Source organism: Oryx dammah, unplaced genomic scaffold (assembly GCF_014754425.2).
Source record: "Oryx dammah isolate SB20612 unplaced genomic scaffold, SCBI_Odam_1.1 HiC_scaffold_27, whole genome shotgun sequence".
NCBI classification, from domain to species: domain Eukaryota; kingdom Metazoa; phylum Chordata; class Mammalia; order Artiodactyla; family Bovidae; genus Oryx; species Oryx dammah.
Genome location: NW_024070211.1, coordinates 49,452,683 through 49,596,861, shown reverse-complemented (window position 1 = coordinate 49,596,861; position 144,179 = coordinate 49,452,683). Strand labels below are relative to the sequence as shown.

General features: G+C 38.6%; 3 protein-coding genes, 1 long non-coding RNA gene and 1 other non-coding gene across 7 annotated transcripts in view; 4 read left to right on the top strand and 1 right to left on the bottom strand.

Moving 5' to 3' along the window:
• The first annotated feature begins 4,831 nt into the window (after positions 1-4,831).
• MARS2 (methionyl-tRNA synthetase 2, mitochondrial) lies at positions 4,832-7,511 on the top strand. The gene has a single exon (XM_040228865.1). It carries the CDS (start codon positions 4,916-4,918, stop codon positions 6,755-6,757), a length of 1,842 nt encoding a protein of 613 aa, XP_040084799.1. The 5' UTR covers positions 4,832-4,915; the 3' UTR covers positions 6,758-7,511.
• Positions 7,512-9,128: 1,617 nt separating this feature from the next.
• On the top strand, positions 9,129-17,851 carry LOC120854657. Its single transcript, XR_005719036.1, has 2 exons — positions 9,129-9,350; positions 11,331-17,851. It is a non-coding gene; the product is annotated as an uncharacterized LOC120854657 (long non-coding RNA).
• A 24,083-nt stretch (positions 17,852-41,934) lies between these two features.
• On the bottom strand, positions 41,935-108,243 carry BOLL (boule homolog, RNA binding protein). 3 transcript variants are annotated; one of them, XM_040228862.1, is made up of 11 exons: positions 108,099-108,243; positions 103,714-103,857; positions 100,733-100,824; positions 97,956-98,010; positions 96,476-96,551; positions 91,686-91,813; positions 80,544-80,615; positions 70,668-70,715; positions 66,654-66,782; positions 59,368-59,466; positions 41,935-43,557 (listed from the first exon to the last, which is right to left on the bottom strand). In XM_040228862.1, the coding sequence occupies exons 1-11, from the start codon at positions 108,117-108,119 to the stop codon at positions 43,534-43,536; spliced, it is 888 nt and encodes a 295-aa protein (XP_040084796.1). In that variant the 5' UTR covers positions 108,120-108,243; the 3' UTR covers positions 41,935-43,533. The 3 variants fall into 3 exon arrangements, with proteins under 3 accessions (XP_040084796.1, XP_040084797.1, XP_040084798.1); XM_040228863.1 differs by lacking the exon at positions 80,544-80,615; XM_040228864.1 differs by lacking the exons at positions 70,668-70,715; positions 80,544-80,615.
• Positions 44,501-44,607, top strand: LOC120855248. The gene has a single exon (XR_005719212.1). It is a non-coding gene; the product is annotated as a U6 spliceosomal RNA (small nuclear RNA).
• Positions 108,244-131,055: 22,812 nt separating the features above from the next.
• PLCL1 (phospholipase C like 1 (inactive)) overlaps positions 131,056-144,179 on the top strand; it is a 370,926-nt gene continuing 357,802 nt past the window's right edge. The window contains exon 1 of the mRNA XM_040228861.1: positions 131,056-131,371. Within this exon, the coding sequence (XP_040084795.1) occupies positions 131,129-131,371 (243 nt within the window). The 5' untranslated portion in view covers positions 131,056-131,128. The remainder of the gene's footprint in view (positions 131,372-144,179) is intronic.

The window sequence follows — 144,179 nt, the reverse complement described above, 5'->3', positions numbered from 1 at the left end:
CCATACTGTTCTCCATAGTGGCTATATTAATTTACATTCCCACCAACAGTGTAAGAGGGTTCTCTTTTCTCCACATCCTCTCTAGCATTTATTCTTTGTAGATTTTTCAATGATGGCCATTCTGACTGGTGTGAGGTGATACCTCATTGTAGTTTTAATTTGCATTTCTCCAATAATGAGCAATGCTAAGCATATTTTCATGTGTTTATTGGCCACTTGTATGTCTTCTTTGGAGAAATGTCTGTTTTATTCTGCCTATTTTTTGATTGGGCTATTTGTTTTTCTGATATTCAGCTATATGAGCTGTTTATATATTTTGGAGATTAATCTTTTGTCAGCTGTTTTATTGGCAATTATTTTCTCCCATTCTCAGGGTTGTCTTTTAATCTTGTTTATTGTTTCCTTTGCTGTACAAAAGATTTTAAGTTTCATTAGGTCCCATTTATTTATTTTTGTTTTTATATGCATTACTCTAGGTGGGGGTCAAAGAGGATCTTGCTGTGATTTATGTCAAAGAGTGTACTGCCTACATTTTCCACTAAAGCTTTATAGTTTCTCGCCTTACATTTACATCTTTAATCCATTTTTGACTTTATTTTTGTGTATGGTGTTAGGTGTTCTAGTTTCATTCTTTTATATATAGCTGTACAGTTTTTCCAGCACAACTTTTTGAAAAGGCTGTCTTTTATTTACTGAATACTCTTGCATTCTTTGTCAAAGATAAGATGCCCATAGGCGTGTGGGTTTATCTCTGGGTTTTCCATCTTGTTCCATTTGACTATATTTCTGTTTTTATGCCTGTACCTTACTGTCTTGATGACTATAGCTTTGTAGTATAGTTTGAGGTCAGGAAGGTTGATTCCTCCAGCTCCATTTTTCTTTCTCAAGATTGCTTTGAGAGGGCTTTCCAGGTGTTGCTAGTGGTAGAGAACCCACTTGCCAATGCAGGAGACATAAGAGACATGAGTTTGGGAGGAAGGCATGGCTTGAGAAAAAAAAGCTTTGGCTATTTGGGGTCTTGTGTTTCTATACAAATTGTGAAAAATTTTGTTCTAGTTCTGTGAAAAATACCCTTGGTAATTTGATAGGGATTGCACTGAATTGGTAGATTGCTTTGGATGTGCAGACTCAGTTGTGTCTGACTCCTTGTGACCCCATGGACTGTAGTCTGCCAGGCTCCTCCATCCATGTAATTTTCCAGGCAAGAATACTGGAGTGAGTTGCCATATCTTATAATCAATTTCATAGTATTGATTATTCCAATCCAAGAATATGGTATATCTATTTGTTTGTGTCGTCTTTGATTTCATCAGTGTCTTATGGTTTTCTGTATACAGTCTTTTGTCTCTTTAGGTAGGTTTATTCTTAAGTATTTTATTCTTTTTGTTGCAATGGTGAAGGGATTGTTTCCTTAATTTCTCTTTCTGATTTTTCATTGATAGTGTATAGGAAGAATGCAAGACATTTCTGTGTATTAATTTTATATCCTGTGGCTTTACTGTATTAATTGATTACCTCTAGTAATTTTCTGGTGGCTTCTTTAGGGTTTCATTTTAACTATTTTAAAGTGTACAATTCAGTGGCATTAAGGACAGTTGATCATTGAACAACATGGGGGTTAAGAGCACAAACCTCCATATAGTGGAAAATTTGAGTGTAACTTTACAGTAAGCCCTTCTGCATCAGTGGATTCAACCAACAGTGAATTGTGTAGTGTGTATTTAAAAATCTGCATATAAGTGGATAAATCCATGTTGTTCAAGGGTCAGCTGTACATTCACAGTGCTGTACAATGATCATTATCTAGCTCTAGAATTTTTTATTACCCCCCACAAAGTAAACTCTATCCTTTAAGCATTCACTTTCCTTCCATTCCAACCTTCCTTTACCCCGAGGCAACCACTAGTATGTATTTTTGTGCGTTTGTCTATTCTATTTCATATAAATGGAATATAAAACATGTGGTCATTTCTGTCTGGTTACTTTTAAAGATTTATCTATGTGGTGGTATTTATCGGTACTTTATGTGGCTGTATAATATTCCACTGCCTGGATATCTGATTATCTAGTCATCAGAACATAGATATTTGGGTTGTTTCTACCTTTTGGTTATTGAGACTAGTGTTTCTATGAATATTAGTGAGATAACTCATTTTATACTTATTTGACTGTCAAAAATGAAGAAGTGGATGATATCAAGAATTAGGGAGAATTCTTTAAGGGTAAGTCACGACTGAGCGACTTCACTTTCACTTTTCACTTTCATGCATTGGAGAAAGAAATGGCACTCCATTTGTTCTCCACTGAAGTGTTCTTGCCTGGAGAATCCCAGAGACGGGGGAGCCTGGTGGGCTGCCGTCTATGGGGTCGCACAGAGTCGGACACGACTGAAGCGACTTAGCAGCAGCAGCAGCAGCACTGATGGGAATATAAATTTGTTTAATCATGCTAGAAAATAGCATTATCTTGTGAAATTGAACTTTTACATCCTATATGATTGAGCAATAGCACTCTTAGATATACACCCATGAGAAACTTTAGCATTGAAGAACCAGGAGATATATATAGATGAGAAGGTTAATAGCAGTACTGTTTCTAAGAGTAAAAAACTTGAACCACTTAAATGTGTATTACCAGCCATTTATTTTAAGGAGTTCTGCTATAAAGGGAAGGAAAAAAACGGAGCAGTAGTGGAGATTGAGAATTTTTTTCTAAGATGAGGGGAAAATAGCATATTTTTATGTTTAAGAATTGATTACATGGACAAGGTGAAAGAAAGAATTATGGAGAAAAAAATTTCTGGAGAATCTGATTTCTCAGATACTGGATTTTTCTTCTAGTTTTGGAGGGTGCTGTACATACCCTCCAGTTTTATCTATCCTTCTCTTGCCCTTTCTTAAACTACTTGACCAAACAGCATATCAACTAAGTACCCAAAGGCTATTTGTATATCTATTGTAACTCCTATAGAGCATCTACTTTCTCTATCACCACAGAAATCAGATCCAACTTACTGTACACCTCAACTGATAAATTACTGTGCAGCAGTCAAAATGAATTATAGAGTTACAGGCAAAAAGGATCAATCTACTACAGGTAGTATGATATCTTTTTTTTTCTTTTGGCTGCGCCAGCATGGCTTCTGCAATCTTAGTTCCCAGACTAGAGCTTGAACCTGGGCCCTGCAGTGAAAAGGCCAAGTCCTAACCACTGGACCACCAGGGAATTCCTGTGATATCATTTTTTAGAATGTTTAATACATGCAAAATTAAACAATATGTTGCTTTGTTGTTGTGCACTTTCTAAATCCTATCCAACTCTTTGTGACCCCATGAACTGCAGCACACCAGTCTCCCTTGTCCTTCACTATTTCCAAGTTTGCTCAAATTCATGTCTATTGAGTCAGTGATGCCATCCAACCAGCTCATCCTCTGTTGCCCACCTCTTCTCCTGCCCTCAATCTTTGCCAGCATCAGGGTCTTTTCCAATGTGTCCACTCTTGGCATCAGGTGGCCAAAATACTGGAGCTTCAGCATCAGTCCTTCCAATGAATATTCAGGGTTGATTTCCTTTAGGACTGATTGGTTTGATCTCCTTGCAGTGCAAGGGACTCTCAAGGCTTGTGTATCTATAGACTTAGACATACTATATGTGTAGTAACATATATGCAAGATTCAGGACAATGATTACGTCTGGGAAGAAGACAGGAATACAAGGAGAAAAAGAGTACATAGATCTAAATCGCCAGTGATCTCCTAGTTCAGTGGGTCTCAAATTTTAGTGTGCATCAGAATTCCTAGAAAGCTCATTAAAACCTAGATGGCTGGGAGCCCCCAGTTTTTGATTCAGGAGGTGAGTGTGGGGCCTAAGAATATGCATTTCTAACAAGGTTCCAGGTGCTGTTTTAATGCAGCTCTGCTGGGATCACATACAGAAAACCACTTCCAGTTTATAAATTGGATTGTAGGTTCACAAGCATTACATTTGCTTTATTAAAATAATATAATAAAGTTATGTTATTATTAAATCATTAAGTTAAATGGGAGAGAAAAAAGATGGCCAGTCATAGACCAAAGATGAGAGTTTGTCAAGAAGCAAGGTTTAATATGAATCCAGTTCTGGGCTCTGGAGGCATCCTTTTTGAAAAATGCTAGGATTCCCTTACTAAAAGCAAACAGGAAAAACACTTCTCTAGGAGAACCTCAGGATCATTTTAGAAAAATACTACTGGCAACTACACTGAGAAATAAATCTGAAGATTGTTTTTCTCCTTAGGTGCACAGGGAAACCATTCCAGCTTTCTGAATCTCAATAATCTCTGCAAAGACTGGACACATCACAGGCTAACCTCTTTCATGGATTCAACAAAAAATGCATTTGAAGAAAATATTTCTGTTACTTTTTCAGATCTTACCCTTTCCTCAAGTGCTTTATTTAGGTCATTATTTTTCTTCCTTCCCTTCTCCCTCCTCTCTTCTGGATTTATTGTATCCACTAGGTTCTGAGAGGAAAATGTATATGATATTTTAGATTCCTACGTTGACCAGGTCTATGTAGAGGGTATACTCCTTCAACTGGTCACTGACAGGAGTTTGAGGAATGCCTGAATATAAAATTCTTGCCCACAAGCAACTCAGCCTGGAGAAAAAAAAAAAAAAACAAAAAACAGATCCATAAATATAAAATTATATCCCAGAGCAGGACACGCAGCATATTATAGATACAGACTTAATCTGCTTTCACAACCTCTCCTACACTCAGCTCCTCTAAGCTATGCTCGCTCGCTCCCACAATTCACAACATCTGCTCAGAGGTCCGTGGAGGGAGGAGCGCGGGAGGGGCGGCGGAGGGCCGGAGCTCGGGGCCGGACTTCATTGGCTTTCTGGCCGGAAGCGGCGGTGCGGCCCGGCTGCGCATGCGCCCCTCACACGTGCTTCCAGAACGCCCCCTCCGCCGCTTGAGATCCGCGGGCGTCATGCTGCGAGTTTCTGCCTTCCGGCTGCTAGTACGCAGGGGGCCGAGTAGGGTCTCGCTCTCGGAGGACTTTAGTTTACGCCACTACAGCTCGGGCCCTCTTGGTGTCCGCGACGATATCCGCGACTCGCGCGCCTACTTTACCACACCCATTTTCTACGTGAACGCCGCGCCGCACATCGGGCACCTGTACTCCGCGCTACTGGCGGACGCCCTGTGCCGACACCATCGCCTCCGAGTTCCCAGTGACGCCGCCACGGGATTCTCCACGGGTACCGATGAGCACGGTCTGAAGATTCAGCAGGCAGCCGCCGCCGCGGGCCTGGCTCCGTCCGAGCTGTGCGACAGAGTCTCTGCCCAGTTCCAGCAGCTTTTCCGGGAGGCTGACATCTCTTCCACCGACTTCATCCGCACCACCGAGGCCCGGCACCGGATAGCTGTGCAGCATTTCTGGGGGATGCTGAAGGCTCGGGGTCTTCTCTACAAGGGCCTCTATGAAGGTTGGTATTGCGCCTCCGACGAGTGCTTCCTGCCTGAAGCCAAGGTCACCAGGCAGCCAGGCCCGTCGGGGGATTTGTGTCCTGTATCTCTCGAGAGCGGACACCCGGTCTCCTGGACCAAGGAAGAAAACTACATTTTTAGGCTTTCCCAGTTCCGGGAGCCGCTCCAGCAGTGGCTGCGGGGCGACCCTGAGGCCATAACACCGGAGCCATTCCATCACACAGTCCTTCAGTGGTTGGAGGAGGAGCTGCCGGACCTATCGGTCTCTCGAAGGAGTAGCCACTTGCACTGGGGCATTCCGGTGCCCGGGGACGATTCACAGACCATCTACGTATGGTTGGATGCTTTGGTCAACTACCTTACTGTAATTGGCTACCCAAACGCAGAGTTCAAATCTTGGTGGCCGAACACCTCTCATATCATAGGCAAGGACATTCTCAAATTCCATGCTATCTATTGGCCTGCCCTCCTCTTAGGGGCCGGCATGAGCCCACCACACCGCATCTATGTCCACTCCCACTGGACAGTCTGTGGTCAGAAGATGTCTAAGAGCTTGGGTAACGTGGTGGATCCCAGGACTTGTCTTGACCGCTATACGGTGGATGGCTTCCGCTACTTTCTTCTTCGGCAGGGCGTCCCCAGCTGGGATTGTGATTACTATGATGAAAAGGTGGTTAAGTTGTTGGATTCCGAGCTGGCAGATGCTTTGGGAGGTCTCCTGAACCGATGTACTGCCAACAGGATCAATCCTTCTGGGATCTATCCGGCTTTCTGCACTACTTGCTTTCCCAGTGAGCCAGGCTTGGTGGGGCCGTCAGGTCGTGCTCAGGCAGAGGACTACGCTCTAGTGAGCGCAGTGGCCACTTTGCCCAAGCAGGTAGCAGACCACTACGATAACTTTCAGATCTATAAGGCTCTGGAGGCAGTGTCCAGCTGTGTCCGGCAGACTAACGGCTTTGTCCAAAGGCATGCGCCATGGAAGCTGAACTGGGAGAGCCCCGTGGATGCTCCCTGGCTGGGTACTGTGCTTCATGTGGCCTTGGAGTGTTTGCGAGTCTTTGGAACTCTGCTCCAGCCTGTCACCCCAAGCCTAGCTGACAGGCTGCTGTCTAGGTTGGGGGTTTCTTCCACAGAGAGGAGCCTTGGAGAGCTCCATTTCTTGTCTCGATTCTATGGACATCCATCACCTTTTGAAGGGAGGAGACTGGGACCTGAAACTGGGGTCTTGTTTCCAAGACTGGATCAGTCTAGGTCCTGGCTGGTAAAAGCCCACAAGACCTAGAAACTCAGTTCTTATTAGCTTGTTGTCAAAAAGTAAATTTGTTATTTTCTAATTTTTTGCATTTTCAGGGAAATTATATTAATGCTTTTTAAAGTGTTGCATCAAATGAGCACATAAGTAATGTCCCTGTGAAAAGAGGTTTGATAGCCTTTCAGGAGCCTACTCCCTACTCTTCAGTTCTGTGTCCATTAACCACTGTCCTTTGTACCCCAGTGTCTCTGAGATGTCTCCAGGGGTAAGAGACAGCTTTGCTGATACTATTTCTTCTTATTGTGTACCTCCGTCCAAACCACAGTTATTTGCCCAGACTACCTCTCATGGCTTGTTTTTCATTGGCCTGGCCTCTGCTGGGCAAATTAATGAGAGTGGGGGTTGGAGGCCCCCTACCTCAGCTTTTACTTTGTTATGTATGTTGAGTCTCCTGTTGAAAACATTGTTTCATTAAACCTTTAAAAATCTGTTGTCCTAGATTAGATGATTTTTGCCTATGTTTATTTTTAATTCTTAACAATTTTGACTCCCAGTTTTGCTAGTTAATTTTCCAGTAGTTGTGCTTTGTACCATTATACTTTAACCGGTAGATGGCTCTAGTCTCACATATTTAATTACCCAACGAGGTTTCAGAATATTTAAAATAAATTTTCTGCTTTGTAATTTTGTATAATTTAAAGAAAAAATTTTATTTTCTTAAAATAAGGATAACTGCAGTCACTGCTGTTTTACAGTAAGCAATAAAAAAGAATCAAAATCCTCATTTCAGACTACTGAAAAAGGACATTCACTGCATTAGATGTTTAGTCAGTAACTATCACATGTGTTTGGATCATGGTAAATTATAAAGCTCTCCTGATTTACTTGGTATGTTAAATTTTTTTTAAACTTTTAATAACATTAGGTTTACAGGTGTGATTTAAAAAATCTGTAGAAAGTTCAGAAAGGTAATCTTTGCTTTATATTTCTTGGTCTTAATTTTGTTATCCACATATATAATTTACCTTATATGATTTCTTTTGGTCAATCAGTATGTATAATACAGCATAGAAATTGTGGAATAGCTATTATAAATTTAATACATTTACTTTCAAGTAGTTTTTATTATTTCTTTTGCTCCTTTAACTTATTAAAGTTTAAAAGTTTTCTAAGTACCTTATTCAGATCAGTTCTGTTGCGTTTGTTGAAGGTGATGGTGAAGGGAGGAAATGAACTGTGCTCCAGGAATCTCAAACTGGACTTAGGGATCTCTCCGAGGCTCCATAAGAGAACATCATAGAGAAGATGTTAAGGTATCAATTTATACAGTGACTACAACATAGTAAGCCAGCATTATTTGCCCAGACTACCTCTCATGGCTAATCTCATAGGTGATTAGACAGCTAGGGCAAAGTTTAAAATGGGAACTTGCCTTGAGATATCCATTCTAAGCATGGTAGCAAGCAGAGAGAGCTCACTATGAAGTAAACTATTGTGCTAGTAGTTCTCCCAGGTTTATTCTGGGTGCTACTGTTCAGCTTCAGTTTCTATTTATTAATTAGGGTAGTGAGAGATTTCTGGTTGCTTGGAAACATTGCTTAGAAAAGAATGCTTGAAGGCATTCTAAGGGTGGAAGGACCATTTCTACCAGTGTTCCTTTAGATCCTCCTTATTCTTCATAATGGAATCTTGGGCTTTCCATAGGACATATTCCAATTATCTGCTGGGATTACTAGGGTAGATTACTGGGACCTAGGATGGCATATAACATCTCTTGGGGCTGGAGAGCAGAGCAGTGAAAGAGATGGGATGTTTACATGGATGAAGGAAAACAGACTTGGAAAGCAGTGTTACCTCTGCCTTTGTAGTGCCATTGTAAGTCTTACAGCCCCTATCATGAATGGGGGGACAGTGTCTTTCACTGGAATGGTCTTTGCTATGGCCTAATAAGCAGAGACATTACTTTGCCGACTAAGGTCCGTCTAGTCAAGGGTATGGTTTTCCCAGTGGTCATGTATGGATGTGAGAGTTGGACTATGAAGAAGGCTGAGCGCTGAAGAATTGATGCTTTTGAACTGTGGTGCTGGAGAAGACTGTTGAGAGTCCCTTGGACTGCAAGGAGATCCAACCAGTCCATTCTGAAGGAGATCAGCCCTGGGATTTCTTTGGAAGGAATGATGCTAAAGCTGAAACTCCAGTACTCTGGCCACTTCATGCAAAGACTTGACTCATTGGAAAAGACTCTGATGCTGGGAGGGATTGGGGGCAGGAGGAGAAGGGGATGACAGAGGATGAGATGGCTGGATGGCATCACTGACTCGATGGACATGAGTCTGAGTGAACTCTGGGAGTTGGTGATGGACAGGGAGGCCTGGCGTGCTGTGATTCATGGGGTCACAGAGTCGGACACGACTGACTGAACTGAACTGAATGCTAGTTAGTACACTGCATCTTAGCTTGCTGGGTGTTAATGGAGTTCCGTTTGTGCAGTCTTGTCATTTGTGTAGGCACTTAAGTTCTACCAGAGTGTTTGTGGTAGTAGAGGACACAGGAAAACAGGGGGAGCCAAGAGGAAAGGATATAATTATTACAGAAGACAGGATATTTTGAGTGAAGAAATGTGGTAAGTTGGATAGGACTTATTCTGCTGTGATATGGAAGATGAACCAGTTAGATTCTCTGCAGGAGGCAGAATAGGTAAAGCAGGGATTCTTTGAGTACTGAGTTGGTATGTTCAGTTTGATTCAGCAGTTTAAGAGTGGCAAGTAGAGGATAGGTGAAACTTAAAACTGGAAGGCATGCACTTCTAAGAGAGTACACCTTAACCACTTTGTGGGAAAAGATGATAAACTTGTATGTAGACTTCTAAGAATTTCCCTGTTCCAGAACTGCTAACACCTTATCTGGCATCTTGTGGATTCCTTGACGAGAAAGAAGTTTCTCCCAATATTACCCTAAGGCTCTCAAATATTGATATTCGGGTATTTTTGGAGGCAGTGTTGCAGGAGGTGGTAAGAGCACTGATCAGGTGTTCATGGAATGTCATGTTAAAGTATTAATAAGCTGTCAGCTCAGAAGACTACAGTCTACTATGAAGTCATGCAAGAAGTTGTGGGCAATGTATATATGGCACCATTGTGTATTAGAGGGCTATTCTACAAGTGAACTCACAGATAGGCACCTCAGAAGTCAGAAGACCTATGGCTATATGAGGATCAAGAATAGGCAGGAACAAGAAATAGTTACAGTCTCATTTCATTGAAATCTCACACTTATTCTGGAAGTAGGCCTTATTATTTTTCTTGAGCACCTATGTGACTCTATAGGGACTGAGAAGAGCCTGAGGAATTGAGTATTAAGTTGATCACTCAAGAAGGCTTAGGCTGCTACATGGGCTCTCAGGTATAGACCCTTACCCTTAGGTACAGACCCCCAACCCCCCATAGCTGTATCTATTATTGGCACATAACTCTTTGGATCTGGGAAGTTCTGAAACTGAAGTAAAGCCAATAGTTGGTCAGGTTTTGGGCCTCCAACTAGGATGACATAATCATGAACTTTTGAGTAGCAGGTGGCAGTACTGAGCAATCAACAGATTGCTTCTTGGGCATTATGGCAGGGATAGTTTACTGGCTGTTTCATCCCTGAGCGCGTGGGTAGTTGCAGTGTCAGCATGCATTAGTGTAACTTTGAGTTACAGTGGGGAAGCAGCCATGCCTCTTGATTAAGACTCGGTCCATAAAGTTACTGTGTAATATTGCCTCCTGGAGGCAGTCCCCACCCCATCCATAGTTCTACCAGATGCAAAACAACTGTTCTTGCTAATGAGGTCTCGGATGCTGTAAACATTCATAGGTCCTTGTCCTCATTTTTTGCCAGAATGAATATCAGTGGATCTGAAAAGATGTGGACCTACCGGCAGTGATGTGTCTGTTTTTGCTGCAAAAGTTAACTAGCTCAGAGAGATTGCAGGGAGCTTGGGCCCAGGTGGAGGTAACCAAGATTACAAATTAGGGGGACCAGTTCTAGAACAAAGCCTTGGAGCCCCTTGCAAAACTAAGACAGTATAAAATATGTCATTTCAGCATAACACAGTTGGCCCTGCCCCTTGTTCTTCTAGGAGCTTTAGATAGGGTTGGTTAACTTCTATCAATAGGAACACACTATATTTGGAGGTTAATATTGCTGGAAGGCCAGAACAGTAACAACCAAGTTAATTAAGGTCAATTAGTGAGGATTTTTACCTTTCAAGAAGAGGGTCTTTTTTTTGAGGCAGAGGATAAGAGAATCCCAGCCTAAGCTGCTTTCTTCTATCAAGAACTACTTTCCCTTGAGGGGAAGGAAGCAGACAGTTTAGAGGTGAAATTGACTTACTTGTTTTACCCTGTATAGATCCTGTGAATTAAGAGGAACCATCTAATGGAATAGTTGACCATATTTAAAATACTTTGCTTTAGATTACATTAATTATATAAATCAGTTTCTACTTAAATTTCCATGATGAGTAAAGGGGATTGGGAAGAGGTATACACCAAGAGGATCTTCCTGTGGTATAGACAACTACAAATAATATACTCTCTACTGTGCTTCTTCTCATGTATAGCTGTTGGGAGCTTCAGCCTTACTTGGATCTTCACCAAAGTAAGGTGAGACTAGAGAAGTTCCATCCTTGGCTATGAACTGTATTTCACTCCCGTTTGGTCATGACACAGTTTATTCACCATTAGTCCACAGCTCCTTACTTAAGAACATGATGGTATGAAATGTCAGGATGTTTCAGGAAACCAAATATATGATCTGTAAGAAGAAAATAACTAAGGAGAGATGAGATCTGCCTTCACGTCATTAAGGATTTTTGGATGAAACATTTGCAGAGGGCCTAGAAGACTCACTTAGGTAAGCTGAAGGGACAGCTCTAGGAATAACTGGAAATGGATGATGCCAGTTATCTTAGTGTATGGTATGGGTAAAATGGTACTAACCTCTATGCTACCACTCTCAAGGTACATATACCCCTTCATTGGTTGACAGTTACTGGTTTATGGGATTGAACAGGAGGTGAACCTTCGAGAACTAGTTTATGATTGATACAGATATGAATCATTGTTTTATTCTCTTAATACAGTCAATAAAAGTGTGACTAATTACACATTTTCCTAATTAAAATATTTTAAAAGGATAATAACCTTTACTTTGGAACACATTAAATATGATAGTGTCAGTAGTTTGACTTCCTTTGAACTAATCTAGAAATATCTACTGGTTAAAAGGCTATAAATACTAAAAATAAAAAGTTAACAAGCATGTTACACAGTTTGGTTAATCACTAAAATAACACAACTGGAATGTATTTCTTCTTAGCCAGATGAAATGTTAAAGAACTCAATTCAACAGAAGACAGGAAGGTGAAAAAAAGAGCAAAGAAAAATGAAAAATATGGTAAAAGAAAACCCATAATGGCATGGCAGAAATAAATACAAATATATTGGTAATTAAAATATCATAGGATGGACTTTCTGTCGAAAGGAAGCAATATTGAAGCTTAAATTTTATAAGTTAGCTATATGTAGTTAAAAGATATATACTTAAACATAACAGAAAATAAGACATGAATAAACATTAGGCATATATTAACCAAAAAGAAAGCTGGCATCATAATAGTAGACAATCTATTTTGAAGGGATAATCATTACTAAAGATGAAGTGAGACTGAATATAAAAATAAAAATATACCAGTAAGTTTTAACAATTAAACTTGTATAATCTAACAGCCTCAAAATATAAAAAGTTAAAATTGAAGATGACAAGAAATGTTCAAATTTGGAAATAAATTAAACTGCCATTTGTGAGTTCAGAGAAACTAGGCAATGAGAAAGTAAAATAACTTACACTATATGTTAGTATTTCAGTCTTTAATGCTCACCACTTAGTGTATCATCATTTCTAAGAGTAGAAAAAAAATGAAAAAGTTATAGCAGGTAAGGTTTTGTGACTCTTAAAACCTTGTCTTTTTCCATGCATGCTTCTGTGAAAATAATAACTTGCTTTTTCAGTAGAAATGCCAACAAATATACCTGTTCAGTGAGTCCTTTCTAGATTATTAGAATAATCCCATGGCCATAATTTTACCAATTTTTCTGTTAATTCAATAATAAGTGAAGGTGAAGGGAGAGGACCACCAGTTCTGTGTTCCTTATTTGTGTTCTCATTTACTCTTTCCATCAACCTTAGTAAGTATTCCTTTAACTCTGTTTAACTGATAAGAAATTGAGACACGAAAGAAGTTAAGTAACTTAGCTAAACTTATACAGTTTATAAAACAAGCCTAGACTCAAACTTGTTTTAGTGCCAGAGCCTCAGCACCATCCTTAACACCAACACCACAACAATCTCTGAGTGTATACTGAGTGTATATTGTGAGGAAGAGGAAATAGTAAAATCAGATCCAAAGATCTGAAAATGAAAAGTCTAAAAAAGAACACTTAATTGAAATACATTAATCAGTGTTTCAAGATGAGTTAGTTCTTGATAGCTAGATTATGAAACATACAAGTGCCCAAAAAGAAACCTAGGAAAAATACTTACCTTATAATGAAATATATTCCTTTTCTTGCTTTCAATACTTTCCTTTATATATGCTGCTTATGTGTATTGGTGTAAATGGTTAAAAATTTTAATAACTCTATAATCTCTTTTTTTCTTTTTCCTTAAGATTATTGTTTCTTATTTTCAGAAGAGTGTTCCAAATTTTTGAATCCAACAGTTCTCTAAGTGAAAGTATGTTGTCATAAATTCATGAATCCAAGTATTTAAAAATAACATTTTACTAATTAATACTTTATACATTTATCTCTAAACATGAAAACATGGCAATATTCAAGTTTTATTTGAATTAACTATTATAGTAATAAAGCCAGAGAATTTTATTAGAGGTCATACTGAAACTTTTTCATTTCATACATACAGTTTTAATACAAATGAACTTATTAAAAGACTCATCTACTTACTAACAATTTAAGTTGTATGACTTTACTGAATATTTATTACTATATTCTTATGACATCTTTCCTAACAAGCTTGCAGGAACCAGATTAAATGCCCTTGACTCCAGTTACTACCAAAGCAAATACCACCCTGTTAGCTAAAATGCCACATACTGGATAACTACTGGTAAATTATATCTGACGTATGTCACATATGCCAGTCAAGACGTGTTTTAACTTCTGCAAATTCTATATAGACTTTATTATGAATTTCATAAAGAACACTGTCATGTTTTACTTTTTTAATGAAATGTAGCTAAAGTTGGACATGGGCTACACCTTGAAGAAGTTTAGGATGAAACCTATGTGTATATAGGTCTCTTGGTTATCATCTAAATTGTATATTAAAGTCCTTGTTATCTTGGAAGCTAGGAACAGCTACATCTTTATGTTATGTTTTAAGTAATTTCTTCCAAATGCTTTAAATTCAGACTATCCAGTCCCATAGTTAGCAAGGCATGATGGGTACTTTTCCAGTATTTGCATGGTAGATTATGAATTGCTAATAGAATCAGAGTGAAATATTATAAAAAGTATCCTACATAGTCTACATAATCTACATTCTTAAGATTACCATTAAAATTCACTTACTAAAGGAATTTACAAAATCTTTCCTAATGCAAAGAATCTTCAGTCTTGGTAAATTCAAGTTATTGCATTAACTCTTTATATTTAAATTATTATAAAACTTATTCTATGGAAACTCCCTAAATTTTTAAAAACAGAAACTTTTTAGTCCTGAGTTCAGTTTCATTTTACAACTCATTACTGGAATGTGATTAAATAAATGTTACAGTGTCTAAGAAGCCCATTTTGGTATTATAGAAGAAAATTGTTAAGTACTAAGATAAAATGAATTGTTTGAAAATATGTATGGTTAATTGCATGAAAGTTGATGGTTGGACGTTCACACCATTTTAAGATTTGAAAGGAGTATTTTTTGCTGAATATAATAGAAATATTCTTAATGTTCATGATGACATTGACCCAGTTAAAAAAGTCTATTAGTTAATAATCCTCAAAGAATAAAGTTTTTTCTTATTAAAATGTCCACATAAAAATCAGCTTCTGGAAGGTAGTTAATTCATAACAAATTTTAAGTAAAACATTTTTAGATGTAACTAACGTCATAAAATCAGTTTTCTACCCTAAGAGTATATAGCGCATCTTCCTTTTTCCATAATGTATTAAGATCATCTAAAAATGAATCTGTTAGTTCTGGGACACAAAGGATGTCCCAATATAAATGTATAACAGTTTTTACACTGTAGCTAAGTGTGGAAACTAGGAAATCACCCTAATCTCAGACAGAAAAAAAAAAAAAAGGAAAAATAGTGAAAACTTACTGCTTAACTAGTGAAGTGTGAAAGAGACTAACCAAATTCAACCAAGTTATCAAAACCCATCATCGGTAAGTCTGTAGAGGTAGATGTTTTAAATATTCAGTATGTGAGGACAGGTAAGTCTGAGCCTGAGTTTTAAACAAGTCATTCTCTAAAGACAGACACATAGATCGGGCACAGGCATAAAAATGTATTTGTAAACATAGGATTGTTGCTGAGTTTATTTTCAGTTTTCTTTCCGCATAGACATTAGGATATTAAATGTGTTATTTTATTGAGAACTATTCTCATAAACAATTGGATATTGCCTGAATAAAATAATCCTAAGGTTGATTTTATAGGGTAGGAAAAATTTACATCTATTAGTATCTTTTAAAAAATAGTTTGCATAATAGGAATATTACTAAGGGTTTTAGGAAGTTTCTTTTATGTGTTGTTAAAAGTATGTTATAGAAGTGGATATTGTGTAGCTTTCTTTGCTTTGGTATCAAAGTTAAGACATTTTGAAAACTAAGATCTTAAATATGACTAGCAAGAAACACACTGAAAGTATTAAAAATAATCTCAAATTGTTACTGTATACTTTAAAATTGTTATACTTTAGATTTTTTTCTCCAAAACAAAAAAGATATGCTTTTTTAGGTAATACTTTTTATATTAATTAAACATTTCCTTTATGTACTGTCATTGGTTGTTTCAGAACTATGAGGCTAAGTTTTAGTCTTCTTAGTTCATTTTTATATCATGACTTATAATGAAAAGGACATGATAATTAAAAGCTAAAACACTGATCTCATAGTTATTAAAGCTGCTTTTGCTATCATGGATATGTTATATTAGCTATAAAATAAGAGGAAAACATCACAATTTAAATGGAACAGGTTTTTTGGGGGGATACATTAACACTACCTGCATTTTAAAAATATTTTATATCTGAAGAGAAAGATGAAGTAATGTAATCTTTACAGAATTTAGTGAATGCACTGTGGAAATACAGGAAAACATTTTGGCAAAGAGCACATTTGCCTACAATATATTACCTAAGAAAAATACCAATGTAAATCTGTTTTTGAAGCAAAATGCAATTATTCTTGGACTCTAGAAAGTTATTAAAGTTTTAGAAAAAAATGCTTTGGTGTATACTAAATAGCCTGAATTATAAATATGGTATTAAAATGTATACTGAAAATACAAGACAAGTGGAGTATTAGATTGTTTCATGATTTTTTTTTGATTAGGGCTCTAATTATAGAACACTGGACCATAACAGCATGCTTTCAAAATTAATGTAGGAAAATAAAATATTCTCAATAGATGGATTGGCCTTTGGATGTGTCAGAGTATCTTTGTATTATTTATTCTATAACTGTGCTATATTATATCTTATTCCTAAACATAAATATTTTAGCCCAGAAACATTTTGGTGAAATACTCCAAAAATATATACATCAATGGTGGTTCATTATTCTTTATGAGACAGGGTTAAAAAAAGTTAACTCGTTATAACTGGGTTTTCTTTCTAATATATAAGAAAGTTTTAATATATAATTAAAAAAATATGTAATTCTTACTCTTTCCTAATAGAGGTGCAAACCAACTCTAGTTATTTGAGTGGACATGAAATTAAAATAGTGAAAAAAAAAGACTCCTAGCATTGTGAAATCAAATGTAAATAAATGCTATAATAAATTTCCATGTAGTCAGTTTAAATATTGCTTATTTATGTAATAATTTCTATTTTTATTATTAAAAAGAATATAATGTTTTTGCAGAAGAAAATTGGGATATATATTAAACAGGCAGCACTTAGAGAAATTGCCATGGCCATTTTTTAATTTAAAAAGTTCTACTTAGTGTGGTGTTTTTTTAATAATAAATTTTTCTAATCTGTAAAAGCAGACAATCAAGCTTTGTATTTAAAAGGTGAAAAATAATGTTATGGTTAAGTTTTACTTAGTTCAAGTTAATGTTTTGAAAGTCCAGAAATCTCACAAACTAAGACCTAAATGAAAGATACAAAGGAATATTGACAGTGTCACTGTGTTAAAAGAAAAATGTATTGAATTGTACATGATATATGCAGTGAATGCTTATACTTGCTAAGATGCTATAAGAACCCTTATACTTCTCATATGAATAACAAAAGACGGCAAAAAGTAGATATGGAGATACCTTTAAGTATATTTAAGAATAGTGTCAACTTTAGCCATAGTAATTGATATAAAATACATGGTCATATGAAAGATTTCCAGATATTATATATACAAATTGTCTATATATTAATATCTGGCAAAATTTCTAATGTAAACCTAGAATTTGAAAAGTTTTATCAAAAATATTTAATGTAAGTAGAATATAAACAAACCTAAGTATAATGAAAACAAAGTAATGTGGAAGCTAGAATCTTCTATAGATATCTCCCTAATAAGATAGTTTTTTTGAATTTATCTTATTGCAACAAATGACTTGTTCCTATGTATATTCTATATATATGCCATGCTGTGTCTAAAAAATATAAAACATCTGGAGTAAAACTGTAAAATCCAAACACCAAAGATGTTTTTAAGTGGTTGTATATGACATCATGTGGATAAGAGCCAGATGATGACCAAACTTTTCAAACTTTATCAAGATACTTGTTCTATATATATAACTTTTGTTCTGTTTGTTACAGATTATAAATCTGTGTTATTTAAGTGTGTGTGAATTAATAAAGGAAACCATGATTTTATCCTGTACTTCCAGTGTTCTGGCTACTAAGATTTTTTACCTCCCTTAAAAAAGCAAAAACATTTAACCTTAGGCACATCAAAATCCTTCATATATGTTACCAGACCACACATGGCTCTAGTTGTTTTCTATTACTGGATAAAATAGTTATCCGAGACTCTACTTAACAGAATCAGTGGAAGAAGGTGGAGTAAGAATTGAATCCTCTGCTCTGATATCTTTTCTAGGATGAAAGTGTGGGCTTCGAGAATATCGATCGAGGTTTCAAACCTACAGATGAAGGTTGAGAAAGCTTCTTCTCACAGAATGTAACCTTGGTTCCTATTAAGAGATTTAAAGAAAATTAGGGTTTTATGCATAGTAAATGGCTCTTATTTTATTATTACCAAAGGGAAAGATTTTTAAAATAATATTAACGGGGCCTGGATTCTGAGGAGAGAAAGGTGTACTTTAGGAAATTCCCATGAGAGAGAGTAGGCTATTTTATAACCTGCTTAACTGGAAGGCATCCTAGGGCTATAAAAAACTGCAAAGGACCTGAGAATAGCCATATCTAGTGGCATTTCTAAATTATTATGTTATACTTCCTTCTTTGTGCCAGCCCTGAACTTTGGTAAAGATTCGTTTAAAAAAAAAAAAAGACACTGATATACACAATTAGAAGGCAGATCCTATGATTTAGAAAGTGACTATCTAGAGAAAACCAGATATTAGTAAACTTTTGTATTAATGGAGTAACATCCTACTGTTAAGTAAAATATTCATGAATAGACTGAGTTCCAACAAATGATTTTTATTTCATCCACTGCTGAACATAGGACTACTGGAGATACTGCTTTGCTCAATACACTTGAAAATATAAAAACTTTAGCTAAGGCATCTCTTAATGACTAAATGTCTACTTCAGAGCATTAGTGTTTAGCCCAATCCTTTTGTCTAAAAAGCTCTTCTTTGCTTTGCCTTTAGATATTGTTGTTCAGTTGCTAAGCCATGTCTGACTATTTGTGACCCAGTGAACTACAACACTCCAGGCTTCCCTGTCCTTCACTATCTCCTGGAGTTTCCTCAAACTCATGTCCACTGAGTCAGTGATGCCATCCAAACATCTCATCTTCTATCTTTCCCTTCTCCTGCCCTCAATCATCTTTCCCAGCATTAGGGTCTTTTCCAATGAGTCAGCTCTTTGCATCAGGTGGCCAAGGGACTGGAGCTTCAGCTTCAGCATCAGTCCTTCCAATGAATAGTCAGGGTTGATTTCCTTTAAGAATGACTGATTTGATCTTTTTGCTATCTAAGGGACTCAAGAGTCTTCTGCAGCACCACAATTTAAAAGTATCTATTCTTTGGTGCTCAGCCTTCATGGTCCAACTCTCACATCTGTACATGACTACTAGAAAAACCATAGCTTTGACTATACAGTCCTTTTCCTTTAGATGATTTGAATTTAAATGTGATTCAGAGCTTCCCAGGTGGCATTAGTGGTAAAGAACCCCTTGGCCAATGCAGGAGACACAAGACACTGTTCATCCTTGGGTCGGATCTCTTGGAGGAGGGCATGGCAATGTGCTCCAGTATTCCTGCTTGGAGAAATCCCATGAAAAGAGGAGCCTGATGGGTCGCAGAGTCAGACATGACTTGAAGAAACTTAGCAAGCATGCACATTGTGATTCAAGAAGAATGGAAGCATCAAGAGCCTAAGTTTATCTCATAAAACTGAATAAAACATTGGAAGTAGCATGTAGGCTAAATCAATTGTCTAGCTTGAATGTGACCATGGAAATCGTACAGGTGTTCTAGTAGCTCTTCTAAAAGCTAGCAATTTATCTATAGTTAAGGGAAATTAAAGTTTCTAAGATAAAAAACCTCATTTCTCTAAAGAGGCATGGTTGATTATTGTAATTTCCAGGATTTGGACATACATGCCATTCTATTGACTTAAGACTGAACACATCTACTGACAATGAAACAACCTGCCAATGCTAGAATAGTTAACCATCAGGAGTAAGTCATAAAAACAATGGGTATTCTATAGCGTATCAGATCTAGATGCTTCTAGGGTCAAAAAATGTTTTCAATTGTGCAGTTACATAGAGAATTTACTCATATCACTTAAGGATACTTTGTGAAGGTACGAAATAGTCTTCTAATCAGAAACGTATTTATAAAGAATTGTAAAATAAATGAAAAGATATTAGGTTGGTGCAAAAATAATTGCAGTTTTAGATTTAACTCTTGTCATTTGATATTGGAATATATACTTAAATAAATGTGATTATGTTATACATCATTTTAATGCACATTTCTCGCTTTAGTTTTTTTGCTAATGACTTATTACTTGCTGTTTGCTTTATATTTATTTCAGAGTATAGAAAGGATGTTATACAAAAAGCAAATTCGAGTGATTTTTCGCTCGAGTTCAAAATGGATGGAGACAACTCTCAACATCAACAACACATTTGTCCCTGGAATTGCTAACAAACGTACAGTGCAGTGGTGTTTCAAGAAGTTTTGCAAAGGAGATGAGAGTTTTGAAGATGAGGAGCATAGTGGCCCACCATCAGAATTTGGCAATGACCAACTGAGAGGATCATTCAAGCCAATCCTCTTAACAACTACACGAGAAGTTGCTGAAGAACTCACTGTTGATCATTCCACAGTCATTTGGCATTTGAAGCAAACTAGAAAGGTGAAAAACTCCTTAAGTAGGTGTCTCATGAGCTGACCAAAAATAAAAAAAATCATAATTTCAAAGTGTTGTCTTCTCTTATTCTACACGACCAACAAACAAACAGTTTCTTAATCAGATTGTAACGTGTGATAAAAAGTGGATTTTATATGGCAACCTGTGATGACCAGCTCAATGGTTGGACTGAGTAGAAGCTCTACATCACTTCCCAAAACAAAACTTGCACCAAAAAAAGGTCATGGTCACTGTTTGGTGCCAGTCTGATCCACTACAGCTTTTTTTTTTAGTTCTTAAATTTTTTAATTGGAGGATAATTACAATATTGCAGTATAGCTTTCTGAATCCCGGCAAAACCATTACATCTGAGATATATGCTCAACAAATTGATGAGATGCACTGAAAAGCCACAACTCCCACAGCTAGCATTGGTCAACAGAATGGGCAATTCTTCTCCATGACAATGCCTGAATACGTGTTGTACAACCAACGCTTAAAAAGTTGAACAAATTGGGCTATGAAGTTTTGCCTCATCCACTATATTCACCTGACCTCTCGCCACTATAGTCACCTGACTTCTTCAAGCATCTCGACAATTTTTTGGAGATATCAAAAGCACTTCTGATACCAGCTTCCAAACCAGCAGGAGTTTTGCTGCTTCCAAACCAGTTTTCAAAACCAGCAGGAGGCAGAAAATGCTTTCCAAGTTCATCAAATCCCGAAGCACAGATTTTTACACTACAGAAATAAGCAAACTTATTTCTTGTTGGCAAAAATGTGTTGATTCTAATGGTTCCTATTTTGATTAATAAAGATGTGTTTGAGTCTAGTTATAATGATTTAAAATTCATGGTCCAAAACTGCAATTATGTTTGTACTAACCTAATAGTTATCAAAATAAGTGTTGTGATTTCAGTGATATTAAGCTATATTTAACTGTGGGCACTGTTAGAATTTTTGAGCTAAGGAGACTTCAGTAGGCAATTATGATAGTGATCCATTTATCTTGGAATAACACATTCTATTAGTATAAAAATTGGGCTTCCCTGGTGGCTCAGTGGTAAAGGGTTTGCATGCTAATGCAGGAGCTGTGGGTTCAGCCTCTGGTCCAGGAGGAAGGAAGGAAAGTAGAGAAGGTCCCTGGAGAAGGAATTGGCAACTCACTCCAGCAGTCTTGCCTGGAGAATCCCATGGACAGAGCAGCCTAGTGGGCTAGAGTCCATGGAATCACAAAGAGTTGGACACGACTTAGCAACTGAAAAACAACATCAGTATCAACAGTAGCATGAGTTTGGTACTTGTCATTAGGATATAAAAAACGATAACTAGGAAACTAGAGCCTACTATACACAGCGAAGTAAGTCAGAAAGAAAAACACCAATACAGTATATTAACACATATATATGGCATTTAAAAAGATGGTAACGATGGCCCTATATGTGAGACAACAAAAGAGACACAGATGTAAAGAACACTGTTGGACTCTGTGGGAGAAGGCCAGGGTGGGATTATTTGAGAGAACAGCATTGAAACATGTATACTATCATATGTGAAACAGATCACCAGTCCAGGTTCGATGCATAAGGCAGGGTGCTCAGGGCTGGTGCACTGGGATGACCCTGAGGGATGGAATGGGGAGGGAGGGTCAGGATGAGAAACACATGTACACCCATGGCTGATTCATGTGAATGTATGGGAAAAACCACCACAATACTGAAAAGTAATTAGCCTCCAATTAAAAAAAAAAAAAGATAACTAGAATAGCTCTTATCCCCAACAGCAAACACTACATGGAGGGTCTATACAAAGACTAGCAATTGCCTTGTTCAGTTGCTAAGTTGTGACCAACTCTTTGTGACCCCATGAACTGCAGCACTCCATGGTTCCCTATCTCCTGGAGTTCACTCAAACTCATGTCCATCGAGTCAGTGATGCCATCCAGCCATCTCATCCTTGGTCATCCCCTTCTCCTCCTGCCCCCAATCCCTCCCAGCATCAGTCTTTTTCAATGAGTCAACTCTTCACATGAGGTGGCCAAAGTACTGGAGTTTCAGCTTTAGCATCAGTCCTTCCAATGAACACCCAGGACTGATCTCCTTTAGAATGGACTGGTTGGATCTCCTTGCAGTCCAAGGGACTCTCAAGAGTCTTTTCCAACACCACAGTTCAAAAGCATCAATTATTCGGCACTCAGCTTTCTTTATAGTCCAACTGTCACATCCATACATGACTACTGGAAACACCACAGCCTTGACGAGATGGACCTTTGTTGGTAAAGTAATGTCTCTGCTTTTTACTCTGTTGTCTAGGTTGGTCATAGTTTTTCTTCCAAGGAGTAAGCGTCTTTTAATTTCATGGTTGCAGTCACCATCTGCAGCTGATTTTGGAGCCGAAGAAAATAAAATCTGGCACTGTTTCCACTTTTCCCACATCTATTTGCCATGAAGTGATGGGATCAGATGCCATGATGTTAGTGTTTTGAATGTTGAGTTTAAGCCAGCTTTTTCTTTTTTTTAATTTTATTTTTCTTAATATATATATTTTATTGAAGTATAGTTGACACGCAATGTTTCAGATGCACAGCAAAGTGATTCAGTTATACATACATATTATTTTTGAAGTTATTTTTCATTATAGGTTATTACAAGATAGTGACTACAGTTCCTTGTGCTAGAGTAAACCTTTGTTGCTTGTTGCACATCTATTTTTTAAAATTAGGAATCTAACATTCTATTCATAGTAAGTCAAACAAGTGGAATCAAAATGTCATAAATTTCTTAGGCAAAAATATGTAAGTTTTCTTATATATTAACATTATATATATATATGTATACAAAAGCTTTTCTACTACGCTTGATAAAGGCTTGAGAAAGAACATTAAAAAAAACAGAGATGGAGAAATTGGAAAATATAAACTAAATGAAATGAGAGCACTGAATATGAAATAGAAAAAGTAAAACAAACTAGATAAAAGTAAAAGATCATCATATAATCTAGTTGTTTTTAAACATGGTTGCTCATTAGAAAGATATCTAGAGTCCTGGCAAAAGAAAGAGCAATACCAGGGCATTTGTATTTTCCAAAACTTTCCAGGATAATTCTGATATGCATCTGAATTTTAAAAAGTGATTACAGGTTTTATTATTACATGGTAATTTTGGTGATATAGAGTTCTATTACTTTTGTGTTGACCAATCGTGTTACAATGGTACTGAGTGAGTAATAGTTACATAATCACAATCGTAAAAGATATTTTATCAGTTTTCACAATCAATAGCCAGACAAAAAATTAGTTAATTAGCTAATCATGGGAACATGATTAACCTAACAATACAAAATAATTACATAAACAATTTGGGTGGGTCAAGTAGACTGATGTAAGTAGAAATGCATACATGCACATTTTCATCTGTCCAGCCTGTCTATATCTCTTGGTTAGTGCATTAAATCCATTTACATTTAAGGTAATTATCAATATATATGATCCTATTACTGTTTTCTTAATTGTTTTGGGTTTATTTTCTGTAGGTCTTTTCCTTCTCTTGTGTTTCCTGCCTAGAGAAGTTCCTTTAGCATTTGTTGTAAAGCTGACTTTGTGGTGCTGAATTCTTGCAACTTTTGCTTGCCTGGAAAGCTTTTGGTATCTCCATCAAATCTGAAAGAGAGTCTTGCTGGGTAGAGTATTCTTGGTTATAGGTTCTTCCCTTTCATCACTTTAAATATATAGATATGCCATTCCCTTCTGGCTTGTAGTTTCTGTTGAAAAGTCAGCTATAGCCTGATGGGAGTTCACTTGTGTGTTGTCATTTTTGCCTTGTTGCTTTTAATATTTTACCTTTAACTTCTGTCAGTTTGATTATTATGTATCTTGATGTGTTCCTCCTTGGGTTTACACTGACTGGGACTCTGTGCTTTCTGGACTTGGTTGACTATTCCCTTTCCCATGTTGGGGAAGTTTTCAGCTATTCTCTCTTCAAATATTTTCTCATTGTCCTTTCTCTCTCTCTTCTTCTGGGACCCCAATAATGCGAATGTTGGTGCATTTAATGCTGGCACAGAGGTCTCTTAGGCTGTCTTCCTTTCTTTTCATTCTTTTTTGGTATATTCTGTTCTGCAGCAGTGATTTCCACCATTCTGTTCTCCAGGTCATTTATCCATTCTTCTGCCTCAGTTATTCTGCTACTGACTCCTTCTATTCATCTCTGTTTGTTCTTTAGTTCTTGTAGGTCTTTGGTAAACATTTCTTCATCTTTTCCATTGTTTTCCTGAGATCCTAGATCAAGTTCCTTATCATTACTCTGAATTCTTTTTCTGGAAGGTTGCCTATCTCCACTTCTTAGTTGTTTTTCTAGGGTTTTTATCTTGTCTCTTCATCTGTGATATTCTGCTTTTTCATTGTGGGTAACTTCCTGTAAGGTGGTTTTCATTTTAGCCACTGTGGGACTATGTTTATTCGTGTTTCTTCTGTCTGCCCTCCGATGGAGGAGGCTAAGAGGTTGTGTAAGCTTTCTGATGGGGACTGGTGGTGGGAAAAACTGGGTCTTGCTCTAGTGGACAGGGCCTTGCTCAGAAAAGCTTTAATCTAATTATTTGCTGATAGCTGATTACCTACTATCTCTGGTACTTGATTATCTACTATATCTGAAATCAGATTGGTTATATTCTTTGCAGCCAAAGATGGAAAAGCTCTATACAGTCAGCAAAAACAAGACTGAGAGCTGACTGGCTCAGATCATGAACTCCTTATTGCCAAATTCAGACTCAAACTGAAGAAAGTAGGGAAAACCACTAGACCATTCACATATGACCTAAATCAAATCCCTTACAATTATATAGTGGACATGATAAATAGATTCAAGGGATTAGATCTGATAGAGTGCCTGAAAAACTATGGATGGGGGTTCATGACATTGTACAGGAGGCAGGGATCAAGACCATCCCCAAGAAAAAGAAATGCAAAAAAGGCAAAATGGTTGTCTGAGGAGGCCTTATAAAGAGCTATGAAAAAAAGAGAAGCGAAAGGCAAAGGAAAAAAGGAAAGCTATATCCACTTGAATCCAGAGTTCCAAAGACTATCAAGGAGAGACAAGAAAGCTTTCCTCAACAATCAATGCAAAGAAATAGAGGAAAACAATAGAATGGGAAAGATTAGAGATCTCTTCAAGGAAATTAGAGATACTAAGGGAACATTTCAAGCAAAGTTTGGCTCAATAAAGGACAGAAAAAGTATGGACCTAACAGAAGCAGAAGATATTAAGAAGAGTGGCAAGAATACACAGAACTGTACAAAAAAGATCTTCATGACCCAGATAATCATGATGGTGTGATCACTCATCTAGAGACAGACATCCTGGAATGTGAAGTCAAGTGGGCCTTACGAACAAAGCTAGTGGAGGTGATGGAATTCCAGTTGAGCTATTTCAAACCCTGGAAGATGATGCTGTGAAAGTGCTGCACTTAACATGCCAGCAAATTTGGAAAACTCAGCAGTGGCCACAGGACTGCAAAAGGTCAGTTTTCATTCCAATCCCAAAGAAAGGCAATGCCAAAGAATGCTCGAACTACTGCACAATTGCACTCATCTCACATGTTAGCAAAGAAATGCTCAAAATTCTCCAAGCTAGGCTTCAACAGTATGTGAACTGTGAACTTCCTGATGTTCAAGCTGGATTTAGAAAAGGCAGAGGAACTAGAAATCAAATTGCCAACATCTGTTGGATCATTGAAAAAGCAAGAGAGTTCCAGAAAAACATTTACTTCTGCTTCATTGACTATGCCAAAGCCTTTGACTGTGTGCATCACAACAAACTGTGGAAAATTCTTCAAGAGATGGGAATACCAGACCACCTGATGTGCCTCCTGAGAGATCTGTATGCAGGCCAGGAAGCAACAGTTAGAACTGGACATGGACAACAGACTGGTTCCAAATAGGAAAAGGAGTATGTCAAGGCTGTATATTGTCACTCTGCTTATTTAACTTAAATGCAAAATGCAAAATGAGAAATGCTGGGAGGGATAAAGCACAAGCCAGAATCAAGATTGCCGGGAGAAATATCGATAACTTCAGATATGCAGATGACACCACCCTTATGGCAGAAAGTGAAGAAGAACTAAGAAGCCTCTTGATGAAAATGAAAGAGAGTGAAAAAGTTGGCTTAAAGCTCAACATTCAGAAAACGAAGATCATGGTATCTGGTCCCAACACTTCATGGTAAACAGATGGGGAAACTGTGGAAACAGTGACAGACTTTACTTTTTTGGGCTCCAAAATCACTGCAGATGGTGACTGAAGCCATAAAAGTAAGATATTTGCTCCTTGAAAGAAAAATTATGACCAACCTAGACAGCATATTAAAAAGCGGAGACATTACTTTCTCAACAAAGTTCTGTCTAGTCAAAGCTATGGTTTTTCCAGTAGTCATGTATGGATGTGACAGTTGGACTATAAAGAAAGCTGAGTGCCAAAGAATTGATGCTTTTGAACTGTGGTGTTGGAGAAGACTCTTAAAGAGTCGCTTGGACTGAAAAGAGATCCAACCAGTCCATCCTAAAGGAAATCAGTCCTGAATATTCATTAGAAGGACTGATGCTGAAGCTGAAACTCTAATACTTTGGCCACCTGATACGAAGAGCTGACTCATTTGAAAAGACCCTGATGCTGGAAAAGATTGAAGTCGGGAGCAGACAGGGATGACAGATGATGAGATGGTTGGATGGCATCACCGACTCAATGGACCTGAGTTTGAGTAAACTACGGGAGTTGGTGATGGCATGCTGCAGTCCATAGGGTTGCAGAGTCAGACACTGCCAGGAGCCAGCGTGAGGAATTTTACCCGTGACAAGGTCATGCGGCAGAGCTCTGATGGCAAGGCTAATCAGACCTCAGGTTTTCCCCCTGGAATTTCCCGAGCATCCACCCCCCCAAAAATAAGAATCTGCCTACTTTTCCACTCTTCTAATATTCTCTGGAAAAAATCAAATCAGGGCTTTAGTCTTCTGCATTTGAAAGGGATGTTTCAGTTAAAACCCCTCTGATAGCTCTCTAGCTTGCCTAACAGGTTCCCCTGGACCTCTTACAGCTTGTGAATTGCTTACAGGCCCCCAACCACGAGAGGCACAGAGCTTAAAGCATCTTAAGATACAGAGCCTTTTCTAAAGAGCTAAAAATAATATTGGTGACAGGTTTTCACTGTTGATTCAATGATTGCCGCCAGACCTCCATATTCTTTATCTTTTAGGCACCTGGGAGGATGTTAATCAATGTAAATGGGATACAGAAAAAGATATATAGTAGTTTTGATGTTAGCAACACTAGACTTTTGAGTTAATTACTTTTCTCTTTGTTATATATCACTGCACTCCTCTTGTGTCCTTGCTATGTAAGAATGTAACTTTATTTAGTGCTTTCTGAGAGTGGAACCAGACTTTGGGAAGATCAACACAAATAAGTCTTCTGGTTGACAAACCCTTATCAGAAAAAAAAAGCTGTAAAATGTTAATTGGCCCTTTTGGCCGGAAGATGATGTAAATTACCTAAGACTTGTGTATACAACTAGGTATGCAGAGAGAAAAGCCTGGTTTTGATAAGAGTCTGGGCTGCTAACACTGCATAATTTTGTATTACCCATTGATCTCTATGTACAATCAAAAAGGTATAAAAGGCCTTTCTAGACAATAGAGGCCGGGGCCAGTCGCTGGACTGGTTTCCCCTGTGTCTCCTCTCTAATTTCTGGCTGAATTCCCATCTGGGGCGTGGAGGCCCACCATGTCTACTTACTTGTCCCGGCTTTTAAGATCCACACGAGGGGGAGCCCAAGGCGGGGCACCCCCCGATATTCAAGAGGACGCCGGTGGCCTAACATAGATGGTGCAAGCTCCTTGTCTGGAACTTTATTGGCTTCCCACGTAAACCAAGTTATTCAGCCTTCTTTCTCCACTTAATTTTTCTACTACACTATTTCTTCCTAATCTAATCTTATATTAATAAATAAATAAGTTTTCCTCACCAACGCCGTCCCCACTTCAAATTCCCTGGATCCACTGGGGCTGGACCCCGGCAAGACACGACTGAGCAACTGAACCAAACTGGTAGTTGTTTGGCTTGAGGCGACCCAGCACTCATATGTCATGTTAACAGCGACATAAAAGAGGGCTCCACATTCCAGGATGTCCGCCTCTAAGTGAGTGATCACATCATCATGATTATCTTGGTCGTGAAGATCTTTTTTGTACAGTTCTTCTGTGTATTCTTGCCACCTCTTCTTAATATCTTCTGCTTCTGTTAGGTCCATACCATTTCTGTCCTTTATTGAGCCCATCTTTGCATGAAATGTTCCCTTGGTATCTCTAATTTTCTTGAAGAGATCTCTAGTCTTTCCCATTCTGTTGTTTCCCTCTATTTCTTTGCATTGATTGCTGAGGATCACTGCAGATGGTGACTGCAGTCATGAAATTAAAAGACCCTTAGTCCTTGGAAGAAAAGTTATGACCAACCTAGACAGCATGTTGAAAAGCAGAGACATTACTTTGCCAACAAAGGTCTGTCTAGTCAAGGCTATGGTTTTTCCAGTGGTCATGTATGGATGTGAGTTGGACTGTGAAGAAAGCTGAGCACCGAAGAATTGATGGTTTTGAACTGTGGTGTTGGAGAAGACTCTTGAGAATCCCTTGGACTGCAAGGAGATCCAACCAGACCATTCTGAAGGAGATCAGCCCTGGGATTTCTTTGGAAGGAATGATGCTGAAGCTGAAACTCCAGTACTTTGGCCACCTCATGCGAAGAGTTGACTCATTGGAAAAGACTCTGATGCTGGGGGGGACTGGGGACAGGAGAAGGGGATGACAGAGGATGAGATGGCTGGATGGCATCGCTGACTCGATGGATGTAAGTCTGAGTGAACTCTGGGAGTTGGTGATGGACAGGGAGGCCTGGTGTGCTGCAATTCATGGGGTTGCAAAGAAGAGTCGGACACGACTGAGCGACTGAACCGAACTGAAAAGAGGGCTTATGACAAGGGAGCCCTTCCTTGACTGCTGCTGCCAGTGCCCCTATCGCTGAGGTGATCCCCTGCTGACCCATTTCTCCACAGGAGACTCTCCAACACTTGTAGGTAGTTTTGGTTCAGTCTCCTGTGGGGTCACTGCTCCTTTCCTTTGGGTCTTGGTTTATGCAAGATTTTGTTTGTGCACTCCAAGACTAGAGTTCTTGTTTTCCCCAGTCCTGTGGAAGTCCTATAATCAAATCCCATTGGCCTTCAAGGTCAGATTCCCTGGGGATTCGCAGTCCCTTTGTCAGATCTCCAGGTTGGGAAGCCTGCCCTGACAGAACCTTCAGAACCTTCACAACAGTGTGATAACTTCTTTGCCATTACTGTTCTCCAGTTTGTGGGTCACCCACCCAGCAGGTATGGGATTTGATTTTATTGTGATTGCATCCCTCCTACCTTCTTCTTGTGGCTTGTCTTTGGACTGGGGTATCTTTTTTTGGTGGGTTCCAGCATCCTCCTGTTGAACCAGCTGTTCAACAGCTAGTTGCGATTTTGGTGCTCTTACAGAAAGTGAGCGCACATCCTTCTACTCTACCATCTTGAACCAGAAGCCTCTAAGCAAGCTTTTTCACTTTCTCCTTTCAGCCGCATCAAGAGGCTCTTTAGCTCCTCTTCAATTTCTGCCATCAGAGTGGTATCATCTGCATGTCTGAAGTTGTTGATATTTCTCTCAGTGATCTTGATTCCAGCTTGTGATTCACTCAGCCTGGCATTTCACATGTACTCTGCATATAAGTTAAATAAGCAAAGTAACAATCTGTACAGCTTTAATGCACTCCCTTCCCAAGTTTGAACCTGGCCGATTCTAACTGTTCCATGTTTGATTCTAACTGTTGATTGTTGACCCGCATACATGTTTCTCAGGGGAGGTAAGGTGGTTTGGTATTCCCATCTTTTTAAGAATTTTCCAGTTTGTTGCAATCCACACAAAGGCTTTAGCATAATCAGTGAGGCAGAAGTAGATGTTTCCCTGAAACTCCTTTGCATTCTCCATGATCCAACAAATGTTAGCAATTTGGCCTTTTCTAAACACAGCTTGTACACCTGGGAGCTCTTAGTTCACATACTGCTGCTGAAGCCTAGCTTGAAAGATTCTGAGCCTTACCAGCATGCAAAATGAGCACAATCGTATGGCAGTTTGAACATTCTTTGGCATTGCTCTTCTTTGGGACTGGAATGAAAACTGACCTTTTCCAGTACTGTGGTCACTGCTGAGTTTTTCGAATTTGTTGGCATATTGAGTGCAGTACTTCAACAGCATCATCCTTTAGGATTTGAAGTGCCTCAGCTAGAATTTCAACACTAACTTTGTTTGTAGTGATGCTTCCTATGACCCACTTGACTTCAGACTCCAAGATGTCTGGCTCTAGGTGAGTAACAACACCTTTATGGTCATCCAGGTCATGAAGACCTTTTTTGAAGTTCTTCTGTGTCGTCTTCTTGCCACCTCTTAATATCTTATGCTTCTGTTAGGTCCTTAACATTTCAGTCCTTTATTTTGCCCATTCTTGTATGAAACATTTCCCTGGTATCTCTAATTTTCTTGAAGAACTCTCTAGTCTTTCCCATTCTATTGTTTCCCCCTGTTTCTTTGCTGCTGCTCCTAAGTTGCTTCAGTCATGTCCGACTCTTCGCAAACCCATGGACTGCCGCCTACCAGGCTCCTCCGTCCATGCGGTTTTCCAGGCAAGAGTGCTATTTCTTTGCAGTGTTCACTTAATAAGGCTTTCTCATCTCTCCTTGCTTTTTTTTGGAACTCTGCATTTAGATTGGTATATCTTTCCTTTTCTCCTTGGCTTCTCTTCTCAGCTATTTGTAAGCCCTCCTTAGACAACGATTTTGCCTTGTTGCATTTCTTTCCCCTTGGTTTGGTTTTGGTCACCATCTCCTGTACAATGTTAGGAACCTGTATCTATAGTTCTTCAGGCACTTTGTGAGATCTAATCCCTTGAATCTATTTGTCACTCCCACTTAAGAGTCATAAGGGATTTGATTTAGATCATACCTGATGGCCTAATAGTTTTCCCTACGTTCTTCAATTTAAGCCTGAATTTTGCAATAAGGAGCTGATGATTTGAGCCACAGTCAGCTCCAGGTCTTTTCTTTGCTGACTGTACAGAACTTCTCCATCTTCAGCTGCAAAGAATATAATCAATCTGATTTCAGTATTGATTATTTGATGATATCCATCCCTTGTGTTGTTGGAAAAGGGTGTTTGCTATGACCTGTGCATTCTCGTCAAAACTCTGTTAGCCTTTGCCCTGCTTCATTTTGTACTCCAAGGCCAAACTTGCCTGTTACGTTACGTATCTCTTGACTCCTTAGTTTGCATTCCAAGCCCCTGTGATGAAAAGGCCATCTCTCTCTCTCTCTCTTTTTTTTTTGCTGTTAATTCTAGGTCTTGGAGGTCTTCATATATGAACTGTTTCAACTTCTTTGCTGTTAGTGGTTGGGGCATAGACTTGGATTACTGTGTTGAATGGTTTGCCTTGGAAATGAACCGAGATCATTTTGTCATTTTTGAGATTGCATCACAGTACTGCATTTCATACTCTTTTGTTCACTATGAGGGCTACTCCATTTAAGGGATTCTTGCCCACAGCAGTAATCTAATGGTCATCTGAATTAATTTGGCTATTCCCATCCATTTTAGTTCAGTGATTACTAAAATGTCGATGTTCACTTTTACCATCTCTGGCTTGACTATATCCAACTCACCTTGATTCATGCACCTAACATTCCAGGTTCCTATGCAATATTGTTCTATACAGCATTGAACTTTACTTTCACCAACAGACACATCTACAGCTGGGCGTCATTTTCCACTTTGGTCCAGCCTCTTCACTTTCTGGAGCTCTCTCTCCATTCTTCCCCAGTAGCATCTTGGACACTTACTGACCTGGGGGCTCATTTTCCAGTGTCATATATTTTTGTCTTTTCATACTGTTCAGGGGGTTCTCAAAGCAAGAATCCTGAAATGGTTTGCCATTCACTACTCCAGTGGACCATGTTTTGTCAGAACTCTCCACCATGACCCGTTCACCTTGGATGGCTGTGCACTGCAGTTATTACCAAGAATGGAAAGGAAGAGGAAAAGGAACCGAACATTTGTTTTGTTGGTAGCCTTTGTGTTTTCAAAAACATGTGGAAATGTATCGTGTTCCCAAAATATAAAGTAGATGGCACTGCCTATAAGTATCTTTTGCTACCCCAGGGATTAAAGTTTTTCTGGGATAATTTAAAAGGCCCTTCTCTCACCTTGAGTTCTTTATATTTCCCAGAGTGCTGAATTGCAGTTTTTAAAAAATTAATTTTAATTGGAGGATAATTACAAATTGTGATGGTTTTTGCCATACATTGACATGAATCAGCCATGGGTGCACACGTGTTGCCCACCATCCTGAACCCCCCTCCCACCTTCCTCCCCATCTCATCCCTCAGTGTTGTCCCAGAGCACTGGCTTTGAGTGCCCAGCTTCATGCATCGAACTTCCACTGCTCATCTACTTTGCATATGGTAATATACATGTTTCAACATTATTCTCTCAAATCACCTCACCCTCACTTGCTCCCAGAGCCAAAAGTCTGTTCTTTATATCTTTGTCTCTTCTGGTGCCTTGCATCTAAGATTGTTGTTATTGTCTTTCTAAATTTCATGTATATCATTAATACACAGTATTTCTCTAAGAATGTTTCTCTTTCTGACTTCATGCTGTATAATAGGCTCATTTCATCCACCTCATTAGAACTGACTCAAACATGTTCCTTTTTATAGCTAAGTACTCCATTGTGTATATGTACCATAACTCCCTTATCCATTCATCTGCCAATGGATATCTACGTTGTTTCCATGTCCTAGCTATTGTAAACAGTGCTGCAATGAACACTGGAGTACATGTGTCTCTTTCAATTCTGGTTTCTCCAGTGTGTATGCCCAGCAGTGGGATTGCTGGGTCATATGGCAGTTCTCTTCCCAGTTTTAAAAGGAATCTCCACAGTTCTTCATAATGGCTGTACCAGCTTGCATTTCCACCAAGTGTAAGAGGGTTCCCTTTTCTCCACAGCCTCTCCAGCATTTACTGTTTGTAGACTTTTTGATGGTGGCCATTCTGACTGGTGTGAGATGATACATCACTGTGGTTTTGATTCCCATTTTTCTAATAACGAGTGATTATTTTCTTTTCTTGTGTTTATTAGCTATCTGTATGTCTTCTTTGGAGAAATGTTTGTTTAGTTCTTTGGCCCATTTTCTGATTGGGTTGTTTTTCTGTTATTGAGCTGCATGAGCTGCTTGTGTATTTTGAAGATTCTAAGTTTCATTTGCTTTTATTTTCTTGTATTCTGAAGGCTGCTTTTCACTTTGCTTATTGTTTCCTTCCTTGTGCAAAAGCTTTTAAGTTTAATCAGGTCAAATCTGTTTTTATTTCCATTACTCTGGGAGGTGGGTCATGGAGGATCCTTGCTGTGATTTCTATCAGAGAGTGTTCTGCCTAGGTTTTCCTCTAAGAGTTTTACAGTCTCTGGTCTTACATTTAGATCTTTAATCCATTTTGAGTTTATTTTTGCATATGGTGTTAGGACGTATTCTAGTTTCATTCTTTTACACGTGGTTGACAAGTTTCCCCAGCACCACTTGTTAAAGTGAAAGTGAAAGTCACTCAGTCATCTCTGACTCTTTGCAACCCCATGGACTATACAGTCCATGGAATTCTCCAGGCCAGAACACTGGAGTGGATAGCCTTTCCCTTCTCTGGGGGATCTTCCCAATCCAGGGATCAAACCCAGGTCTACTGCATTGCAGGCACATTGTTTACCAGCTGTGCCACCAGGGAAGCTCCTACTAGTTAAAAAGACTGTCTTTTCTCCATTGTATATTTTTGCTTCCTTTGTCAAAGATAAGGTGTTCATAGGTGCTTTATTTCTGGGCTATTTTGTTCCATTGATCTATATTTCTTTGTGCCACTACCAAAGTGTCTTGATGACTGCAGCTTTGGAGTATAGTCTGAAGTCAGGAAGGTTGATTCCTCTAGTTTCATTCTTCTTTCTCAAGATTGCTTTGGATATTGGAGGTTTTTTGGTGTTTCCATACAAATTGTGAAATTGTTCTAGTTCTGTGAAAAATACCATGCGTAGCTTGATAGGGATTGCATTGAATCTGTAGATTGCTTTGGGTAATATACTCATTTTCACTATATTGATTCTTCCAATCCACAAACATGGTATACTTCTCCATCTATTTGTGTCATCTTTGATTTCTTTCATCAATGTTTTAGAGTTTTCTATATATAGGTCTTTTGTTTCTGTGGGTAAATTTATTCCTAAGTATTTTATTCTTTTTGTTGCAATGGTGAATAGAATTGTTTCCTTGATTTTTTAATTGTTAGTGTATAGGAATACAAGGGATTTCTGCATATTAATTTTATATCTTGCAAATTTACTATATTCATTGATTAGCTCTAGTAATTTTCTGGTGGTATCTTTAGGATTTTCTATGTAGAGGATCATGTCATCTGCAGAGTTTTACTTCTTTTCCAATCTGGATTCCTTTTATTTCTTTTGTCTTCTCTGACTGCAGCAGCTAGGACTTCCAAAACTATGTTGATAGTAGTGGTAACAATGGGCACCCTTGACTTGTTCCTGATTTTAGAGGATTTTTTTTTTTTGCCATTGAGGATAATGTTTGCTGTAGGCTTGTCATATATGGCTTTTATTATGTTGAGGTATGTTCCTTCCATGCCTGCTTTCTGGAGTTTGTTTTTTTTTAATCATTAATGGGTTTTGAATTTTGTCAACAGCTTTCTCTGCATCTATTGAGATAATCATATTGTTTTTAATCTTTCAATTTGTTAATATGGTGTATCACATCGATTGATTTGTGAATACTGAAGAATCCTTGCATCCCTGGAATAAAGCCCACTTGGTCAGCACAACACTTCTTATGACAAATTTTGATTAACAATCTAAAAATTAAATTATAGGATGATTCTATTAGCCCTGTTTTGGTTGGGGAACTCTTCAGACTTAGGTTACTTGATAAAAGCATGATTAAACAGTTTCAAGTTTATCAGAGTTTATTTTTCATTTTTATTTCTGTTGTTTGCAACCTGGTGCTTGGTGCCAGAATCCAGAGCCCTTTGGAGCTTCCCCTCGTCTCTCCCCACCCCTCAGTCAGTGGGAAAAAACCCCGTCACAGTAGTAGTATTTTAGCAGAGGCCTCCCCATGGGGAGAAAGGAGGGTTAGGGGCCTCAGAGGGCCTCCCACTTATTCTACATGTCTCAGGTCTCTTCTCCATGCCAGACTAGAGTCAAGTTCAATAGGGTCTTCTTTCCCTGCTGATTCTGCCATACCTGTTCCCTTGGCTGTTGTTTTGCTAGATAGTAGGTAGGGACAATGGGAGTCTCCTTCATCCATCATGGATGTCACTAACTATACAATGAGGCATCTAGCTACCTTAAGAGATATCAGTTTACTTCAGTATTGAAATATTTTTTGATTCCAACTCCCAGGTGCTTAAGGGATTAAAATAGACATTTTATTTGTATCTAAGATCTAATTTTAGTGATTCGACAACTAATGTTCTATAAACTCTTGAATAAGAACCACTATTTCTGCAAAGTAATGTGTTCTCTAAGGATCTTGCCCTCTCATTTCCCCACACAACCACTTCCCACTTGCCTCTTTACAGGTGACTATTTATTAGTAATCAGAAGTTTGAGTTTCTATCACTTAATAGTAATGTCATGTTTGCCAACATTTTTTTTTACCTTTCTAAGCTTCACTTCTCTTAAAAAAAAAGTTGCCTACCTCACAAAAATATTGAGTGGATAAAATGAGTTAATGCATGTAAAGTGCTCATAAATTTTAAGGTGCTATATAAATAAGGTGTTATTTTGTCTTAGAAAAATATAGTAAGCAAAAACATGATATTTAAAGCATCATTTTATAGCAGATTATCATCCATCAACAAAGTTAATGCAGTTTTTATTTGCTCAGTTGTGTCTGACTCTTTGAGATCCCATGGACTGCAGTCCACCAGACTCCTCTGTCCATGGGATTCTTTAGGCAAGAATACTGGAGTGAATTGCCATTTCCTTCTGAAAGGGATTTTTCTGACCTAGGGCTCAAACCTGAGTCTCCTGCATTGCAGGCAGATTCTTTACCATCTGAGCCACAAAAGAAGTCCCAAGGAATGTTATCATAGACTTGAAACAATCTTCTATGACTAAACGAAAGCTCTTCTTTAGAACTACCTAGAAATTATATAGCAAAGTGAGTTACCTGGGTTAAGTTACTACATTTTAAGACAATTATCAAAAGACTATTCCACAGTTGTAGACCCTATAGTCCCTCAGTTATGAGATTCTACAATTTCATGTTTATAACACAGGGAACAGGCTTATTCTACCTGAACAAAATTCAGTTTACTTATACAGCTGTATCAATGACTAAGCCAGAAACCATAAAGCTTCAAGGGTTAAAGTAAAAGGAATTCACACCTATTTTTTATGGCTTAATGTCTTTCAGACTATACTTTTTGATCCTAATATTGCATTCATTTTTTTAATGTATTAATAGGATCACTTACATTTCGATTTCCGAGACAATCTAGGTTTATGCCTTTTGTAATATCAAAATTTTATTTCTGAAAAAGTCTTTGAATAATTTTAATAGGTTTATTAACAGGATAATCTACTTTGTTGGGCCACCTGATGCAAAGAGCTGACTCATTTGAAAAGACCCTGATGCTGGGAAAGATTGAGGGCAGGAGGAGAAGGCGATAACAGAGGATGAGATGGTTGGATGGTATCACCGACTCAATGGACATGGGTTTGGGTGGACTCCGGGAGTTGGGTGATGGACAGGGAGGCCTGATGTGCTGCTGTTCACGGGGTCACAAAGAGTCAGACATGACTGAGTGACTGAACTGAACTGAAGTACATATTTCAAAAATTATATAATAAATTACTTTTAGTGTCTACTTTCAAGTGTCCCGATTTGAATAATAAATATATAATTTCCACATTTAAGAACTAGGAGCAGAGGTCAGCAAAGTCAAGATCTTTTTGACTACTAGAAGGAGAGAAGTGAAAACAGAACTTAATATGATTGATAAAACATCAGAGGATCTCATCTATAGGTAAATAGCTTTGATTTCTATAAGATAATCAAATCATCTGTCTGCTGCTCATCAATGAAGGTGACGCTGAGATTCAAGAGGAAATAAGTACTAGAAAACAAGGACTCATAATACTGAACCCATACAATCATTTTGGAGAAGGTAAAGCTAATACTCATTTTGGAACTTGACAAGTCTCTGATGTAACTATCTCTGAGAAAAGATATAGTTACATTCTTTCACATGACCCTACTCAGACAGACCCTAATTAATGATAAGCTTGTCTTATTAGAACTATATTTATTATCAATAAAGATAAGAGTCTTTTGAAACTGTATGACCTGAGATTAAATACTATATGGTTGGCAACCTTTACCTAGGGCTTCCCTGGTGGCTCAGATGGTAAAGCATCCACCTCCAATATGGGAGACCCTGGTTCGCTCCCTGGGTTGGGAAGATCCCCTGGAGAAGGGAATGGCAACTCACTCCAGTATTCTTGCCTGGAGAACTCCACGGATAGAGGAGCCTGGCAGACTATGGTCCATGGGGTCACAAAGAGTCAGACACAGCTGAGAGACTAACACTTTCTACCTTTCTACCTAGAGTGTATCGAGATGTTTGGTTTGAAAGATGTTTAATAAATAAAGTAGACCAACAGGACGACTTACATGAAGAGATGATCTTTATAATTAATTTTGGATATTTTCCCTAACAGTCCATTTTTGAAGAAAGTCACAGAAGTTGAATTCTCTGTAATGGGAATACAAAATTTAAGCAAAGGTGATGATGATTTAGAAAGTAATTTGCAAGAAGCAGGTCAATGGATTAAAATGGTTTTAACTTCAAAGGTATAAATCTGTTAAAGTGTAAACCAAAATGTCTGTATTTCATTATCTAGAGTTATACTTATGAGATTCTTTGAGCAAACAGGATAACCCTTTTGAAATCTAGTAAGATACAGATTTACAATAAGATGACTATTAACTAACAACCTTTCTAATTTGATCTGATCTTTAAGAATTAGATTCAAAGATAACTGTGCCTGACAACCATCTTTTAAAGTTTCCTTTTATAATATTTATAATACATTAAACAAAAGAAAGAAAAGGATAAAACATTCCATGTTCAAGCAAAAGCTATCTGAGTTCTCTTTTTTCATACCTAGACAATGATCACTCTGTTATAATTAGGAACCACTGTGAAAAACATGAAGCTTCAAGAGTACTAATGGGTTCAGAGACAGAAGGAAAGCAGCTGTGAAAATGAAGAATGATATTCTCAAGTTTCAACTAGTTATGTGAGCTGGATTCCTTTAGCCAAAACATTGTTCCCCGTATTGCTTGAATTTTTTCAAGTTACATTATCCTGTTGGAAATCCTCCATTGGTTGAATTTGCAGGTAAGGAACCAGGGGAGAATCATGGATATAAAATGTTGCAGATGAAGGGCTGATTAATGCATTATACACAGGTAGGTGTGTGTGTGTGTTTGTGTGTGTAGATGGAGGGCTGATTAATGCATTATACGCAGGTAGGGTGTGTGTGTTAGTGTGTGTGTGTCAGTGCCCTTAATACCCAAGTTGTTTAAGGGTTAACTGTACTTTGAATTTTTCACTCGTAATTTTAGGGAAAATGAAAAAAGCACTGAAACATATTAAAGACAGAGATCTAGAAAGAATGTCATAAAACTTGATACTAAGTAATGGGAGGAAAATAAACGCTAAAAATTTTGAGACATTTACTTTGAAGCCTTTATCCTTGACTTTCCTTAAATTTAACAAAATAAAACAAAAAAACCCTATCATTTCCTGAAAAGTGTTAGTTTCCCTAGGAAAGAAAAACTCTCAGATATGTATTTCACCCTCTCTAGTCCACAGAGAAAGAAAAGAAGAAAAAAGTAAGTTCAGTTCAGTTCAGTTGCTCAGTCATGTTCGACTCTTTGCGACCCCATGAATCACAGCACGCCAGGCCTCCCTGTCCATCACCAACTCCCGGAGTTCACTCAGACTCACGTCCATCGAGTCAGTGATGCCATCCAGCCATCTCATCCTCGGTCGTCCCCTTCTTCTCCTGCCCCCAATCCCTCCCAGCATCAGTCTAATAAAAAAAAATCTTTTTGGAAATCCTCTCTTTAAGCCTAAGAGCATAGTGGAATGTTATAAGTACATACATCTCAGGAGTGTGAAGGTCCCCCCAGTTTTTTCTGCTGAGGAACAAAAACCAACAAGTAAAAGGGCTGAAGTGAGGAAAAGACTTAGCAGGGGAGGGAGGGAAGGACTTTAGTCCCTACATATAGAGAGGCAGCTTCTTATACTCCTTCTTTTCAAAGGGGGAAAGTGCACCAAGATATTTATGACCTAGATCACTTTTAGAGAAATACTGAATGACTATTACTCATGGGTACACACCTTGACAAGAATGCAAAACTAAGGTTACCATACTAGCTTCCTTCAGAAAATTATGCACTAAAATATTCCTAAATAATCAAGTATTAGCTTAACTAAAAAAATACATACCAAATGGGGAAAACTGACAAATCAGTAAATGGAAAATTTTTAAATTAAGCCAGAAGTCAGTATGGTTATCAGTCACCAGCCTAAGTAGAATGTCTTAATGACTTACTGTGTATCTTTATTTTGATAAATTCAGGCTTGTCATTATATTGATACTATTTTAAGCATTATGCCTAAAAAGAATGATAATATGGGAAATCCTCAATCTGTTATTTCACTAGTTTGAAATCTACACCTTCTATTTTATATTTGCTGATTCAGAAAGCAGGTAACATCAAGATAACCATGAAACTAGTATATATAATAGAGAAGTGAAGAAGTTATGTCACATGGAAAGGAGAAATAATGACAATAAAACAAGTGATCTTGAATGGTATTTGATTTCTGAGAGGAAGCAGGAGAATGCAGTAAGTAATTAGCAAATTTATGCAATACATAAAAGCAGAGACAGAAACACACACAGCAGGTCCAACGAAAGCAATAACTTTAGCTGTTAACCAGAGAGTAGTACTCAACTTGCAAGTACAGAAGCTGACAGCCAAGTATATTTTTAGGAGTTTATGTACAGGAATGAAAACACTGAATACAGTTGAAAGAAATAGTACCAATTATGAATATTACATCCATTCTTTGGGTATAATTTGGCCCCTTCCCCCTAAAGTCTACAGGGATTTCAGAGTACATTTTAGTCAAAGTATAGGTCCACAGTCGAGCAATTTACTACTTATGACAATAAGGCATGTTGAGGCATGATATCAAAGTTGAACTGGATGCTTTCTGAAGATTTTTTCTAGTCCTTTGATTCTATAGTTTAATATTATTGAAGTACTACTTCTGGAAAAAATACAAATAATTTTAGTGTGATCCAAATTCATTATTTTGTAGTTAAACAAACACTCCTAACATATGGGAGTTATCATCTATAAATGTGTTTGAAAATAATGTACTGCCATTATTGGCAAAAATTTATAAAACAATGTTATAAACTAAATCATATGTCTTTTTCTAAGCTGTCATGAAATCAGTTGATAGGAAGTTAAAAGTCTTAATTTTCCAAGATGCTTTATCTTTTGCCATGCTACCATCTTTCTATCTCTAATTGTATTAGAGATTTTGAGAAAACAGGTTGTAAAGTTATTACCTTGTGATTCTGGTACAGGGACTGATATACGTATTATCCATTTTAAAATAGAGTGAACTGCAGCTGTCTTAAGGCTGATCTTTCACAATGGGTACTAAGTAAGTAAAAACTTCAAATTTATCTATAGAAGATATACTATAGGCAATGCTGCCAAGGAATTAGGATTCGGTGCTTTCACTGTTCTGACATGGGTTTGACCTATGGTCGGGGAAATAAGATCCTGCAAGCTGCACAGCACGACAAAAAAAACCTACAGAAAGGGAAAAAATAAGATGAGCTTTACTTAGTATATGTAGGGAGAATTTTCATCCTTCCAATCTGTCTGTTTTTAGAAAAACACATTTGGGCTACCAATCTAGGCCATGAAGAAGGTTGATGATATCCTCCATATATTTAGGTTTCAGTAATTTCCATAGTTCTGATTAGCTTCTCAAAATGAAGCTAAATTCTAAGAAAATCTATATGTATGAATTATATGCATGTATATATATAGAAAATGTATGTGTATATGCTTATTACGTATATATGTGTGTACATACATATAACCTACATAGCTCTGAAAAAACACATCTGGGTATGCAGAATTATAAAAATTCCTTATCCAATAATGCATCATTAATTTTTATTAACAATCCAGGATTTGTTTAGCATCATGTTTAACATTTTGAAAGTCAAAACATTAACTTCTTTTGTTCTCAAAGACAGTACTATTAAAAAAAGACCTCTAACACCAGTAGTTAGTACTTTTTACATACAAAATGAAAAACTTTGAAATTTCATTGTGGGACTTAAGTCTTTTTACATTTGACAGAAATTAATGTACATGGAATTCTCATATGCTAGTATATATTTCATATGGTCACGCTGTCTTCATGAAACCATTTGACTGGCAAGCATATTAATTATGATTTGAAAAGAAACTCCCTATTTGACTCAACAGGAGAAACTTTAAGGTCCTTGTCTTATTATTTCTGCTGCTGAGGATGGAATATATTTGTAGATGGAATAAGAAAGGAAAAGAGATTTATTTGGGTAATGCCAATATTTATGGCTTTACCTTCTTGTCTAAAATTAGGAGGTCAGTGAAAGAATTACGAATGGATTGAAGGTGGTTTTTTCATACTAAAAATAAATTTTAGTGATAAAAGCACGATTTATTCTATAACTTTTGAATAACAGCTTTTTCTCCTCACCTATTTTCCAATTATATAATAAGAATTGGCTTTAAAATTATAATTTAATGTTTTTCTTTGGAGTAGGAAATAGATTTGCTTTTTATGGAAATAACTGTCTTTTTAAGAACACATATATAATTGAAAATATTGGTAAAATGTAAGAAAAAGTCAAAGGATTAAAGCATTAAAAGAGCACCAAAACAGAAGAATATCAATGTAATAAGATCATGTCAGAGGTAAGCCCTTCTTTTCATCAAAACAATTCTACTAAGTGATCCATATTATATAAAGTTTGGTACCAAATAGCTTATGTTATAGGGAGACTGGAGCATTATCTCAAATGTTAAGAGAAAAAATTTAATATAGTCAAATTAATCACATGAAAAGGCAAGACTACTGATCATGTTGATGGTATTTCTAATGTTTGGAAATGTTTTTAAAAATGCGTATAAATACTATTAAAATTCTGAAAACCATGGTAGAAGCAAAATTAAAGAGCAACGGTAACAAAAAATTAGACAAAAATGACAAAATTGCAAAGTAGTAGAACTGATTCATTAAGATTAAATATATGATAAAAGGCATTAGAATTAGAAATGACCCTTATCCTAAATATTAAAATAAATACTACAGAATATGAAACATAACTTCTAAAAGATTGAGAGGAAAAGAAATAACACAAAGCAGAGAAAATGAAAAACACCTCACTATTCCCAATGTGGTTATTATTTATGGAATGGATAAAACACGTTGTAGAAAATGTCACTACAGTTAGATAAAACACATTAAAAAATCAACATGCCACATTTACCTAAATAATTTTGTAGAACAGCTGAAAAAGCAAATTTCATCAAATTTAGACAGCTTATAGTGGAATAAATAAGTATGGTGAGGTATTAACTAACCCTAAGTTTCACAACGGGCAGCTTCTAGCCGGTTCATTGAAGCTGGATCTTGGCCACACAAGGATCACTGGATAAGAAATCAGTTGAGCTGGACTAGAGCTGCCCAATTGTCTTAATAATGAATGCTCCACACTGTCTGTTAAGTAAAGAGAAAGAGAATATAGATCAGAAACCCTGAATGAGGGGGGAAAAAAGATAAGTTAGAACAGATGCGTGTAGAACATCCATGAACATTTAATAAATACTCACAGAACATGTGGTACTAATTATACAATAGTGCTTAAGTAGAGATTAGGAGGGGTCCAGAACTCAGGAAAGGTCTGCTCCCTGCTCTCTGAGAGCTTACAATCTACTTCACACTATCTTTAGTCTATTTTTATATTAATAGTATAAATGTTTCATATATGAAATGAGGTCAACAGAGAGACAAATGAATTACAACATTCCTTCTATTTTGAAAATATTATTAGGTAAGTTTTAAAAACATATTTTTAAAAAAGGAAGTAGAGGTTGCCTGCCAGACGTCTATTTAGAAAGTTGTCTAAAACTTCCAAAGTACTGTTCAAGTTAGCACTGGTAGAACAGGCACTTAAGATACCTAAGTCATATAACAGAGAGTAATTCTGTGTATCTGTGTTATCCTGAGAATCTTTTTGTGTTAGTATCAATTTGGGCCAAAGAAACAACCTAGTTCCTACTACTTTTTTTTGGCACTTTGAGCAAAGGTCTTTTCTTAATTTAGGGAACCAAGCTGTCCTATGACATATTCCCACATTGTGGATAGGCTCCAGTTTCCATATTCCAATTTCTTTAGAGCAGTACTACCTGACTGAAATTTCTGTGTTGTTGGAAACATTCTGTATCTACACTGTCAAATATGGTAGTCACTAACCATGTGGGGCTATTTAGCACTTCAAATGTGGTTTTAGCAAGTGGTGCTTGGAAAACTGGACAGGCACATGTAAAACAGTGAGATTAGAATAGTACATCACATCACATACAAAAATAAACTCAAAATGGTTTAAAGATCTAAATGTAAAATATGAAACCCTAAAACTTCTGTTAAGAGAACACAGGTGGTGCTCGCTTCGGCAGCACATATACTAAAACTGGAACGATACAGAGAAGATTAGCATGGCCCCTGCCCAAGGATGACATGCAAATTAATGAAGTGTTCCATATTTTTTATAAGCAAGGTGAAAAGACAGCCTTCAGATTGGGAGAAAATAATAGCAAATGAAGCAACTGACAAACAACTAATCTCAAAAATATACAAGCAACTCCTGCAGCTCAATTCCAGAAAAATAAACGATCCAATCAAAAAATGAGCCAAAGAACTAAATAGACATTTCTCCAAAGAAGACATACAGATGGCTAACAAACACATGAAAAGATGCTCAACATCACTCATTATCAGAGAAATGCAAATTAAAACCACAATGAGGTACCATTTCACACCAGTCAGAATGGCTGCGATCCAAAAGTCTACAAGCAATAAATGCTGGAGAGGGTGTGGAGAAAAGGGAACCCTCTTAAATTGTTGGTGGGAATGCAAACCAGTACAGCCACTATGGAGAACAGTGTGGAGATTCCTTAAAAAACTGGAAATAGAACGGCCTTCAGTTCAGTTCAGTCGCTCAGTCGTGTCTGACTCTTTGCGACCCCATGAATCACAGCACGCCAGGCCTCCCTGTCCATCACCAACTCCCGGAGTTCACTCAGACTCACGTCCATCGAGTCCGTGATGCCATCCAGCCATCTCATCCTCTATCGTCCCCTTCTCCTCCTGCCAATCCCTCCCAGCATCAGAGTCTTTTCCAATGAGTCAACTCTTCACATGAGGTGGCCAAAGTACTGGAGTTTCAGCTTCAGCATCATTCCTTCCAAAGAAATCCCAGGGCTGATCTCCTTCAGAATGGACTGGTTGGATCTCCTTGCAGTCCAAGGGACTCTCAAGAGTCTTCTCCAACACCACACTTCAAAAGCATCAATTCTTCGGCGCCCAGCTTTCTTCACAGTCCAACTCTCACATCCATACATGATCACTGGAAAAACCATAGCCTTGACTAGATGGACCTTAGTCGGCAAAGTAATATCTCTGCTTTTGAATATACTATCTAGGTTGGTCGTAACTTTTCTTCCAAGGATTAAGTGTCTTTTAATTTCATGGCTGCAGGCACCATCTGCAGTGATTTTGGAGCCCAAAAAAATAAAGTCTGACACCATTTCCACTGTTTCCCCATCTATTTCCCATCAACTGATGGGACCAGATGCCATGATCTTCGTTTTCTGAATGTTGGGCTTTAAGCCAACTTTTTCATTCTCCACTTTCACTTTCATCAAGAGGCTTTTCAGTTTCTCTTCACTTTCTGCCATAAGGGTGGTGTCATCTGCATATCTGAGGTTACTGATATTTCTCCTGGCAATCTTGACTCCAGCTTGTGCTTCATCCAGCCCAGGATTTCTCATGATGTTCTCTGCATATAAGTTAAATAAGCAGGGTGACAATATACAGCCTTGACGTACTCCTTTTCCTATTTGGAACCAGTCTGTTGTTCCATGTCCAGTTTCTAACTGTTGCTTCCTGACCTGCATACAGGTTTCTCAAGAGGCAGGTCATGTGGTCTGGTATTCCCATCTCTTGAAGAATTTTCCACAGTTTATTGTGATCCACACAGGACCCAGAAATCCCACTGCTGGGCATACACACCAAGGAAACTAGAATTGAAAGAGACATGTGTACCCCAATGTTCATCGCAGCACTGTTTATAATAGCCAGGACATGGAAGCAACCTAGATGTCCATCAGCAGATGAATGGATAAGAAAGCTGTGGTACATATACACAATGGAGTATTATTCTGCCATTAAAAAGAATACATTTGGATCAGTTCTAATGAGGTGGATGAAACTGGAGCCGATTATACAGAGTGAAGTAAGCCAGAAAGAAAAACACTAATACAGTATACTAACGCATATATATGGAATTTAGAAAGATGGTAACAAGAACCCTGTCTGCAAGACAGCAAAAGAGACACAGATGTATCAATAGTGTTTCCGAGTCTGTGGGAGAGGGAGAGGGTGGGATGATTTGGGAGAATGGCATTGAAACATGTATAATATTATATAAGAAACTAACTGCCAGTCCTGGTTTGATGCAGGATGCAGGATGCAGGATGCTTGGGGCTGGTGCACTGGGATGACCCAGAGGGATGGTAGGAGGGGGGTTCAGGATTGTGAACACATGTGCACCCATGGTGGATTCATGTTGATATGTGGCAAAACTAATACAATATTGTAAAGTAATTAGCCTCCAATTAAAATAAATAAATTTAAAAAAAAAGAGAACACAAGTGAAACACTCTGACATAAATCACAGCAATATTTTCTTGGATCAGTCTTCTAAAGCAAATTAAAAGCAAAAATAAACAAGGTCTAATTAAAGACTTCTGGACAGCAAAGGAAACCATAAACAAAACGAAAAGACAACCTACAGGATGGGAAGAATATATGGGAAGAATATATTTGTAAACATGCAGCAGATAAGGGGTTAATATCCAAAATATACAAACAGCTCATATAACTCAATATCAAAAACAATCTAATAAAAAATGAGTAGAAGACTTGAACAGACATTTTTTACAAAGAAGTCATACAGATGGCTAATATGTACACGAAAAGATGCTCAGCATCACTAATTATTAGAGAAATGCAAATCAAAACCACAATGAGATATCAACTAACACTTGTCAGTGTATGGTCATTATCAACAAGTCTACAAATAAATGTTGGCAAGGGTGTGGAGAAAAGGGAACCTTCCTATACTGCTGCTGCTAAGTCGCTTCAGTCGTGTCCGACTCTGCGACCCCAGATGGCAGCCCATCAGGCTCCCCTGTCCCTGGGATTCTCCAGGCAAGAACACTGGAGCGTGTTGCCATTTCCTTCTGCTATGCATGAAAGTAAACAGTGAAAGTGAAGACACTCAGTCGTGTCTGACTCTTGGCGACCCCATGGACTGCACCCTACCAGGCTCCTCCATCCATGGGATTTTCCAGCCAAGAGTACTGGAGTAGGATGCCATTGCCTATACTGCTGGTGGGTTGTAAACTGGTGCAGCCACTATTGAAAACAGTATGGAAGTTCCTTAGTTAACTAAGAATAGAACTTCTACATGATCCAGCAATTCTACTCCTGGGTATATATGTGGAAAAAAAAAAGAAGACACTAATTTGAAAAGATAAATGCACCCCAATGGTCATAGCAGCACTATTTACAGCAGCTGAAAAACAATCCAAATGCCATTCAATAGAAAACCAGATTAATACACACAATGGAGTATTATTCACCCACAAAAGAAGAATGAAATATTGCCAGTTGCAGCAACACAGATTGACCTAGAGAATATTATTATGCTTAATGAGATGAGTCAAGACAGAAAAAAACAAACACAATATAATATCTCTTATATGTGGACTCTAAAAAAAAATACAAATGTATATACAAAACAGAAACAGACTCACAGACATAGAAAACAAACTTGTGGTTACCCAAGGGGTGAGGGAAGGAATGACAAATCAGGGGTATAGAATTAACAGATATGAACTACTATATATAAAATAGATATGCAACAAGGATTTATTGTATAGCACAGGGAATTATAGCTATTATCTTATAATAACCTATAATGGAAAATCTGCAAAAGTATTGAATCAGTATGCTGTATACCTGATACTAACACAATACTATAAATTAACTATACCTCAATTAAAAATAGAAATGTGGCTAGTTGCAACTGAGGAATTGAATTTTAAACATTTAATTTTAATTATTTAAGATTGAAATTAGAATCTTGTGGGTGACCAGGTTGGTAACAGCATGATTCTAGGGGTTCAAACCTGTCTGGTTTGCTAAACTATAGACAGGCCAGGTTTTCTTTGGCCTGTTCAATAGTGTCTAATACCACTTAATATCATTCACTGCTATATTATCATTGTCTAGAATACTGATTAGCACATGACAGATGCTCAACAAATATTTGGTAAATGAATGAAATATACTGTGGTAATATACAGCTATTCATACCTAAACTACTATTCATAGCTTACTGGTAATATGTCCTGGTTCTTTCATAAAAAATAGAGAAGTGAAGTTAAACTGTTCTCTGTATATGGAATTGCTTGATTGAAGGCTCAATATGCCTAGAGAGAACAAGAGTGGTGCTAATTCATTATGGCTCAAAGAAAAAAATATAAGTAGTTATATATGAATAACATGTTGATTATTATGGGAATATTGAAGGAAGACTATGCAAAGGCAGGAATTTGGTAAGGATACAGATAAGAGTTGATAAGAATAAAAACAGGGAAAAAACCCACCTCAAATTAAAAAAACTAAATTCAGATTTTATGCATGACTAAAGGATGGAAACTGAAGATAGAGAAGCCTTGAATAAATATACAGTAATCTGGTTAGGCAATAATAGAGCTTAGAAAAGGGATGTGGCAGTGGAAAGAGAAATGAGTATATCATTTTTAGCAAGTTAGTGAACTGAAAAAGGAATACGTAACAGTATAAATAGATCATGTGGCTTAAACAGGTCAGAAAAATAACAGGTATTGTTTTGATTTCAGGGGATAAGTAAGATGGGCAAACTAACATAAAAGAGGAGAGGATCCTGAAAATAAAATGTAAGAAATTATATATTCATGATTTTCAGTTTGAGGAGGTAGTGAACATTCATCCAGGTGGTGTTGATTTAGAGCTAAAATAGGAAGAGAATCAAAGGACTAGATCAGAGTCACTTAAAAACTACCAAAATGCAGAATAAAATTGAAAACTCCCTTAGAAGACAACTTAGAGGGCAAAGAGAATCATGCCATGATTAGTTGGTAAAAGAGGAATATATATATTTTTTTGAAAGAGACACTGAAATATCAAACACAGTGCAAAGAAAGAGAGCCACATATAAGAATGAGTAAAATCTGAGCACAGGCTAGTTGACAGTACTGAATTAAAGAGAATCTAAGAGGACAAGAACTATGACAAAATCCTTGAGGTTTGGTTGCTGCTGCTGCTAAGTCGCTTCAGTTGTGTCCCACTCTGTGCGACCCCAGAGAGGGTAGCCCACCAGGCTCCCCCATCCCTGGGATTCTTCAGGCAAGAACACTGGAGTGGGTTCAGCAAATCTTGACAGTATATCTTATATAAGTGCTTTGGCTAGATGTCAGTAATGAATGAACAGTAATCTATATGAGTTAAAAAGATACCCCTATACTCCTCCTTCATGCCTTTCCAAAACAGACAAATTTAAAATATTGTTAGTGAAGTGTGGAATACAAAATCTATTGCTTATTATCCTGTGTCCTCAAAGTGGGGAAAGATGTCATCAAAAAAAGCTCAGAAAACAATTCTGTAAGGTATATTTAGGTTTGATAAGCTGAATCTTATGTTATGAAAAGTAAGATGCCCATGTTCTGTGTTTTTGCTGCCATGTTTTACATCTTCATGTTTATCCTTTCACTGTTTAATGTAATTATTAGTTGATTTTTACAATTTTTTGTCTTTTACTCTTGGTACTAGCTTATTTAAGTGGTTGCTCCACAGTGTTTACTATATATTTGCCTTTACTGGTGGACTTTTTCTTTCCTATAGATTCTTACTTCTTGTGGCCCTTTCCACTTAAAAAAGACCCTTTAACATTCCTTCAAGGTTAGGTTTAGTATTGCTGAATTCTTTTAGTTTTAGGTTGTCTGGAAAATTACGTTATCTCTTAGCTCAGTTGGTAAAGACTCTGCCTGCAGTGCAGGAGACCTGGGTTTGATCCCTGGGTTGGCAAGATCCCCTGGAAAAGGACATGGCAACCCACTCCAGTATTCTTGCCTGGAGAATCCCATGGACAGAGGAGCCTGGCAGGCTACAGTCCATGGGGTCACAAGAGTGGACATGACTTAGCAACTAACCCCTCCCCCCATCCTGCTCCCCTTATATTCTAAATGATAATCTTGCTTGGTTGAGTGCCCTAGGTTGCAGGTTTTCCCCTTTCAGTACTTTGAATATATTATGCCACTCCCTTCTGGCCTGCAAAATTTCTGCAGAGAAATCAGTTGAGAGCCTTATGAGGGTTCCCTTGAACTGAATGTTTTCTTGTTGCCTTTGGAATCATCTCATTATCTTTGACCTTTGCCATTTTAATTATGATATATCTTGGTGTGGGTCTGTTTAGGTTCATTTTGTTTGGGATCCCCTGTGGTTCTCGTACCTGGACATCTGTTTCCTTCTTTAGATTTGGTTAAGTTTCCAGCCATAATTTCATGTAGTATGTTTTCAACTCCTCTCTCTCATCTCCTTATAATGTGAATGTTTTCATACTTGATGTTATCCTAGAGGTCCCTTAAACTGTTCTCATTTTTAAAATTTGTGTTTCTTTTTGCTGTTCAGATTGAAAGATTTCCATTATTCTACCTTCTAGATCTGCTGTTAATTCCCTCTAGTTGTTTTTCATTTGTCATATTCAGTTCTGATTCTTTTACATATTTTCTAGTTCTTTGTTAAAACTGGCACTGTGCTATTCAATTCTTTCCTCTAATTCAGTTAGCATTCTTAATACTAATGCTCAAACTCTAATTCTGAGTTTGTCTTCTTTGTGCCAGATCCCAGGGCTGCTGCTGCTACTGCTAAGTCACTTCAGTCGTGTCCGACTCTGTGCGACCCCATAGACGGCAGCCCACCAGGCTCCCCCGTATCTGGGATTCTCCAGGCAAGAACACTGGAGTGGGTTGCCATTTCCTTTTCCAACGCATGAAAGTGAAAAGTCAAAAGTGAAGTCGCTCAGTCATGTCCGACCCTCAGCGACCCCATGGACTACAGCCTACCAGGCTCCTCCGTCCATGGGATTTTCCAGGAAGGAGTACTGCAGTGGGGTGCCATTGCCTTCTCCTTCCCAGGGCTGGGGGAACCCAAAATGTGGACTGATCCTCACTCTCCAGGGAGTAAGTCTGTATAATTCCTCTGAGCCTGTGTAATCCCTCTCCTCTTCCATCTTCCCCTCCCAGGTGTGCAGGTCCTGACCTGATCATTTCTCTTCTTTTCCTACCTGATTACATCTGGACCTTGGATTTTTCTTACAACCTTAGTTGCATTAATATAGCTGTCTTTCCGCCAGATGACTTACAGTTTGTTTTCAGTGAGAACTGCTCCACATGTAGATGTATCTTTGAGGTGTTTGTGGCGGGAGGTGAGCTCCACATTTTCCTATTCCACCATTTTGATCTCTCTTTGGGCTCTTTTAATCCAGGAACTCCTGTCATTAACTCCCTATGGAATTTTCTTGTATTAATTTTTTTGCTAATTTTCTCCAAGCCATTTTCTCTTTTTCCATAATTAATATTTGACTTCTTGAATTATCTTCTGATTTTATTCTTTTCTCTATTGTTACTCACCTGTCTTTAGAAAAATTTATTTACAACTTTTCTATAAATCTGAAATTATCAGTATTTCAAAATAAAAATCTAAAAAATTAAGAAGACTAAGAGGTCTAGAAAAAACAAAAGTATTTTCTGGGATGACTACACATGGACCATGTCTCATAAATTTTTTCTTATCTCTGAGAGGATATTATAGCTTGATTTTTTTTTTTTGCCCCCTGAATTATATGTTTCTTCTGAATTCCTTTTTTTCCCATATCTGTTTTGTTCTCTCATTCTGAAGGCTTTCTTCTTCATTTATTTATTTTTGGCTGTGCTGGGTCTTTGTTGTTGTGTGTGGGCTTTCATAGTTGTGGCTCACCGGCTTAGGTTCTGCATGTGGAATCTTTCCTGACCAGGGACTGAACTGGTGTCCCCTGCATTAGCAGGCAGATTCTTATCCATTGTACTACCAGGGAAGTCCCTGAATGCTTCCTTCTAATGTGACTGAACATCCATATTTAATAAGGCAGACTAAAGTCCTAATGGGAAGTTCTTTGTGAATGATGGGTTTGTCATTGAGCTTCACAGTAGGTATCTCAGAGAGCCAGTCAACTTTTTCTCAGTGGTGTCAAGCATGCAGTAACAACAACTTTAATTCTTTCCATTGTATTAACAGCTTCATATAGTGTTTATTTTTACACTGGCTAGCAACTACTTCATTATTCCTCTTTTTTAGCTTGTAATTATTGGGAACATGGGATATATTTTTAAAAATTTAATTTCCTCTTATATAACATCCTTTATACATAATACATGTATATACTATTTATCCTTATCTTTGATGCAGTGTCATATTCAAATAGTTTTTCAGTGTGTACTTTACTGTTTCAGTTCAGTTCAGTCCCTCAATAGTGTCTGACTCTTTGTGACTCCATGAACCACAGCATGCCAGGCCTCCCTGTCCATCACCAACTGCCAGAGTCCACCCAAACCCATGTCCATTGAGTGGGTGATGCCATCCAACCATCTTATCCTCTGTCGTCCCCTTCTCTTCCTGCCCTCCATCATTCGCAGCATCAAGATCTTTTCAAATGAGTCAGCTCTTCGCATTGGGTGGCCAAAGGACTGGAGTCTCAGCTTCAACATCAGTCCTTCCAATGAACACCCAGGACTGATCTCCTTTAGAATGGACTGGCTGGATCTCCTTGCAGTCCAAGGGACTCTCAAGAGTCTTCTCCAACACCACACTTCAAAAGCATCAATTCTTCGGCACTCAGCTTTCTTCACAGTCCAACTCTCACATCCATACATGACCACTGGAAAAACCATAGCCTTGACTAGACGGACCTTTGTTGGCAAAGTAATGTCTCTGCTTTTGAATGTGCTGTCTAGGTTGGTCATAACTTTCCTTCCAAGGAGTAAGCGTCTTTTAATTTCATGACTGCAATCACCATCTGCAGTGATTTTGGAACCCCCCCAAAATTCAAGTCAGCCACTGTTTCCCCATCTATTTGCCATGAAGTGATGGGACCAGATGCCATGATCTTAGTTTTCTGAATGTTGAGTTTTAAGCCAACTTTTTCACTCTCTTCTTTCACTTTCATCAAGAGGCTCTTTAATTCTTCTTCACTTTCTGCCATAAGGGTGGTGTCATCTGTACATTTGAGGTTATTGATATTTCTCCTGGCAATCCTGATTCCAGCTTGTGCTTCCTCCAGCGCAGCGTTTCTCATGATGTACTCTGCACATAAGTTAAACAAGCAGGGTGACAATATACAGCCTTGACATACTCCTTTCCCTATTTGGAACCAGTCTGTTGTTCCATGTCCAGTTCTAACTGTTGCTTCCTGACCTGTGGTCTCTCCATGACAATCCTAAAAATTGGTTTCATGAGTCTTTCTCTTTATTGTTCTCTGTCTCCTTTGAGGCTATCTATAGTCAGACCTATGCACAGTAAATGAAAAATTTTCCCTTCCTGTATGTTTGGAGGTGCAAAGCACAGGTTTTTTAATGTTCCTGCCCTCAGAATGCAATACCCCTTTACAAGTGTCTTCTTCTACCCTTAGGACCAGCTGAACATGAGAGAATTTCAATCTCTAATTGCTTTATAAGAAGTGTTAATGATACTGACATGAGGAAATGGTTAGGAAAAAGACAGCAGTGGAATTTTTCTATAAAGTAGAGATAGTTGTTAATGTTTAGGTGAGTGCCCATTATGGGTCTCTGAGCTAGAAACAGGCAGTGCTAGTAGGTAAAATCTCTTTCCAATTTACTTTTGAATCACTTGGTCTTATCAATGGGTAAGGTGGAACAGGTGTTTTTCATTCAAGCCCAATCAGCGCTTTAATTAGAAGAACTTCCTCATAGCCTGGCAGTTGGTTAAATATCATTCTTAATAATAAATGTTTTCATGAATAGCTAGTATGCTGCTTTTGCTAATTCACTTTAGTCGTGTCTGACTCTGTGCGACCCCATAGACAGCAGCCCACCAGGCTCCCCCATCCCTGGGATTCTCCAGGCAAGAACACTGGAATGGGTTGCCATTTCCTTCTCCAATGCATGAAAGTGAAAAGTGAAGTCACTCAGTCGTGTACGACTCTTCACGACCCCATGGACTGTAGCCTACCAGACTCCTCCGCCCATGGGATTTTCCAGGCAAGAGTATTGGAGTGGGGTGCCATTGCCTTCTCCGGAATAGCTAGTATACTTCAGAGTTAAATAAAAAGAACATTTAAAGGTGAAGTTCTAATTATAATTAACTCACTTTCCAGTATCTCAATTAAGGCTCATAAAAATAAACTTATTAGACAGCTAAATTAATGCAAAAATGGAAAAACATCATAAGGAAATAGAGCTACATCATAATCCTCTACTTATACCTTTATTACCAAGGGATTTGATATTCATATTAAAAGTTTTGACTGCCCAAATAGACAAAGATTTTCTTTTTGTTCCTTTTAAATTTTATTTTTAATTGGAGGATAATTACTTCCCTCTTGAAACTTCCTCCCACCTCACTCCCCATCCCACCTCTTAAATTGTCAAAGAGCACTGGCTTTGGGTTCCCTGCTGCTGCTGCTGCTGCTAATTCGCTTCAGTCGTGTCCGACCTGCATCATATAGCAAATTCCCACTGGCTATCTATTTTACATATGGTAATGTTGTTTCAGGGCTACTCTCTCAAAACATCCCACCCCCTTCTTCCCCCACTGTGTGCACAGGTCTGTCGTTTTGTCTGTGTCTCCTTTGCTGCCCTGAAAATAGGTTCATCAGTACCATCTTTCTAAATTCCATATATATGCATTAATATATGATATCTGTCTTTCTCTTTTTGACTTACTTCACTCTGAATAATAGGCTTTAGGTTCATCCACCTCATTAGAACTGATTCAAATGTGTTTTTTATAGTTGACTAATATTCCATTGTGTATATATACCACAACTTTATCTATTCATCTGCTGATGGATATCTACATTGCTTCCATGTCCTAGCTATTGTAAACAGTGCTGCAATGAACATTGGGGTACACTGTCTTTTTTGATTATGATTTCCTCAGGGTATGTGCCCAGTAGCAGGACTGCAGGGTCATATGGTATAGTTTTATCCCTAGTTTTTAAAGGAATTTCCATACTGTTCTCCATAGTAGCTGTATCAATTTGCATTCCTGTCAACAGTGCAAGAGGGTTCCCTTTTCTCCACACCCTTTCTAGTATTTACTCTGAGTTTTTGATGATGGCCATTCTGCCTTTTTTTCTTTTATTCTTTTGGACATTCTGCCTTTTGTTCCTTACTATAGTCTAGTTCTGGTGGCTCAGAGGTTAAAGTGTCTGCCTGGAATGCAGGAGACCCGGGTTCGATCCCTGGGTCGTGAAGATCCCCTGGAGAAGGAAATGGCACCCCACTCCAGTACTCTTGCCTGGAGAATCCCATGGAGGGAGGAGCCTTGTAGGCTACAGTCCATGGGGTCGCAAAGAATCGGACACGACTGAGTGACTTCACTTTCACTTTCACAGTCTAGTTCAGTGGGATAATTCTGACATTATATGATTTTGTTTTACTGATTTTAAAAATTAATTCTGTATAAAAGATGTGACTCTGTTGAATCAGGGAATGATACCCTAATTAATGGGATTCCATGGTTGCTCAGACAGTAAAGAATCTGCCTGCAATGCAGGAGACCCAGGTTCAATCCCTAGGTCAGGAAGATTCCCTGGAGAAGGGAATGGCTACACATTCCAGTACTCTTGCCTGGAGAATTCCAAGGACAGAGGAGCCTGGTGGCTATAGTCCTTGGGGTTGCAAAAGAGGTGGACATGACTCGGTGACCAAATAACAACTCTAATTAATACCATATTAACCAACTAGTTTCTATATTGGTCTGCTTTAAAATCTTTTATTTAATTTGACAGAGTACAGTAACCTGTGGCTTAGTCAATGAGTAGTTTCTGACAGTCATTTATAATGGTTTGACTTGTGCTCTGAATAAGGTCTGTATTTTATTGATTAGATTTGTTGTTTAAAGACAGCTTTGACATATGAAATTCTACTTTTGTATGTATACAATTAACATCATTAAAATTATAATAATTAAGAGTTTTAAAAATGACTTACACTTTTAAAAACAATACATTTAAATTCTTTCAAGGAGTATTTCTGCTCTTCTATATTTTAAGTCAACAAGATTTTTGGTACACCAGGGAAAATTTGCTTAGGAAGAATAAAGGTTAATGTTGCAGATGTCACTATTTTAATATTAGTCTACTTTAATAAATTTTAGGATAAGATTGTCTCCCACTGATTTAATGTTTGTGGATTAATATTTCTATAATACAAGTGCATTATAAAAAAAGATAATTTTCCACACAGTAAAACTTGTACAGTGAAGTATTTCTACAAAGTTGTATAGTTTTAGAAAACTATAGAGTTGGACTTTCTGTTCCTGAACGGGGCACCATTTTCTATTGAGTGCCATCAAATCACCTAAAAAAGAATACTGAGTATGAGATACATAGAACATTCAACCATGAAAGATAAAACAGGATGTACAAAACTATACAAAACCCCTGTGTTTCAGTTTTGATTCTGCAGTTTAATTGAATTTTCTCTTTTCCCTTTATCTCTAACAAAAGAGAAATTGTTGAGTTTTTTTCTGCCCCTCAACTCAGGCTTCGTATGATCCTGCTGCTCTAAATTAAAAATAAAATTTGCCAGGGACCTTCCTGGTAGTCTAGTGGTTAAGATTCTGTGCTTCCAATACAGGGGTATGAGTTTGATCTCTGGTCAGGGAACTAAGATTGTATGTGTGGCACAGCGAAAGAATAAAAGTAAATAAGTAAATAAAAATAAAACATGCCAAACCTCATTGATTCTGAGATAAACATCTTTTCATATTTCAAAAACCCTGCATCAGGATACATGGCTTTCTTCTTTCATAGTGATATATAAAATGATAATCCATGATATCTCAGATTTGAGGACATCTAATTACAGTTGTGTGAGATGTGGGCTTTGGAGTAAGCTAGTTAACTACAACAGTTCATAACTCTTCAACTCTTACCAAGTCCTGAAACCTTAATTTTGCAGTAACAAAATCTTCCCTGGGCTGTATCCCACGTGATAACCAGAATTACTGTAAGCCTTAACAAGATGGATTAAGTAAAAATAGAAACAAGTAGGTGATTTTGTTCCCCTTTAGCCTGTGATATAGTAGAGCAAAGATCTATGTCAAAATAGAAAGGGTAAAGTTCCTCTTAGCAGCATTTCTCTAGTCATGTAACAGGCAGGTTTCTGACTCCAGTTTTATGCTTATGTGCACAAAGAAAGGTATTTATTTATACCTCTGTTTTGATTTATATTCAACATTTATATAATTTTATATAATAAAGAGTAAGATAACATTTTCTCTGCACAGTTTCTGCATTTCTTAGTCACACATATAAGAAAATATAGAAAAGGATACACTCTTAAACTAGAAGAATAAAACTTTAAATCAAGAATATTTAACATTTATATTCTTTAGAAATTTCTCCTTTCTGAATACCACTCTATCCTCTATTGGAATTATTCAACAAGTACAACTTCAATCATTTGTATGTGTATATATATACACATATATACACCCCCCCACACATATATATATATAATGTGTATGTATGTAATATATAATCTGCAACTGATTATCTAATATGGCATAGCTATTTTCAGAGAGGTATATCTGGAGAAAGTATCAACACTGTAAGTTTGTTTTAGATGATTTTGATCCTATGATGAACTTCCTATAAATAACATTTACTAACACTTTAGGCTTTGGCATTAGGTCAAAATTATGGTTTTAATTCATGTTCGCAGTGCAGTAGCAACAGCAATGAAGAAATGAAGGCGAGAGGGGATATGAAAGACACCTTAAAGTAGGCTGAGTTCCAACGTATGGGATGGGTCAGAAGCAAAAATATGAGTGTGAAATAGCTAACCTCCATCATTTCATTGTAAAGAATATACTGTAAGCAAGAGTCATACTTCCATCATAACAGTTTATCAGTTTGGGTTCTTTACTAGAGATATAGTCACATTTCCCAAAAGTGAAGAACCCAGGTCACATGGGAAGAAACAGGATAAGGCAGTTGAAATATACTAAATATATAAAGGGATCTAACTACATTACCACTCTTGGCGTGGATCTAATTTAAGATGCATGAGCACAATTCCCAAACTGGAAGAGTAAATCATTATAATAACTACTTTCATTTCCCCGTAATTGTTACATGTCACTAATGTAATAAAACTCTGAATATATGGAATATCTAGGCAAATTACAGACAGTAGATTAGAAGTTAACAGGGACTGGGGAGAGAGAAGAACAGAAAGTTACTGCTTAATGGGTACAGTTTCTATTTGGGGTGATGACAAAGTTTGGAACTAGATACTGGTGACTATGGTTGCATAGCAATGTGGATATAATTAATACCACTTAGTTGTATATTTAAAAATGGAATATCTTAAGCCATATATATTTTACTATACAGTAAATGAAAACTTTTGACCATGTGTGGTTTATAACTTCTTCAAAACTAACAGAAGTGAAGTGAAGTGAAAGTTGCTCAGTCATGTCCAACTCTTTGTGACCCCGTGGACTGCAGCCTGCCAAGGCTCTTTTGTTCATGGAATTCTCCTGGCAAGAATACTAGAGTGGGTAGCTATTTCCTTCTCTAGGGGATCTTCCCAACCCAGGGATTAAACTCAGACCTCCTGTATTGCAGGTGGATTCTTTATCATCTGAGCCATCAGGGAAGCCCTTTCTATCATCCTAAATAGAAACTCTATACCGATTAAGCATTAACTTTCTATTCTTCTCTCTCCCCAAAACTAACAAATTATAGCCAACTTAGAACTGTATTTCCTTCATATGAAAGAATTCATTAATTCTGTACTTCAGATCACAAATGAGATATAAATATCCAAAGCTGTTTCTTTTTAGAAGAGAATTTGGAAACTGTGAAATATGACTTAAGAACAACAACAAAAAAAATCAAAACAAGCTTCTTACTTTAATTGGTTCAGGTTGCATCACTGGTGCAGGCATAGCAATGGCACTTGAAGCATAAACCTGGTGATATGTTGCTTGAACTCCATGATCAGAATAAGGCTAAAATTAAAAAAAATTAAAAAATATTGCTTTTCATTAATTAAAAATATTTATTCAGTATTACAATTTTCTAGGCATTTTGCTACATAATGGAGAAAGACAGATGAGAAACACATTCTCTATCTTTAATTATAAACTGGTCTGGGACAGACTAGTCAAAATGTATGACATTTTGCATAGAGATGTATGGGGGAAAACAAAGTCCTATGACACATGAATAGGGATGCATGGGGAAAAGAAAACAATTAATGTAGCTTTAGAAAGCTGGGGAGGTGGTCAGGGAATGTTTTCTAGTGGAGTTTATGCTAGAATTTGAAAAATTAGGGAATGAGGTAGGAGTAGTATATGAAAAGGTAGAGGCAACTAAGAATACCTATCTGTGTATGTTGTTTGGTATGGTTGGAAGGAAGAATATAGCTGACTGACTGATAGCTGAAAGGTGAGGCAGTAGAGTAATAGACAGGAAAGAGATCATGTAAAAGCAGATTAATGGCTTGTCCAACAGATGGTGGCACCATTCACTGATATATGGAATAAAAGAAAAGCAAGTTTGATGTTGATGTAACTGTGTGGAGGTTAGAAAGAAGTTAACTTTGTAACACAGAAAATCTGAGGTATTTGTAGAACTTCTATTACAGGTATATAGTCACTCAAAAGCTGGATGGCTCTAAAGAAGCACTAACAAAAATGTGAACTAAATGTTAATTAAAATTGAGATAGTCAGAAGGTACAAACTTCCAGTTATAGCTAAGTAAGTACTAGGGCTGTAATGTACAATATGATAAACATAATTAACATTGCTGGATGTTATATAGGAAAGTTGTCAAGAGAATAAATCCTAAGACTTCTCATCACATACAATTTTTTCCTATTTCTTTAATTTTATATGTGATGATGGGTATTCACCAAGCTTGTTGTGATAATCATTTAATGATATGTATGAATCAAATCATTATGCTGTACATCTTAAGCTTACACACCACTGTATGTCAACTATATCTCAATAAAACTGAAAGAAAAATTTCCAGTAGCCATGTTAGAAAAGTAAAAAAAAAAAAAAGTAAAATTAATTTCCAGTAACAGATTTTATTTAAACATATGAAAATATATCAGTGTACTCAACATAAAGCCAGTGATAAATTTTACATTCATTTTTCACACTATGTCATTAAAACTTGGTGTGTATTTTGCACTTACAACACACCTCAGTTCTGACTAGCCACATTTCAATAGCTGCATGTGGTAATGGCTATTGTTGTACTGAACAGTGCAGGTCTAAAATTCAGAAGTGAGGCTGGGGCTAGAGACATGAGTATGGATGATAACATCAGAGTATGTAGGGTGAAAGAATGAATGAAGAATCAAAAAAGAAATCATGGGGAGAAAAAGATCAGCTTATGTAGGAAAGTAAGAGGAGGTAAAAGGATTGCCAGAAGAGAGCAGTATCATGGAAGACAAAGGTAGGAAGAATTTCAAGGAGTATATCCAATGTTGCTGAGAGGTCAAGTAAGACTGAAAAGAAAAGGAAAATATTTGGCAATTAGGGAGTCACTAAGGATCTTTATCCAAGGTAGCTTCAGCAGAAAGGTAATGAAGCAGACTTGAGCAGGTAAGGGGAGAACAGGTAGTGAGGCAGTGGAAATATTAAATGTAGACTACTTTTTTCAAGGGCTCCCCAGGTGGCTCTTCGCATCAGTGGTAAAGAGTCTGCCTGTCAATGCAGACAACACAGAAGACCTGGGTTCAATCCCTGGGTCAGGATGATCCCTTGGAGGAGGAAATGGCAACCCACTCCAGTATTCTTGCCTAGAAAATCCCATGGACAGAGGAGGTTGGCAGGCTATAGTCCACAGGGTTGCAAAGAGTTGGACACAACTGAGCACACATTTTTCAAGCTTGGCTTTGAAAGGTAGAAGAGCATAAGGGCATTGATGGGGGCGTGTCACAGTATAATTTTTAACTGTCTCCTACCAGGTGTTAGGCACTATAGCAGGAACCTTGTATACAAGGTTCTCATCTCATCATTGCATGAATCCTGCAAAATAGATTTTCCTAATGTCTTTATTGGCTCAGAGGTTAAAGCGTCTGCCTCCAATGAGGGAGACCCAGGTTCGATCCCTGGGTTGGGAAGATACCCTGGAGAAGGAAATGGTAACCCACTCCAGTATTCTTGCCTGGAGAATTCCATGGACGGAGAAGCCTGATAGGCTACAGTCCATGGGGTCGCAAAGAGTCAGAAACGACTGAGCGATAAGGTGAGGTGAGGTGAGATATTATGAAACCAACACTGTGAAGAGTTAAGTAATTACTCAAAGTAACATACTAGTAAATACTAGGTAAAGCTCTGAACCAATGGAGAGAAAATGTCTTAAAATACATGAGAAAAGAAGGAATGAGGTGGAATGAGGAATGAGGTCCCTGAAGAATAGGGAAGTTATAGTATCAAGAGTAAAGAGTAGAAATAACCTTTAACGACAAGTTACTAAACAAATGATAAGAAGCTAAGGATAAGTTACGAGTCAGGTAAGTTTGTATGTTGGGGACTGGAAGCTGAGCCGGTTTCCACAAAATGGTTTCTATTTATTCTGTTAAGAGAAGGCACTACATTCTAAGAGTAAAGGGGGAAATAGTCATTGAAATAAGTGAGAAATAATTTTAATTTATTTTTATATTTTAGAAGAGCTAACTATCAAACTCATAACAAGCCCTGTGTTTTCTAATTTTAGAGGAAAAAACACTTAAAATATAAACCAACCCATTCAATTAATTTATATATTAGACATGTATCTTTTGTCAGAAACAATATTAAAATAAAAATATGCTTAAAACATTCTGTATTGAAATATCATAAAAATTAATGCCACAAGTTGTAAGTTAACATGTAATATTTCCAGAAATATCTTATTTTATTCCACTAAACAGTGAAACATAACTTGGTAAGTTATCTGATGTCAACATTAAGACTATGGTTCAGTGTCAAAAATAGATAATGGCTAAAAGGTGAAGTCGCTCAGTCGTGTCTGACTCTTTGTGACCCCGTGGACTGTAGCCTACCAGGCTCCTCCGTCCATGGGATTCTCCAGGCAAGAATACTGGAGTGGGTTGCCATTTCCTTCTCCAGGGGATCTTCCTGACCCAGGGATCAAACCCAGGTCTCCCGCATTGGAGGCGGACACTTTAACCTCTAAAAACATAATGTAAAAGCATTCTTAACTCACTGCCACCCTCCTTGAAAATCAGAAAAAAAACAAAAAGAACAAAAGATAGATTTTTAAAATGTCATCATCAAGTAAACATGGATGTGCTCATGAATTCCAAATGACAAGGTAGTTCAGTTTAGTCGCTCAGTTGTGTCCGACTCTTTGCGACCCCATGAACTGCAGGACGCCAGGCCTCCCTATCTATCACCAACTGCTGGAGGCTACCCAAACCCATGTCCAAGGAGTTGGTGATGCCATCCAAACATCTCATCCTCTGTCATTCCCTTCTCCTGCCCTCAATCATTCCCAGCATTAGGGTCTTTTCAAACGAGTCAGCTCTTCGCATCAGGTGGCCAAAGGACTGAAGTTTCAGCTTCAACATCAGTCCTTCCAATGAACACCCAGGACTGATCTCCTTCAGGATGGACTGGTTGGATCTCCTTGCAGTCCAAGGGACTCTTAGCAGTCTTCTCCAACAGCACAGTTCAAAAGCATCAATTCTTCGGCACTCAGCTTTCTTTATAGTCCAACTCTCACATCCATACATGACTACTGGAAAAACCATAGGCTTGACTAGATGGGCTTTGCTGACTAAGTAATGTCTCTGCTTTTTAATACTCTGTCTAGGTTGGTCATAACTTTCCTTCCAAGGAGTAAGTGTCTTTTAATTTCATGGCTGCAGTCAGCATCTGCAGTGATTTTGGAGCCCCCCAAAATTAAGTCAGCCACTATTTCCCCATCTATTTCCCATGAAGTGATGGGACCAGATGCCATGATCTTAGAATGTTGAGTTTTAAGCCAACTTTCACTCTCCTCTTTCACTTTCATCAAGAGGCTTTTTAGTTCTTCACTTTCTGCCATAAGGGTGGTGTCATCTCCATATCTGAGGTTATTGATATTTCTCTTGGCAATCGTGATTCCAGCTTGTGCTTCCTCCAGTGCAGCGTTTCTCATGATGTACTCTGCATAGAAGTTAAATAAGCAGGGTGACAATAGACAGCCTTGACATTTCCTATTTGGAACCAGTCTGTTGTTTCATGTCTAGTTCTAACTTGCTTCCTGACCTGCATACAGATTTCTCAAGAGGCAGGTCAGGTGGTCTGGTATTCCCATTTCCTTCAGAACTTTCCAGTTTATTGTGATCCACACAGTCAAAGGCTTTGGCATAGTCAATAAAGCATAAACAGTTTTTTTGAAACTCTCTTGCTTTTTAGATGATCCAGAGGATGTTGGCAATTTGATCTCTGGTTCCTCTGCCTTTTCTAAAACCAGCTTGAACATCTGGAAGTTCACGGTTGATGTATTGCTGAAGCCTGGCTTGGAGAATCTTGAGCATTACTTTACTAGCGTGTGAGACGAGGACAACTGTGCAGTAATTTGAGCATTCTTTGGCATTGACTTTCTTTGGGACTGGAAAGAAAACTGACCTTTTCCAGTCTTGTGGCCACTGCTGAGTTTTCCAAATTTGCTGACATATTGAGTGCAACACTTTCACAGCATCATCTTTCAGGATTTGAAATAGCTCAACGGGAATTCCATCACCTCCACTAGCTTTGTTTATAGTGTAGAATGCCTGCCAAATGCTACTCAATTTGCACCAATATAAGGGAGGATTCTGAAGCCTGAGGAAGGTTATAGATTTCCCTGAAAGGCCTATTTCTCAAGTGTAGGGGTGTGTCAGACCAAGGCAGAAGCAGGACAGAGAAGGAGAAATCATGCTTTCACTATTTTGTGGTCTACTTTGAAGTATAGTTGAGGAACATTGCTGGAGATGAAGCAGGGTGAGAGTGGAAAGTGAAGTAACACTTACTACACCTTCATACAGAAAATCTCTGAAAAAAAAAGAGACTTTGCCAGGAGCCAAATGAACTCCAGAACGCTAAAAATTCAGGGAAGAACATTTCAAGCAGGCAACAAAACAGACTTGGTGGTAGGATGTTTGAGTCAACAGATTGCTTCTTCCACCTTGTATTTCTGCAAAAAGCTGGTCTCATTTAAAGATAAGATGGGAAGGAAAAGGAAGCAACCTTAGGACTCTTCTCATCCTCTCCAACTCTATCAAGGGAAAAGCAAAAAGGGGGGAAAAAGAAAAGATGAGAAATTATCCCAGAAAATAGTAGAAAAGTTCAGATAAATAAAATTCCTTTGATCTTAAAGAAGTTATAATAACATGATCACTAAAAAAGAGCTTCAAAAAGACATTTTAAGCCAAAAGACAACATTTACAGGCAATGATGTAAGCCAAGTGGCAGTTTGGGATAAAAAGAAGGTAAAAAAACAGCAATGAAAGCTTCATTATTCATAAGAAAAAGTAGACTAAAAACAATGAAAAATATTCATGATTGTCTCAAAAAAGCATATAAAACATTAACAATTACTATGATAAAAGAAATTATCTCAGAGATGGTGGATATGAAAGATAAACAGAGATCTCAACATATGCATAAATGGTATTCCTGAAGGAGAAGTAAAAGAACTGGAATACAAAAAATTTTTTTCAAAGTTCAAACAGGAAAAAAGAAGTCCTGAAATTAAAACTAGTCTGAGAATCAAAGGAGCAAACTGTATCCCAGGAAGAATATTTTAAAGACTGACAAATTTCAAGACATATCCTGGTAAAGTGAGTTCAAGTTAAGACAGATTTTTTAGACATGCAGGAAGAAAAAGCAAATTACGTATAAGAGAGAAAGTCAGGCTGGCTTCAAACTTTTTTATAACTATACTCAACACCAGAAAAGAGTAGATTAGAAGTTATAAGAGAAAAAAGCATTGTTATGGGCTGAATTGTGTTCTCTGAAGACTTATGTGTTGAAGTCCTAATCATTATGTCAGAGACTGACCTTATTTGGAGAGAGGGTCTTTACAGAGGTGAGCAAATTGAAGTATGGTCATTAGGGTGGAACCTAATCCAAAATGACTGGTATCTTTATAAAATTGGGAACCTTGGACAGAGAGACAGGAAAGACAATGGGAAGACACAAGAAAAGGATGGTCATCGATAAGCCAAGAAGAAAGGCCTGGACTAGAGCCTTCCTTCAAAGGCCTCAGATGAAACCAACTCTGCCAACACCTTGATTTTGGACTTCTAGACTCCAGAACTATGAGACAATAAATTTCTCTTTTAACGCCATCTAGTTCATTTTACTTTGTTCAGGCAGCCTTAGCAAAGTTATACAAGTATGATCCAGCTGTTTTATAGTTAGTCCTAATTTCTTCCAGATTTATAGACAACAAATACATTGAACACACAAGCATGTAAGAACTCAAGAGAGTACAGCACATGTAAGCCTTCTTTAACAGAGTGCTTGCAGATTCAGTCAACAAAGTGATAATTGGAGGATGAGATGAAGAATGGAGAAATCATAGTAAAAGTATTGATAATAAACATTTAAGATTCCAAATTGTGGAAGCCACTATTTCAGAAAAATTATGTTATAAACTTTAGTAATAATAATAATAAATACACTCAAATTGGGAGGTCGTTATTTATTTCCCAGTCTTTCACAACATATTTAAAATATACCATGTACAGTTCCTGGTACATAGATGATGAGATTATTAGTAATGGTTTGCAAATATAAACTTGGAAGATAATATTTACAGTTTTTAATTATAAATTTGACTTATATCTTTGAAGGAAGAATTTTAAAGATTTTTTTCTTTAGTTTTTATACGCTTTTAACTGACAGTGTTAGTAACAAGACAGGCAAACCAGAAGAAAGAGAAGCACTTATCTTACTCTTTCAAGGGGATTGAGTCAGGGATAGTCTAGTAAACAGCTGAGTTGAGCAATGATTCAGAAATAGTGAAGAAGTCTAAGATGACACATTCTTAGATTTAAAAAGGGGAAGAGATGTGAATAAATCAAAGAAAACATAAAATGTTCAACTTCAATGAGGGTCTTGAACAAATATTTTTAGAAAAGGAAAATAAATAAATGTTAAAATGAAGTGGTTATGGATATATTACTTTGAGACTAACACATACCTCTGGAACTGAAGCTTCCATCAGAGACATTGGAGGAGGAACACATCCACCATCTTGTGCAATTTCCACTGGTTGATAAATGACCTCAGAAGGTTGTAGGTACAAGAATGGAGCAGAAGAGGCAGGAGACTAAATTACAAAATCATGTTTCTAATTAAAATTGGATTAGTTATTTCAATTAAACCAAATGACTTAACCAATACATGAGAGAAATACTGGTTTCACTTTTTCCTAAAGTTGTTTCTAGGGACAACACAGAATTATCTTAACAACAAACTAGGAACTCTAGGTTGCTATAAACTCCAATTATGTAGATATTATTAAATCACTTATTTATCACTTATAAGTACTAAAAAGTTCTTAGCACTTTAGAAGCTCATAAAGACAATCATTAAGATAACTATTAAAGGTTGTAATAATATAATCTATGGTATTTAAATTGGCTTAATTTCACATGCTAGCAAAGTAATACTCAAAATTCTCCAACAGGCTCAATAGTACGTGAACCGAGAACTTCCAGATATTTAAGTTGGATTTAGAAAAGGCAGAGGAACCAGAGATCAATTGCTAACATCTGTTGGATCATCAAAAAAGCAAGAGAGTTCCAGAAAAAGTTTCTGCTTTATTGACTATGCCAAAGCCTTTGTCTGTATGGATCACAATAAACTGTGGAAAATTCTGAAAGAGATGTGAATACCAGACCACCTGACCTGCCTCTTGAGAAACCTGTATGCAGGTCAGGAAGCAACAGTTAGAACTGGACATGGAACAACAGACTGGTTCAAAATTGGGAAAAGAGTACACCAAGGCTGTATATTGTCACCCTGCTTATCTAACATATGCAGAGAAAATCATGCAAAATGCTGGGCTGGAAGAAGCACAAGCTGGAATCAAGATTGCCAATAACCTCAGATATACAGATGACACCCCCCTTATGGCAGAAAGCAAAGAGGAACGAAAGAACCTCTTGGTGAAGGTAAAAGAGGAGGGTGAAAAAGTTGGCTTAAAAGTCAACATTCAGAAAACAAAGATCATGGCATCTGATCTCATTCAGTTCAGTTCAGTTGCTCAGTCATGTCTGACTCTTTACAATGCCATGAACCGCAGCATGCCAGGCCTCCCTGTCATCACCAACTCCCGGAGTTTACTCAGACTCATGTCCATCGAGTCCGTGATGCCATCCAGCCATCTCATCCTCGGTCGTTTCCTTCTCCTCCTGCCCCCAATCCCTCCCAGCATCAGAATCTTCTCCAATGAGTCAACTCTTCGCATGAGGTGGCCAAAGTACTGGAGTTTCAGCTTTAGCATCTTTCCTTCCAAAGAAATCCCAGGGCTGATCTCCTTCAGAATGGACTGGTTGGATCTCCTTGCAGTCCAAGGGACTCTCAAGAGTCTTCTCCAACACCACAGTTCAAAACCATCAATTCTTCAGTGCTCAGCTTTCTTCACAGTCCAACTCTCACATCCATACATGACCACAGGAAAAACCATAGCCTTGACTAAACGGACCTTTGTTGGCAAAGTAATGTCTCTGCTTTTGAATATGCTATCTAGGTTGGTCGTAACTTTTCTTCCAAGGAGTAAGCGTCTTTTAATTTCATGGCTGCAGTCACCATCTGCAGTGATTTTGGAGCCCCAAAAAATAAAGTCTGACACTGGTCCCATTACTTCATGGCAAATAGATGGGGAAAACAATGGAAACAGTGTCAGACTGTATTTTCTTGGGCTACAAAATCACTGTGAATGGTGACTTCACAGCCATGAAATTAAGACACTTGCTCCTTGGAAGAAAAGCTATGATCAACCCAGACAGCATATTAAAAAGCAGAGACTTTACTTTGCCAACAGAGCTCCATCTAGTCAAAGCTATGGTTTTTCTAGTAGTCATGTATGGATGAGAGTTGGACCATAAAGGCTGAGCACTGAAGAATTGATGCTTTTGAACTATGATGCGTTTCTCATGATGTATTCTGCATTTAAGTTAAATAAGCAGGGTGACAATATATAGCCTTGATGTACTCCTTTTCCTATTTGGAACCAGTCTGTTGTTCTATGTCCAGTTCTAACTGTTGCTTCCTGACCTGCATATAGGTTTCTCAAGAGGCAGGTCAGGTGGTCTGGTATTCCCATCTCTTTCAGAATTTCCCAGTTTATCGTGATCCACAGAGTCAAAGGCTTTGGCACAGTTAGCAAAGCAGAAATAGATGTTTTTCTGGAACTCTCTTGCTTTTTCGATGATCCAGTGGATGTTAGCAATTTGCTCTTTGGCTCCTCTGCGTTTTCTAAAACCAGCTTGAACATCTGGAAGTTCATGGTTCACGTATTGCTGAAGCCTGGCTTGGAGAATTTTGAGCATTACTTTACTAGTGTGTGTAGAAGCACAAGCTGGAATCAAGATTGCCAGGAGAAATATCAATAACCTCAGATATGCAGATGACACCATCCTTATGGCAGAAAGTGAAGAGGAACTCAAAAGCCTCTTGATGAAAGTGAAAAAGTTGGCTTAAAGCTCAACATTCAGAAAACGAAGATCATGGCATCTGGTCCCATCACTTCATGGGAAATAGATGGGGAAACAGTGGAAACAGTGTTAGACTTTATTTTTTTGGGCTCCAAAATTACTGCAGATGGTGACTGCAGCCATGAAATTAAAAGACACTTACTCCTGGGAAGAAAAGTTATGACCAACCTAGATAGTATATTCAAAAGCAGAGACATTACTTTGCCAACAAAGGTCCGTCTAGTCAGGCTATGGTTTTTCCAGTAGTCATGTATAGATGTGAGAGTTGAAAAGAAGAGTGTGAAGAAGGCTGAGTGCTGAAGAATTGATGCTTTTGAACTGTGGTGTTGGAGAAGACTCTTGAGAGTCCCTTGGACTGCAAGGAGATCCAACCAGTCCATTCTGAAGGAGACCAGCCCTGGGATTTCTTTGGAAGGATGATGCTAAAGCTGAAACGCCAGTACTTTGGCCACCTCATGTGAAGAGTTGACTCATTGGAAAAGACTCTGATGCTGGGAGGGATTGGGGGCAGGAGGAGAAGGAAACGTCCAAGGATGAGATGGCTGGATGGCATCACAGACTCGATGGATGTGAGTCTGAGTAAACTCCGAGAGTTGGTGATGGACAGGGAGGCCTGGCGTGCTGCGATTCATGGGGTCGCCAAGAGTTGGACACGACTGAGCAACTGAACTGAACTGAACCGAACTGTGGTGTTGGAGAACTCTTGAAAGTCCCTTGGACTGCAAGGAGATCAAATCAGTCAATCATAAAGGAAGTCAATCCTGAATATTCACTGGAGGCACTGATGCTGAAGCTGAAGCTCTACTCCTCTGGCCATCTGATGGGAAGAGCTGATTCACTGGAAAAGATCTTGATGCCAGGAAAGATTGAAGGCAGGAGCAGAATGGAATGACAGAAGATGAGATGGTTGGATCGTATCACCGACTCAATGGGAATGAGTCTGAGAAAGCTCTGGGAAATGGTGAAGGACAGGGAATCCTGGTGTGCTGCAGTCCACAGAGTTTCAAAGACTAGGACATGACTGAGAGACTGAACAACAACAAATGTCTCTGTTCAGCTTTCTGACTTCCCATGAAGTGGGACTTGTCAAACCAACTTTCTGGTGGTATACCATTTGTTATCAAATGTGAGAGATGGAATATTCATTTAGAAACATAAATAAAACTGAAGCAAAATCTGAAGTGAAGCTAGAAAAATGCTGTTTTCTAATATTAATAACATAGCACTTATTTATAAAATACTTTTACTTACATGGTCTCATTTGATCTTTACAAAAGTCATGTGAGAAAACTTTCCAAGGTATGGTATCATTAGTTCCATTTGCAAATGAAAAAGCTGAGAAATATAGTGATTAAATGAATTGCCAAATCAGTTAATAAATCAGTATCACAGTTAATAAATACTAGAGGAAGGTCTCAAATCTAGTCTTCCTGACTTAAATATTCATGTAGTCTTCACAAAAACAGTGAAAAAAGTTAAAAGTTAGTATTTACCTGAGGAACATTCCATTGCCATTGACCTGGTAGACACTGTGCAGGGGCCTAAAACGAAAAGACAAAAAAAAGAAAAACAAAAAAAAAAAGCCCGCCAGATTGTAAACAAGGGTTAAAACTGAATATCTACCTGCAAAAGTATGAAGTTGAACCCCTATACTTCAAACCATATACAAAAATTAACCCAACATGGGTAGGAGATAGAAATGTAAGAGCTAAAACTATAAACTCTTAGAAGAAAACATAGATGTAAATCTTTGTGACTTTGAACCTGGCAATTAAAAAAAATATGACATCAAAAGCACAGGAAACAATAAGAGAAAAATAGATAAACTGGATTTCACTAACGTGAAAAACTTTTGTGGTACAAAAGACACCATCAAGGAGGTAAAAATAAACCACAAGACTGTAAGAAATATTTATAAATTATATAGCTGATAAGGAACTTGTATCTAAGCAAAGAACCCATACAGCTGAATAATAAAAGGCAAGTAACCCAATATAAGGGCATTCCTTGTGGCTCAGCTGGTAAGGAATCTGAGTGGAATGCATGGGACCTGGGTTCGATTCCTCGATTGGGAAGATCCCCTGGAGAAGGGAAAGGCTTCAGTATTCTGGCTCCAGTATTCTGGCCTGGAGAATTCCAAGGAGGTTGCAAAGAGTCCGATACAACTGAGTGACTTTCACTTAACAATCCCTTAACCCAATATAAAAATTGGTTAAGGATATGAACAGACATTATTGCAAAGAAAATACACAAAACCCATCAATAAGCATCTAAAAGATATTCAACATCATTTGCCTTGTAATCCTCTTCATAGATCAAAGCCTTGTTGTAGTGAAGGGGCTTGACTAACTCAATGAAACTATGAGCCATCCTGGGCAGGGCCACCCAAGACGGATGGGTCACAGCAAAGAGTTCTGACAAAACGGGATCCACTGGAGGAGGGAATGACAAACCACTCCAGTATTCTTGCTGTGAGAACCCCATGAGCAGTATGAAAAGGCAAAAAGATATGGGACTGGAAAATGAGTCCCCCATGTTTGTAGGTGTCCAATGTGCTACTAGGGAAGAGCAGAGAGAGAGCTCCAGAAGAAAGAAAAGGCTGGGCCAAAGCAGAAATGACGCCCAGTTGTGGATGTGTCTGGTGGTGAAAAGAGAGTCCGATGCTATTAAAACAATATCACATAGAAACTTCTGGAATGTTAGATCCATGAATCAAGGTAAACTAGACATGGTCAAGCAGGAGATGGCAAAAGTGAACATTGACATTTTAGGAATCAGTGAACTAAAATAGATGGGAATGGGTGAATTTGATTCAGATGACCACTCTAACTACTGTTGTGGGCAAGAATCCCTTAGAAGAAATGGAATAGCCCTCATAGCCAAAAAAAGAGTCTGAAATGCACTACTTGGGTACAATCTCAAAAATGACAGAATAATCTTAGTCTGTTTCCAAGGCAAACCGTTGAACCTCACAGTGCCTGAACCATTGATGCTGAGGAAGCTGAAGTTGACTGGTCTGATGAAGACCTCCAAGACCTTCTAGAATTAACAGCAAAAAAAAAAAAGATGTCTTTTCATCATAGGGGATTGGAATACAAAAGTAGGACGTCAAGAGATACCAGGAGTAAGTAATAGGCAAGTTAGGCCTTCGAGTACAAAATGAAGCAGGGCAAAGACTAACAGTTTTATCAAGAGAACACACTGGGCATAGCAAATACCCCTTTCTAACAACACAAGAGATAACTTTCCATATGGACATTGCCAGATGATCACTGAAATCAGACTGATTATACTCTTTGCAGCCAAAGATGGAGAAGCTCTATACAATCAGCAAAAAAACAAGACCAGCAACAGACTATGGCTTAGATTATCAGCTCCTTACTGCAAAATTCAGGCTTAAATTGAAAAAAATAGGGAAAACCACTAGGCCATTTAGGTATGACCTAAATCAAATGTTTTATGATTATATGGTGGAGGTGATGAATAGATGAAAGGGATCAGATATGGCACATAGAGTGCCTAAAGAACTATGGTCAAGGTTTCTAACACTGTATAGGAGGTGGTGACCAAAACCATCCCAAAGAAAAGAAATGCAAGAAAGCAAAGTGGTGGTCTGATGAGGCTTTTCAAATAGCTGAGGAAAGAAGAGAAGTGAAAAGCAAGCAAGGAAGAAAGGGAAAGATAAACCGAACCGAATGCAGAGTTCCAGAGACTAACAAGGAGAGATAGGACTTCTTCCATGAACAATGTGAAGAAATAGAGGGAAACAACAGAACAGGAAAGACTAGAGATTTCTTTAACAAAACCGGAGATATCTAGGGAACATTTCATGCAAATGTAGGGACAACAAAGGATAGAAACGTTAAGGACCTAACAGAAGCAGAAGAGATTAAGAGGTGGCAAGAATACACAGAACTATACAAAAAAAGGTCTTCATGACCAGGATAACCATGATAGTGTGGTCACTCACCTAGAGCCAGACATCCTAGAGTGTGAAGTCAAGTGGGCCTCATGAAGCATTACTACAAACAAAGCTAGCAGAGGTGATGGAATTCTAGCCGAGCTATTTAAAATCCTAAGATGATGCTGTTAAAAGTACTGTGCTCAATGTGTCAGCAAATCTGGAAAACTCAGCAGCAGTCACAGGGTTGGAAAATGTCAGTTTTTATTCCACCCCCAAAGCAGCACAATGCCAAAGAATGTTCAAACTACCATACAACTGCACTCATTTCACATGCTAGTGTGAAAAATCCTTCAAGCTAGGCTTCAGCACTATGTGAACTGAGAATTTCCAAATGTAGAAGCTGGGTTTAGAAATGGCAGAGGAACCAGAAATCAAATTGTCAACATTTGCTGGATCATGGAGAAAAGAAGTGAATTTCAGAAAAACATCTTCTTATGCTTCATTGACTATGCTAAAGCCTTTGACTGTGTGGAACACAACAAACTGTGGAAAATTCTTAAAGACACGGGAATACCAGACCACCTTACCTGTCTCCTGAGAAATCTGTATGTGGGTCAAGAAGCAACAGTTAGAACTGGACATGGAACAATGGACTGGTTCAAAATTGGGAAAGGAGTGCAATAAGGCTGTATATTGTCACAATGATCATTTAAACTCATATGCAAAGTACACCATGCGAAATGCCAGGGTGGATGAATTACAGGCTGAAATTAAGACTGCTGGGAGAAATATCAACAACCTCATATATACAGATGATACCACTCTAATGGCAGAAAGTGAAGAGGAACTAAAGAGCCTTGTAACAGAGGATGAGAGGAGAGAAAAAGAGCTGGCTTAAAATTCAACAATCAAAGAACTAAGATCATGGCATCTGGTTCTATTCAGTTCAGTTCAACTCAGTTCAGTCGCTCAGTCTTTGCAACCCTATGAATCACAGCACGCCAGGCCTCCCTGTCCATCACCAACTCCCAGAGTTTACTCAGACTCATGTCCATCAAGTTGGTGATGCCATCCAGCCATCTCATCCTCGGTCGTTCCCTTCTCCTCCTGCCCCCAATCCCTCCCAGCATCAGAATCTTTTCCAATGAGTCAACTCTTCACATGAGGTGGCCAAAGTATTGGAGTTTCAGCTTTAGCATCAGTCCTTCCAATGAACACCCAGGACTGATCTCCTTTAGAATGGACTGGTTGGATCTCCTTGCAGTCCAAGGGAATCTCAAGAGTCTTCTCCAACACCACAGTTCAAAAGCATCAATTCTTCGGCACTCAGCTTTCTTCACAGTCCATTTCTCACATCCATATATGACCACAGGAAAAACCATAGCCTTGACTAGACGGACCTTTGTTGGCAAAGTAATGTCTCTGCTTTTGAATGTGCTGTCTAGGTTGGTCATAACTTTCCTTCCAAGGAGTAAGCGTCTTTTAATTTCATGGCTGCAGTCACCATCTGCAGTGATTCTGGAGCCCCAAAATATAAAGTCTGACACTGTTTCCCCATCTGTTTCCCATGAAATGATGGGACCAGATGCCATGATCTTCGTTTTCTGAATGTTGAGCTTTAAGCCAACTTTTTCACTCTCTACTTTCACTTTCATCAAGAGGCTTTTTAGTTCTTCACTTTCTGCCATAAGGGTGGTGTCATCTGCATATCTGAGGTTATTGATATTTCTCCTGGCAATCTTGACTTCAGCTTGTGCTTCTTCCAGCCCAGCATTTCTCATGATGTACTCTGCATATAAGTTAAATAAGCAGGGTGACAATATACAGCCTTGACGTACTCCTTTTCCTATTTGGAACCAGCCTATTGTTCCATGTCCAGTTCTAACTGTTGCTTCCTGACCTGCATATAGATTTCTCAAGAGGCAGGTCAGGTGGTCTGGTATTCCCATCTCTTTTAGAATTTTCCACAGTTGATTGTGATCCACATAGTCAAATGCTGTGGCATAGTCAATTAAGCAGAAATATGTTTTTCTGAAATTCTCTTGCTTTTTCGATGATCCAGTGGATGTTGGCAATTTGATCTCTGGCTCCTCTGCCTTTTCTAAAACCAGCTTGAACATCTGGAAGTTCACGGTTCACGTATTGCTGAAGCTACTTCATGGCTAATAGAGGGAGGAAAAGTGGAAACACTAACAGATTTTACTTTCTTGGGCTTCAAAATCACTGTGAATGGTGACTGTAGCCATGAAATTAAGACGCTTGCCCCTTGGAAGAAAAGCTATGACAAACCTAGAGAGCATATGTAAAAGTAAAGACATCACTTTACCAATAAAGTTCTGTATAGTCAAAGCTATGGTTTGTCCAGTAGTTGTGTACGGATGTGAGAATTGGGATATAAAGAAGGCTGAGCACCAAAGAATTGATGCTTTCGGATTGTGGTGCTGGGCAAGATTCTTGAGAGTCGCTTGGACTGCGAGGAGATCAAACCAGCCAATCCTAAAGGAAATCAACCCTGAATATTTGTAGGAAGGACTGATGCTGAAGCTGAAGCTGCAATACTTTGATCACCTGATGCAAAGAGCTGACTCATTAGAAAAGACCCTGATGCTGGGAAAGATTGAAGGCAAAAGGAGAAGAGAGTGGCAGAGGATGAGATAGATAGCATCACTGACTCTATGGACACATGTTTTTGAGCAAACTCTGGGAGATGGTGAAGGACAGGGAAGCAGAGAGTTAGACATTCCTTAGTGACTGAACAGCAACAATGGAAATCAAAACTACACTGTGATATCACTTCACATACACTAGTATGGCTATAGTAAAAAATGTAGATAATAAGTGTGTGCAAAGATGTGGAGAAACCCTCATAAACTGCTGGTGGGACTGTAAAATGGTGCAGACTTTTGGAAAGCATGACACATCCTTAAAAGGTTAAATATAGAGATACCATTTGATTTAGCAATTCCACTCCTAGATACAAGAGCTAACAGAAACGAAAACATAAGTCCACAAAAAATCTGTACACAAATGTTCATAACAGCATTATCTGTAAGAGAGTAAAGGTGGAAACAACCCAAAAGTCCATCAACAAATGAAAAGATAAACAAAATGTGGTATTATAGGCATACAATGTCCAAAAATAGGCAAATCTATAAAGACAGAAAGTATTGATATATTACTGGTTGCCTAGGACAGGGAGGAGGGGGTAAGAGGAATGACTACTAACGGGTAAATCTCCCCGCCCCCACCCTGTGGTATGGTAGCAACTGTAAATTTAGTAAAATCTACTCTGTTGTAGAGGCTTCCCAGGTGGTGCCAGAGGTAAGCCTGCTGATCCAGGAGACACAGAGATGTGGGTTTGATCTCTGAGTCAGGAAGATCCCCTGGAGAAGGGCATGGCAACTCACTCATTCCAGTAGTCTTGCCTGGAGAATCCCATGGACAGAGGAACCTGGTGGGCTAGCTACAGTCCATAGGGTTGCAAAGAGTCAGATGTAAGAAGCAACTTAGCACACATTCTGTTGTAATCTTTGAAAAGGTGAATTGTATATGGTATATGAATATCTAAATAAAGCTTTATTTAAATAAAAAAGAGAGTCAAGTTATTTAAGGTACCTATTGTAAGATGACAACAGTAAACACAGTCTTTTTAACTCATTTGTAGTATTCTTTAAAATAAATGTTTTAGCTTATTTTCTACCTTTAATAAATTTTTTTAAATTATTAAAGTAAAAAAGACAGAAAATAAGATTCCATGAATCTACTATTGAAATGGTTAATTTTGGGTAGACGACATCAACTGCTAATGGATGACATCAATATGATAACCAAGTGAGCTCTGTGTTCTTTATAGCATGTTTAAAAAGGCAAGATCATCTCTTAAGAAAATATTTTAATAAAAATCTGAAATAACATGATTAATGTGCAGATTTGTTAGATAAATAAAATCACTATCTACTTCTGAAGTGAAATATACAAAAGAGATAAATACTGACTGAACCAGTCATTATCTGATTTGACTAACAAAAACTGATAAAGCTATCAATCTCAGAATTTGTAAAAAGAGCAAGGGAAGAGATTATCAAAGTGGCAGTTTTAAAGGGAGAATGATGATGAATAAATATATAACTGGAAAGAAATATGCAAAGTGAAATTATTGCTTACATTGCAAAAAATTATGTTACAAATTGGTACAAAAATCTTGCCCAAGTATATCTAGGTAATATACTTCCAGTTTTGTAATTTGTGTCAAGTGGAAAATCAGAGCCGAAGTATAAAACTAAACTGTGTTAGAAACTTTACAGAATACATCTATGTCATGCATGTACATATGTAATCAATTAATGGAGGAGGAGCTGGACTCCACAAAGTGCAAGCAGAAAGCAACTTCAATATTTCTCACCCCTGACACTTTAAAAAGCACTTTGTTAAAACTAGTGTTTACCAGTGGTGAGAGAGAAGGGGGAGGGAAAAAGAAGGCTGGGGTTAAAAGGTACAAGCTATTATGTATAAAATAAATAAACTGTAAGGATATAATGGCAACCCACTCCAGTATTCTTGCCTGGAAAATCCCATGGACAGAGGAGCCTGGAGGGCCGCAGTCTGTGGGGTCAGACATGACTGAGCGACTAACACAACACAAGGATATACAGGGTCTGCATGCAGGTTAAGTTGCTTTAGTTGTGTCCAACTCTATGACCCTATGGACTGTAGCCCGCCAAGCTCCTCTGTTCATGGGGTTCTCCAAGCAAGAATACTGGAGTGGGTTGCCATTTCCTCCTCTAAGGGATCTTCTCGACCCAAGGATCAAACCAACATCTCTTAGCTCTCTTGCACTGGCAGTCAGGTTCCTTACCACCAGTGCCACCTGAGAAGCCCACACAGGGAATACAGACACTTAAAAAATAATTTATTTTTGGTTGTGCTGGGTCTTTGTTGCTATGCTTGGGTTTTCTCTAGTTGAGGGAGTGGGAGGCTACTCTCTAGTTGGGGTGCGTGGGCTTCTCACTGAGGTGGCTCCTCTTGTTCCTGAGCAAAGGCTCTGAGTGTATGGGCTTCAGTGGCATGTGGGCTCAGCAGTTGCAGCTTCCCGGCTCTAGAGCACAGACTCAATAGTTGTAACGCATAGGCTTAGTTGCTCCATGGCATGTGAGAACTTCCTGCATGAGGGACTGAACCCGTGTCTCTTGCACTGGCAGGTGAACTCTTCACCACTGAGCCACAAGGGAAGTCCTGGCCAATATTTTATAATAACTATAAAGGGAGTAAAATCTATAAAAATTTTGAATCACTATGATGTACACCTGAAGCTAGTGTACATCAACTATACTTCAATAAAAAACAAAATTTTCAAAGGGTAAACAGACAAATAAAAAACATTGTGTTGAGCTGGTTTTGCTAGCCTCCAGATAAAAATCAGGAAAAATTATTTTTTGGCATGTTAACAGATTCCAAATGCTGACTCTCTTGTCAGGTACTTTTTTCTTTGGTGATGTCCTTGCTGAGAACTTCTGACTACAATTTTAGACCTAGATTCTAGGGGTCTACTTCACATAGATTTTTTCTCTCTTGGGGTCACTTTATACTTTTTTGGAAAGATTTTCTTCTGTGAGGTTCTTATCTTGCTCTTGGGAAACAAACTTTGCTTCCTATGAGACATTCAGCATGTTCCCCCATAGCCTTCTTTTCTGGCTCTGCTTCCATAGTCCACAACACCTAGAGGAAGGCATGGCAACCCATTCCAGTATTCTTGCCCAGAGAATCTCCATGGAAAGAGGAGCCTGGCGGGCTATAGTCCATAGCATCACAAAGAGTTGGACATGACTGAAGTGATTTAGCAAGCATGCATGCACAGGTCTAAAAGATTCTATCTCACGAATTTCAGGGGACAAATATTAAACTCTCTACTCATTTTCTAAAGTCCTCTTCACTTGGTTGAGAATGGGAAATGCCACAGCACTCTAAAACTCTCTTGTTAAAAAAGCCTCATTACCAGTCTTCTTTATTAACCTCATCCTCAAGATGCGGTTAATAATGAGCACATCCTCATGTGCTCAAAATGGGCATAAGCTAAGGGTCTTAAAACTGGTTTCATGACTTTTGGTTTGTCTTGTTAAATGGCCTATTATTTAATGTTGTCTTTGGGGCCTCTCAAAATTTTGAATTAGGAATAGTCACACTACATATGCACTTTAAATAAAAGCCATCAAGTTACTTTCATTTTTACTAAGTGAATAAAATACTTTAGATAATTTTATACTTAGCATAGTAACAGAATTTAAGAACAACTCCCCCAAACCTAGTCTAATACTAAAATAATTTCAGTAACCATAATATTTCATATGGGTCTAATAAAGTTCAAAAAGAAAAAAAACCCAGAAACAAAGTTTTCTACTATTTCTAAGGTATAAAAGAATGTGATTTTATTTGCGAATGCTATAGACCAGAAGTGAAAGTGAAGTTGCTCAGTCATGTATGACTCTTTGCAACCCCATGGACTGCAGTCTACCAGGTTCCTTAGTCCATGGAATTTTCCAGGCAAGAGTACTGGAGTGGGTTGCCATTTCCTTCTCCAGAAGTAGGCAACCATTTTCTGTAAAGGGTTAATGGGTAAATATTTTAAGCTTGCAGGCCATATATCTCTGTTGCAACCACTCAACTCTTCTACTGCAGCACAAAAGCAGCCACAAACAATTATGTAAACCAATATGGCTGTTTTCCAATTACATTTTATTTACAAAACACCAAAATGGTCTGGCATTAGAGTTTACTTACCCTCAACCTCCCATAAGAATTAATGAAAAGAAGAATGTTGATTAACTAAAAGAGGTTGCCATAAATCACAATATTTAATTATGATATGTTTATTAAATATAATAACTAGAAACTGACATAATAACAGTAACATTAAAAAAAAATCAGCCTGTGGTCCAGTAGTTTCATAATACCTTGGAAATTATTTCTATGTTAGCCAGGGGAGCAAAACCGACCCTATTACATTTGATAAAAATAAGTCCTTTATTGGAAGGACTGATGCTCAAGTTTCAATACTTTGGCCACCTGATGCAAAGAGCCAACTAACTGGAAAAGACTCTGATGCTAGGTAAGATTAAAGGCAAAAGAAGGAGAGGGCTGCAGAGGACAAGATGGTTAGATAGCATCACCAACTCAATGGACATGAATTTGAGGAAACTCCAGGAGACAGTGAAGGACAGGGAAGCCTGGCATGCTGCAGTCCATGGGGTGGCAAAGAGTCAGACATGACAACAGCATAAGTAAACGATCTATCTTCTTATAGGACATTTAGATCCCTCATTTAAAAAAAAGAAAATACCACTGCTATCAAGGCTTAATTAACTACCTCTTTTAAATTACGAGTATTTATTTGCATGAGAAAGACTAAAATGAAAGCTATTCTAAAAAGAACTGAAACTATCAAAGATTTGCATTGTAATTTAATGTTTACCTGGTAGTGATATGCAGGTTGTTGATAAACAGGCTGAGCTACCATCACAGGGGAACTAGATATAGAACGTGACTGTTAAGAGCAAAGAAAAGTAGCAAAAATTATTTTAGGCAAAATTATTTAAAATTGCTTATGACAAAGTTTATCTTACATTAAACCCAGTCAACTTACAGTTTATGCCTGGAAATATAATTTTCCCACCTTTTATTGATATTATTGCAACTCTACTTCAAGTTTATTAAAATTATCACAATATTTCTACTTCCATGTGGTTTTCATTTCCACAGTAATGTTAAAACCACCACCAGAAAAGTTGCTTTTATGAATAAATACAGTTTCTAAGAGAATATTTCCCTGATGCTGGGAAAGATTGAAGGCAGGAGGAGAAGGGGATGACAGAGAATGAGGCTGTTAGATGGCATCACCGACTTGATGGACATGAGTTTGAGCAAGCGCCAGGAGTTGGTGATAGAGAAGCCTGGCATGCTGCAGTCCATAGGGCTGCAAAGAGTCGGACACGACTGAGTGACTGAACTGAAGAGAATATTAGATGAAAACTAGCAGCTGGAGTTAAGGTGACATAGCCTATTTCCATTGCGGAGACAAGCAGTAGATGTTTACACAGCATTTAGAACAGAATGAATGATCATACCTGATTTGCCACTAGTTTCCCAATACTTACAAATAATCAACATCCTATTCCTTTGTTATGTATTTAATTGAAGCAAATGCATTATTTATTGAAGGATGTTAAACTCTATTTTAAATAAGTTAGTCATCTAATAAATTTACAAGTGATTTGTTTGATAAAAGTACATATAACACTTGATTATTCAAAGTAACAGAATAAACCTCAAAATAGATTATTTAAAGCCAGATCATTATATGACAGGAAAGTTGTATTACAAAATAGGTAAAATAGGCTTTAAAGACAGCAATTAAAATTCAATTTGTATCAATGTATGGCAAAACCAATACAATATTGTAAAGTAAAAAAAAAATAATCCAATTTGTAACGTGGGATCTAATTTGCACTGTTTTGTTTTACTGTTCACCCGTCCACCCAAACTGAAGAAAAGTATTATGGTTTTGCATAATTTTCAGCCAATTGTGTACTAATAAAATTGTACTACAGATTAACATTTGAAAATAATAATGTAACTTATTATATTAACACATTAAAGGAGAAAAAATTATATTCTCAGCAGATACAGAAACTACACTGTTAAAATTTAATACCCTTTCAGGATAAAAAGTTAGTAAACAGAGTGAAAAAATAACTTCCTTAATTGATTTAGGTCAGTAATTCTCAACCAGGTGGGACACTGCACCCTTAGGAAACATTTGGTAGTATTTTGGTTTTCATAAATGTAGGGAGGCTAGAAGAGAAGGCAATGGCACCCCACTCCAGTACTCTTGCTTGGAAAATCCCATGGACGGAGGAGCCTGGTGGGCTACAGTCTATGGGGTCGAGACTGAGCAACTTCACTTTCACTTTTTACTTTCCTGCATTGGAGAAGGAAATGGCAACCCACTCCAGTGTTCTTGCCTGGAGAATCCCAGGGACGGGGGAGCCTGGTGAGCAGCCGTCTATGGGGTCGCAGAGAGTCGGATACGACTGAAGCGACTTAGCAGCAGCAGCAGGGAGGCTAGGAATCCATTAAAAATCATGCAATGTACAGGACAGTTTCTGCGAAAAAGAAACAATCATCTGACCCCAAATGTCAACAGTGCTAAGATGGAGAAACCTTGGTTAAACTTTAGAGTATTTTAACATATCTATGTCTACGTAGGTTTTGGAAGATACTCATATAAACCTTAATGATTAATTACTGAACTCTCTTCCTTTTTTAAGAACAAGATTATGGTGTTAAAATATAAATAATGTAGAAGAGACATTGCCACTGCAATAACTTGATGAGGAAAAACGAGAAAGAAAGAATATTGAAGTATTGAAGAAGTATATTGAATTCTAAATGACTGCCTATATGACAGTTTGGCAAGGTTAATGATAAAATATCAACACTTAAAAATCCAAAGCATTATTACACACCAGTCACAATCTATTAGGCAGTGTGATTAAAAAAAATACACCATAATAAAAGCAACAAAAACTACAGAGTACATAAGAATAAATCAAGCAAAAGATACGCCAAACTTTTTTTTACAGAGAAAGAAAAATTTTATTGATGGATGGAAACCCTAAATACTGTTTATGAATGGGAAAATTCAGTATCATGCCTAAATGTCCCATGTAAATCTATATATTTAACACAATTCTAATAAAAATAAAGTCTCTTCACAGAGCTGAACAGGCTGAATTATGAAATGTATAAAAAGCAAAGACTTAAAGATAGATGAGGGACTCCTGAAGCAGAGAGTGAGATTACTGCCCCATCAGATTTTAAGACCGCTTATAAAGCAACAGGAATTGAAAAAAAAAATTGGGCAGGGCAAGCAAGTGTACCAAAAGAACATAATAGAGAGCACAGAAAGAGCCCCACACACAGAAACTTGGCATTTTACAGAGGATTCATTTCAAAAAAGTGGAAGAGGATGGATTAATCAATATATAAACTCTAAATTAAAGATCTAGATATAAAAAGCAGCAACACAGTATTAAAAACAGACACTAAAAGCCAAAACCATAAAACATTAATACATCTGTTAACACTAAAACAAAAAAACTATATATGACAAAAAACATCATAAAGTTAATGGACAAGGCACAAACTAAAAGATATTTACAACCCATAGAATTCATATGATGAACTCAAGGAGAAGACAATCCCAACAGAAAAAAATGGGTAAAAGACATAAAGAGGAATCCAACAGAAGAAACTGAAATGGCAAATAAATATACAAAAATATATTTAATATTACCACTAACTAGGCAAATGAAAAGTAAAACAAGATACCATTTCATAATAATACTGGCAAAAATTATTTTTGTCAGTAATATTGCAAGAATCTAGTAAATCAACAAACTGGCAGATTATGGAGAAATTGAAGCTCTCATAAACTGTTACATAACCTCTATACTGGTACATTTTAGAAAGATATTTGGGAACATTTAGTCATACATGTGAAGTCTATAAATGTAAAGTTCCACTTATATACATATGTCATGGCCTAGACCAAGGAAGAAAAAATCTTCCAGTCGTACATGAGCATGAATACGTTTAAGAGTATTAATTTTCAGATATTTCATATGTCCTTCTTCCTGATTTCATTTGTCTGCAAATATATCTGTGTACAATGAATTCTTTTCAAAATTCCCCTTTCACAATTACTTTTGCCCTGGACTATGAAAGGCACAGTCTCAACTCATTCTGGATCTTGCTATAATGCTCTGTTTTGGAATGTAAACGGTAACAGAGGATCGAACAAATAGATAATTTAAGAAAAACAATACTTTTGAGAAATAGAAAAGAGCAAAGCAAAAAGAGCTTGTATAAGAAATATTAAGGGGGAGATAATGGAGAAGGCAATGGCATCCCACTCCAGGACTCTTGCCTGGAAAATCCCATGGACGGAGGGGCCTGGTGGGCTGCAGTCCATGGGGTCGATAAGAGTCGGACACGACTGAGCGTCTTCACTTTCACTTTTCACTTTCATGCATTGGAGAAAGAAATGGCAACCCACTCCAGTGTTCTTGCCTAGAGAATCCCAAGGACGGGGGAGCCTCGTGGGCTGCCGTCTATGGGGTCACACAGAGTCGGACACGACTGAAGCGACTTAGTAGTAGTTGTAGTACCTTATTTCAAATACAGGGAACAAAATAAATTACATGATGGTCACAGAGATACATATTAATTCAGTCATTTGAACACTCATTTGAACTTAAAAATAAAGTCAGAATTTTCTAATAGAAATTAAAGTTTCATTTGATTGACTAATCTGGTTAATTAGATTTGCTGCTAATTACTGAATTACACAGTAGGCATTTTCCAATTTTTTCTAACTGCAAGATAATTTACATGACATTTCAAATGTATAACATAATGATTATACATATGTATAAAGAATAAAATGATAATCACAATGAGTCAAGTCAACATCCATCACTACACGTACGACATTTTCCAATCTTAAATGAAATCTATAGCTACAAAGTTTCATACAAATAATTTCTAAAGCAAATCTGTTGTACAATATATTAGGTTGGTAGAAAAGTAACTGTGGTTTCAGACTGTGAATTTTAAATCATTATAGCTAGGCTCAAAACAGCTTTATTAATCAAAAGAGGAACCACTACAATCAACACATTTTTGCTAACAAGAAATAAATTCGTTTATTCTTGTAGCATAAAAATCCGTGCTTCAGGAATTGACAAACTCCTGGAAAATATTTTCTGCCTCCTGCTGGTTGTGGAAGTGTTTTTTCTACAATAAATTGTTGACATGATTGAAGAAGTGGTAGTCCATTGGGGAGAGGTAAGGTGAATATGGTGGATGAGGCAAAACTTCGTGGCCCAATTCGATCAATTTTCGAAGCATTAGCTGTGCAACATGTGGTCAGGTGATGTCATGGAGAACTGGGTGCATTCTGTTGACTACAGGCATTGCAGTTTTTGGTGCATCTCATTGATTTATTGAGCATACTTGTCAGATGTAATGGTTTTACCAGGATTCAAAAGCTGTACTGGATCAGATGAACAGCAGACCACCAAACAGCAACCATGACCTTTTTTCATTAGATGTTTGGCTTTGGGAAGTGCTCTGGAGCTTCTTCTTAGTCCAGCCACTGAGCTGGTCATCACTGGTTGTCATATAAAATCCACTTTTCGTTGCAGGTCACAGTACAATAAAGAAATGGTTCACTGTTGTTGTGTAGAATAAGAGAGGACGACACTTAAAAACAATTTAAAAAATTTTTTTGGTCAGCTCATGAGGCACCCAATATTTTTCACCTTTCTAGTTTGCATCAAATGCCAAATGGCCATAGAATGGTCGACACTGAGTTCTTCGGCAACTTCTTGTGTAGTTTAAGATGATCAGCTTCGATTTTGGCTCTAAGTTGGTCACTGTCAACTTCCAATGGCCGGCCACTACACTCCTCATCTTCAAGGCTCTCATCTCCTCTGCAAACAGCACTGCACTGTATGTTCATTAGTAGTTCCTGGGACAAATGTGTTGTTGATGTTGCAAGTTGTTGCTACTGCTTTAAGACCTATTTTGAACTCAAATAAGAAAACTCCTCAAATTTGCTTGTTTTCTAACATCATTTCCCTAGTCTAAAATAAACAGCAAGTAGTTAAGTCATTAGCAAAAAAACACAAAGCAAGAAATGTGCATTAAAATGATGTATAACATAACCACATTTATTTAAAAATGTATTCCAATATCAAACAGCAAAGTTCAACAATGCAAGACCACAATTACTTTAGCACCAACCCAATATAGTATGTCTAAACTATTTAAAATTCGGTAAATTTCAGATTTCAGCTTAAATGAATGAGAATATTCCTAATTTTTCAAAAAACCTTTAGAGGATATATAAGCAAAAAACTTTGAAGACTACTGTCCTAAACAAACTCTCACACAATATATACAAAACCTAGATGGTTAATACAGTCCTTTAAAAAAAACTTTATACTCTATTATTTATTTACTATTACATAACTTTTCTAAATAGGGTAGTGCATTATAATAAATAATAATTGCATTTATTGTATGTTCAATGTATTACTGTTTGTGTGTGTATACACTCTCACTTTAACTCTTTGTGACTCAATGGACTGGAGCCCAGCAGGCTCCTAACTCCATGGAATTTTTCAGTCAAGAGTACTGGAGTCGGTTGACATTTACTACTCCATGGGATCTTCCCAACCTAGGGATCAAATTCACATCTTCTGCATTGGCAAGTGGATTCTTTACCACTGTGCCACCTGGGAAGCCCTCCATATATTATAATCATGAAGAATATATTCATTATATTTATAGAACTTTATTCATTTATGTATATGTCAATCTCAGATCTGTTAAATGTAGATTTCCAGGTACTATTTCTGTTCAGAAAAAAAAAAAAAACTCCACATGTGATTCTCTGAATTTGTGGAATATGAACACAAAGCATACTCCAAGAAAGCTCCAAATGGATTAAAGAGTTAAATATAAAGCAAAATAAAATCATGGAATAACTAGCAGAAAGTAAATTTGAGTAGTTTTCAGATCCCTAGCAGGACAACACTGTAAGTGATGAAGTAAAATTTAAAAATCAATTCATTAGTTATAAAACTTTTAAACTTACAAAGAGTGAAAAAGATGAAGATACCATGTAAAATTTATATATAAAATAATAAAGTTTTGATTCCATATTAAAGTCTTACAAATTGATTGGAATAAAAATAGGACCTTAAAGGCTAAATTTAAAAAATCACGAGCAGTTTATTAGTATATGCAATTTAAAAACTGCATTGAAAATATTTCGTTTTTTTCTTCTCTTTCACATTTAATGTTTTATTTTTTAATATCCATGGCTAATATTTCCTAGATAAGCCCATGTTTCTCCAAATATATATTTGGGGAAAAACAGAAAATATTTCATCTTATTAAATTTTTTGTTGTTGATGTATAGTTGACTTACAATGCTGTGTTAATTTCAGGTGCACAGCAAACTGATTCAGTTACACACACATGTGCATGCACACACACACACACACACTTTTTTCAGATTCATTTCCTTCACAGGTTAGTACAATATATTGAGTACAGTTCCCTCAGTGTAGTCTTGATTGTAGAAAAAACTTAAAATGTCCATCAATATAGAATATACACTCATACAATGGACTACTATAAAAAATTTAAGTAGATGAACTAGATGTACTAGGATCAACATGGTTTAATCTAAAAAACATAATACTGAATAGAAAAACCAGATTATTTATATAGCATTTAAAGGCTGCCTAAAGCAACATGATATATTTCTTAAGGATACCTACATGTGTAGTATAAACATATAAAATAGATAGGAAAGATACTCTGGTTAACCTTTGAGGAGGAAAAGAGGACAAGATAATCAAGGCAAGGAGACTTTATTTGAATTTGTCATATTTTATTTTCCCCACTACCTGTCTCCTGAGAATCCTGTATGCAGGTTAAGAAGCAACAGCTAGAATCAGATATGAACACCAGACTAGTTCAAAATTGGGAAAGGCCTACTTCAAGGCTCCATATTGTCACCCTGCTTATTTAACTTATATGCAGAGTACATCATGTGAAATGCTGGGCTAGATGAATCACAAGCTGGAATCAAGACTGCCAAGAGAGATACCAATAACCTCAGATATGCAGATAACCAGCTGCTAAAGCATCAGACTGCAATGCTGGAGACTCCGGTTTGATTCTCGGGTCAGGAATATCCCCTGGAGAAGTGACAAGCTGCCTACTCCAGTATTCATAGGCTTCACTGGTGGCTCAGTCAGTAAAGAATCCACCTGCAAATGTGGCAGACCTGGGTTCAATTCCTGGGTTGGGAAGATTCCCTGGAGGAGGGCTTGGCAAACCAATTCAGTATTCTTGCTTGGAGAATACCCATGGACAGAGGAGCTTGGCAGGCTACAGTCCATAGGGTCACAAAAAGTTGGACATGGCTGAGAGACTAAACACAGCACAGCACATGGAGATGACACCACCCTAATGAGCCCCAAGAAAAAGAAATACAAAAAGGCAAAATGGTTGTCCGAGGAGACCTTACAAATAGCTGAGAAAAAAGAAAAGTGAAGGAGAAAAGGAAAGATATATTCATCTTAATGGAGAGTTCCAAAGAACAGCAGGCAAAGATAAGAAAGCCTTCCTAAGTGAACAATGCAAAGAAATAGAAGAAAACAACAGAACAGGAAAGATTAGAGATTTCTTCAAGAAAATTAGAGACACCAAGGGAACATTTTATGCAAAAATAAAGGACAGAAATGGTATGGACCTAACAGAAGCAGAGGAGATTAAGAAAAGTTGGCAAGAAAACACAGAAGAACTATACAAAAAAGATCTTAATGACGCAGATAACCACGATGGTGTGATCACTCACCTCAAGCCGGAGATCCTGGAGTGTGAAATCAAGTGGGCCTTAGGAAGTATCACTACAAGCAAAGCTAGTGGAGGTTATCGAATTCCAGCTGAGGCACTTCAAATCCTAAAAGATGATGGTGTTAAAGTGTTGCACTGAATATGCCAGCAAATTTGGAAAACTCCGCAGTGGCCAAAGGACTGGAAAAGGTCAGTTCTCATTCCAATCCCAAAGAAGGGCAATGCCAAAGAATGTTAAACTACTGCATAACTGTACTCACTTCACAAGCTAGCAAGGTAATGGTCAAAATCCTTCAAGCTAGGCTTCAACAGGATGTGAACTGAGAACTTCCAGATGTACAAACTGGATTTAGAAAATGCAGAGGAATCAGACACCAAACTGCCAATATCCACTGAAACATAAAAAAAGCGAGAATTCCAGAAAAACATCTACTTCTGCTTCACTGACTACGCTAAAGCCTTTGACTGTGTGGATCGTAACTGTGGAAAATTCTTAAAGAGATGGGAATAGCAGACCACCTTACTTGCCTCCTGAGAAACCTATATGCAGGACAAGAAGCAATGGTTAGAACTGGACATGGGACAGACTGGTTCCAAATTGGGAAAGGAGTACATCAAGGCTGTATATTATCACCCTTCTTATCTAACATATGCAGTACAACATGCAAAATACTTGGCTGGATGATGCACAAACTGGAATCAAGATTGCTAGGGGAAATATCAATAACCTCAGATATGCAGATGACACCACTCTTATCGCAGAAAGCAAAGAGGAACTAAGTGGAAGAGGAGACTGAAATCCTGGCTTAAAACTCAACATTCAAAAAACTAAGATCATGGCATCTGGTCTCATTACTTCAAGGCAAATAGATGAGAAACAATGGAAACTGGGCCAGACTTGATTTTCTTGGGCTACAACATCACTGTGGATGATGACTTCGGCCATTAATTAAAAAAATGCCTGATCCTTGGAAGAAAAGCTATGACAAACCTAGAAAGCATATTTATCATCTGGTGACCAAAACCATCCCAAAGAAACAGAAATGCAAGAAGGCAAAACTGTTATCTGAAGAGGCCTTACAAATAGCTGAGAAAAGAAAAAAAGAGAAAGGCAAAGGAGAAAGTTAAAGATATACTCCAGTGAATGCAGATTTCCAGAGAATAATAAGGAGAGATAAAAAGGCCTTCTTCAATGAACAATGCAAAGAAGTAGAGAGAAACAATAGAATGGGAAAGACTAGCGATCTCTTCAAGAAATCTGGAGATATCAAAGGAACATTTCATGCAAGTATGGGTATGATAAAGGACAGAAATGATGAGGACCTAATACAAGCAGAAGAGATTAAGAAGAGATAGCAAGAATACACAGAAGAACTATATGAAAAAGGTCTTCATGACCAGGGTAACCATGATGCTGTGGTCACTCACCTAGAGCCAGATGTCCTGGAGTGTGAAATCAAGTGGGCCTTAGGAAGTATCATTGCAAACAAAGCTAGTGGAGGTGATGGAATTCCAGTTGAGCTATTTCAAATCCTAAAAGATGATGGTGTTAAAGTGCTGCACTGAATATGCCAGCAAATTTGGAAAACTCAGCAGTGGCCACAGGGTTGGAAAATATCTGTTTTCATTCCAATCCCAAAGAAGGGCAGTGCCAAAGAATGTTCAAACTACCATACAATTATATTCATTTCACATGCTAGTAAGGATATGTTCAAAATCCTTCAAGTTAGGCCTCAACACTATGAACCGAGAATTTCCAGATGTACAAGCTGGGTTTAGAAAAGGCAGGGGAAACAGAGGTGAAATTGCCAACATTTGTTGGATCATGGAGAAAGGAAGGGAATTTCAGAAAAACATGTACTTCTGTGGATGTTTGTTTGTTTCCACAATAAACTGTGGAAAATTCTTAAAGAGATGAGAATACCAGACCACCTTACCCATCTCCTAAGAAACCTGTATGGGGGTCAAGAAACAACAGTTAGAACCAGACATGGAAATACGGACTGGTTCAAAATTGGGAAAGGAGTACGTCAAGGCTGTATATTGTCACCCAGCTTATTTAACTTATATGCAGAGTATACCATGCTGGATGAATCACAAGTTGGAATCAGGACTGCTGAAAGAAATACCAACATCCTCATATATGCAGATGATACCACTCTAATGGCAGAAAGCAAAGAGGAACTAAAGAACCTCTTGATGAGGGTGAAATAAGAGAGTGAAAAAGCTGGTTTAAAACTCAACCTTCAAAAAACTAAGATCATGGCATCCAGTTCCATAACATCATGGCTAACAGAAGGGGGAAAAAGTGGAAGCACTGACACATTTTACTTTCTCGGGCTCCAAAATCACTGTGAATGGTGATTGCAGTCATGAAATTTAAAGGCACTTGCTCCTTGGAAGGAAGGCTATGACAAATCTAGACAGCAAGGCTATGACAAACTTAGACAGCATATTAAAACACAGAGACATCACTTTGCCAACTAAGGTCTGTTTGTCAAAGCTATGGTTTTTCCAGTAGTCGTGTAAGGATGTGCGAGCTGGAGTATAAAGAAGCCTGAGCACTGAAGAACTGATACTTTTGAATTGCAGTGCTGGAGAAGACTCTTCACAAGACCCTTGGACAAGAAGGACATCAAACCAGTCCATCCTAAAGGAAATCAACCTTGAATATTCACTGGAAGGACTAATGCTGAAACTCCAATCCTCTGACCACCAGATGGGAAGAGCCGACTTACTGGAAAAGACCCTGGTGCTGGGAAAAATTGAGGGCAGGAAGAGAATGAGGCAACAGAAAATGATATGGCTGAATGCCACTACAGATTCAATGGACATGAGTTTGAGCAAACTCTGGGAGACAGTGAAAGACGGACCTGCTGCAGTTCATGGGGTCGCAAAGAGTCAGACACAACTAAATGACTGAACAACAACAAAATCTTGCCAACTAAAGAACAGAGTACAGAAAAACATCCTTAAATAGAGACTGATGAAAAAAAAATGAGTGGTAGTTACATGCCTGTCACTTTATTATTTATATTTGTCTGTGCCTTAAATATTTCAGAAATAAAAATTTAATAGCAACAGATGGAAACCCTTTTAAAATGAAATTACTTACAGGCCAAGGTGGTGGGACAGAAGTTACCTCTGGAGTATGAAAATAAGCAACACCATTATGATAAGTGTAAGGATATCCAGTTGAAGTTGTTAGATACATTGTTCCAGCTGCTGGCATTATACTGGAACCTAAAACAAAAAGGAAATAGTAATAATTGAAACCTTCAGTTCAACATTTAAAAATGTAATTTTTGAACACTGAAAAATGTTTATCTTTACACTAATATAGCTATAGTAAAAACTGAGTATTAAAAATTCTTTAAACATCCCATATGTTAGAGTATCTTTGAAGCATTTATTTTCGAACTTACTACCCTTAGAGCTTTTGTAGCTTACGGTAAATAAAAAGAAACAAGTTTAATAAGGAATAATAAAAATTAATCAATTCTGGTTTTAAAGTAGTATAATGAAATAGAGAACTTCACAATTGAGATTATCAGCAAAGTACTTATTTTTACAAATATAAACTACATATAATTTAGAGTTACCTGAAGACTACTGACACTGTAGCAAAGTCCCTAAGATCTCAGTGAGACCATCTATTTGTAAAAGCCCAAAGAAGATGGAGGCAGTGAAACTGGACAAAATACTTGATCTACCTTAAAAATTCTTAGAATCTACTATCAGCAAGCACTCACTTATGCTATGACTGTGTTTTACTCTCTAGTCTCCCTTTGCTACAACTGCTGTTGTTGCAAACATGACCACAGACCTTCATGTTGCTAATTTTGGGTCCTCATTTCTTTTCCCAGGTCAAGTTATATATACTCCTCCCCACAAAATAAAAAAAGTCCTTTTTGTTAGAAGACTTTAAAAATTTCATATGGCAAGTCAGATTTAAGTCCTTGACTAATAGGTTACATAAATTACTGAGGTGGCAATCCTCCTTCCACTATACTAGTATGTCTCAAAATTTAAAATTCATTATAACAAGCTAGACAGCTTGTTAAAATACAAACTCCAGGTCCCCATTTCAAGAGATTTTTGATTCAAGAGACCTGGGATGGGGCCTGAGAAAGTGTATTTTTATAGAGCCCAAGTTAACTATTGGTGGCTGCAAACCACACTGACAGCAGCACTAGCCTTCTACTCTAAGTAGCACTACTACTCGGCTTTTATATTTTCACGACATTTCATCTAGTATTATTATAGCATATTTTAGTGGTTCTTATTCTTTTGAGAATCTGATGAAAGCCAAAGACCCTTTTCACAAAAATATATATATTCAAACAAAATTTTGCATGCAATTCGGAAGGTCCATGGAATTCCCTCCAAAGATCACCTTTAAGGTTTCATAGGTGTTAAATAAAGAAATTTTGAGTGATTATTATTACAACGCATTGGACCAGGCCTTAGTGATACAGCCAAAAAGAAACAAGAAAAAAATTGAGCACGCCATGGTCTCTATCTTCACAGAGGTTAGGGTCTGGCAAGGAAGACAGTCATTAGCTAATTACACAATTAATTATAATTTTGATAAACACAAAAGGCAGTATAAGTAATACAGGTTATTATATTGGGTAGTATAGGGTACCAGAGAAGGAAATGGCAACCCTCTCCAGTACTCTTGCCTGGAAAATCCCATGGACGGAGGCGCCTGGTAGGCTACAGTCCATGGGGTTGGTGAAGAGTCGGACATGACTGAACAACTTCACTTTCACTTTTCACTTTCATGCATTGGAAAAGGAAATGGCAACCCACTCCAGTGTTCTTGCCTGGAGAATCCCAGGGACGGAGGAGCCTAGCGGGCTCCCATCTATGGGGTCTCACAGAGTTGGACACGACTGAAGCGACTTAGCAGCAGCAGCAGCAGTACAGGGTACAATGCTGAACACTATATATTGTATATGTCTAGTATTTGTGAGGAAATTGATATTTGGGCTGAGTTTTAAAGAATGAATGGGATGGCAAAGATCACTGTAGGTGAAGAAAACAGTGCATCAGAAATATGGTTATGTTCTGGAATGAAGGATGGCTAAATGATTAAAGCATGGAAAAGATAAGAATAGCTCAAAATAAGCAGAGAATAACATGATAAGATGTGCATGTTTGAAAGATCACTCTGGCTGCCTTGTGTGTGATGGGTGGTAAAGTACTGATAGCAAAACTGGATTCAGAAAGATCAGTTAGGAGGCTTTCCAAGTAATTAAGGCAAGCAGAGTGGGTAGCTGGGACTAGAATGTTGGTAACGGAGATGGAAAATAGGTGACAGATTTGAAAAAAAAGGTAATAATCCCTTGTACATGCCTAGTTTCTAAAACAATGACTTTGCCTTTATAAGCTGTATTTTCTATTTACAAAATAGCACTAACAATACCTCACAGGTTGCTGTAAAGATTAAATGAAATAAATGAAAACCCGTAACGTTGACCTTTATGCTAAACAGTTCTTAAGTAACAATTTGTCTGTTTGAAAGCATTCAGGATAGTACTGATTTACGTTCTGTTTTTAGCAACCTGTGGGTTGTTAAAAACAACAGGCTTTTATGAACACTCCCAGTTGTTTTATCACACTGATGGTGATAATGGATTAAGAATTGTTATTACATGCTATAGCTTATAGCTTAACTCTTAACAACTAACAGCAGTAGTCTGAAAATATTCAGCATTCTGGCATACTTAGTGCATTTCATTTTGGAGTATCAACTTACAACTCAGCAGTGGCCACAGGAATGGAAAAGGTCAGTTTTCATTCCAATTCCAAAGAAAGGCAATGCCAAAGAATGCTCAAACTACCGCACAATTGCACTCATCTCACATGCTAGTAAAGTAATGCTCAAAATTCTCCAAGCCAGACTTCAGCAATACGTGAACCGTGAACTCCCTGATGTTCAAGCTGGTTTTAGAAAAGGCAGAGGAACCAGAGATCAAATTGCCAACATCCGCTGGATCACTGAAAAGCAAGAGAGTTCCAGAAAAACACCTATTTCTGCTTTATTGACTATGCCAAAGCCTTTGACTGTGGATCACAATCAACTGCGGAAAATTCTGAAAGAGATGGGAATACCAGACCACCTGACCTGCCTCTTGAGAAATCTGTATGCAGGTCAGGAAGCAACAGATAGAACTGGACATGGAACAACAGAATGGTTCCAAATAGGAAAAGAAGTACGTCAAGGCTGTATATTGTCACCCTGCTTATTTAACTTATATGCAGAGTACATCATGAGAAACGCTGGACTGGAAGAATCACAAGCTGGAATCAAGATTGCCAGGAGAAGTATCAATAACCTCAGATATGGAGATGACACCACCCTTATGGCAGAAAGTGAAGAGGAACTCAAAAGCCTCTTGATGAAAGTGAAAAAGTTGGCTTAAAGCTCAACATTCAGAAAACGAAGATCATGGCATCTGGTCCCATCACTTCATGGGAAATAGATGGGGAAACAGTAGAAACAGTGTCAGACTTTATTTTTTGGGGCTCCAAAATCACTGCAGATGGTGACTGCAGCCATGAAATTAAAAGACGCTTACTCCTTGGAAGGAAAGTTATGACCAACCTAGATAGTATATTCAAAAGCAGAGACATTACTTTGCCGACTAAGGTCCGTCTAGTCAAGGCTATGGTTTTTCCTGTGGTCATGTATGGATGTGAGAGTTGGACTGTGAAGAAGGCTGAGCGCCAAAGAATTGATGCGTTTGAACTGTGGTGTTGTTGGAGAAGACTCTTGAGAGTCCATTGGACTGCAAGGAGATCCAACCAGTCCATTCTGAAGGAGATCAACCCTGGGATTTCTTTGAAAGGAATGATGCTAAAGCTGAAGCTCCAGTACTTTGGCTACCTCATGCGAAGAGCTGACTCATTGGAAAAGACTCTGATGCTGGGAGGGATTGGGGGCAGGAGGAGAAAGGGACGACCGAGGATGAGATGGCTGGATGGCATCACGGACTCGATGGACCTGAGTCTGAGTAAACTCCGGGAGCTGGTGATGGACAGGGAGGCCTGGCGTGCTGCGATTCATGGGGTCGCGAAGAGTCGGACACGACTGAGCGACTGAACTGACCTGACCTGAACTGAGGTCAAAATTAAACTTGTTCTCTGTTAACTTCTAAGTCAAAAGCAGAACAGTCCAAATGAGTACAATCTATTAATTTGTTAACAGATGTATAGTAACTACATGTTTTGAACATCCAAGTAGACACGAGGACACTAGTTAAAAATTTTATGCAAAGTTTCTCCTTCTAGCCAAAGATTCTGTTAGAGATTTTAATACTACAGGTTAAAAGGTAACCATAAAGATGCCTAATTTAATAAACAGGAAGAGTGAGAAAAAAGAATAAGTGTTTAAAGTATTCTGGAAATTTGAGGAAGGCACTTAGCCAATTCCTAAAGCTTTAGGGGTTGTTTCTTCTGATAATTATGATACATGTGGTTGGGTTACAGTATATACCATACAACCAGAGTTTCTGATTTTACATTTTTACCTTCAGTAATTGTATTCTAATTTTAAATTACTCTATCAGAAAAACTTTAAAATAGTAATTAATTACTTCTAATTTCTTTCATAATTTTAAACTATATTTTAACCATACAATTTTTCCTTTAAAGATTTAACTATTTAGAATATAGTTAAACATTATTATTTATATACATTTTCCTTGGCCTCCTTCATCCTACAAGTTAATGTATTTAATTTGTGGTAAGAAATATTCATTTGACTACCAACTTCTCTAAAATAACTTTATTAAATCAAAGAAACCTGATACTTTAATGAAGTTCTATTAATAGTCTTGTATTTCAAAAAAGAACCATGCAAAAATATTGAAAAATATATTAGTTCTCAATACATACGAGGGATCCCTACTTGTTGCTTTCTTATTGCCGGGCCAATGTTCAGTTTCTTATCCTTGTAATTAAGTTTTTCAGCCTAAAATTAGAAAAAGTACATTACTTAATTATCACACCTTGAAAACAGCAAGGCATAGTGGAAAGCGCAAAGCCTTTGATTAAAATAGATTTGGGTGTGAATCCTGGTTCTAATGTTCTGACCTAGATTTGGGTGTGAATCCTGGTTCTAATGTTCTGACCGTAATTCCTCATTTGGCAATTTGAGTTGTGTTACACATGTGGTCCCAGCTGAGGTTAAACAGGGAAACATTTTGTTTTCTTTTTTCAGCTTTTATACTGTAAACAAATGTCCTTTTCATGTTCTATTTATTGTCGTGTTTTTCACATTTTTGTGCCTTATGTTAGTATTTTTGCTACTTAAGATGGCTCTGAAGTGTAGTGTTGAAGTGTTGGCTAGTGTTCCCAAGTGCAAAAAGACTGTCATGTGTTTTAGCAGAGAAAATATGTGTTAGCTGGGTTAATTCATGCATGGGTTATAGTGCTGTTGATCATGAGTTCAATGTTAATGAATCAAAAATGTTACATGTAATCTTTAAACAGAAGCATACATAAAACAAAGTTATATATTGATTGGTTGATGAAAATACTGTAAACAGAAGTTTGTGAGAAACTAACCCTGTATTTTCTAGGTGCAGCACACTTCAATATTTGCTAATTCAGTGTTTATGACGATTTTATAGAACACCATCACTACAAATAATGAGAACTGACTGCATATGACTTAATATAAAATTTTTCCCTAAAAAATTAAACACTACACGTGCCAAACTTAAGAGTTATTAATACTGAACTGCAGGCTTTAGGTATTTTTTCTATGAATGTTCTTAGCTTATAAGTTTTTCATAGGAGGGAAATAACCTCAGATAATCTCATTTTAGGAATCTACATTCATAGTGTTTTTTAGGAATTCAAAGTGCTATTAACACATCAGAAAAGACACATCCCTAAATTCTCAGTTTAAGAAAATAAAGTGAAAAATTATAATTTCACAGCCAAACATGGAATTATTTGGCATTTGTTTTTCTGTAGATAAATTTCTCTTTAATTTTTAATTATTATTTTTGAGACCAATGTTGATCTCAAGATACGAAGAAAATAAATTTTTTTTAGCAATCAGTTACTGTACTGGAACCCTACTATTAAATACCTTAAAGCAGGGGTCCCCAACTTCTGGGATCTAATGCCTGATGATCTGAGGTGGAGCTGATGTAATAATAAAGTGCACGATAAATGTAACATCCCAAAACCATACACCCCAAGTCTGTGGAACAACTGTTGCCACCAAACTAGTCTCTGGTGCCCAAAAGGTTGGGGACCACTGCATTAAAGGATTAGTTTCAAAGAAAGAAGTTCCAAAAATGAAGTTAAATACACCAAAGTAAAAAGTTCCAAAAATGAAGTTAAATACACCAAAATATCTTACCTCTTGTAAAATTTTTTGTGCATCTTCTTGTGTTTCAAAAGTGACGAAGCCATACCTAAATAAATCCATTAATTATTATATTAGAACATGACATTGATATTATACTAAGATTAAATATATATATTTTTAGAATGGGCCACAGTAGGAGTGAACATTTTTCTATGGTGTACCAGTATGCAAAACTTAAGAGGAGAATTGTTCACAGCTTAACAGTTATCCTCTTAGAGGAAGAGGCCTAAAAAAAAAAAATAACAACCCAGGGATCTTAAAAAAGTATCAAACCAGAGCCGTATGCAAGGCAGGAAAACATGAGAGATTTGTGTTCTGGTTTACAAATTAAGGTGCAATAAATTTCAGCCCAGAGCAGTAACTTTCTTTTAAAATGACATAAGTTTGCTTTAAATAGAAATCAAAGTAGAAAAAAAATCTTTAAAAAATTAAAAATTGAACATGATAAAATATTTTATCTTGGTAAATGAGTACACATATTATTTACTATTATTAGCATATATTAACTGAGAATGTAACTATTAGTATATTTCCCAAACAAAATAAATTAAAAATACAATACAACCCAGGTTTTATATCTGCTTTTCGTATATAATTGTTATCTTCAGAATATAAATCATATGATCAAGATACAAATACACAGTATAAGCGAAGTGAAAGTTGCTCAGCTGTGTCCGACTCTTTGCGACACCCACAGACTTTACAGTCCACGGAATTCTCTGGGCCAGAATATCAGAGTGGGTAGCCATTCCCTTCTCCAGGGGATCCTCCCAATCCAGGAATCGAACCCAGGTCTCCCATACTGCAGGTGTATTCTTTACCAGCTGAGCCACCAGGGAAGCCCAAGAATACTGAAGTGGGTATCTATCCCTTCTCCAGGATATCTTCCTCACCCAGAAACTGAACCAGGGTCTCTGGCATTGCACGTAGATTCTTTAACAGCTGAATTACACAATATATGCCTTGTCCAAAAAAGACAAAATAGGTAGATAAAAAGGGATGAAAGAAATAAAAAGTATATCCCCTCCCAAATTTAATCTCTATTTTGATAACGTTAGGAAACTCTCTTGAGTAATGCTCAACTTTATTTTCCTCAAATTGTGTATGTATGTTAAGTTCCTCAGTCGTGTCCGACTCTTTGCGACCCCGTGGACTGTAGCCTACCAGGCTCTTTTGTCCATGGAATTCTCCAGGCAAGATTACTGGAGTGTGTAGCTGTTCCCTTCTCCAGGGGATTGATTCAACCTAGGGATCAAACCCAGGTCTTCTGAATTGCAAGCAGATTCTTTACTGTCTAAACCACCAGGGAAGTGACGATTCATAATTACTAATAAGTAATTATGTATCATGTAATTAATAAACATTTACTATTTTCTTCAATCTATACTGTATTGTATATGAATTTCCTTTTTCAACAAAGGAATTTCTTTATTTGCTCATGTATTAAACAAGGGCTAAAGAAGTATTTTTACACTTTTTTTTAGTAGAACACATATACCACCCAGTGGAAAAGGCATAAAATACAGTCTACACTGCTATGTGTTTTTTTCAATGATTTAAAAATGGATATTACAAATTCCATTAAGCCAAATACAAGTGGTATAATTTCACTTCATTATATTATTTTTTGTCAGACTCAGAAGTCTCTTGTTTATATGCAGGATTTGTTTATATGTTTATATCTGTTAATCATCTGCAGAATCTCATCTCTTTTGAAGTGTCCACCTGTCATATTTACATGTAGTTTCCCACTAATATTTTATCCATTTTATTGGTCCCTTCTTTTATGCCTATGAATATGTATATATTGACTCTTTTTCAAGAAAATAATCATTCATCGATTTCTTTAACTTTGCAATCCAACTTCTCAAGTAAGTACACTATGTAAACTATCTTTTTCTTCTCTGATATTTGGCTTTTGTATATACCAATTCACTAAAACAGCTCTAATGTCACCAGACATTACTAGCCAAATCCTAGTGCTTTCTTCTTTAATTTTCATTCTCCTTGATTTGGCAATTAAAAATCATTCTCGCTAAGATTATATTTCTTAGATTAGTCCCCTGGTTAGGTCTCTGAGGCACAACCTACAGACATTCTTTTGTGTCAGCCTTTTCCAAATTAAGTTTTCGCTAGTCTAAAGCAGGTATACAATTCCAAAATTATCAGATTCCTTTAGCTTCTGGTTCCTTGGTTACTGGACATCAGCTACCCAACATTAAGTGCTTACAATGAATGGTCCCTCAGCCTTTGCAAGAATAACTTTACAACAAATTAAGGAATATTATAGCGTCCCCTTTCCTCTAAAATACCCATGCCCCACTCCCCCACACATGAAGATCAAAAGGTAGGAGACAGAAGCCATGAAACTCTCTTTTTAAAAATGGAATCAGGACTTCCCTGGTGGTCTGGTGGTAAAGAATACGCCTGCCAATTCAGGGGACATTGGTTCCATCCCTGGTCTGGGAAGATTCCACATGTGGTCAAGCAACTAAGCCCATGCACCACAACTACTGAAGCCTGTGCACCCTAGAGCCCCTGCTTGCTGCAACTAGAGAAAGCTCAGGCACAAAAATGAAGAACCAGTTGAAGCCAAAAAAATTCAAAACACAACCAATGGCCCCCCACCAAAAAAAACAACAAAACAGCCAAACCCACTACAACTTCTTAAAAAAAAAAAAAAAAGGAACCAAAGGTAGAATACAAAATGTAGCAATCCAATAAAAACACAATTGTTAATTCTGTGTACTACCTATAGTGATACTAACCCTTTGGAAACTCCAGCTCTGTCATTTACAATCTTCACTTCTTTTACAGACCCATACTGGGAAAAAAATTTTCTTAAATCATTTTCATTTGTCTAATGGTATAAAAAGAAAAAACACAAAAAACATTTTAATTGATAAAAGATGAAATAACTTCTGCTTGTTTTGGAGACAGAAAAGGCAACACAAATAACAATATGGATATAAGGATGCCTGTCATCATAAAAACAGTAAATGAAATCATTAGGTTTTTAAAATCAATATTAATACTTTGCTTTATGCAGAGTTGTTAATACTATGTTGTTAAATTATTACATAGCAATAAAATATTTTAAGCTGAGTTTTCTGAAACTACAAATAAAGTTGTTCTCTAGTTAGCTATTTTTTGATAAAATTGTACTAGACATGCCTATAACTACACTAAGGGCATATTATTATTGGTTCTTGTGATTCAGAGAGGCCTCCAGTCATGGCAGTGGAACTAGGTTATGCTGGCCTCCACCAGTCACTCTATTTTTATTTTAAAATTTATTTTTAATTGAAGGATAATTGCTTTACAGAATTTTGCTGTTTTCTGTCAAACAATTACTCTATTTTAATCAGCACAGTCATCAGGAAAGTTAAGGTCTTAGAAAGGAAATACATTTACAAAAGTACCTGAACTAAATTGGTGGTAACAACAGAGAGGCCACAAAACTTAAAGTTTTTAGACGTTTTATCTGTACTCAATATACATACAGACATTATGATGATACACAAAAAATATTGAGTCATAACTAGACTATCATGTATAAGATGTCTACAAAGATGGTTTGGCATATCTGGCAATTAAAATAATCTCATAATAGACCCACATCACCTTTCCCTAGAGCATTCACTCTAAATTCATTGCAATTTCATTTTCTGGTTCAACTGTGTTTGCCCACAAGAAAAACTTTAAATATTCATAGAAAAAATTTTTCTTTACGTATGTATCTAGGAAAAGACATGCCTAATGGTAGAGCAATACCTCTTGAGTTCCACAGGTACCTCACTGCTGCTTCTAAGTTGCTTCAGTCGTGTCCGACTCTGTGCTACCCTATAGATGGCAGTCCACCAGGCTCCCTGTCCCTGGGATTCTCCAGGCAAGAACAGTGGAGTGGGTTGCCATTTCCTTCTCCAATGAATGAAAGTGAAAGTGAAGTCGCTCAGTCACATCCAACTCTTAGCATTAGTTAAAAAAAAATAAATTTTTAGTTGGTAACCTAAAGCTTGCTAAATTGGATGATGGCAAATACTGAGTTAATCTAGGTATAACAGTCTCATTTCAATAAACACAAAATGGAATCAACATCAAAGATTTCTATTAGAGGCTTGCAAACAAATTAATTAAACCATTCATCACTAGCTCAATTTTGCATCTCCATCTCTGTTAAAAAGGAGACAGAAAATCAAGATAATCAAATATTAAAAGGGATGGATTCTAGGGGTCTAAAAAGAAGAATTTTATGAAGTTTGAGACTGCTTGCTACTGTGTTAAACTACTTCCTTGATGGAAATTATCTATGGTTTTGGGTAAGGTGTAACTATAATAGGGAGAACCTTACCAATTAATTTAAAGCTAAGACTGTATTGTAATGGCCCCCAAAGTTTATATTGTAGCTGACAGGCTTTGATAAAAACCGACACTAAACTAATGAGAACCCACCGTATAGCACAGGGAACTCTACTCAATGCTGTGGTGACCTAAATGGGAAAGAAATCTTAAAGAGGGGATATATGCATACCTATAGCTGGATCACTCTGCTGTAGAGTAGAAACTAAAACAACATTGTAAACCAACTATACGTCAAAAAAGAAAAAAACCCTACCCTACACTTAACCTAGCCATACAAACTGTTATATTTACTGATGATTTATTTAAAAATATGCTAAGTTAATATAATATAAATTCTGAATAAGAATATTTAACTTGAATATTTATGGTCAGTTATTAATATTTTCCATAGAAACAGGAAATCTTTTTAAAAGCAAGCATTTCATAAGAAATTATTTTCCTTAATTTATTATTAGTGAACCAATCACACACTTGCTTAAGACTCATAATTTTGATAAACACATTGTAACATTCATCTTGAGCAGGAAAGAAGCAATTCGATCCAAATTGTGAGACACTGATTGTTGGAAAACAGTGAGTGATAAATACTATACCCTAATTGCACAAGGATTTTTTTTTTAAGACAACTCTCCCTGAAATTTCCAATATGTAATATGGAAGCCTGGAAATCCTTCTATATATTCCCTTGGAAGAAAGAACGTTCCACTTAAATTATCAATGCCTGCCTTTCTCGTAGGTGTTTACAACTGCCTCCCACATGGGGGTGCTGCAAAACATCTCACAAAACTATGCCTCTCTGAAAGAGTGAAATGGCTGATTATTTAAACATATTACTGTTAAGATGCTTTATTCTGACTAGGACACAGGCCTTTTCTGGTAACCAAATTGTAAATTCGGTGACAGAAGCAATTTGCAAAATAAAAGTCTAAGAAGTTGCTTAGGAATTGAAAATAAAAGTTGCGATAAAGAAACAGGACTTCATAAAACTGTTGTTTTTTGTTTTCTTTTTCCTTGAGTCAATTTTTGAAAATTTTAATCACTCATTGTTTGGGCTATTGGATTACTATGTAAAAAAATTATAATTAGTGTGATATAGTAAAATAAAGAATGTGGAGCTATCAGTCAGAAAACTACGATTCTAGTTTTCACTTTGTCTTTAAGTAGTTAGGTGACTATAGATACATCAATGAGCCTCAATTGCCTCATATGTGAAATTAGACAATTATATGCACTCTACTATAAGACAATCTGAACCCTACTAATCATTATGAAAATATTAAATACATTATTATTTTTATAGTTGCACAAATAAACCATTTCTGAGAAATATAACAAAATACTTCTAATACAAAAAATAATTCACTATATTGCATACATTATTAGGTACCTTAAAGTCAATTCCTCCTACAAAGATGCGATTAGGGATCACTGTTCCATATCTTGGGGCACTCGTTGGGTTATTCAAAGGCACAGGTGACACAGGATTAGGAGATGGAGATAATGAATCTGTTTGTGTCTGATTTGATGTTTGCTGTAAAATAAAATTCTTTTAAACTCTTAGTATTGGGTATAAGTTTTAACGCAAGATAAAAGCATTTATCCTTCAAAAAGGTAAGTATACTGACAAAATGTAGTATTTTAGACTTTAATTTTATGCTATTATGAAGTTTATAGAGCTAATAACTTTTGAAGGCAAGAAAAATAAAAGAAATACAGAATCTACTCCTCTACAAAGATCTTAAATCTTAAATGTATCATTTAAACATACATATATTAATTACTATCACATGTACAATTTAAATATTTTAAGTATTAAGAAGGAATATTAAACTCAAAAAGAAGTTTAGGAAAGAGAAAAGTAGCCCTGGACAGTTAGGAGCTGGCCTGGTACAACAACTAGGCCCTGGTGTTGTAAGAGGTATCTGGGACCTCACAGGTAGGCTGTGATGTTCTCCTGTTAACACCAACAATGAGCAAGGCTACTGTTATTGTGATGAAATAAAGTGAAAGTCGCTCAGTTGTGTCTGACTCTCTGCCACCCCATGGACTATACAGTCCATGGAATTCTCCAGGCCAGAATACTGGAGTGAGTAGCCTTTCCCTTCTCCAGGGGATCTTTCCAATCCAGGGATCAAACCCAGGTCTCCCACATTGCAGGAGGATTCTTTACCAGCTGAGCCACAAGGGAAGGCCAAGAATACTGGAGTGAGTAGCCTATCCCTGCTCCAGGGGATCTTCCCAACCCAGGAATGGAACTGGGGTCTCCTGCACTGCAGGCAGATTCTTTACCAACTGAGCTATCAGGGTAGTGTTATTGTGATGGGTGAAGATAAAAACAAGACCACTCCATAATCATACCTGCAGGCTGACAGAAATAAAAGCACTGCCCAAACCACAAGAATGACCAAATATCTTTTTATCCTGCCTGAACAAGACTGACTGCTCCTTCTTTATCAATCACAAAACTTTAGCTTCAATCTCTTTCTTGTCTCCTAAATAAGAATTAACATAGCACTAGTGGTAAAGAACTTGCCTGCCAATGCAGGAGACTTAAGAGACGCCGGTTCGATCCCTGGGTGGGAAAGAACCCCTGGAAAAGGAAATGGCAACCCACTCCAGTATTCTTGCCAGGAGAAACCCATGGACAGAGAAGCCTGGCAGGCTACAGTCCATAGGGTTGCAAAGAGTCAGACATGACTGAAGCAACTTAGCACTCAGCACAATTATAGAACTACTCCCACTTTCTAACAACATGCATTTCAGAGTAAAATCTTCTTTAAACCCACTCTAAAAAGTGCTAATACAAGCCTAAATCCTATAATAAGTTCTAACATCCTCTAGTTGAGAGGCCCCATATTCTTCCTTGCTGTAATTCAGAAGAGCCAACTTAAACTATAGGTGTATCTGTGGTGGTCTTTGGCTAAAGGGCATTGACAAGTAAATACATTCTGACATTTAAGTTCACTGCTTTTCAACTCTAAAGTCAAATTTTTAAATGCACTTGGCAATTTGAAAAGTGATCTGATTTTGACTTTATACTAAAGTTTTTAATATTAATTTTTACTTTATGTTAAAGAACTGAGCTCATATTCATATATTCACAATTCTAAGTCAGTGGATCTAATTCAGATTTTAATAAATACATATTAACAAGTAATGGAGAAGAAAATGGCAACCCATGCCAGTATTCTTGCCTGAAAAATACCATGGACAGGAGAGCTTGGTGGTCCACAGTCCACAAGGTTGCAAACTGTTGGGACATGACTTAGCGACTATAAAAACAGTAACAACTAACATATATGCCTTCGCACAATAACAAGACAGTAGATAGACTCTTAAGGTACACTGGGAAAAAAACAAGACTTGGGAATAGAATTTTAAAGAGAAACAAATATAAGAACTTGCTATTTTCCTTGTAAGAACACTAAAGAGACTTCTGAGACACTAAAAGAGTGCTTCAAAAAGCTTGAAGTTCACGACTTAAATTCTCTGAAAAACAAACTCATGAAAATGAATTTCCCACTTAGATAATGGAGTTGTTCTTTTTCACACTGCTCTCCTTTCACTTTACTGGCCAATAAGCCATAATCCCTAAAAATTAATCTCTGCAAGATGTACAGAGAAATATCTAGGCCAGTGGTGACTAGCAGGCTATAGGCTTTTGGGGTCTATTGTCCATCTAGTCTCAAGAAGGAAAAACGCTCCCTAGTAAGGGAGTTCATAAAAATATCTCTTAAACCACAAAGTCATCATATTTAATAATTGCTCTGTTGTAGCTGCCAGTTAAAACTGGGAAACCAATCTTAATAGCATCTTCTCAGGGCATTTGAAAGTTAATTTATAACTTCAGTCACCTGTAAGACATAGTGCCAGACTGGATGATTCTGGGATGTTTTACTTTTCAACTGTGGATTTGTATTGCTAGAGATAACTGAACAGCTCTGGCAGATACAGTCTACTCTATCTGCCTATTTGTTTAGAGAATGCAGAAATTACTTATGTGCAAAATTTAAAAAAAATTCATAAAATTCTCTTCTTTAAAACAAAATAACTCAATGGGTGAACTCTTGCTTTCAAATTTATTTAAATAAAACTCCACTGGTTTTATTTTTATGAGAGAAAAATGACATGAATGGAAGAGAATAAAGTGCTTTATTTCCAATCTTAAGAAATCCTCAACACAGAGGAAGGAAAAAACACGAACTTTGTACATGCTATTCACATCATTCTTCAATTTTTAAGGTTCCTATTCTACTGTGGGTTCCAACTTTTTTCTCCTTACCACTAATCACTTTCCAACACACTATGTAATTTATATTACGTTTGTCATCTCTCTCCACTATATTGTAATGTTCAAAAAAAGGGCTTTGCTTGTTTTGTTCACCACAGTATCTAAGACCATATATAGCAGATGTTCAATAAACATTTGTTGAATAAAGAATAAATAATTTCTTCTTGCTCACGATTCACCAACCTTAGGTTGTGGGCTGAAGACTACAACATGAATAAAACCCTAGAAAATATTTTAATCTTGGCAGTAACAAAGCTCAGGTAGAGGCAATCTTTAAGTTCCTTAGAGAGAGTTAGCGATTTATTGAGTTAATTCAGAATGCCTCAAATTCCGCCAGCAAAATTTTGCAAATGTATGAAAAGCACCTAGCTAGGTGCTGTTTTGGGGCAAGCAGTAAGGGTCCTTAGCTTAGTAAAACTTCCAGTACTAAAAAGTTTATTTAAAATTTCCTCCAAAATAATGTGCCCCCACTGCCTCCTCCCCTGGAGAATTAACCTCGAAATTTATCATCTACTCTGCCAATGAAGAGAAGAGGAAAAAGACGGGCTAACCGTCGCAGTCAAGGACTCGGCGCTCCTTCCCCTCCGAGGCCAGCAAGCTGAGGTGCTGGAGGAAATGGCCGCAGCAACAACTTCCTCAGGTTCTCTCAAGTCATCGTGAACTGGACCACCGATTCGAGGATCCACCCCCTCCCCACCAAAGTGCGGGAGGGAAAAGAAGGCTAGCCAGCGAGAAATTTTGTCCCGCAAACCCGCCAGAAGCAGTGGCGGGAATCCTCAACGGCACAGACCCAGACGCCGGCCTCGTGCGTAGCAGGGCCCCGCGGGCATCGCGTGGCACTCGCTGATTGGCTGCCGGCGGGCACGGGGTGGGGCGCGACGGCACGTGGGGGTGGGGCGCGACGGCACGTTGCCGCAGCCCTTCGGGCCTACTCGGTCTCCCACCCCTCCCCCACCCGGCCCAGACTGGCTTGGGCGCGAGTGTCCAGGTCCAACCTGTGCCCAGGTGCCCCATATAACCCACACTCGCCCCCCCCCACCAGGTCTCTCAGGACTTCTGGTTTCCGCTGACCGGTCGGGAAGAGGAGGGGATGGCCACCTGGTCAACTCCTCATGAGGGTGGCTAGGCTGAGTCTGGCTGGAGTGAGCGTCAAAGACGCAGCCGAACCTACTGTCGGCGGGAAAGCTGGTTCTCTAGCCTGAACCCAGCCTGGTGCACAGGACCTGGTTACCCACGCTTCCCGCAACCTCCCAGCAGGTCTACACCAGTCCAGGCCCGGCATCGCACCTGCCTGACCCCACTACACAAGCTGACAGGGCCTGCAGGCAGGCCGCTCTTCATGGCGGTCGATGGGGCGCCCTGTCCACGGTTCTTGCTGACAAAATAGCGAGCTCTAGACTCGTCCTTCCAGCCCCTCACAGACCGAGTCCACGTTGCTCCTTCTCCCCGCTAGCCCTCTGGGCCCTGACCGCCGTACTCACCGCCCCGGACTCGGTCTCCATCTTCCTCTCTGCTCTTCAAAAGCCAGGGGGAAAGGCACAGAAACCTACAGTTCGAAAGCACCTTCACACCCAGGAAGCAACACCACGCTTCCCGACGGAGACTTTCTCCCCCTGGCGGCGACGGCGGCGGTGGCAGCTGCAAGGGCGCAGACTCGAACCCGGGGCCTGAACCTGCCACCCGCGGGGATAGGGAGGGGCAGACGACGTAGCCTCGGGCGGCGGGTGGCGGTGCGGGCGGGCGCCGCAGGCCCGGGAGGGACGCGGGCGGGCAGGTTTCGGCCGTGGCCCGTGGTCGCCGAGCTGGGCCGTCTCAGGGGCAGAGCGTGCAGCAGGTCGGGGCGGGCGTGAGGTGTGCGGATCGAGGGCTCTATTCTCAAGCCCCTCTCGTCTGCTTTCGGACGGCTGGGGAAGAGACAGCGAACGGCTATGCAGAGCTCCATGCACCACACGCCTTTTCCTCTCCTCCCCTTTGGAGAAAAGTTGGCTTCTAGGACTGGTGGGTTTTCGAGAGGTGGCGGTGCGGTTAGAGGCTGCTTTACTAAGGTGCAAGAAGCCGGTTGACGGGCGACTTCGTAAGGCTGGTGCGGGGAGAGGAGGCCAGTTTGCAGAGTTAAAGGCTGACCTCCGGGGCCTGACGCGCCAAACTCGGGGGCTCTGGAGAAGCCGCAGACGCCTCGGCGCACCTGTTGTCGCCGTCACTCATCCCAGCCGAGCGGGCGGGGCGGGGCGTGGGCCGCTTGGCCGGGAACCGCCGCGCCGCCCCGTCCGAGCTCCGGCGTCGGTCTTAGGCCCGCGCCCGCTGAGCACAGCCCGCCCGCTGAACACAGCCCGCCCGCTGAACACAGCCCGTCCGCCGCACAGCGGGTCAGCGATGGATCTACCTGCGCGCTTCCAGGGGTGAGGACTGTGCCACTTGGCTGGAGCGGCTCTATTTCCTTTGAAAGAAGTCTGCTTTGTAAAAAGTCCTTCTGAAAAGTAGCTGCCATTTATGCATCAATACATATGTCATCAACTTCACATACTTATGTATATAAATATATATAACCAATTTTAAACAATCACAACTCGGTAAACTTCTGTAATGATTATGGTGATTATGGCACTATGATTCAGTTCAGTTCAGTTCAGTCGCTCAGTCGTGCCTGACTGCGACCCCTTGAATCGCAGCGCGCCAGGCCTCCCTGTCCATCACCAACTCCTGGAGTTCACTCAGACTCAGGTCCATCGAGTCAGTGATGCCATCCAGCCATCTCATCCTCTGGCGTCCCCTTCTCCTCCTGCCCCCAATCCCTCCCAGCATCAGAGTCTTTTCCAATGAGTCAACTCTTCGCATGAGGTGGCCAAAGTACTGGAGTTTCAGCTTTAGCAACATTCCTTCCAAAGAAATCCCAGGGTTGATCTCTTCCAGAATGGACTGGTTGGATCTCCTTGCAGTCCAAGGGACTCTCAAGAGTCTTCTCCAACACCACAGTTCGCTCAGCCCTCTTCACAGTCCAACTCTCACATCCGTACATGACTACTGGAAAAACCATAGCCTTGACTAGACGGACCTTAGTCGGCAAAGTAATGTCTCTGCTTTTGAATATGCTATCTAGGTTGGTCATAACTTTTCTTCCAAGGAGTAAGCGTCTTTTAATTTCATGGCTGCACACACCATCTGCAGTGATTTTGGAGCCCCCCAAAATAAAGTCTGACACTGTTTCCACTGTTTCCCCATCTATTTCCCATGAAGTGATGGGACCAGATGCCATGATCTTCATTTTCTGAATGTTGAGCTCTAAGCCAAGTTTTTCACTCTCCTCTTTTACTTTCATCAAGAGGCTTTTGAGTTCCTCTTCACTTTCTGCCATAAGGGTGGTGTCATCTGCATATCTGAGGTTATTGATATTTCTCCCGGCAATCTTGATACCAGCTTGTGATTCTTCCAGCCCAGCGTTTCTCTGCACAGAAGTTAAATAAGCAAGGTGACAATATACAGCCTTGACGTACTCCTTTTCCTATTTGGAACCAGTCTGTTGTTTCATGTCCAGTTCTAACTGTTGCTTCCTGACCTATATATAGGTTTCTCAAGAGGCAGGTCAGGTGGTCTGGTATTCCCATCTCTTGAAGAATTTTCTACAGTTTATTGTGATCCACACAGTCACAGGCTTTGGCATAAGCAAATTGGAAGTGGTCAAACAGGAGCAGCGAACTAAAATGGACTGGAATGGGTGAGTTTAACTCAGATGACCATTATATCTACTACTGTAGGCAGGAATCCCTTAGAAGAAATGGAGTAGCCATCATGGTCAACAAGAGTCTGAAATGCAGTACTTGGATGCAATCTCAAAAATGACAGAATGATCTCTGTTCGTTTCCAAGGCAAACCATTCAATATCACGGCACTATGATTATGGTTAAGCAATTTGGTCAGGATCTAAAGCAATAGATTTCAGTCTCTGATCACAGGTCATGATTTAATCACATTACCATATTTTAAAGCATTAGCAAAAACTGTTAAACATCACATCAGTGATGACTTTTGAACTATCTTAAAAGTTTGACTTTAGTTTACTTTCAAGATAAAGTGTTAAAATTATTATGTATTTAAGTGTTAAAATTATTATGTATCTTAGTCTTTGGTGCAGAAGGAGAGCATGGCAACCCACTCCAATATTCTTGCCTGGAGGATCCTCATGGACAGAGGAGCCTGGTGGGCTCCATGGGGTCTCAAAGAGTGGAACACTACTGAAGCGACTTAGCACACACTTTGATGCCAGGCCCAGTGCTTTACAATCAGTATCAGTTAATCATTTCATTATCCAGCAGCCCTTCGGGTAGATACACCTCTTATTTTCGTGTGTGTGTGTGTGTGTGTGTGTGTGTGTGTGTGTGTAAGTCACTCAGTGCTGTCCAACTCTTTGTGACCCTATGGACTGTAGCTCGCTAGGGTCCTCAGTCCATGAGATTCTCCAGGCAAGAATACTGGAGTGGATTGCCATGCCCACCTCTCCAAATGGAGATTTGGAGGTTAAGCAATTTGGTCAAGATCTAAAGCGATGGATTTAACCAGGACTGTCTCTGATAGCAGGTCATGATTTAACCATATTGACATACTTTAAAGAATTAGCAAAAACTATTTAAAATTACATCAGTAATGGCTTTTGTATTGTATATATATATATGAAAGTTTGACTTTTATTTACTACAAGATAAAGTGTTAAATTATTATGTATTTAAGTTTTAACCCTTTCAGATGTTTAGCTTTTCATATTATTTACCACAAATAAAATGGGAAACAATTTTTTTTCATTGACTACAGTTCAGCTACAGCATCCTAAAGTCATTATATGTTTGTGCATACAATTTAAGCTCATTTTTGCAGGTTTTAGTTTCTGTAGAAACAGAGATTGTAAACCTATTAAAAAGTAAAGCTCATTCCAGAGGAGAATAATTTTGCTATTCAATACTATTAGAACTGATCTTTGGGCATTTTTTCCCCTGGTAGTAATGATGGGTTTAAGTAGATATTACTGCCATCTCTTTTGCCCAAGTCTCTTTTGACTAACAACACATTTTTGAAGACTGTATTCACCATAATAGGTGTTCAGTCTGTGACAACATTAGGGAACACTGTATTTCAATATCCATGTCAGGTTCTAGGAGAATATACTGAATTTGCAGTATATTAATTCTTTGTTCTGCTTCTAAGTCATTTAGTCCTTAGAGCAAAAAGAATATTTTAAAACTTGAATAAAACATACACACTCATACAGGTCAACTTCGTACATGTTTATAGAGTTCCTGTATGTTCAGGAACATAAATGACTTAGAAGCAGAACAAGATCAAACCTCTGTCCTTGATGTACTTTCGGTCTAGAAAGAGAGAAAAGACTAATTACTATAACTGCAAAAAATTATGTCTAAATACACTTATAATAAATAGGATACATACAGAATAGAATAAGTGGTATATGAATTATGATCCAAGGCCTGTGGAAACACAGAGCACAGTGTCCAGACCTGGGAAGGGGCACCAACAAAGCTGAAATGATGGTCTGAATGGGAAGGTGAAGAAAGCCCCTGTCACGTGTGCAGCACCAGGCAAGGCATGCTATTTTTAAATCTTCTCAGTTACCATTCTTTATCTGGCAGTCTGAGCCTTAGAGAGTTTATAAAAGTGACTCATTTAATTACATTGCTAGAAAGTGGTGGACGTGGTTTTCAATTTGACTCCATTCCCCATGTATAGTGCACTCTGTCATGTTATTTATATCATGGTATCAAGGACTTGGGCTTCCCAGGTAGCTCAGTGGTAAAGAATCTGCCTGCCAAGCAGGAGACTCGGGTTCAATCCCTGGGTCAGAAGATCCCCCAGAGCAGATAATGGCAACCTACTTTAGTGTTCATGCCTGGAAAATCCTGTGGACAAAGGAACCTAGTGGGCTATAGTCCATGGGTCACAGAAGAGTCAGATATGACTTAAGTGACTAAACAATAATATTGGAGGATAATTGCTTTATACCGTTGTGTTGGTTTCTGCCATACATCAACATGAATCAGCCATAGGTATACATGTGTCACTTCCTTCTTGAACCTCCCTCCCATCTCCACCCCATCCCACCCCTCTAGATTTTCACAGAGCACTCGGTTGAGCTCCCTGTGTCACATAGCAAATTCCCACTGGCTATCTGTTTAACACATGGTGATGTAAATGTTTCAATGCTACTTTCTTGGTTGGTCCCACCCTTTCCTTCTCCCACTGTGTCGGCAAGGCTGTTTTCTATGTCTGCGTCTCCACTGCTGCTCTGCAAATAGGTTAAGCAGTACCATCTTTCTAGATTCCATATATATGAGTTAATTACAATATTTATCTTTCTCTTTTGGACTTACTTCACTCTGTATAATAGGCTCTAGGGTCATCTACCTCATTAGAACTGAGTGAAATGTGTTCCTTTTTATGGCTGAGTAATATTCCTTTGTGTGTATATACCACTATTTCTTTATCCATTCATCTTTCTATGGACATCTAGATTGCTACCATGTGCTAGCTATTCTAAATAGTGCTGTGATGAACATTGGGATACATGTATCTTTTTCAATTATGATTTCCTCAGGGTATATGTCCAGTAGTGGGATTGTTGGTCATATGGTCATTTTAGTCCTAGTTTTTAAAGAAATCTCCGTACTATTCTCCATAGTGGGCTGTATCCAATTTACATTCCCACCAACAGTGCAAGAGGGTTCCTTTTTCTCCACACCCTCTCCAATATTTGTTGTTTTTGTTGTTTAGCCACTCAGTCATGTCTGACTCTGTAATCCCATGGACTACAGCACGCCAGGCTTCCTGTCCTTCACCATCCCCCAGAGCTTGCTGAAACTCATGTGCATTGAGTTGGTGATGCCATCCAACCATCTCGTCCTCTGTCCTCCCCTTCTCCTCCTGTCTTCAATCTTTCTCAGCATGAGGGTCTTTTCCAGTGAGTCGGTTCTTTGCATCAAGTGGCCAAAGTATTGGAGCTTCAGCTTCAGCACCAACCTTTCCAGTGAATATTCAGAGTTGATTTTCTTTAGGATTGACTGGTTTTGTCTCCTTTCAGTCCAAGGGACTCAAGAATCTTCTCAAATGCCACAGTCCTCCAATATTTAATTGGAAGATAATTGCTTTACAATATTGTCCCTTTATTTTATCCCTAACCTGCTCTCACTTCCTGACCAGTAACTTTGCTGGTTTTTATTATCTTTCCATTTTTATGTTATTCTTGGATTTGAACTCTAGGGGAAGAGAAAGTTTTCCTTGACCCTCTTTAGGGTCTTTGGCTGGGTCTGAAAATTAAACTGACAAAGACAGGTTAACAGAAGAAAAACATACACATTTTATTGAATTTTCACATGTACATAGGAACCTTCAGAAGAGAATGAAGACTCTAGGAAGTAATGAGAACAGGAAGCTTTCATGCTTTTTAGACAAACAATAAATTTGTGAGGAATTGACAGGACAAAAGGGTTTGGGCTAGGGAGAGTAAATGGTGAAGAAGTAACTAGGAAGATTAAGGTTAGTTTAACAAGATTTGTTTGCAGATTCTTCTGGGCTGATAGGGGATTTATTTTCTTTCTTTAGGCTTTTTCTACATTTACTGGTTCTAATTGCTTCCAAATAAAAATTGTAGGTCAAAGACACATTTTGGGGTGACATGTTCTGGTTTCCTTCAAATGCATGCAATATTTTCACCACTATAATAATGACACCTCTTAATGCATTTTTCTTACATCCCAAGCATCTTGGCAATATGTCATGTCATATCCCTAGTGTCCTTCTCTCCTTGACATTCAAACATCTCTGTATTATATTGTTGAATTGTCACTGTTCTACTCTCCTTCAGCAACTACATTGTGTTTGAGTAGCAGGCAGTTGTTGTTGCCTTGGTGCATACCTAAGGCAGACCACCACATACTGTTGTGTAGATTCTTCAGTGCATAAGAATTCTGGCCAGAAATGTGAAGAGGCTTGAAATACAGCCCTTGCTGCTCCTTTCACATCATCAGTTAGCCATAGTGCCCCATCCATTCAATGGGGGAGCTTTTTCCTAATTCATGAAAAGGTGCTGAGTGGGCCAGTTGCAGCCATGCCTAAACAGAGCTCCTGCATTATAAGATAGGATCAGGAAATGCTGGTTTATGTTCATCATGTTTGATTATCACGTTCTCAGACATAAGTAACTGCTTGACATTTGGTAAAATTTTCAGCTAGGTAAGTGATTCAAGTTGGGTTCCTCAGGAAACAGATTGTGATATTTGCATGCAGGAGATTTTTGGGACCTGTGCTTGGGAACAGCACCTGAGAAGAGTGAAGGAAACAGAACTGGACAAAGAAGTTGAATTGTGATGTTGAAACAGCATCCTCAGCAATCCTAGGATGACTTTCTAAGTTGTCCCCCGTGACCAGAATTCCCTCTCAACCCTGTACTCTACTGTCTATAGTCACTGGATGCAGGCTGCTCCCAGAGTGGACCTGACTGGACATGATGGTTCTCTTCAGCTGAGGGCAGTTTCTGGACAGGGGCACAGCTGAGAACAACCCACACTCACAACACCTGGTGGAACAAAGGACACAGTATTGAAGTGGATTTGGCACACCACAGCATATGTTAAAGTAGCTTCATAACCACTGAGTGACTTTTTCTCCACAATGGGATTAATCAGGTTACTACTGTTTGCTTTTGGTTGCAGGAACGCCTGATAGAAACAAAATGCTGCTGCTGCTGCTAAGTCGCTTCAGTCATGTCCAACTGTGCGACCCCATAGATAGCAGCCCACTAGGCTCCCCGTCCCTGGGATTCTCCAGGCAAGAATACTGGAGTGGGTTGCCATTTCCTTCTCCAGATAGAAACAGAATAATCCCAGGAAAAATTCAAGCTTTTTTCTTAGGGCACTTCAGAGATTGCAATGAATACCAGGAACATAGATCCAATGAACAAAAATTGTCTGAAAATACAGGTTGCAAGTTGTATTTAATGACTGTAGACTTGAAAATATCTTATAAGTTTGTCCTCTGTTGGTTCCATGTTCAAGAAAATATCTGTATTGGTTATGATGGGGCAACATAATTAAAAAGCAAAGCCTTCTTGCAACCCAGAAAACCTTTCCTCAAAGGTGAAATTTACTGAATAAGCATGAAACTTGTGGTACCACATTGGTATCAATGTGTACCAATGGACAGACAATCCACCCACGAGAGACTGCAAAGACAGAAAGGAGACTTACCCCCGTATATAGTCAAGCAGGTACAACCCATTACATCACACACAGTTCATCACAGCTTTACCCAATAATTGGAGTGACCATCTTATTGGCTTTATCCAGAAGAAAAACAAGCTGCTTATATCTTTGTAACAGGAGGTACTTTTGCAAACTACAGCAAAGCAACCATCAAACTTGGGCTCTTACCTTACTGAAACTGGGAGATAGTGAAGCTATAACCCTTGAGATTCGAATTTCCAATTCACAGCTCAGAAATGTACTTGAGGAAACATTTCTGAGTTGTGAGACTGGCAAGAGACTTATTTAGCTATGAAACAGATTTACATATGTTTGGAAAGCATGGAGAAAGAAATTCTGAAAGAAAAGAGGAAAAAGGGATTTTCGATAAGGAGAGTTAAGCCTCATTTTTATTTTGTATTTGCTATCTCACTATATATGTGAATGTGTTTAAGGCCGGGTCTCCTTAAAATGCTGAACATTTTTAGAGACAACAAGAATTCAAAGCCATCTGCATATCAAAATGTCAAAAAGTTTTTTGAGCTGACTTCTTGTCAGATATATGGTCATTGTTTTTAACCTCATGTTTTTAACAATGAGGTCCTCGTATTGAACAGGAGAAGGGTGTTCACCAGAATTATCTTTAAGATGCTTTCCAGGAATATTTTAAGCCACCCATCCGTTTTGGGTTAGTTGAACTTAAAACTAAACAATATTATTTTAAAATTTATTTAACTGGATTTATGTACCAGGCAATGAGTTGGCACTGTCAATGTCTCCAAGTTCTGGAACTCCCAGTCATTAGACGTCTTTCACCCACATAAGGATCAAATGATGGTGCCAGTGCAATCTGCATATTAATGTTGGCAAGGCTTGATTTACTTTGTATTTAATTTAGATACATATAAATATAAGTCCTAATATTTTCTTCCCTAAAACATCCTCAGAGGACCATTGCTCTAATTCAGTAGTTTAAGAAAAATGTATTGAATTCTTGTTTTGTATCATCATAGGGTTAAATTTGAAATGTACGAAAATGAATAAGATGAATTTTGCAATCTAAAGTAGAAGGCAGACACACTTAAAGACATGTATCAGTGCAGGATAGTATGTGCCAAACATATTAATGGAGGATAAAGTGTAAGTTGTAGATTTTGGAAAGGCTTCTTGGAAAGGATAAAGTCTGAACTGAATTTTTCAGAAAGAATAATGGTTTAGTGAAGAGAGACGGAAAAGACTTCATGCAACCAAAATGTGACAGTATGAAACACCATGTGGTATCTGGTGGATTTCAAGTAGTCTGATAGTCCTAGAGTATGAACAAAGAGAAGTGGAGTAGGCAGAAAGGAAGCCAGCGATATAGATAGTAGCCATGCATGGCCACATATGCCAAAGAGCCTGGACCCTATTCAGATGGCACTGGAAAGCCAATAAAGCTTCATAGTGGGTAGTCAAGTTTGTATTTAGGTAATTCCCTCTAGCTACAATATGGAGGGAGTATGGATATGAAAACATACCACAAAGTCATGACAATCAATTTAAACATAGTATTGGATGGCAATCAGAACAGACAACCCAGAAGTAGACTGAAGTACATGTAAGAATTTTATAAATGACAAGAAGGATAATTCAATTCAGTAAGAAAGGGGATAGTTAATGAAGAAAATAAAAAGTAGACCATGTTTTGTTTTTAAAACCTCATTTAGCTTTGTACACACTTATACACACATATAAACTAAATTTAAAAATATAAAAAGACTGAATACTTAAAGAAAAGCAATAAAAATCTTACCAAAAAAGTAGGAGATTACATGTACAATCTAGGTGTTGGAAAGGTCTTCCTAACCAATGCCGAGAAGACACACATTGGTTATATGAAAATAGCATAATGTATAAGCAAAATGACCATAAACAAAGTCAATAAACAGTAGAAAATCTAATAAGGGTAACATCTGTAATACACTGGTTGGGTTTTCTGAGAAGCATGATGAGTTTGAGATGCAAGAGGTTTATTGGAAAATAACACAATAGAAGAAAAAAGGAGGATCAGGAAGTAGGTCTACCTCCTATCTGGCGGGAGGAGGCCAAATATAGACCTAACAAAAATCTCAACCAGGCATGGGGCAGCTCTGTAGCAGTGACTGCCTGTTGGAAGAGTTCTGTCATGGTGAAAATGTTCAGGGCTTATTGGCTGGAGATTGCCCAAAGAAAAGAAGCACTTGTCCTCAGCTATCAATGCCTCACTCAATCATTGGCAAGGGGCTTCCTCAAGAACAAGACCATGGATCAGAAGTTGGTGGACCCTGAGTAACTGGACATCTGAAGGCTATCAGTGAACTACACATTTTGTAGCTGGAGAGTGAGTCCTTTATTGAAGCAGAATTTGAGTGTGGCATCTCTGTTTGATATCTAACTTACAAACTGAGAAGAAAAAGGCATTCAATTCAATGGAAAATTAGGCAAAGCACACGTATAGACAGTTCACTAAAGATTAAGTCCAAATGACCAAGAAACATTCGAAATGATGTTTAATAATATGAAAAGTACAAATTAACAATGGAATATAATTTTATACCATAAGAGGCAGAAATTAATGGGAGCTACAATACCCATCGAATGGAATATAAAGTGCTGTTATTCTCTGGAAAATCTATCCGGCATTATCTATTAAAATAATAAAATACATATACCCTTAGACCCAAAATTCTACTCCTGGGAATCTATCTGATGGAAATGAAATGATTAATTCATAAAGACATGGGTACAAAAATGATTGTTACAATTTTGTTTATAGTGATGAAGAATTAGAAACAAATACCCTCAATAGGGCAATGCCTGAATTAATTATGATATAAACATACCATGGACAATCTTGCATCAATTTAACAGAATAGATACTGCAGAAGCAATGGTAGGATCCTTATGAGATATTATTGAGTGAGAAAAGGAAATTTCAAATGAGTGTGTATAAAAATATCTCCCCTTGCTTTTTTGTAATTCAAAAAATGATAAAATTTATATGTGTATATCTACAAATATGAATGTAAATCCAAGCTGGAAAGATGCATACTAGGTTGCTAATTTATCTTGCAAGGAGTGGGAGGATTGGGTAGGTGGAGGAGAAGAGAAATGTACAAGACAGGTAAAAGAAGATTAAAAAATTATACCAAAACATTCATACGATCACATTTATGCTATTATTTCTAAATTTCTTAAGAAAGGCAAAATACAGCTTGCAGGAAAGAAAGAAGAATATGTCACATAAATGGAAATAACCATACAAATTTTATTGAAATATACAACATTTTTTAGTTTTGCAGATTTAATAGATGCCAAGAATATTTATTTATTACATAGATCAAACAGTATCGGCCATATGAGCCAATAGCATGAAAAGAATAGGGCTTTGGTAAACTTACGTATCTGTATCACTTAAGAGTTTAGATTCTACTGTAGTAACAAATGGCCTCCAAATCTGAGGGACTTATGACAAAGATTGCTTTCTTGCTCATGTTTCATGTTCATTGCAGATTGACTTCAGCTCCTGCTCCATGCCAGTTTTAAGATTGAGCCTTTTACTGCTGAGCCACTGGGGAACCTATGGTAAGTACATACTAGCTCTAAAACTTATACACACAGTGTTCTTCTACTCGTCTTTCACTGACCTAAGCAAGTCACATGGCTGAGCCTCCTGTGAATGGGATGAGGCTGTATTAACGCTCCCACAGGGAAGGATCAGTGACCATCTCTCGAAGTAGGATGATCTGCTCTATGCCAAAGAGTATTAATGAAGTATTTGTATGTGATCATACTAATGAATGTTATTAATGATTGGCGAGTTAAGGGAATTAATGATGAGAAAAAAGAGAAAATATCTTTTATAATTCAGTAGGTGCTTGTTTTGCATCCACAGGTAAGAAACATATCTTTTGATCTTCATTTAGTTTCAATCACAGATCACAGACTATTCTTTATATTTTCAAAACACAAACTAAAACTCTTTTAATTTGTATTTTACATATAGGAAGAATTAAGGTAGATGGAATGGTAAGATGCTATTGTATACACATACTTTATTTTTCTATGAAGTTTAGAATTCATAGCAGTATGTTTATCAAACGTTAGGAAAGTATTCCTTTCTTTAGAAACAAGAATCTGAAAGTAATAGTGTTTGGTACATTTTGTTCAGAGTTTAAGTATGTGCTCATACAGAATCTTCCAAATAAATTCTCTCTGCAGCTATGAGTTTAGTTATTGAAAAATCATTTCGGCTAGGAGAGACTTTAAAGAAAACTCTGTAACCTTTTATTACAGTAATTATAGTATTATACTATGTTTGTTGCTTGTTATCTCATTTTATAGTTTAAATTAAATTTTAGTCCTTTGCTATTGCTCAATATTTCAGGTGATTCTTTTAACATGTTTTCCCCTCTAATCTTTTGAGAACAGTTGTGATATTATCTGAACAGTTTCACCAGTACATTTTATATAGAACAGAGAATGGTAAAATTCCCAAGTGCAGTGCAACAGCTGTTGCTCCTCCACTGTGGGTTAAGGGTAGAGGCGTTGTATCCATGGTGACCTATGTAAGTCAATGAGGGTGGGAACTATGAGATTCTCACAGGGGTTAATGACAGAGCAAATGCTAGCAACTGAGCTTTCACTAGACATTTGGGTTCAAGCAAATTTTTTTCTTTATTTATTTTTAATTGAAGGTTAATTGCAATGTTGTGTTTGATTCTGGCATACATCAACATGGATCAGCCATAGGTGTACATATATTTTCTCTTTCTCAAGTGGATTTTTAAAAAGCAATGTATTCACATTCTAAGTTCCTCATTTTTATAAAGCAGATAAGCTTGTGCTAAACCAAAGAGCTATACACCTGAAAACTTAATTGAAATGAAAAAGTGTTTACAAAAGAGACCATACTTTTACTCTTGTCTTATATTTTAATTTAGAACATGCATTATAACTTTCTGCTTATTTATATATAGTACTCTGCTTCTTCCTCCCAAAAGATTTGAGGTAGAATATAACAAAGACATAATAAGATTAATAAAATAAGTAGAAGAGTAATATATCATCAATTCAGTTCAGTCACTCAGTGGTGTCCAACTCTTTTTGACACCATGGACTGCAGCACACCAGGCTTCCCCTGTCCATCACCAACTCTTGGAGTTTACTCAAATTCATGTCCATCGAGTCGGTGATGCTATCCAACCATCTCATCATCTGTTGTCCCCTTCTCTTCCTGCATTCAATATTTCCTAGCATCAGGGTCTTTTCAAATGAGTCAGTTCTTCGAATCAGGTGGCTCAAGTATTGAAGCTTCAGCTTCAGCATTAGTCCTTCCAATGGATATTCAGGATTGATTTCCTTTAGGACTGACTGGTTTGATTTCTTTGCAGTCCAAGGGACTGTCAAGAGTCTTCTCCAAAACCACAGTTCAAAAACATTAATTCTTTGTCCCTCAGCTTTCTTTATGGTCCAGCTGTCACATCCATACATGACTACTGGAAAAACCATAGCTTTAGCTAAATGGACCTTTGTCGGGAAACTAATGTCTCTGATTTTAATATGGTGTCTATGTTTGTTATAGCTTTTCTTCCAAGGAGCAAATACAGTCACCATTCACAGTGATTTTGGAGCCCAAGAAAATAAATTCTTTCACTGTTTCCATTGTTTCCCCATCTATTTGCCATGAAATGATGGGACCAGATGCCATGATCTTAGTTTTTTAAATGTTGAGTTTTAAGCCAACTTTTTCACTTTCCTCTTTCACTTTCATCAAGAGGCTCTTTAATTCCTCTTGCTCTCTGCCATAAGGGTGGTATCATCTGCATATCTGAGGTTATTGATATTTCTCCCTGCAATCTTGATTTCAGCTTGTGCTTCCTCCAGCCTGGCATTTCGCATGATCTATTCTGCATATAAGTTAAATAAGCAAGGTGACAATATACAGCCTTGATGTACTCCTTTCCCAATTTGGAACCAGTCCATTGTTCCATATCTGGTTCTAACTGTTGCTTCTTGACCTGCATGCGGATTTCTCAGGAGGCAGGTAAGGTGTTCTGGTATTCCCTTCTCTTTGAGAATTTTCCACCAGTTTGTTGTGATCCACACAGTCAAAGATTTTGGCATAGTCAATAAAACAGAAGCAGATGTTTTTCTGGAACATTCTTGCTTTTTCTGTGATCCAGTGGATGTTGGCAGTTTGATCTCTGCCTTTTCTAAATCCAGCTTGAACATCTGGAAATTCTCGGTTCACATACTATAGAAAACTAGCTTGGAGAATTTTGAGTGTTACTTTGCTAGGGTGTGTGAGATGAGTGCAGTTGTGTGGTAGTTTGAACATTCTTTGGCATTGCCTTTCTTTGGGATTGGAATGAAAACCGACTTTTTCCAGCCTGGTGGCCACTGCTGAGTTTTCCAAATTTGCTGGCATATTGAGTGCAGCACTTTCACAGCATCATCTTTAAGGATTTGAAATAGCTCAACTGGAATTCCATCACCTCCACTAGCTTTGTTCATAGTGATTTTTCCTAAGATCCACTTGACTTCACATTCCAGGATGTCTGGCTCTAGGTGAGTGATCACACCATCATGATTATCTGGGTCATGATGATCTTTTTTGTATCATTCTTCTGTGTACTCTTGCCACCTCTTCTTAATATCTTCTGCTTCTGTTAGGTCCATACCATTTCTGTCCTTTATTGTGTCCAAAGGAAAATAGTATAAAGAAATATGACTCTATATTTTCTCCCAGTGAGTCCTATGATACTAACAAGCATGAATAAACTTCACCTCTTGGTGAAATTGGAAGAAGAACCCCTACCACCTGCAAATAAATTAGATTTAGGTGGGAGAGAGGAGAAGAAGCCTACCCTTTATTCACTCCTACATGGCAAGTGTCAGATATCAGGAGTATGTTTGATTTGAAGAGGTTTATATTATAAAATCATACATAGAAAAGTCTCAAGTTGTTAAATAAAATAGATAAAAGAAGAGATACAAGTTTGTTTTCCCAGGGGCATCATTGGTGCCATTCTGGTGATAATTTCTGTAAATGCCTTTGTGACTTCTGTATCAGTAGGGAACATAAGCACGACCTGAGCTCCAACTCTAGGATCCATGTCAAAGTAAGTTAATACACAGGAAATAAATCAACACTGTCTATTTTTAAATGACCTCTGCCCTGATCATACAGGCTGTTCCCAGATGATTGGCTTGGGGCTCCTGATAGTATATTTTAGCCTCAGGATCTACATGGAGTGATTCCTGAGGGGGTGTGTTATTGGACAAACACCTGGGCATTCTGTTCTCCTGCAGGTAGAAAAGGTTTTCCAACACCTGGATGAAATAGCAGCCATCAGACCCTGAAGAATATTGGCTGTAATTAGTGATGTCTTAAATATTGATATTTATTGCTTTTCAGTACCTGGAAGAATTATTAAACTGGTGAATTTAGACCTATCATAAACAATTTGCAACTGTTTTTTTTTTCCCTGCTGTGAGGCTTGCAGAATCTCAGTTCTGCAACCAGGGATTGTACCAAGGACCAAGGCAGTGAAAATATAGAATATTAATCACTAGGCCACCAGGGAACTCTCATTTTTGTAGTACTGTTATTATGAAATGGAGTATTCTTGTACTTAGAAATAAAATTAGTTGATTTTTATGTTTTAATTACTAAAATATAAGGGATGAAGGAATGCCTGTCAAGAAAAGGAGAATCTTGAATTTTAAGAGGTTATATTAAGTTTTGGTTATCTTTTATTGACTTAGCATATGTTTTGCTGTTGTTTAGTTGCTCAGTCATGTCTGACTCTGTGATCCCATGGACTGTAGCTTACCAGGCTCCTCTGTTTATGTTTTCTTCAGGCAAGAATACTAGAGTGGGTTGTCATCTCTTTCTCCAGGGAATCTTCCCAAACCAGAGATCAAACTCATATCTCCTGTACTGGCAGGCAGATTCTTTATTACTGAGCCATCTGGAAAACCAGCATATATTTGCTCTACCATAATATTTTCCCTACAAATTACCCTACAAATCTCTTTTTTTCTCACAAATCTAAATGGTTAATGTGTATTGGGGAGTTCTGTGACTGAATATAAAGATATATGTGGCTCATTTGAAAATGTTGTACTTATATTTGAATGCATCTTTGTTGTTGTTCAGTTGCTAAGTTGTGCCCGACTCTTTGTGACCCCATGGACTGCAACATGCCAGGCTTCCCTGTCTTTCACTATCTCCTTGACTTCGCTAAAATTCATGTTCATTGAATCAGTGATGCCATCCGACCATCTCATCCTCTGTCGCCCCCTTCTCCTTTTGCCCTCAATCTTTCCTAGCATCAGGGTCTTTTCCAATGAGTGGACTCTGGAGAAAGGAAAAGATATACCCAACTGAGTGCGCTGTTCCAGAGAATAGCAAGGAGAGATAAGAAAGCTTCTTACGTGAACAGTGCAAAGAAATAGAGGAAAATAACAGAATGGGAAAGACTAGAGATCTTTCCAAGAAAATTGGAGATACCAAGGGAACATTTCATGCAAAGATGGGCACAATAAAGGACAGAAACAGTAAGGACCTAACAGAAGCAGAAGAGATTAAGAAGAGGTGACAAGAATACACAGGGGAACTGTACAAAAAAGGTCTTAATGACCTGGGTAAACATGATTCTGTTGTCACTCACCTAGAGCCAGACATCCTGGAGTGTGAAGTCAAGTGGATCTTAGGAAGCATTACTATGAACAAAGCTAGTGAAGGTGATGAAATTCTAGTTGAGCTATTTAAAATCCTAAAATGCTGATATCAAGAGAAGAGGTAGTGTGCCTAATGTGAGTGGTTCCAGATTTGGAGGAGTGGTTCTTCAGAATAGGTGAAGTCTCTAGGAGCATCATGATACTTGTATTCTATGAGAACCTTGTGTAGTAGGAAGAACCACAAGCTTTGAAGTCGTCTGAGACTCCTATCCTGGTTTCTGTCACTCTGAGCAAGTGAATTGACTCTTTTGACCCTTAGTTTCCTTATCTGTAAAGTGGAGATCAGATTTCTTCATTGAGGATTATCTGGTCCATATTAATGGAAAGAAATTATAAGTTCTCCTTCCAAATGTGATTTCTTGGTAATGTATGGAAAGTCTTACTATTCTCACTGGATTTTTCTTAGGCCCACAGTTCTGGAGTGACTAACCTGAACTGGAAGGACTACCTTGACATATCTGGTCTTTGATTCTGGGCTCTGTATTTTCAGGTTTGCTGGATCTGGCTAGGTTCCCATCAGTTGTTTTTTAGTCCAATTCTCGATTTCATGTTACTCCAGTTTATTCTAATTTTGCCACTGCTTGTTTTGGATCTGCTCTGATTTTTGCCCTAGAATGGAGTTCTAGGATCCTTAATGAAAAGAAGTTCTTAGTGACAGAGCCATTTTTCTTTATCAGAAGCAGTTGTTTTATTCAGTCAGAGGACTGCAAAGCTGAAGATTCTGTCCACAAGTATTTAGTAAGCACTTACTCCATACCAGGCATGGTTCTGGGAGCTAGAAATACAGTGATGAACAAAATAGGCTTTTATGCACATGGAGATTGTATTGTGGGGCAGAGACAAGAGGGCATCGTGACAGACTATATAGAGAAACAACTCCCTGGACAGGACTGTTTATTTACAGTGATAAAATCCTATGAGAAAACAAAACTGAGTAATATGCATAACATAGTATGTGTGTGAGATTGAAGGAGCAGCTTGAAATTTGTGGTTAGAGAAGGCTTCTCTGAGGTGCTGATGTTTGAATTGACAATTTATTATTCTTATTCACATCCCTTCTGCCATTCCCCCCACTCAGCTTCCAATTTGCCCATCAAGTGATGGTCACATTACTTGGTGAAAGATTGGATGCCAGGAGCTGTGAGTGATAGTAACTTGCAGAGTTTTTCTTTCTTTTTAATGAAGGTGTAGGGATGTGGCTATGGTTGCTGACCTAAACGAATCTGGTTAACCTTTCTCTCAGTCTTGCCACTGGGGCCACAGAGTAGAATCTGTGCCTGGAAAGGAGCAGGTTAAATGGAGAGTTCTTTTTAGTTGTTAACTGAAAATATGAATATCAGGAGAAGCCTTCTGAGCTTATGCTAGAGGACCACAGAGTGAAATCTGCTAGATCAAGGTCCATCTGTATTCTCACAGCATAACATATAGATAACAGTCTTTATGAACAGATGCTCAGAGCAAAGATTCAGAGGTGTGTGTATGTGCATGTTTGCCTTCACATGAGGCTGAGACAGAATGCTGTTAAGGGAGAAAAGAGATGAGAATAACTGGACATTATCTAGTTGAAACAAGAAAAATTTTGTATACTGCTTGCTATACTTTCTAGTTTATTTTTTTGGAGATCACTGACTATAAAAATTAGTAAGGTGACACTAATTTTGATATCAAAAATATTGTTAAGGTCATATACACAAATGATTTACATCAGAAATCCCTGGAAATATATTAATATTGTAGAACAAGACAGAGATAACCACAGTTTTACACAGAACAAGACAGAGATAACCACAGTTTTACATTTCTCAGGACAACCCTAAAATGGAATTTTTTTAGGGAAACAGAAAGATGAAGCTCTGAAAGCAACTGTAGAAGACTCAAATGAAACATAATAATACTTGAATATCAAAGAAAAACAGTGATAGCTTAAAATAGGGTATATTTGTGAGTATGTCAGTGAAGTTGCTCAGTCGTGTCTGACTCTTTGCAATCCCATAGACTGTAGCCTACCAGGCTCCTCCATCCATGGAATTTTCCAGGTAAGAATACTGGAGTGGGTTGCCATTTCCTTCTCCAATTTGTGAGTAGAGCAAGTAACCATATTTCTTATGAAGGCAAAGGACATGTATGGTCATTTTATGAGCTTTCCTGTTAGCTCAGTCGGTAAACAATACTGCCTGCAGTGCAGGAGACTCCGGTTCGATTTTTGGGTCAGGAAGATCCCCTGGAGAAGGAAATGGCAACTCTGGTGTTCTTGCCTGGAAAATCTTATGGATCGAGGAGCCTGGAGGGCTATAGTCCATGGGGTCACAAGAGTTGGACACAGCTTAGTGAGTAAACCACCACCACCATGATCGTTTTAAATGTGGGTGCCCTTTAACGTCCTTCCTTTAGTCTGTGGATTATAAGGGCAGTTCAGTTCAGTTGCTCCATCGTGTCTGACTCTTTGCGACCGCATGGACTGCAGGACACCAGCCTTCCCTGTCCATCACCAACTCCTGGAGCTTACTCAAACTCATGTCCATCGAGTGGGTGATGCCATCCAACCATCTCATCGTCTGTTGTCCCCTTCTCCTGCCCTCAATCTTTCCCAGCATCAGGGTCTTTTCAAATGAGTCAGTTCTTCGCATCAGGTGGCCAAAGGATTGGAGTTTCAGCTTCAGCATCAGTCCTTCCAATGAATATTCAGGACTGATCTTCTTTAGGATGGACTGATTTGATTTCCTTGTAGTCCAAGGGACTCTCAGGAGTCTTCTCCAACACCACAGTTCAAAAGCATCAATTCTTCGGTGCTCAGCTTTCTTTATAGTCCAACTCTCACATCCATACATGGGTTATAACATGGGTTATAACGGCAGATCGGTTGAAAGGAAACATTGAATTTTCTCTCTTGTATTTTTCATCTGAGAAAAAAAGAAAAAATCCATCGCTTTTATGATGCAGTTCTCAGAATCTCACTAGAGGGTGGTGTTGATCTATAACCAGAGGTTGCTAATCTGGTACATTCATTAGTAGGCTGCATTTATATTTAAAGAAAAGGTAAAATGAAGCCTTCTCAGTCTTCCCTAAAAGTTGGTAAATGTCAAGTCTGAAAACTCCCAAGGGCCTCTTCCAGTTCTGGCTTCTTGCAGCCCCAGAGGAGCCAGATAAAGTACTGAAGAGATTACTGGAGGAGTTAAGTGGCAGATTCTAATTTAAGCTCCTGCTAACTAGTAGACAAGAAATTAAACCTTTCTGGGCCTTCTTCTCATTTGGGGGGGAAAAAAAAGGCCTGTGCTAGATGATCTCTACATCTCCTTCTATCTCTGAAATTCTGATATTCTAACACATTCTGAGTCTAAAGGCTGCAGAATTTCTCCTGTTCTTGGTCAAAGGAACAAGTAACATTTGCAAATTATAAAATTATTAATAATTAGAAATAACAATGTTATAAATGAGATTCAACATAGATTCTAATATTCAGTTCAGTTGCTCAGTTGTGTCCGACTCTTTGTGACCCCATGAACTGCAGCATGCCAGGCCTCCCTGTCCAACACCAACTGCTGGAGTCCACCCAAACCCATGTCCATCGAGTCAGTGATGCCATCCAACCATCTCATCCTCTGTCGTCCCCTTCTCCTCCTGCCCTCAATCTTTCCCAGCATCAGGGTCTTTTCCAGTGAGTCAGCTCTTCGCATCAGGTGCCCAAAGGATTGGAGTTTCAGCTTCAACATCAGTCGTTCCAATGAACACCCAGGACTGATCTCCTTTAGGATGGACTGGTTGGATCTCCTTGCAGTCCAAGGGACTCTCAAGAGTCTTCTCCAACAGCACAGCTCAAAAGCATCAATTCTTCGGTGCTCAGCTTTCTTCACAGTCCAGCTCTCACATCCATACATGACCACTGGAAAAACCACAGCCTTGACTAGATGGACCTTTGTTGGCAAAGTAATGTCTCTGCTTTTGAATATGCTGTCTAGGTTGGTCATAACTTTCCTTCTAAGGAGTGAGCATCTTTTAATTTCATGGCTGCAATCACCATCTGCAGTGATTTTGGAACCCAGAAAAATAAAGTCAGCTACTGTTTCCACTGTTTCCCCATCTATTTCCCATGAAGTGATGGGACCAGATGCCATGATCTTCGTTTTCTGAGTGTTGAGTTTAAGCCAACTTTTTCACTCTCCTCTTTCACTTTCATCAAGAGGCTTTTTAGTTCCTCTTCACTTTCTGCCATAAGGATGGTGTCATCTGTATATCTGAGGTTATTGATATTTCTCCCGGCAATCTTGAGTCCAGCCTGTGTTTCTTCCAGCCCAGCGTTTCTCATGATGTACTCTGCATATAAGTTAAATAAGCAGGGTGACAATATACAGCCTTGACGTATTCCTTTTCGTATTTGGAACCAGTCTGTTGTTCCATGTCCAGTTCTAACTGTTGCTTCCTGACCTGCATACAGGTTTCTCAGGAGGGAGGTCAGGTGGTCTGGTATGCCCATCTGTTTCAGAATTTTCCACAGTTTATTGTGATCCACACAGTCAAAGGCTTTGGCATAGTCAATAAAGCAGAACTAGATGTTTTTCTGGAACTCTCTTGCTTTTTCGATGATCCAGAGGATGTTGGCAATTTGATCTCTGGTTCCTCTGCCTTTTCTAAAACCAGCTTGAACATCTGGAAGTTCACAGTTCACGTATTGCTGAAGCCTGGCTTGGAGAATTTTAAGCATCACTTTACACGCGAATGAGATGAGTGCAATTGTGTGGTAGTTAGAGCATTCTTTGGCGTTGCCTTTCTTTGGGATTGGAATGAAAACTGATCTTTTCCAGTCCTGTGGCCACTGCTGAGTTTTCCAAATTTGCTGGCATATTGAGTGCAGCACTTTCACAGCATCGTCTTTCAAGATTTGAAATAGCTCAACTGGAATTCCATCACCTCCACTAGCTTTGTTCATAGTGATGCAGAAAGTCTTTTAAATTAAAATACCAAATCTTACTAGGGAATCTCAGAGCCATCCTTTTTTCATCTATCCGAGAATTCTGTTGATAATTTCTGTGCCTTAATGAATCATTCAAGGATATCTCTTGCTTGCTAACTTGCTGGAAATGAGCAAAATATGTTTACATAGGATTATCTAGAGAGAGGAAGTTGAACCATTCATTATCAAGTGTTTTAGGATAGAGATTAAATCCCTTACCTCACCTTGCACTTAGCCAACGTGCATCCTATATGTCTTTTCATACTGTTCATGGGGACGACAGAGGACGAGATGGTTGAGTGGCATCACTGACTCAATGGATATGAATTTGAGCAAGCTCCGGGAGAGGGTGAAGGACAGGGAAGCTTGGTGTGCTGCAGTCCATGGGGTCACAAAGAGTCGGACACCTCTGAGTTGACTGAACAACAACAAATCCTGTATGTGGTTTGTGAGGAGTCATTCTTTACATAGGTTTAGTTGGTTCTGTTTCCTATTACCCTCGTGTTATCTAATTCCCTTTCCTTGTCATATTTATTAACAGTGCAGAGTGAACTGAAGATTTTTACATGGAACCTGAAGCAAATTATCCAACAAGAGGCTTCCAGTAAACCCTGGTTTATCTCTGCACGGACTTAACTTCTAAAGGTGAGAGTCTGCAGTTAACCCCTGATGGTTTGAAGTCACCCCAAAGGCACTGACATTAACACTCAACACCCTATTTCTTCCAAATTGCTTTGCTTTGCAAATGAAGGTTTCTTTTTCCCTCCCCTCTCCCCCACCCCCCGATTTTGATCCATCTCCAGGGTCGTGTCGAACATCTAAACTTCTCAAAATGTACGCACACGCGAGCGTGCTCTCACACCCCACTCGAGTACACGAGCCCGGCTGGACCGGCTCCCAGTTAGAGAACACATTCCATTCTTCGTGCTCGGGCACACCCCTCCGCAGTGGGGATTGGTCGGGCCGACCCCCTGTCGGCGAGGCGAGGCTCCTAAGAGGCCCAGACGCCTGCCAATCCCCACGGGCTGTCAAAACAAGTCTTCCCTCCCTGTCACAACAGAGCGGAGTGGAGGTCGCCGCCGCCGCCGCCGCACTTCCTGGGGCCGCTGCGCCGCGGTCCCTGGGCAGGTGGCGGGTGCCCTGGGCAGCGGTCGCCGGGCTCCAGCCCTTTTCAGGCCGCGCGCGTCCCGGCCTCTGCGGCCGCCCGGCCAGGCACCCGGTGCCTTTTGTCTGGCGCAGAGCGGGCGTGTGCATCACATTTCGGACACCTCCCTCTCCTTGTCGTCTCTCCTCCCTCCCGCTCACATCTTCTCCGCCGTCCCCCCCACCCCTCCACCCGCCGCGGACTGCCGGCCTCCTGGACCAAAGCCCGCGGACGTCTCTACTCGAGTGATGCCTCCTCTCCAGAAAGTTGCCGCCGCCGCCGCCGCCGCAACCGGGCGGTGAAACAAAGTCTGGCCGGGCCGCCTCCCGGTGCAAGAGCGCACCCGTGCCCAGCGGCTGCACTTCGCTGCCGGGCGTGCCGCCTCCCCACGGGGAGCCCGAACCGCGCTCGGCCATGGCCGAGGGCGCAGCCAGCAGGGAGGGTTCAGCGCCGCCTGACGCGGCCGGGAGCGAAGACGACCCCCGGGTGGGCCCGGATGCCACCTCCGGGGACTGCGTGGCGGCGGCCCCTGGGGGCCGGTGGAGGGACCGTCGCAGTGGGGTCGCCCTGCCCGGAGCTGCGGGGGCCCCGGCGGACAGCGAGGCCGCCCTCCTGGAGGCTGCACGGGCGACCCCTCGGCGCAGCAGCATCATCAAGGTAAGCGAGGCCGCGCGGCCACGGGAGCTCGGCCGTGGGTGGGCGGTGGGTGGGTCGTCGGGCTGGGGCAGGATGTACGGTGTCCGGAGGCATCGCAGGCTTAGCATTGTTTTCTCCAGTGTCCTTCATTACCAAACCTTCCTTCCTTGTCCGGAGGTTCCCAGACTCAGCTCTTGGCTGTGAGAAGCAGAAGTGACTTTTTTTTTTTTTTCCTCACCGCAGAGGAAAAGTTCCATTCTGCGTCTTTGCGTTTTGATCGATGCTTTCCCTCATTTTCTCTGAAAGTTTCTCTAAACCATTGATGTAAGGAGGAAGGCAGAACCCAATATAAATGCAGACCTGTGGGAAGGTTGTGCACTGCTCTCCAACGAAAAGTTAGCTTTCCCCTCACAGTTTACCCTCAAGTGGGAAAAAACCCCCAAAACAAACATACAAATCTTCGAGGCTCAAACTGTCTTGAGATTTCACGAAGCGTGAACCTTCCTCATAGGCAGGCTGTTTTTGTCAGCGGACCCTGCGGCAAAGTAGGCAAAGAGCGAAGGTGCAGCCTAGAGTTGTGCAGATAGCGTAATTGGAAAGCAGTAAATCCACCAAGCATCCCCACTGGTCCTCGTGGTTACCACCACATCCAGGAGAACGCTTCCCGACCCTTCAACTACCAGTCAGGGTTTCTATCTATACGTTTGGCTAGCCTCACCCCTCCTCTTGTCTCTTTCTGTCTTCCTTCCACTTGGGGCTTGCTTCCTGTTTGAGATTTCATCTTGGGTTCATGACATCAGTATAAGGCCTCCTGGAATTCAGAACCTTTCCACAGGCTTTGGAAGAGGGCCTTTTAGCATAAATGCATGAGTACATAATCTTGAGTACATGACATTAAAATTGATCTTGGAAGAACAGTCACTATGAAACTGCTTCTATATAAAAATAAGCCAAAGATGAAATGAAGGATGGAGTTGGAACTATCCATACTTACTATTCAATGTGTTTGTGTTAATACTTTCAAAACCCTTGTTCAGGTTCAAGCTGTGTATACATCACACAATACGTTTCTCTTTCTCAAGCTCTAAATTGAACTCCTAGTGCCACTGTGGGTAGACTGTTCCCACAGTCCATCCAGCTAGCTCCAAGTATGGTCTAGGCTTTTCCCCAATACTGACACATGGAAGTTTAGAGCCAAACAGGGAAATTTCTATATTAAAAGAAGAGTGGGTGGTAGTTGCAAATGACTTGTAGTAGTTTCTGTTATTTTGTGACTTTTAGATTATGTGAAGAGGAGTGTTCTTTTCTGGGTATGAATTTGGGGAAAAAGGAAATGATCCCTGCCCCTGCCGCCTTTAACCCATAGGTCAGAAAGCATGTTATCTTGAAACTTAAAAAAGCCCACTGCAGACAGTATACATTTTGAAGCCTAAGATGTAGACACTACATGTGTTGTGTGAAAACAATAGCCACAAGATAGTTTAAAATATATCATCATAAAAAGCATTGGGCTTTTTTTGTTGTAAAAGAAATGAAAGTAACAGAGTGTAAGGAGTATACAAATTCTTGCAGCTAAATTGGTAAGTTTAAAATTTTAGTATGTGCTGGTTGGTATTCTTGGAAGGGTCCTTGCTGAGTAATGGTGCCTGTTTTGTTTTGACATTAGCAACTTAATCCTTTCCCTATTTAATAGTAAAATAAACATTTAATAACTGCCATTTAAAATTAAAGATACCAGAATATGAAGTGAATTCTTCTTATTATCAGTTAACTTTATTGAAAAATTATTAATATATGCATATATAAAAACAAATGTTGCAAAGGCATTTGAAGGGAAAACTCCCAGTCACTCCCCATTCCCACTTACAAAGTCTACCCCAATAGCTGTTAATATGTTCTTGTGTACCCTTCCAGATATATTCCATATATAAGCATGTGTATCTGTATATATCTGTGGTGAACTCCTGATGCTACTGATTTATGTAATAAAATTTGGCTAGAGTTTTTATAGGGTTTATATATTCAGACTTATGCCAAACATTTTGATGTCTGGAGAGTTGTCTAAGGTCATTGTGATGCATCTGTTAATCTTCAAGGATAACCTGTAGGTCATTGGTCCTTGGGGTCTATTCCCAGAGGCCTTCATTATCTTCCAGTGGAGAAAGGGACAGGTGATGGGTTCTGTTTCACTCCTCCTCTGAGATCAAGGACATCTCAGAATCTGTCACTCCATGGTTTGTTCACTTTAGCACAACAAAAATGAGAGTTTCTGAACAAGGTCTAGATCATAAGAAGTAAGTAGTACATGCTTCTCTATTGAGAAAAGATTGCTTTCTTTGTTGTTTTTCCAAGAGTTATTTTTATTTGGTATTGAAACATACACAAAAAGAAAGGCTTTAGTACATTTTATATTAATCAAACTATTAAATGCTGTTCCAGATAGCCTTAGTACAGTGATAATTGATATTCATGGTCATAACTCTGAGCCACTGAAAGATTGTGAATCATCAAATATCAAATTCTTTTCAGTTCAGTTGAGGGTATTGTTTCTATTCTAATTTGACTGCTAATTCTCTGTAAACTTGAATATTAGATAAGTCAGAATACTGCATTCCTCTAGCATGCCAGAAAACAGACTGTCTTGTATATTAATAGAAGGAATGTTTTCAGTAAATTTGCCCTCCCTAATTTGTGAAAACATGTGTTTAGTTGAGAAAACAATTTCCTTCTGAGCTGATGAAAACAATAGTATTTATCTTTACACATTTTTTGAAAGTCTTTCTACTGTAATTATGTTTCTTCCCTTATATGCCCAGTCCTAAATTTTGAAAAATTTAATGTGAGAGTTAAACTATGTTTTCTTTAATCTGTCCATTTTCCCCTGTGTTTTTCTGTGTAATTTTTTGTACAGCACCGACATTTATAAATGTTGTATGTTTTTTGGTAAGTGTATTGTTGTATACCACAGTATTACATAAACTTCATCTTAATTGCTTCTTTATGACTTTTGGTTTAAAATGACAAGTTTAGTTACTTGCAGGGTTGAGAGTATCTAGTAATTAGGTACTGTTGTGCTTTCAAATATACTTCTACCTAAGAAATTAGACCAATTAACTATCTGGTATTTGATATAAAATTTATGTATTTAAAATATTTAGAATTTTAGATTGTAGTTTATCACTATTACTCTATAACAGAAATTTTAGGAAATAGAAAGCAGTGTAGCTTGCTCCCTATACTATTGGGTTTGCCAAAAAGTTCACCTGGGTTTGTCCATAAGCTGTAACAAAAAAATCTGAATGAACTTCTGGCCACCAAATAGATGATGGGAATTGAGGTACATACATGTTTTAAAAATAGCATACTTTTAAAGCAAGACTTTTAAAATAAGTCTCTCAATAGTTGAGAGACTTCCCTGGTGGTCCAGTGGTGAAGACTCCACATTTCCAATTCAGGGGGCTTGTGTTGGATCCCTAGTCAGGGAGCTAAGATCTCACAGACTGCAAAGCCAAGGGGGAAAAAAAAAGCAAATGATTTATCTCCCGTTATCTGTAATGTATTGAAGAGCCCTACTTTTTCCCATTTCCTTTTGCTTCTACTTCGGTGTGAACTCTTGAGAAGAAATTATCACTTGGATCCCATGGGCATAAGTGTGTGGGTTGAAGAGAGAAGTTGGAAATGAGGTGCTGAGATGTTCACTGAAGCAGCTAAAGTAGTGACTTCCACGTTGTTCATGTTTCTTATATCATGGCTAGTCTCATTCTGTCATGTTCATTGTGATCGTGGGGCTGATGTAGTGGGTTTCTGAGCTGCAGCCTCAAAGATGCTCCTTGGGTACCTGCTGACCCATATCAAAATTATGGCTCTCCTCAGAGGAGCAAGGGAAATTTTATTCACTTTTATGAAGTACTGCCTAATGTGAGTCAGGTAATAAACTAGGAGCTTTCATACATTATAATCACTTAATCCTCACAGCAAACTCTCTGAAGTAGAGAAGGGAGGCATGGAGAGCTCCTGATACAGTGTGTAGTCAAGATTCATACCCATGTCTGAAAACTTGTGGTCTCATGCTGATTCTCAGATGCAGAGAGAGCCATGATCCATGAACACATTTTAGGTTAGAAGTTACGTAAACATCTAAGAAAGTGGCAGATTCTTGGGCAAGGTTTGTGGGTAAACTCTCTTTTCTCTGCTTCACCTCTCCAATTCAGAACAACTCGAAATGGATGACTCTAGAAAGCTTCCTTTTTGGCTCAGCTAGTAAAGAGTCCGTCTGCAATACAGGAGACCTAGGTTAGATCCCTGGGTTGGGAAGATCCCCTGGAGAAGGGAAAGGCTACCCACTCCAGTATTCTGGCCTAGAGAATTCCGTGGGCAGTCCATTGGGTCGCAAAGAGTTGGATATGACTGAGCAACTTTCAGTTCAGTTCAGTCAGAAAGAGATTGCAGATGCTTCTGTCTTTGGTCATTTTGTTAGGCCTGCACTGTGCTTTGAAAGGCAGAGAAGCTTGGCAGATGTTCTACTTGTTGTCAATATATGAAGGTCACACCTGTTCTTTTATGCCTGACCCACTTCTCCCCTTCTCATGTAGCAGTTGAGTTTGTGAAGGATTGTATTTTCTTTTAGACTCATTTGGGGGCATAGTAAAAGTGAAAGTGAAAGTCACTCAGTTGTATCAGACTCTTTGTGACCCCATGGACTATACAGTCCATGGAATTCTCCAGGCCAGAATACTGGAGTGGTAGCCATTCCCTTCTGCAGGGGATCTTCCCAACCCAGGGATCAAACCCAGATCTCCCTCATTGCAGGCAGATTCTTTACCAGTTGAGGCACAAGGTAAGCCCAACAATACTGGAGTGGGTAGCCTATCTCTTCTCCAGAGGATCTTCATGACCCAGGAATTGAACCAGAGTCTCCTGCATTGTGTGTGGATTCTTTACCAACTGAGCTATCAGGGAAGCCCATGCTATATGGGGCATGCGCTGCTGCTGCTACTAAGTCACTTCAGTGGTGTCCGACTCTGTGCGACCCCATAGACGGTAGCCCACCAGGCTTCTCTGTCCCTGGGATTCTCCAGGCAAGAACACTGGAGTGGCTTGCCATGTCCTTCTCCAATGCATGAAAGTAAAGAGTGAAAGTGAAGTCGCTCAGTCGTGTCCGACTCTTAGTGACCCCATGGTCTGCAGCCTATCAGGCTCCTCCACCCATGGGATTTTCCAAGCAAGACTACTGGAGTGGGTCACCATTGCCTTCTCCAGGAGTATATATTACTCTAGAGGAGTAATGAAATAAGAGGTCTTGTGTGGGAGCTCTGAAAATATTTTTTAATAGGGAAAATTATGAAGGGAATGGAGTATGATTGAGAAATAACTCAAACATTTTAGACACACTATAAGTTAAATAGGCTTCTGTAACTTGGCATGGGAATTAATCAGCATTTATAGGCTCTTTTACCTGTAGAAATATGTTAAAAGTTCTAAAAAATCAACTTATGGGTAAATTTTAGATAAACAACCTGATTATACTGCAGAAATCCCAGCCTTACTGGGTGCCATAAGTGTGTCCTGGTGGTTTCCATTGTGGATACCCCTCCTAAGGTATGATTCATAAGTGGCATTGAACTTCTTGCATGGATTTGTTTTGTTATGCCAGTAACTTCAGTTAGAGTATTAATTTTCCTGAAATTGCCATAGAAACATGGTCACATTTCACCTTAGAAATGGTTGTTTCTCATAGTGGTGCCTTTCTGATGTGATTTCTTACAGCATCTCTCAAGAGAATTCAGAATAAAATTTAGATAAAGAACCTTGTATTGTTTTGATGAGAGTCTTTTAGAAGTACCTGTTGATTAGTGCTTCCTATTATAATCAGAATTTATAAGAATTTTTTTCCTTCTTAAAAAATGTATTAAGGTTTAAAAAGTAGAAGTTAATTGCATAGCCATTGAGAGGTTAAACATACATTGCAATTAAGACTGAAGAATTGTTTTCTCAGCCTTTCCCCCTTTACAGTAGAGAAAACAGGTAATTAAATTTTGTACAGTAAAATGTCAATTGAACATTTATTTCCAAATAACACCTTAGGCACCACAGGTTATTATGAGAAGACACTGGGGACAGCTGATTGTACCTTTGGTACCACAGAACAAACACTCCATTAATGCTTCTAGGTAATGTTGGAGCAATTGGTTGGGCAGTAGGCTGGGGAGTAATTCAAAGAAAGAATTACAGCAGGCTTCCCTGCTCCCCCATTGACTGTTCAGTTTTAATAATGGTGAATGTTAAACATAATTCCATTTTAGGGATCAATATCTAAATTGAGACCAGTATAAAATTGTACATTAAAAAAATCATCAGCTTAAAATGACTAAGAGGCAGGAGTAAAATTCCTTTTTGAGTTTTCCACTGGGATCTCACCACTAGTAAATGAACCATTGGTTACTAGATAGAGAGAATAATTTGATTGCACTTCCAATCTAGGGTAATAATAAATCAGTAAACCTGTTACAATGGAACCTGTCAGTTCTACATAATCTCATATTTTGATGTTTTCTAATAATGTGAAAAAAGATATATTTGTAGCTTTTTCAAATCTTATTTATCTTTGCAGGGCTTCCCAGGTGGCACTAATGGTATAGAACCTGCCTGCCAGTACAGGAGACATAAGAGATTAGAGTTTGATACCTGGGTCGTGAAGATCCCCTGGAGGAGGGTATCACAATCTCCTCCAGTATTCTTTCCTGGAGAATCCCATGGACAGAGGAGCCTAGCAGGCTACAGTCCATAGGGTTGCAAAGAGTCAGACATGACTGAAGCAACTTAGTATGTACGCATGCACATTTATCTTTGCATCCCAGTTCATCTTGGTATCCTACTTACCGTGGGCTTCCCTGGTGGCTCAGAGGTTAAAGCGTATGCCTGCAATGTGGGAGACCTGGGTTTGACCCCTGGGTCGGGAAGATCCCCTGGAGAAGGAAATGGCATTCTACTCCAGTGTTCTTGCTTGGAGAATCCCATGGATGTACTAGAAGGTTATGATAGACAGAATTTATTGTAATTAATAAAACAGAGTCTATCAGTGCCCTTGAACTTGCAGTCTTGTAGTCATTTACTAGTTTTTGGAGGAGATAGTAGGAGCAGAAGTGGCGAGGTGGGGTGGGGTGGGGAATGAAGGTTGGCAGTCTGCTCCTCCCGGAGACTGACATACAAGATTCAAAGACACCTTCAGCATTTGGTGAACTCCATTTTTGAAATACTTTGGAAATACTATTATTCCATGCTATAATTAAATAGTGTATATTTAAATATGTTATTAATAATTAAATGCTTTATTTTTATGTTTAATAGATAAAATACCCAGTACATCTTGGAGAGATTTTCCTCTTGAGAAATTTTCTTATAATGACAGCAAATGCTTATTTAAGTTATGAGTTTGGCATTGTTTAATCAATGTATATTCACTCATTCAATCCTCACAATAACCTTATGAACTTAGTGTTTTTACTTGTTATTTCCCTTTTCACAGTTGGAGAGATACTAAATGACTTACCCAGGGTCACTTAGCTAGTAAATGGCAGAGCGAAGAAATGGACTCAAATGATTTAGCTCCATAGGTTAATCTTTATACTATACATCCTGCTAAATAATATTGATTTAAACCTTAGCTAGTATTCATGAAATAGCAGACATTATATAGCTACCTTAAAAACTAAGTTTAGCTGACAAGTCAAAAAGAAGCAATTCTGAAAACAACTTTGGGAAACTCTATTAAGGATTCTTTGCTTATGATTTTTTTTAGCTTCTTAACCTTTCATGTAAAATGCCCATGACTTTACAGTAATATTGTACTCTACTCCACTTTCCCTTGAGAGAATGGAATTTCTCTTAGTATATTTTTACTCTTTTCCATTATAAACATCTTTACCATGAAGCAATAATTTATGATCCAACTTTGCTATAAATTATACAGGCTAAGGATGGACTGTTATTTAATTAATGCAAACTGATATGATTTATTTTATAGTTTGATAGTTTTGTCTTCCAGCATCAATACATCAAAAAGTTGTACCTGAGCTTTTAATCCAGGGAAGTTGCAATTTTGATAAGTGGTAGTGGATATGATGCTATATGATTCAGATTTCTCCCCAATTACATTCGAGGTAGGTGAGTTCATCACACATATGAGGAATATTTGAGGAATTTCATTAAACTGAAAGTCTGTTTAATCATTTAATTCCTTTATGGGGGGTGGAAATTTCAGTCAGTATGTGAAAATTTTAAATATGTGAGTATGCTGTGAAATGACTGTGTTTGTGGCTACTTTATTGTGTTGATGGTAATGAGTCCATTCTGCTATGCAGAGATATAGTACTATGGCCAAATGGTACCCAGAGGTTTATCCCCATCACTTGGAGACTGGCCAGGGTTAAAGGCACAGTCAGCTCTCTTGATGAAACACTCCTCATATGTCAGCTTTAATTATCTATCTGTGGTTATGTTAAATTATTGAAAGGGCATAGGACTTTGGCTTTTTCTTTCTCTTCTTTCTCTCTCTCCCTGTCTTTTCTCTGTTGCAGCATTTGCACAATAAGACATTTGGTCACATTCTCTTAAAGTGTTTTTTTTTTTTTTTTTTTTTTTTTTAAAAAAACAATGAGGCTTTCCCCAAACATCTGAAACTTACAAGAGTTATTTTTCCTAATACCCTCTTATGTTCAGTTAGTGTGGAATCAACCTCGTTTTGTGATAAATGCAGTGGTGTGTGTGTACACACTTATGCTAGACACATTGGAAGTCAGAAACTTTAACGGCAGGTGACCTTTTGATCCCCAGCTTTCTGTCCTATGGCTGCTGCTGCTAAGTCGCTTCAGTCGTGTCCGACTCTGTGTGACCCCATAGACAGCAGCCCACCAGGCTCCTCTGTCCCTGGGATTCTCCAGGCAAGAACACTGGAGTGGGTTACCATTTCCTTCTCCCTGGTGGCTCAGGTTAAAGCGTCTGCCTGCAATGCAGGAGACCTGGGTTTGATCCCTGGGTTGGGAAGATCCCCTGGAGAAGGAAATGGCAACCCACTCCAGTATTCTTGCCTGGAGAACCCCATGGACAGAGGAGCCTGGTGGGCTACAGTCCACGGGGTCGCAAAGAGTCAGACACGACTGAGTGACTTCACTTTCACTTTCTCCAATGCATGAAAGTGAAGAGTGAAAATGAAGTCACTCAGTCGTGTCCGACTCTTAGTGACTCCATGGACTGCAGCCTACCAGGCTCCTGCGTCCATGGGATTTTCCAGGCAAGCGTACTGGAGTAGGGTGCCACTGCCTTCTCCAGTCCTATGGCTGAGGTGATGGTATTTATCCAATGACACATGTATTATGAAAATAATTGCATGGGCTATGAGAAGTCAAAAGTATTAGCAGTTAAGTTACACCAGATTTCTATGGTTTGGGGAGAAGAGAAAGAGGATCAATGTGTGCTAAAGAGAAAGAAATCAGAGAGGACCATGTTTATAAATGGTCACAGTAATGTTTCAATAAATAGTTCTTTACCTGGATCATTCTGCCAGAAGTTGTACATTTGGAAATACAAAGTTTGAGGATTTTGTTGGCATTTTGGTTCTGGAGAGTCTTTTAACTAACACCTCACTCCATAACACAGCTAATGGTGAATACTCAGCATAGGGCCCTTGAACCTAGAGATTCCTGGGAAGGATCTAGAAAGAACTGGTCTTGGTTGTTGGGAATGCTTGGCATTAAAGACAAGTTAGGTCTGTTTTTCTGTTTTCCTAGCCCTAGCCCTAGGAAGAATTCATCAGAGTTCCTCCGTCATCATGACAGGGTCACCAATACAGAGAAATGGCTTCTGGGAGACAAGACATCGTAGAAATTGGTATAAAGAATGAAAGTAGTTGTGAGTGCTGGTATTAGCTGTCACGGCTTGAAACAAAAGACTCTGATTCTACAGATGCAGGGGGACTGTGAACTGTTGTGTTCAGACACTCCTAATGGTCTTGTGGAGAGGCAGCCTTCACTGCTGCTCTTGCCCACCCCACTTTCCCAGGCTGAACAAGGGGAGGACTTCCAGGGAGGAGGTGACCTTGGAAGGGAGCCTGTTCCTTCCACTTTCCTGATTTCGGGTGGAAGAGCTCATGACCCTTTTTGAAGCTGAGAGAGACAGGACTCAAGAGGATCATTAATAAAGATTGGGCAGGTAGTGGTGGTAGCATCCAACAGTTCTCCTTTCCACCAAGTCTTCCTGTAAGCTGGGACTGATGCTCATCTCTTCTCTGGAATGTGCTGAATTGCCAGACCAGCAGAGCTCTTATGCTGTCCGAGTTCCTGATTGTGGACAAAGGTGACGCTGTCAAAGATGGCCAGGATGTTGCTAGTGCCCCACCCAAAGAAGGCATTTGAACAGAGGGACTCTAGTAACAAAAGACTGGGGCAGGGGCTGGGTAAGTGGTGGGAGAAAGAGGTCAGAGGTCCAAGCCACATCTCTAAAACCAGTATGATGAATGTATAGGAAGAAGAGCACTGTAGAGAACCAACATCTCCACACAGAGTCAGCATTTAGACGTCTGCCTTACAGATAGAATCAATAGTTCAGTGTTAACCCGAGAAGCAGAGAAACCCAACCCAGTGGGGCCTGCAGCATCCCTATGATGCCATCTTTAGAGAGACCATGGCCTGTCCTATCCATCCTCCAGCCCAACCCTAGAAGGGAAGTATAGGGAGGAAGAGAAAAAGAGAAGTGGGTAGACTAGACCTATCCCCTGCTGCAGCAGCTACCACCACTGTTTTCGCTTGCTTTGGGGGTGTGGAATGGAAAGAAGACCTCTGAGATTGAAGTTTTAAATGAATAGGAGTGAGTTTTTTAAGGACTTGAAAAAGTGAAAGTCGCTCAGTGATGTCCGACTCTTTGCAACCCCATGGGGAATTCAATGGAATTCTCCAGGCCAGAATACTGGAGTAGGTAGCCTTTCCCTTCCCCAGGGGATCTTCCCAACCCAGAGATTGAACCCAGGTCTCCCTCATTGCAGGCAGATTTTTTACCAGTTGAGCCACAAGGGAAGCCCAAGAATACTGGAGTGGGTAGCCTATCCCTTCTCCAGGGGATCTTCCTGACCCAGGAATCCAACCGAGGTCTCCTGCATTGCAGGTGGATTCTTTACCAACTGAGCTATATTGTGAAATCTGAGTGAGGTCAGTTAGTAGTAGTAACTGGAGTACCCAGGGACAAGGGGATATGAGATGGCACAGTTGAGAGGGTGCTGTTGTGGGATAAATAAAGCTCACTGGACTTCCTTGGCCATACAGTGCTTAAGATTCTGTGCTTCCAATACAGGGGGCATGGATTTGATCCCTGGTCTGGGAACTAAGATCCTATGTGTTATGTGGTGCAACAAAAATCAAACCAAACCAAACCAAACAAACTCACTTGTTTGGACTCCAGCAACTTAAGACTGCTTAATTATCCAATTACATTATTGTAGAATTGGAGAACTTGAGATCATTCTCTAATTCTACCCCTTCATTTATTAAGCGTGGCTATCCACGATCTCTCTCATTCTTCTAGGGAGCCACTAGAGTATTGTTTATGGCACCATGGATAGGTAATGGAGGGTTATGGAGGGTTCTTTTACAATTTCATGGTGTAGAATAATAACAAGCCCCCAAATTGTCAAGATCTTACATTATTTTTTTAATTTATATAGCAGTTGGAAAAACATGGCCGTGGTTATCATTTCAACCTTACAGATAAGGAAGCCAAAGCTCTGAGAGGTAGAGAAACATGTTCCAGGTCTCCCAGATATTAAGTATGTCTGTGTTTGGTAGGGTAGAGGTGGGGGAGGGCAGAATTTTTCCTCCCTATTTTCTTTATTCCTCTAACTTGCAACCACCAGTAACTCAGGTTTCCAAAAAAACAATGATTCAAGAATATGTTAATCTGGTTGCATTGGGCCAGAGTTAAAGCAAAGTTAAGGTGGTTCAGCCTTGCACTGTTCTGTGATTAAAGCAACCATCATCAATTGAACTAGGGACACATATTTAAGTTGAAAGTCAGAAGGATCTAACACACAATGATAGCTTTGAAGGGAGTGCTTTGGCATACTTTGGAGGTTTGGGTTTTCTTACTCTTCAAAAGCTACATTTTAGAAACCCTAAATATTAGTTTTCTATTGTTGCTTTAGCAAATTATCACAGTGTCTTTAAACAGTATATATTTGTTATCTTTTAGTTCTAGAAGTCTGCAGCCTGAAATGTGTCTCACTGTGCTAAAATTAAGGTATTGGCACGGCTGTGTTCCTTTTGGGGCGTCCCTGGTGGCTCAGTGGTAAAGAATCTGCCTGCAGTGCAGGAGACCTGGGTTCCATCTCTGGTTCGGAGAGACCCCCTGGAGAAGGGAAGCAATCCACTCCAATATTCTTGCCTGGAGAATTCCGTGGACAGAGGAGTCTGGTAGGCTAGGGGAAAATCCATTTTCTTGCCCCTTTCAGCTTCTAGAGTCTGCTACATTCTTTGGATCCTGGCCCCTTCTGTTTTCAAAGACAGGAACAGCCAGTGAAGTCTTTCTCACATCATACTACCTTACCCTGCCCCATGCAAACTCTTCTCTCTCTTCCGTCTTTAACTATCTTTGCGATTACATTGGGCTCACGTGCATAATCCAAGATGATCTTCCTATTTTAAAGTCAGTTGATTAGTAATCTTAATTCCATCTGTAATCTTCTTTGTCATGGAACCTAATATGGAACCAAATGGAACCTAATATGGAACCTGTCATGGAACCAAACCATGAAACCAAATTCTGAGGAATAGGACATAAAAATCTT

What these genes read in the sequence shown, in the direction of transcription:
- MARS2 (XM_040228865.1), top strand. Translation starts at nt 4,916, where the DNA reads ATGCGCCCCTCACACGTGCTTCCAGAACGCCCCCTCCGCCGCTTGAGA.
- BOLL (XM_040228862.1), bottom strand. Translation starts at nt 108,119, where the DNA reads ATGGAGACCGAGTCCGGGGCG. An exon ending in GCAACAAGTAGGGATCCCTC is followed by an intron (nt 91,814 to 96,475) that starts GTATGTATTGAG and finishes TTTTTGTTTTAG; the next exon opens with GTTCCAGTATAATGCCAGCA. An exon ending in TGCAACCTGAACCAATTAAA is followed by an intron (nt 43,558 to 59,367) that starts GTAAGAAGCTTG and finishes TTTACTTAACAG; the next exon opens with ACAGTGTGGAGCATTCATTA.